The following is a 144,179-nucleotide window of genomic DNA, read 5'->3' as shown; positions in this document are numbered from 1 at the left end:
CTGTTTAAATTGGGTACGTTTTTCATCCGGCCGTGAAAATACTGTCCCCTAGCCCAGACAGGTTAAGGAGAAGTGTATCTTTCAAATGGTGTAAAATAGTCGTATGTTTGAGAAATTGAAATTATTAGATTTTTGAGGTTTTGTATTTCACACCGTGCTGTTCCATTGGGTGTCGCTAGCGGAACGCCTGTCCTCAACAGGTTTTAACTAACCTCCAGACGAGCTTCAATGCCATACAACTCTCCTTCCGTGGCCTCCAACTGCTCTTAAACGCAAATAAAACTAAATGCATGCTATTCAACCGATCATTGCCCGCACCTGCCCGCCCATCCAGCATCACTACTCTGGACGGCTCTGACTTAGAATACGTGGATAACTACAAATACCTGGGTGTCTGGCTAGACTGTAAACTCTCCTTCCAGACTCATATTAAGCATCTCCAATCCAAAATTAAATCTAGAATCGGCTTCCTATTTCGCAACAAAGCATCCTTCACTCATGCTGCCAAACATACCCTCGTAAAACTGACCATCCTACCGATCCTCGACTTCGGCGATGTCATCTATAAAATAGCCTCCAACACTCTACTCAACAAACTGGATGCAGTCTATCACAGTGCCATCCGTTTTGTCACCAAAGCCCCATACACTACCCACCATTGCGACCTATACGCTCTCGTTGGCTGGCCCTCACTTCATACTCGTCGCCAAACCCACTGGCTACAGGTTATCTACAAGTCTCTGCTAGGTAAAGCCCCGCCTTATCTCCGCTCGCTGGTCACCATAGCAGCACCCACTCGTAGCACGCGCTCCAGCAGATATATCTCACTGGTCACCCCCAAAGCCAATTCCTCCTTTGGTCGCCTTTCCTTCCAGTTCTCTGCTGCCAATGACTGGAACAAACTACAAAAATCTCTGAAGCTGGAGATTCCCATCTCCCTCACTAGCTTTAAGCACCAGCTGTCAGAGCAGCTCACAGATCACTGCACCTGTTCATAGCCCATCTGTATACAGCCCATCTATCTACCTCATCCCCATACTGTATTTATTTATTTATTCTGCTCCTTTTGCACCCCAGTATCTCTACTTGCACATCCATCTTTTGCACATCTACCATTCCGGTGTTTAATTGCCATATTGTAATTACTTTGCCACCATGGCCTATTTATTGCCTTAATTCCCGTATTTTACCTAATTTGCAGTCACTGTATATAGACTTTTTGTTTTCTTTTTTTTCTACTGTATTATTGACTGTATGTTTTGTTCATTCCATGTGCAACTCTGTGTTGTATGTGTCTAACTGCTATGCTTTATCTTGGTCAGGTCGCAGTTGCAAATGAGAACTGGGCCAGAACTGCCAACTATCATGTCCTGTCAAACGGGTTGCATTTCTTGAACATGGCTAAATAAAGGTGAAATAAAAAATATTTAAAAAAAATATTAAAAATAAAAAATTTAAGGTGTTAGAAAATTACATGCTGTTGGTTTCCTCTCCTTTCACCTTCAATGTGGATAACGTTCAGACTGACCTAAAACTTGAGCTTATCGATCTTCAGTCTGATGCAGTGATTGGAGAGCTATTCAAAACAATGTCATTGACGAGGTTCTATGCATCTCTCGATGAACAAAACTTTCCAAAGATTAGGAGTCATGCTTAGAAGATGTTTGTACCGTCTGGGTCAACCTATGTATGTGAACAGACATTTCCAGTGATGAAATATAACAAGTCAAGGTACAGATCATCTCTTACTGACTCTCACCTCTCAGCAATCCTGCGCATAGCGACGTCAGACTTCACTGCTCTAGTCAATGCCCATCAGAGACCTCACTCCTCACACGGACTGAGTAGTTTAAATGTAATGTTGAGCTCTCTCTCTTTCTTGTGTTTTTGTGCATAGCCATTAAGAAGAGTTCTGTCCATGGGGCTGAATGCACCGTGTACTTTTCCCTACGTGTAGTTCATTGCATGTTTAATAATGAAAATACCTACCAAAAGGAAAACATGGATGTGGTTCATTTCTGTGCATGTTAAAAAGTTAAATAAGTATCATATCTGGATGTGATTTACATTTAATATATCTGTCTACACATGATGTATAATCCTGTAATAGGATTCCGGCCCGCAATGGTAAAAATATATTCTAATGTGGCCCTCCATGGAAAATAATTGCCCAGGCCTGGTATAGGCAGATGTTATCTCTCCTGACCAAGATAGTTAAACTACAATAATGTTCTGTATGTCATGTTCTGACCAGTAAAGGGGTCATTTTGTTATTGTAGTATGGTCAGGACGTGGCAGGGGTGTGTTTGTTGTGTGTTGTTGGGATTTGTGGGTACTGTTCTATGTCATGTATTCCTATGTTTGTATTTCTAGTTCTATTTCTACGTTCAGGGTTTTGGTTTGGCCTTCAATTGGAGGCCATATTTAAGTAGGGGTTTTCAGCTTGTGTTTTGTGGGTGGTTGTTTCCATGTATAGTCATAGTACCTTACAGGACTGTTTTTCGTCGTTGTTTTGTTTCAGTGTTTTGTATCCTCTTAATAAATAAGAAGATGAGCATTCACATACCCGCTGCATTTTGGTCCACTCAATATGATGATTGTGACAGAACCACCCACCAAAAGAGGACCAAGCAGCGGAGGAAGGAGCAGCAGAGGAGCTATAAGGAGTCATGGACCTGGGAGGAGATCCTGGATGGGGCAGGACCATGGCACCAGGCTGGGGAGTACCGGCACCCTAAGGAGGAGCTGGAGGCAGCTAAGGCGGAGCGGCGCCATTATGAGGTGTTACACGCACTGATTGGCAAGTGCGAGAGGCAGCCCCCCAAAAAATGTTGGGGGGGGCACACGGGTAGTATGGTTAAGTCAGGTCGGGGTCCTGAGCCAACTTCCCATGCTTATTATGGGGAGCGACGGATCAAGAAAGCACCGAGCTATGCGGAAATGCGCACTGTATTGCCCAGACACATTCAAAGGCCGGTGCGATCGGTGAAAGCTCATCAGCGTTGCCAGGCTAGGTTGAGCACTCAGCCAGGAAGGGTTGTGCAGGCTGTACGCTCCAGACCTCCAGTGCGTCTCCAGGACCCAGTGTACCCTGTTCCTGCTTCCCGCACTAGCCCTGAGGTGCGTGTTACTAGGCTGGCGCCTCCAAAGCCAGCCCCACGCATCAGGCCTCCAGTGCGCCTGCCCAGTCCAGCACGTCCTGGTCCTGCTCCTCGCACTAGCCCTGAGGTGCGTGTCCCTAGTCCGGCGCCTCCAAAGCCAGCCCCATGCATCAGGACTCCAGTGCGCCTGCCCAGTCCAGTACGTCCTGTTCCTGCTCCTCGCACTAGCCCTGAGGTGCGTGTCACTAGTCTGGCGCCTCCAAAGCCAGCCCCACGCATCAGGCCTCCAGTGCGCCTGCCCAGTCCAGTACGTCCTGTTCCTGCTCCTTGCACTAGCCCTGAGGTGCGTGTCACTAGTCTGGCGCCTCCAAAGCCAGCCCCACGCATCAGGCCTTCAGTGCACAGTCCCCGTCCATAGCTTCCGGCGACAGTTCCCCGTCCAGAGCTTCCGGCGACAGTTCCCCGTCCAGAGCTTCCGGCGACAGTGCCCCGTCTAGAGCTTCCGGCGACAGTGCCCCGTCTAGAGCTTCAGGCGACAGTTCCACGTCTGGTGCTTCCGGCGACGTTCTACAGTCCGGAGCTGACAGAGACGACCCACAATCCGGAGCCGACAGAGACAGCCCACAGTCCGGAGCCGACAGAGACGGCCCACAGCCCGGAGCCGACAGAGACGGCCCACAGTCCGGAGCCGACAGAGACGGCCCACAGTCCGGAGCCGACAGAGACGGCCCACAGTCCGGAGCCGTCAGAGACGCCCTCCAGTCCGGAGCCGTCAGAGACGCCCTCCAGTCCGAAGCCGCCAGAGTCGCCCTCCAGTCCGGAGCCGCCAGAGTCGCCCTCCAGTCCGGAGCCGCCAGAGTCGCCCTCCAGTCCGGAGCCGCCAGAGTCGCCCGCCAGTCCGGCGCCGCCAGAGTCACCGGCCAGTCCGGTGCAGCCAGAGTCGCCCGCTGCGAGGGTCCCCAGTCCGGGGTCGGCGGCGAGGGACCTCGCTCTAGAGGCGCTACCAAAGTTGGGTGAGCCAGTGGTGGAGCGGGGTCTGCGTCCCGCTCCTGAGCCACCTCCATAGGGGGAGGATTGGGAAGGGGGGGTGTTTCACAAGAACCGTCGGTGACGGTGGCCACCCTCCCTTCCTTCCCTTTAGTTTGGGGTTATTGTTTTTGTGAGGTTTTTTTTCTCAGGTGCATTCGGCGTCTGCACCTTTGGGGGGTACTGTCACGTCCTGACCAGTAAAGGGGTCATTTTGTTATTGTAGTATGGTCAGGACGTGGCAAGGGTGTGTTTGTTGTGTGTTGTTGGGATTTTGGGGTATGTCATGTATTTCTATGTCATGTATTTCTATGTTTGTATTTCTAGTTCTATTTCTATGTTCAGGGTTTTGGTTTGGTTTTGGTTTCTTTTTCTTCTAGATTGTTCTGTTACCCAGTATACAGGGTTTTGGTTTGGCCTTCAATTGGAGGCAGCTGTTCTTTGTTGCCTCTAATTGGAGGCCGTATTTAAGTAGGGGTTTTCAGCTTGTGTTTTGTGGGTGGTTGTTTCCATGTATAGTCATAGTACCTTACAGGACTGTTTTTCGACGTTGTTTTGTTTCAGTGTTTTGTATCCTCTTAATAAATAAGAAGATGAGCATTCACATACCCGCTGCATTTTGGTCCACTCAATACGACGATTGTGACACTGTATGATAACCTTCACCACAATTTCTCTCTCACTCTCATTCCAATTTCAATTCAAGGGGCTTTATTGGCATGGTAAACATATGTTAACATTGCCAAAGCAAGTGAAATAGATAATAAACAAAAGTTAAATAAACAATAAAAAAATTAACAGTAAACATTACACTCACAAAAGTTCCAAAAGAATAAAACCATTTCAAATGTCGTATTATATCTATATACAGTGTTGATGATGTGCAAATAGTTAAAGTACAAAAAGGAAAATAAATAAACATAAATATAGGTATTTACAATGGTGTTTGTTCTTCACTGGTTGCCCTTTTCTTGTGGCAACAGGTCACAAATCTTGCTGCTGTGATTGAACACTGGTACTTCACCCAGTAGATATGGGAGTTTATCAAAATTGGATTGGATTACGAATTCTTTGTGGGTCTGTGTAATCTAAGGGAAATATGTGTCTCTAATATGGTCATACATTTGGCAGGAGGTTAGGAAGTGCAGCTCAGTTTCCACCTAATTTTGTGAGCAGTGTGCACACGTAAGTTTGGGTCAGTCACAGTGGTCAGGCATTCTGCCACTGTGTACTCTCTGTTTAGTGCCAAATAGCATTATAGTTTGCTCTGTGTTTTTGTAAATTCTTTCCAATGTGTCAAGTAATTATCCTTTTGTTTTCTCATGATTTGGTTGGGTCTAATTGTGTTGCTGTCCTGGAGCTCTGTGGGGTCTGTTTGTGAACAGAGCCCCAGGACCAGTTTGCTTAGGGGGCTCTTCTCCTGGTTCATTTCTCTGTAGGTGATGGCTTTGTTATGGAAGGTTTGGGAATCGCTTCCTTTTAAGTGGTTGTAGAATTTAACTGCTCTTTTCTGGATTTTGATAATGATCGGGTATCTGCCTAATTCTGCTCTGCATGCATTACTTGGTATTTTACGTTGTACACGGGGGATGTTTTTGCAGAATTCTGCATGCAGAGTCTCAATTTGGTGTTTGTCCCATTTTGGGAATTCTTGGTTGGTAAGCGGACCCCAGACCTCATAACTATGAAGGGCAAAGTATTTTTAGCCAGATCCTAATTGGTATGTCGACGTGTATGTTCCTTTTGATGGCATAGAAGGCCCTTCTTGCCTTCACAGCTTTGTGGAAGTTACCTGTGGCACTGATGTTTAGACCGAGGTATATATATTTTTTTGTTTGCTCTACGGCAACGGTGTCGAGATGGAATGTGTATTTATGGTCCTGGCAACTGGACCTTTTTTGAAACACCATTTCTTTTGTCATACTGAGATTTACCGTCAGGGCCCAGGTCTGATAGAATCTGTGCAGAAGATCTAGGTGCTGCTGTAGGCCCTCCTTGGTTGGGGACAGAAGCACCAGATCCTCAGCAAACAGTAGACATCTGACTTCAGATTCTAGTAGGGTGAGGCCGGGTGCTGCAGACTGTTCTAGTTCCCTCACCAATTCATTGATGTGTGTCTGTATATATATATATATATATATATATATTGAAGAGGGTGGGGCTTAAGCTGCACCCCTGTCTCACCCTCCGACCCTGTTGAAAGAAATGTTTTATTATTTTTATTTTAACTGCACACTTGTTTGTGTACATGGATTTTATAATGTCGTATGTTTTTCCCCAACACCACTTTCCATCAATTTGTATAGCAGACCCTGATGCCAAATTGAGTCAAAAGATTTTTAGAAATCAACAAAGCATGTGAAGACTTTGCCTTTGTTTAGGTTTGTTTGTTTGTCAATTAGGGTGTGCAGGGTGAATACGTGGCCTATCGTACGGTACTTTGGTAAAAAGCCAATTTGACATTTGCTCAGTATATTGTTTTCGCTGAGGAAATGTATGAGTCTGCTGTTAATTGTAATGCAGGAGATTTTCCCAAGGTTACTGTTGACGCATATCCCCCGGCAGTTATTGGGGTCAAATTTCTCTCCACTTTTGTGGATTGGGGTGATCAGTCCTTGGTTCCAAATATTGGGGAAGATGCCAGAACTGAGGATGATGTTTAAGTATAGCCAATTGGAATTTGTGGTCTGTATATTTTATCATTTCATTTAGGATACCATCAACCCCACAGGCCTTTTTGGGTTGGAGGGTTTGTATATTGTCCTGTAGTTCATTCAATGTAATTGGAGAATCCAGTGTGTTCTGGTAGTCTTTAATAGTTGATTCTAAGATTTGTATTTGATCATGTACATGTTTTTACTGTTTGTTCTTTGTTACAGAGCCAAATAGATAGGAGAAGTGGTTTATCCATCTCCATTTTGGATAGATAACTCTTTGTGTTGTTGTTGATTTGAGTTTTCCAATTGTCCCAGAAGTGATTAAATTCTATGGATTCTTCAATTACATTGAGCTGATTTCTGACGTGCTGTTCCTTTTTTTCCGTAGTGTATTTCTGTATTGTTTTAGTGATTCACCATAGTGAAGGCGCAGGCTCAGGTTTTCTGGGTCTCTATGTTTTTGGTTGGATAGGTTTCTAATTTTTTTCTTAGATTTTTGCATTCTTCATCAAACCATTTGTCATTGTTATTAATTTTCTTATGTTGTCTGTCATAGCGGTCGATGAAAGGGGACCAAAACGCAACGGGTATAGTGCTCATCTTCGTATATTTATTAAAGAGAGTGAACACTTAAACAAAAATAACAAACGACAATCAACAGTTCTGTAAGGTTCACAGACTATACAGAAAGCAACCACCCGCAAACCCAAAGGAAAAAAGGGCTGCCTCAGTATGGCTTCCAATCAGAGACAACGAAAGACACCTGCCTCTGATTGGAAACCATACTCGGCCACACAATGAAAACGAACATAGAAAATGAAAACTAGGACAAATCCCCTCTAAATAAACCAACCCCCAAAACACACAAAAACAACACCCCCTGCCACGCCCTGACCATACTACAATGACAAATGACCCCTTTACTGGTCAGGACGTGACATTGTCTGCTTGACATTTTTAGATTTGATAAGGAAGCTGAGGTCAAATATACTATTTAGGTTTTCTACTGCCAAGTTTACACCTTCACTGTTAGTGAAACCTTTTGTCCAGGACATTGTCTAGAAGGGATTGAATTTGTTGTTGTCTAATTGTTTTTTGGAAGATTTCCACACTATTTTCCTTCCAGTTATAGCATTTCTTAATATTATTCAGTTCCTTTGGCTTTGATGCCTCATGATTGAGCATAGCTCTGTTCAAGTAGAGTGTGATTTTGCTATGATCTGATAGGGGTGTCAGTGGACTAACTGTGAACGCTCTGAGAGACTCTGGGTTGAGGTCAGTGATAAAGTAGTCTACAGTACTACTGCAAAGAGATGAGCTATAGGTGTACCTGCCATAGGAGTCCCCTCGAAGCCTACCATTGACTATGTACATACCCAGCGTCAAACAGAGCTGCAGGAGTTGTGACACGTTTTTTGTTGTTGTTATGTTGTCGTATTTGTGCCTAGGGGGGCATATGGGGGAGGGAATGCTTTCACCTTCAGGGAGGTGTTTGTCCCCCTGTGTGCTGAGGGTGTTGGGTTCTTGTCCAGTTCTGGCATTTAGGTCGCCACAGACTAGTACATGTCCCTGAGCCTGGAAATTGTTTATCACCTCCTCTAGGAGGTAGAAGCTCTCATCGTTAAAGTATTGTGATTCTATTGGGGGGATATAGGTAGCACACATTAGGACATGTTTCTCTGTTGAGACTAGCCAGATGTAAATGTTCCTGTTTTAACAGATTTAATTGAGTGGGTTATGTCTGCTCTATTCCAAATTAGCATACCCCCTGAGTCATTTCCCTGTTTCACACCTGGTAGTTTGGTGGATGGGACTACCAGCTCTCTGTAACCTAGAGGGCAACCAGTGGGTCCATCTCCTTTATACCATGTTTCTTATAGGATGACAATGTCTGTATTTCCAATTTCTTTGATGAAGTCTGGGTTCCTGCTCTTTAGGCCAAAAGCAGATGACCTCAGAACTTGTATATTCCAGGATGAGATAGTAAAAGCTTTGTGTTCCATAGTGTCGAGTTTTGTTTTTGTGTTGTTTCGGCACTCTCTCTCTCTCTCTCTCTCACTCTTAAACTCCTCCCCAACTAACTCCTTCTCTTTCACTTATTTCCATCTCTGCCTCCAAACAGTCTGGTCACATTCTTTCCACTGCTTTTCTCCTTCCTCCTGGAGTCTCCTGCTATAGTTCTGGTGCTATAGTTCTGACATATCCTCACTATACGACCAGGGAACCTCAAGAACACCCTCATATGTGTGTGTGTTTTTCCAGAATTATGATGTAATGTAGTCACAGGATGCCATCAGTTTGCAGTGAAGACTTTTTTGTATTTCAGCTTTACTTCGAATAAAGTTATGTCTCTCCCTCACGTCCTCAAAAACAGTGTTTCAAATACAGTGTCTAGCTGGACTTCACCATGACTAACCTCTCCCTCTTATGCTGTCAATAAAGGACAGACAATTATTCCTATCCTATTTTGTTCCTTTTTTTCCATATCCTCTCTCTTTCTCGCCGTCTCTCTCTGTCTCTCAGTCTCTCTCTGTGTGTGTGTGTGTGTGCATGCGCATGTTCGATTAGTGTGTGTTTGTGTGTGTGTGTGTGTCTGTGTGTGTGTGTGTGTGTGTGTGTGTGTGTGTGTGTGTGTGTGTGTGTGTGTGTGTGTGTGTGTGTGTGTGTGTGTGTGTGTGTGTAAATCACAATAAAGCATATGCAAGCTGTCACTCTGGCTATAGGTACTGCTCCTGACACACAGACAGATTTACATAGCCATACCATCAACAGCCTTTCCACAGCTTAATGGGTGCCCATGCATTCTAATGAACAGAGCTGTCTCTCTCTCCCTCTCTCTGTGTCACTGTTTTTCATAGACACGGTATCTCACACAACCCAACACAGTCACTAAAACAGAACAGATCAGTCGATTAAGTACCATGCTCATGAGGAGTAAAGAAGTAAAGCACTATTTCTCTCTCTCTCTCTGCATCTGTATGCGTGCGTGTGCATTTGCATGTGCATGTGTGTGACTGATCACACAGATTTAGACCCTGCCAGAGTAATCAATAGGAATAAATCCTCTTTTAATCCTGTAAATGCCACAGAGACCTACTGCATGCACAGTGGGGAATCAGTACATGGCTCTGCCTGCTGACTGAGCATAGTCATTCCCATTGGATAAGAATTACTAGAAGTGACATTCCCTGATCTGTAATGGGTGGAATGGCAACCATATTAGGTGTACAACAGGGAACGTTCAAGATTGAATACAGCTTTATGAAGAGCCAAATCAGCTGACATTGAAATATTCAATTATTTTTAGTTGTCTCACTCTCAACACAACCCATACCACTACACCAGAAATGGTTTACTGTTGTTGTGGTGTAAGCTCTGTCTTTCCTGTGTTTGGAGTAAGAGACTAATTGTTTACGTTAGCTGATACTCCAGGGTATACTCTTTCTGTGTCACTTCTAGGCAAACATACTGAAAGCATTTATAATTTAGTTTTCTCTTTATGTTGCTGGTGTATATGTAAAAACAAGTCTTCAGCCACTGATGTCATTGTCCATACAGTAAGTAGAAAAACACAAAAACTTACAGGAGGGACACAATGAACTGTACCAATAAAAATAACAGTAAAATGTGGGAGGTGAACCTCGAGAAGATAGAAACTCTCTATTGTTATCTCTATCTGACTGTCCATCACTCCATCCGCCCATCTTTCTGGCTGTGTGTGAATAAGCTGAATAAGTAAGATTTCCAACACAGGAAGGAGTTCACAGAGAGGCCTTCCCAAAACACACACCACGACCAAAGGAAAAGACATTGGGAAATCAAGGTCAGTGTGTGACAATGTGTGTGTGTGTGTGTGTGTGTGTGTGTGTGTGTGTGTGTGTGTGTGTGTGTGTGTGTGTGTGTGTGTGTGTGTGTGTGTGTGTGTGTGTGTGTGTGTGTGCGTGCGCGCGCGTCACACTCTCTTTCAAACCACAGTCTGTAGGAAATGGGAACGCACTGTTCCAGTATTGTCAGGAAATAAAGAAACCCCATTGTGTCTGAAATTAATTCTCATACCCTATCTGAAAATAACCGGAAAATAACCAACTTACACCATGACAGGGACAGCCCACTGGGAACAGACATCAATTCAACATCTAGTTTTGGTTTACATTTGGTTGTCAACTAACAGGAATTCTACGTGAAATTAAACAAAAATGTCACCGTCATTAGATTTATAGTGCATTTGGAAAGTATTCAGACCCCTTCCCTTTTCCCATATTTTGTTATGTTACAGCCTTACTCTAAAATGGATTTCAAAAAATCCTCATCAATCTATACACAATACCCCTTAATGGCACAGCGAAAACAGGTTTAAAAATACTTATTTACATAATTATTCAGACCCTTTGCTATGAGACTCGAAATTGAACTCAGGTGCATCCTGTTTCCATTGATCATCCTTGTCACGTCCTAAGATGTTATTTTCTATGGTAGAGTTGGTCAGGGCGTGACAAGGGGTGTTTTTCTATGTTTTGTATTTCTATGTTTATGTTCTAGTTTTGGTATTTCAATGTTGGTCTTGTCTGGGATGATCTCCAATTAGAGGCAGCTGGTCCTCGTTGTCTCTAATTGGAGATCATACTTAAGTAGGGTTTTTTTCCACCTGGTGTTGTGGGATCTTGTTTTTGTATTGCTCAGTGAAGCCTGCAGAACGTGACATTCGTGTTTCTTTGTTTATTGTTTTTGTATAGTGTTCTGAGTATAATAATAAATATTTATCATGAGCGCTCAACACGCTGCACCTTGGTCTACTCCTTATGACGATCGTCACAATCCTTGAGATGTTTCTACAACTTGATTGGAGTCCCCCTGTGGTAAATTCAATTGATTGGACATGATTTGGAAAGGCAATGTAATGGTCGTTGTATATAGTAGACCAAGGCGCAGCGGGTTGAGTGCTCATTTTAACGTTTATTAGAACACTATTATCAGGAAATAATGACAAAACAAGAAAACGAACAAACGCACAGTATTGCAGGCTAAACACAGCAGTGCAAAAACAACTTCCCACAAAACACAAGTGAAAAAGGGCTACCTAAGTATGACTCCCAATCAGCAACAACGACGTACAGCTGTTCCTGATTGAGAGCCATACCAGGCCACAAAGAAATACACAACATAGAAAATCATAGCAATACAAAACAGAACAATACCCAAAAACCCCGGAACACATGAAACAAACACCCCTCTTACATAAGGACATATCCCAACAAACCCCGAACCACATAAAACAAACACCCCCTGCCACGTCCTGACCAAACTACAATAACAAATAACCCCTTTACTGGTCAGGACGTGACAGTACCCCCCCCCCCCCAAAAGGTGCGGACCACGGATGCACCTCACACAAAAACACAAAAATAACCCCAAACAAAATAATCCCAAAACTACATGGGAGGGAAGGGAGGGTGGCCACCGTCACCGACGGTTCTTGTGCTACACCCCCCCATCCCCAACCCACCTACTATGGAGGTGGCTCAGGCTCCGGCCTTACTCCCCAACTAACCTGTCCACCCCCGCTAAATAATTGTTAAATGTTACCCTTCTCGAAGTCTCTGGGCTATGGCGCATTGCTGAAGACCTCAGGCTGATGTGCGTTGCTGGAGACCTCGAGCTGATGCGTGTCACTGGAGACCTCGGCTGAAGGGCGACTCTGGCTGTGCCGACTCCGGACTGTAGGGCGATTCTCGCTGCGCCGACTCCGGACTGTAGGGTGACTCTCGCTGCGCCGACTCCGGACTGTAGGGCGACTCTTGCTGGGCCGTCTCTCTCGGCTCCGAACTGTGGGCCGTCTCTCTCGGCTCTGAACTGTGGGCCATCTCTCTCGGCTCCGGACTGTGGGCCGTCTCTCTCGGCTCCGGACTGTGCGCCATCTCTCTCGGCTCCGGACTGTGGGCCGTCTCACTCGGTTCCGGACTGTGGGCCGTCTCTCTTGGTTCCGGACTGTGGGCCGTCTCTGCTGGCTCCGGACTGTGGGCCGTCTCTGCTGGCTCCGGACTGTGGGCCGTCTCTCTACGGGGCACTGCAGCCGGAAGCTCTAGACAGGGCACTGTCGCCGGACACTCTGGACGAGGCACTGTCGCCGAACACTCTGGACGAGGCACTGTCGCTGGACACTCTGGGCGAGGCACTGTTGCCGGACACTCTGGACGAGGCACTGTTGCCGGACACTCTGGACGAGGCACTGTTGCCGGAAGCTCTGGACGGGGACTGCGCACTGAAGGCCTGATGCGTGGGGCTGGCTTAGGACGCGCCAGACTGGAAACACGCACCTCAGGGCTAGTGCGAGGAGCGGGAACTGGATACACCGGGCCATGAGTAGGCACTGGAGGTCTGGAGCGTACCTCCTGCACAACCCATCCTGGCTGGATGGTAATAGCAGCCCTGCACGAGCGGAGTGCTGGCACAGGGCGAACTGGGCTGTGCAGAGGCCTGATGGTTGCCATGCGTAGAGCAGGCGTAGGGTAGCCTGGGCCTAGGAGGCGCACCGGTGGCCAGATGCGCTGCACAGGCATCCTCCTTCCAGGCTGGATGCCCACTCTAGCACGGCACTTGCGAGGGGCTGGGATCGCTCGCACCGGACTGTGCGTGCGCATGGGCGAGATCGTGCGCACTTCCGCATACTCCGGCGCTCTCCACTCCATACACTCCCCATAATAAGCACAGGGAGTTGGCTTAGGTCTACGACCTGACTTAGCCACACTCCCCGTGTGCCCCCCCCAAAAAATTATTGGGGCTGTCTCTCCGGCTTCCTTGCCAGCCGTGTTCCACTGTAGCGTTCCCGGTCTTCTTCAGCCTCTCGTATCTCTGCTCTCCTGGCTGCCTCCACCTGTTCCCATGGGAGGCGATCCTTTCCAGCCAGGATCTCTTCCCAACTGTATGATCCCTTGCCATCCAGGATGTCCTCTCATGTCCAGTCCTCTTGCTGCTCCTTCCTCCGCTGCTTGGTCCTTTGGTGGTGGGAAGTTCTGTAACGGTCGTCGTATATAGTAGACCAAGGCGCAGCTGGTTGAGTGCTCATTTTAACGTTTATTAGAACACTTAAATGACAAAACAAGAAAATGAACGAACGCACAGTATTGCAGGCTAAACACAGCAGTGCATAAACAACTTCCCACAAAACACAAGTGAAAAAAGGGCTACCTAAGTATGACTCCCAATCAGCAACAACGATGTACAGCTGTTCCTGATTGAGAGCCATACCAGGCCAACAAAGAAATACACAAGATAGAAATCGTAGAAATACAAAACAGAACAATACCCCAAAACCCCGGAACACATAAAACAAACACCCCTCTTACATAAGGACATATCCTAACAAACCCCGAACCACATAAAACAAACACCCCCTGCCACGTCCTGACCAAACTACAATAACAAATAACCACTTTACTGGTCAGGACGTTACAGGCACACACCTGTCTATATAAGGTCCCGCAGATGACAGTGCATATCTGAGCAAAAACCAAGCCATGAGGTCAAAGGACTTGTCCGTAGAGCTCTGAGACAGGATTGTGTTGAGGCACAGATCTGGGGAAGGGTACCAAATAAATTCTGCAGCATAGAAGGTCCCCAAGAACACAGTGGTCTCCATCATTCTTAAATGGAAGAAGTGTGTAACCACCAATACACTTCCTAGAGCTGGCTGCCCAGCCAAACTGAGCAATCGGGGGAGAAGGGCCTTGGTCAGGGAGGTGACCAAGAACCTGATGGTCACTCTGACAGAGCTCCGGTGTTCCTCTGTGGAAATGGGAGTAACTTCCAGAAGGACAAGCATCTATGGAACACTGCACCAATCAGGCCTTTACGGTAGAGTGGCCAGACGGAAGCCACTCCTTAAAGCCACTCCTTAAAAGGCACATGAAACCTGGCACCATCCATATGGTGAAGCATGGTGGTGGCAGCATCATGCTGTGGGGACGTTTTTTAGCAGCAGGGCTGGGAGACTAGTCAGGATCGAGGGAAAGATGAACGGTAAAGCAAAGTACAGAGAGATCCTTGATGAAAACCTGCTCTAGAGCGCTCAGGACCTCAGACTGGGGCGAAGGTTCACCTTCCAACGGGACAACGACCCTAAGAACACAGCCAAGATAACACAAGAGTGGCTTCGGGACAAGTCTCTGAATGTCCTTGAGTGGCCCAGCCAAAGCCCGAACTTGAACCCGATCGAACATCTCTGGAGAGACCTGAAAATAGCTGTGCGGTGACACTCCCCATCCAACCTGACAGAGCTTGAGAGAATCTGCAGAGAAGAATGGGAGAAACTCCCCAAATACAGGTGTGCCAAGCTTGTAGCGTCATACCCAAGAAGACTCGAGGCTATAATCACTGCCAAAGGTGCTTCAACAAAGTACTGAGTAAATGGTCTGATACTTATATAAATGTAATATTTCAGTTTTTGCTTTGCCATTATGGGGTATGGTGTGTAGATTGATGAGGGGAAAAAAACTCTTGAATCCATTTTAGAATAAGGCTGTAACGTACATTTTTTTGGGAAAAAGTCAAGTGGTCAGAATATTTTCTGAATGCACTGTATGTTAAACGTTGGATGAAAAAAATATAAAATTCCCTTACATTGATAACTTTTTGCAAATCCAATCAGTTTTCCACGTTGATTCAACGTCATCACATTTCATTTTTTGGTTAAAATGAAGTGTAATAAAAAACTTTCCACCCAGTTTTTGCCCAGTGGGAGGATGTTGGATCTTGGAATAGATTGGACATACTGTATGCCAACATCCTCTATGAGAAGCTTACAGATGTTCTGTCTGTCTGTGTACAGTTAGTGTGTTTATGTGTGTGTCACAGACAGAAAGAGCTGAAGAGGTTAATCCTTTGAAAGTGTCTGGAACATGAACATCTTCTATACTGACAGTTTTTGTTATGGTTTCACAGCATCACTGATCTGACCTGCTGCTTTTCTCTCTCTCTCGCAATAATACAGTACATTACTCTAAAATCATTGAGCATTTCATTGTTGACAGCAACACACACATACTCACAAACACACTGGCTGATATTTGACAAAATCAATGCACCCCCCCTTTGTAATGTTAATTGAGGCACAGCGACATCATCAGTAATGGACAGGGAACAAAGGACAGATTGGACAGCCAAAGCCCACTCATGCCCAGTCTTTGTTACCCTTTGTCCCCTGGGTACCACTGGCACGCATGTTTGCACACACACACCCGCACACACACACACACGCACACACGCCCTTGCACACACGCGCACACACACACCCAAATGATCAGCCTCCCATAGGCCCCACCCAGACATTGCCCCGAGACCCATCACCTAGGTAACCGACAGTACTGAGAATCTCTCAGACATCCTGGCAAGGTGATCAAACACACACAGACACACAAACACACAGTCCTTTTTTCAGCATTCCTATTTGAGACAGACAGAGACGTCCTAATCAGTACTGTAGTTAACTTCAGTCAGACCATAACAAGATATTGAGGGGAAAAGGAAACTCTCCCTCTGTTGTATTTGTTTTTGTCACAAGAGTTTAGATGTGACAGTAAAAGGGAAAACTCTAAGTGAATTGCTCAGATTGTTGTTTTTGAATGCAGTTAAAAATGAATGAAGTCAAACTGTGAATCAATGCAAGCCTAAAGTGGTTTAATGAAGAGAGAGACTGATTTGCGTGAGAATGATTTATGCTTATATTTTCCAGGCCCATCTTTCCACACAGACATTTAAAGTTTTGTTTTTCTGTTATGAGGACAAAGCACATGCCAGGGGTTTTCCTCCCTGAATCTATGTCCAGAACTAGGGTGAAATGGGGGAGGAGAAACAAGAGAGGAGGAAGAGAGGAGAGTTCCTTTCTGTACCTGATATCGTCCCATCCTCCATATATTCCAACCTGTCAGATGAAGCTTCCTGGAATTCTGATTCCTGATGAGAACGCCGAGACGAAACAGAAAATAACACTGTCAGTTACCACCCAGGTCACACATACACATACACGCACACACACACACATACACGCACACACACATGCAACCAGGAACATCAAAACATAAATAATGCAAGAAATAGCAATATAAAGAAATTGTGTTGTGACATGTTCAGACTGAAACTTTTTAAATCATTCTGAAAACGGCATATAAGTGTTGTGAAGTTTTATCAATGTCCTGATCTCGTTTTATTCACTGCTTGTTCTCTCTCTCTCGCTCTCTCTCTCTCTGTGTCTCTATTCTGACCATCCAGTCTATTTGGTTAATGACAGTGGTTTCCTGCTTCCTCTGTCACAGCGAGATCACTCAAGATTGACTTTGAAATTGGAAGTCTCCCTTACGGGCAGCAGTGAGAGCTATTAGTATTTTGCTAGGGCATTGTGGATGAGGGTGGCGGATAGGTGTCATGTGACCCCAGATGCAAAGGTTGTGTGTTCAAACCCCATCCCAAACATTAACCCGAACCATTAACTTCGATATTTGACATTTAGAGCAACTTTGAAATTTGATGTTTGGAGAAAAGTGCAAAAACTTCTGAACTGTGAGAGCCTGTTGGCCTTCAAAAACACATCTGGCTCTGACACACACACACACACACACACACACACACACACACACACACACACACACACACACACACACACACACACACACACACACACACACACACACACACACACACAGGGTAGGGGTCAAGAGATCAGAGTCACACTGTGCATCTCTTCCAGTTGATGGCTTAACGAAGATACAAACGATTAGGAGAAAATAATAACACATTAGGCTATCATTAAATAAATAGGATAGCCTATTTAACGTTTTAATGCAAAACACAAAATGTCAGTATTAGTAGTAGTGTTTATGCGTAGCTCAGTCATAAAGCGGAATAGTGCATATCATGATTGCAACACTGTCATCCACACACCCTCCTATTTGGCCACCCATCTGATCTCACACTCACACAGGACACTTACCGAGGACACAGTATAATAGGCTAGCTTTTCTTTGTAGTACTGCTGACCTGCCAATCTTTTTGTCTTTGGTGACCCTTACACGCTGTGAGGGTGTCTATGTTTGTGATCATGATTCATGTAAAAATGTATGGCTTAACACAAAATAATGGTTTTAGGCATAATCCTCAGGACTGATCTCACTGTACGGACATTCTGCTATCTGACACGTGCTTTTCCTGTACCTCTCTGCATTCCTATTAGACATGGAGCACCCTCCCCGCTCCTGCAGCTTCCATTGATCAGTACTATACTGTACACTGAGTGTACAAAACATTAGGAACACCATCCTAATATTGAGTTGCACCCCTTTTTGCCCTCAGAACAGCCTTAATTCGTCGGGACATGGACTAGAAGATGTCGAATGTGTTCTACAGGAATGCTGGCCCATGTTGACTCCAATGCTTTCCACAGTTGTCAAGTTGGCTGGATGTCCTTTGGGTGGTGAACCATTATTGATGCACACGGGAAACTGTTGAGCATGAAAAACCCAGCAGTGTTGCAGTTCTTGACATACTCAAACCAGTGCGCCTGGCACCTACTACCATACCCCGTTCAAAGGCACTTAAATCTTTTGTCTTGCCCATTTACCCTCTGAATGTCACACATACACAATCCATGTCTCAATTATCTCAAGGCTTAAAAATCCTTCTTTAACATGTCTCCTCCCCTTCATCTACACTGATTGAAGTGGATTTAAGCGGTGACATCAATAAGGGATCCTAATATTTAGTACACTCAGTGTAATGGATCAATCTCAGTGTGACTGCCAGGATGTGTACGACATGGGACATTTCTGCCTTGCTGATGCATGTGAAATAGTGGACCCTTACGAACAGAGGAGGAGACAGGAACACAGACCTGCAACAAGGGCTAAATGGTTCATTTACTGGTGCAGGAGTGCAGGGTGTTCGTAAGAACTGTGATTGAAAGACAAAATCTATGTAGACCTACATGAAACAAAAATTAAATTGTCTTATCTGAATAAACTTTACAAGATATAAATCAACAAATTGCTAAAAACAAATGTGTAAGCTGCATGGAACAGCTCACAGAACCATTGTGCATTGGGCCTGTAGCCCCTCTGTTCCACAACAACCTAAAGTAAACTGTGTTATGCTGCATTCATGACCAAGTGGGAAAGTAGTTATTACCAGTTGTGAAATATGAGTTGGTGCATTCACATTTCGAACTGGGAAATATCATCAAACATGTAGGTCATTAGAAGACTTCCAGAGCTGATTTCACTTTCTAAATCAAAAGTAAAATTAACAGTTTACATTTTGTATGAACAATTTGTTTTTTGTTCATACCATAAACAACAACTGCTGAAGATGTGTAATGCTTGCTGTCTTTTTTTGTTGACAAATGATGTCAGAGAGGTGCAAGTGGGAACCTGGGATGATAGATGAGTTTCCCACTAGTAACTACCAGTTGGAGGGGCGTTCAAGTCGCATGCTTTACGAAATTACGAGATGTTGTGAATGCAGCATTAGCACACAAGGCAATTGCTTATCTTTTCCCTGGACAATATAATCTGGTCCAATAACAGGGGTATATATGGTGCTTTCAAGACAACTCCGAAACATCCGAACCTCCAAATTAAAATGTGCTTTAGTTATTTGCGTAGAGCTTCATCCTGGTTGATTCTGTGCCTTTCCAAGAGGGAAACTCGGCGCTCATCTTTCTACAACGAGTTTTCAAGTCTGAAATTTTGAAGTTTCTGAGTTCTGAGTTGTCTTGAAAGCGGTAAAAGGCCTTCAAACAGATAGGCCTAAACTAAGTAGGTGTTCTTAATAATAAACAATTAATTGTTAACAGGAATCATCTCAATGTATTTCCAGTACACAATCAATAATTAACATTAGTGAACATTAGGTAAAAATGTCTTCCGCAATGACATCATACCAATTAATAACAGTGAAAAATAAGAAATAGTCAGGGAATATTCAGGGACTAATGTTGTAGTCCTTGAATGGGGGGATGAATGGAAGAGAATTAGCGCGATTGAGTAATGAAACCTATATGTGCAAATGACTGTGCTGGCTGCAGTCCACAAAGTCACACCATCCACTGTAGCCTACTAAATAAGAAACTCAAGACTGACAATACATTAGGCTACTATACTGAGACAGTAATGTGTGTGCCTACAGATGCACCACAGAATCAAGGCAGACATTGTCAGTCATGTAGAACATGATCTGAGACAGTGTCACTGACACACTATCTGCAGCTACAGGCAAGGGGATAGCTGTGTGTGTGTTTACACGTCTTTTTAATGTTGATGGAGAAAAGGTGATCTCAACTGATATATACAAGGGTAGGCTACTGACCCCCCTTGTGGTGGCTTGGTGAACAACATCAAACTTTAAGAATGGCCCAGACCTGGCGATGTCAACAGTATAACATTATCTTAATCAGACCAACATAGTGATAGAGTAATGTCTTGCAAACCTACACAACATACCTTGGGTTGTCTGCTAATGTGGGAGGGTCTGGGGATGATAGGGTACTTTACCGCAACCTCTAAACCCATCACTACCTCAGGATCCCCCTCAGGACTGTCTGACAGGCTAGGGCAAGCCGGAAAGGTCTTAAATATGTAGTTCTCTCTCCCTGCTGGTAGACCGTTGGAGTTGGTACCATTCAGAGTTCTTGTTCTGGTGTGTATAGAGATACAGCTGACAGTTCTGTGATGCGGCTGGTGTTCTACGGGGGCGTCTGGTTTGGGAACCAGCTGGCAGAGAACCGGGCCTACCGTCACAGGGGGTTCTAGATCGGTTCTGCTGGATTGGGAGGGGTCCGGGTCCAGGGACTGTATAGAGTCAGCTGTAACGTCTGGAGGACTGCTGAAACAGTGGCGCAACGCAGAACAGGGGAAACCTTGCATGCTGATGGGATATAGAGTCACAGGAAAAATAACCAAATAAAAACCCCCACGACAACACCACTGTCCGGGTAGTGTTTCCCCACAATGGCTCTGTCAGGAGTCAGTCAAGCTCTATCAGTCAGTCAATCTCACCCTGTGTGTTTCTGAGTCCTCCAGCTTCAACACATCTTTTTTCTCCACCCATGATTTAGTTTGATCTAAATACTTTGTAAGCCAATTCTTTATCTCTGTCTGGCTCAGTCTGGGGGTCCTGGTCTCCACTCCTCTGCCTGGTTGTGAATAGCTCTTTTCTTCCTCTCTCCTCCCTCTCTCTGTGGTAGTACACAGGCTGGAATTAACTTTTCAGCCCCGCGAACCCCTCTACCTGCCTTCCTGCTGTGTGTGTGTGTGTTTGTGTGTGTGTTTCAGGGGCAGTGTGTGTGCTGGGTGTCTGATTACCTATGCAGATACTCCCCAGTCCGCCAGTCAATTGGTGGAATGCTGGGTCTGGGCCAAGCTGTTCAGTTGCTGCTGGCCTCTGGTTACCCACTGATTCAGAGTCAGCTACTTTTAAACCTTATTTCACCACTCTTTGCTAATGAACACATTGGAACCTAGAACAGGGGTTAGCGTATACAGGGTAAATTGTCTGTTATGGTTGGATGGGTATCAAGGTCCATGACAGCTCAGGTAAGACCTCCAGTAAGAGAGAGCATTGATGGAATAAGTACCCAATTTTCATACTTGAGTAAAAGCAAAGATACAGTACATTAATAGAGAATGACTCAAGTAAAAGTGAAAGTCACCCAGTAAAATACTGCTTGATTAAAAGTCTACATTTATTTGGTTTTAAATATATGTTTTAAAAGTAAATGTTATTGCTAAAATATACTGACTATACCAAACATTAGGAACTCCTTCCTAATATTAAGTTTCACCCCCTTTTGCCCTAAGAACAGTCTTAATTTGCCAGGGCATGGATTCTACAAGGTGTCGAAAGCGTTCCACAGGGATGCTGGCCCGTGTTGGCTCCAATGCTTCCCACAGTTGTGTCAAGTTGGTTGGATGTCTTTTGGGTGGTGGACCATTCTTGATACACACAGGAAACTGTTAAGGGTGAAACACCCAAAAGCGTTGCAGTTCTTGACACAAACTGGTGTGCCTGGCACCTACTACCATACCCTGTTTAAAGGCACTTACATACCCTCTGTATGGCATACACACAATCCATGTCTCAATTGTCTTAAGGCTTAACAATCCTTCTTTAAACTGTCTCTTCCCATTCATCTAAACTGAATGAAGTGGATTTAGCAAGTGACATCAATAAGGGATCATAGCTTTCACCTGGATTCACCTGGTCAGTCTATGTCATGGAAAAAGCAGGTGTTCTTAATGTTTTGTATACTCAGTGTAAAAGTAAAAGTATAAATAATTAAAAAATCCTTATATTAAGCAAACCAGATGGCACCCTTTTCTTGTTTTTTAAATGAATTTACGGATAGCCAGAGGTACACTCCAACAAGACATCATTTACAAATGAATTTACAAACAAATGTCACGACTTCCACCGAAGTCGGCTCCTCTCCTTGTTCTGGCGGTGTTTCTCATATTCCATTGGTTTTGTCTTGTTCCATTACACACCTGGTTTTCATTCCATAATTACTGCATGTATTTAGTCCTCTGTTCCCCTCCATATCTTTGTGTGTAATTGTTTGTTTTGTTATGTGGATATTGTCAGGCGCTTTACTTTTGCTATGTTCCGTGTTTTTGTCACGTTATTGTTTTTATGTGCTGTCATTATTGGAACGGAATTAAAGTGCGCCTGTTCACTACACTCTGCTCTCCTGCACCTGACTTCGTCTCCCGTACACACCCTTGACAACAAAGCGTTTGTGTTTAGTGAGTCCGCCAGATCAGAGGCAGTAAGGATGACCAAGGATGCTCTCTTTATGAGCGTGTGAATTGGGCCATTTTTCTGTCCTGCTAAGCAAGTACTTTTAGGTGTCAGGGAAAATATATGGAGTAAAAAGTACATTAAAAGTAAAAAAATATAAATAGTAAAGTGAAGTACAGATTTAAGTAGTACTTTTAATTATTTTCACTTAAGGACTTTATCTCTCTCTCTCTCAGTGGTGCAGAGAGAGAGCTTGGCATATCTCCCCACAGCATGAGATAAAGGACAATAGAGGGTCAGCTGCTCGGGGTGATTGACTGATACTTAAATATTCATACAGGTGAAAGTGTCCGTTTATCAGTCACTCATCCAGCCCACTCTATCATCACACATGCATATTTTATAACGCTTTATAATGCTTTGTAATGATGAGTGGTGAGGCAGCAGCTTCCCATTCAATTTCAAATTGCAAAAACCTTTCCTATCTAGAACTTGTAATTGAGCAAGACAGGATGCACAGAGAGTTTACAGAGGAGTCAATAGTCAACACAGATTAGACAGGAAATAGTAGCAAATATAGTTATCAAATCAAACTTTATTTGTTAAATGCGCCGAATACAACAAGTGTAGACCTTACCGTGAAATGTTTACTTACAAACCCTTAACCAACAGTGCAGTTCAAGAAGAGTTTTATTTACCAAATAAAATAAAGTAAAAAATAAACAGTAACACAATAACGAGGCTATATACAGGGAGTACTGGTACTGAGTCAGTGTGCGGGGGTACAGGTTAGTCGAGGTTATTTGTACATGTAGGTAGGGGTGAAGTGACTATGCATAGATAATAAACAGCGAGTAGCAGCAGTGTACAAAACAAATGGAGGGGAGGGGTGGTGTCAATGTAAATAGTCCGGTGGCCATTTGATTAATTGTTCAGCAGTCTTATGGCTTGGGGGTGGAAGCTGTTAAGTAACCTTTTGATCCTAGACTTGGCGCTCCGGTACCGCTTTCCGTGCGGTAGCAGAGAAAACAGTCTATGATATGGGTGACTGGAGTCTCTGACAATTTTATTGGCTTTCCTATGACACCGGCTATTATAAAGGTCCTGGGTGGCAGGATGCTTGGCCCCAGTGATGTACTGGGCCATACGCACTACCCTCTGTAGCGCCTTACGGTCAGATGCCAAGCAGTTGCCATACCAGGCAGTGATGCAACCGGTCAGGATGCTCTCGATGGTGCAGCTGTAGAACTTTTTGAGGATCTTTTTTTCAGACAGTTGTATGTCATTCCTGGTGTAACAGTGTAGGTTCCGTCCCTCTCTGCGCCCCAACCTGGGCTCGAACCAGGGACCCTTGCACACATCAACAACTGACACCCACGAAGCATCGTTACCCATCGCGCCACAAAAGCCACGGCCCTTGCAACGCAAGGGGAACAACCACTTCAGGTCTCAGAGCGAGTGACGTCACCGATTGAAATGCTATTAGCGCGCACCACCGCTAACTAACTAGCCATTTCACATCGGTTACACTGGCCCTCACCATTTCCCCCACTGCCCACTCCTGCTTGTCGGTCAGCACACGGCCACCACCATGGGGTCTTCAGTCAATTCTGAACAGAGTATACTGTCAGTAGATCATACTATAAGAATACTGTAACACGTTTTGTACATTTACATGCATTACAATATGTAATTTACTGTAAATGTAATCAGTGGCGATTTTAGCATATAAATCTTGGTGGGGAAAACCCCTCAAAATGTGGGATGCATGCCAGCAAAGCCACTGCACCACACAACACCAAATAATACATGAATTGCACTATAACAGTGACAAACGGTGCCCACAAAATATTAGGGTTTACATAAGTCCCAACAACAGTCCCAACACTTTAGCACTGCTACACCTGGCTATCAGCAGAGCCTTGCCTGGCAGCGAAACAATTCCTACAGCCTCACCACACGACAACGCCATTCGGTTGGCTGATGCTGAAAGAAAGGAGAAGGCCGGCAGAACGCTGACAGATCTAGGAGAGCAACTGAAAGCACAATCTGACAGGGAGACATGGTTCTGCTACAGCAACCAAAACAGAACAAGTTGATAACTACCTTTGAACCAGAACCATACACTGTTGTGGACAGGAAGGGGAACTCTGTTGTCCTGGAAAGGAATAGGAAGAGGGCCACGCGACATGTTCAACTTCAGCTTCGACCCCAAAGACTCAGACAACAAGCTGTGCATCTGAAGGACTACAGTATGTTAGATAGACATGTTGCCATAATGGAGCAAAATAATCTCAACGGCAGTCTACCCCTAGCCATCACAGAAATGTTCTGGCAAGAACTATTGTCAAAGAAACATTGTTAACAAAAGAGTTCCCGAAATGTAACCAGTGTTATGGTTAAAGAAATTAGAAGTAAACATTACAGTATGTTGTTGTTGGAAAATATGTTAATACTGTATACGAGAGATACCTTATTTTGAGTACTAGATAATGTCTTGTTACGTTATAATGCATAGATCTACAGTTTGGAGATGTGCTATCATAGTGGTTCGTCAAGCAGAAGAGGAGGTATGTAAGTGTATTAGCGACACCTAGTGGTCCAATACCAGTGGGGCACTCGAAGTCACGTGAGGAACGGAGGGGGGATGCTTGGTGAACGAGAAATACTTTGGTAGTCAATGATTCTCGTGAGTCCGAGTCAAGTCGGCACGTTACAATAACGTTTATCAGACCATTGTTTCATGAGGCGTTAGACATCGCTTTATTTCCTGCTTCCTATTATGCGGTCTCGGTCTTGGTTTATCGGTGGTAGGGCGCTCCTCGTTTCTCTCCAAGTGGCAGTCGGGGCTAAGGGACCACATCCATGCACAGAGGTAAGATCCACTCGCAGGACACAGATAATGTGTGTTGTCGGAGTCATTGTTACCATAAGTATTTTCTGTATTCTAATAATAGGCTATGCATGTAACTGGAAAACACAGGCACGTGTTATTTACCAGTTTACCCATTCAAATAGAGTCAGAACAGGACTGTGAGTTTAGGCACATACTGAGAACATGACCGCTAACGTAGGCTATTGTTATTACACCAACCTGAAACTAATACGATTAAGAATTGATGACGCTACACTTCTGGTCAGATTCATATGTTTATCTAATATAAAAACACACAGCATAGAGAGACACACTACTCATCCAGCTTCTCAGAGTACCTGTCAGTCATGCCATCAGTCAGTCCTGTCTGTGGGATTCCTGCGGGATTGTTGCTTAGGACACTTGTACTGTTTAGGCCAAGGCAATGCGTGACTTAGTATGGTGAAGGGGTTCAGAGGTGTCTGTGTGTTTTGCGTGTGTGCTGTGTCTCACCACTCAGGGCAGACTCAGTTTCTTGCATGGAGCTGCCTTTCTCTCTCTCTCTCTCTCTCTCTCTCTCTCTCTCTCTCTCTCTCTCTCTCTCTCTCTCTCTCTCTCCCGTTGCACAGGGCAGGCAACAACCTCAATTCAAATAAAATTGTGTCACATGCTTCATAAACAACAGGTGCAGACTAACAGTGAAATGCTTACATACGGGCCCTTCCCAACAATGCAGAGGAATAATAGAAAAGTAATAACACGTTTTAATAAATACACATTGAGTAACGATAACTTGGCTATACACAGGGTAACAGTACCAAGTCGATGTGCAGGGGTACGAAGTTATTTAGGTAGATAATGTTTGTACATATAAATACTGTAGGAATAAGTGACAGATAATAAACAGTAGCAGCAGCATTATGTGATGAGTCAAAAAAGTTAGTGCAAAAAGGGTCAATGAAGATAGTCCGGGTAACTATTTAACTAACTATTTAACAGTCTTATGGCTTGGCAGTAGATGCTGTTCGGGGTCTTGTTGGTTCCAGACTTAGTGCATTAGACACTACAGAGGGTAGTGCGTACGACCCAGTACATCACTGGGGCCGAACTCCCGGCCACCCAGGACCTATATACTACTGTAAGTGGTATCAGAGGAAGGCCCAAAAAATTGTCAGACCAGTCACCCAAGTCATAGACTGTTGTCTCTGCTACCTCACGGCAAGCGGTACCGGAGCGCCAAGTCTAGGTCCAAGTACCCCCTGTATATAGCCTTGTTATTGTGTTACTTTTTATAATGTTTTTTACTTCAGTTTATTTAGTATATATTTTCTTAACTCTATTTCTTAAACTGCATTGTTTGTTAAGGGCTTGTAAGTAAGCATTTCACGTAAAAGGTTACACCTGTTGTATTCGGCGCATGAGACAAATAAAATTTGATTTGAGATGTATATTGTCCTTGTTCAGCCTCGACTCTGAGAAACATAGTATGTTTCGCCAGTGTGTCCGCACATCGGCCTCTCTTTACGCCACCATTTTCTTTTTGAGTCTGGGGATTAGGGCCTGGTCCGGGGTGAGTAGTATGTCCTGCGCCTCCGACTTGTTGAAGATGCAATGTTCATCCATTTCGAGCCTGTTTCATTCAGACTAACACAAACTCAGAATTTACTTTGCAGTCAGTAACAGTAACTTACCAGGGCATTGCTCTGCACTTCCACAAGACTACCATGAATCAGAAAACAAGCCCTACATTTAGCCTGGGCCAACTCTCCTCCTGGAGAGCCACTGGATATGCATGCTTTTGCTGTAGTCTGGCCCTTTAGAACACACCTGATTCTGCTAATTAATGTCCCGATGAGCAGCTGCTTGGAATTAAGTATATTAGAGAAGGGCTGGAGCAAAAGCCTGCACACCCTGTAGCTTTGCAAAAGGGTTGGTCACCCCTGGTCCAGTGGAATGTCTTTAGAATGACACCATGTGAAAGTAAACCTGATATAGCAGGGCTTGAGGTTTAGCTCAAAATGATTTCTCCTGAAACAGACTTCTTCTCCTATCAGGTAACACATGACAGACGTGCAGAATATAGCCTCTTCTGTTGAGTCACGGTATGGAGGAATAGATAATGAATGTTTATGGCCTGATTATTGATTGGCATGAATCTTAGTGTTGCATAGCTCAGTCATTCCTAAGAGAAAGAGAGGGGGAAAGTTTAACTTCTTGCGGATTAGTGGGACGCTAGCCATTTCGAAAACTTCCGGTAAAATTGCAGAGCGCCAAATTCAAATTAAATGACTATAAATATTAAACTTTCATGAAATCACAAGTGCAATACATCAAAATAAAGCTTAACTTGTTGTTAATCCAGCTGCCGTGTCAGATTTCAAAAAGGCTTTACGGCGAAAGCAAACCATGAGATTATCTGAGGACAGCGCCTAGCACACAAATGCATAACAAATCATATTCAACCAGGGAGTTGCGACACCAAAGTCAGAAATAGCGATATAATATATGCCTTACCTTTGAAGATCTTTTTCTGTTGGCACTCCAAAAGGTTCCAGTTACATTACAAATGGACCTTTTGTTCGATAAAGTCTCAGTTTAGCTGGCGCGCTTCAGTCAATAATCCACTCGGTTTCCCTCCTTCAAAATGCAAACAAAATGAATCCCAAACGTTACCAATAAACTTATCCAAACAAGTCAATCAAGATTTATAATCAAACAATAGGTACCCTAATACGCAAATAAACGATAAAATTTAAGACGGAGAATCGTTATCGTCTTTACCGGAGAAAAATACCAAAGAACATGCTCTCATTCACGCGCTTGGAAACACTTACAGCCAAAATGGGAGCCACCTAGAAAAACTACAATTTCTGGCTCATTTTTCCCAAAAAACAGCCTGAAACTCTTTCTAAAGACTGTTGACATCTAGTGGAAGCCCTAGGAACTGCACGATTTCGCCCTATTATAAAAGTGCCAGCCATTGAAATCAGTGGTAGGATGACATTTATTTGGGGGGGATGGTTTGGCCTCGGGGTTTCGCCTGCCATTTCAGTTCTGTTATACTCACATATATTATTTTAACCTCTCTAGGGTAGGTGGGACGAAATCGTCCCACCTACAATTACAATAATACTGAATGAACACTGTTTAATTTTAACTTAATACACAAATAAAAATCTATTTAGTCTCAAATAAATAATGAAACATGTTCAATTTGGTTTAAATAATGCAAAAACAGTGTTGGAGAAGAAAGTAAAAGTGCAATATGCGCCATGTAAAAAAGCTAATGTTTAAGTTCCTTGCTCAGAACATGAGAACATGTGAAAGCTGGTGGTTCCTTTTAACAAGAGTCTTCAATATTCCCAGTTAAGAAGTTTTAGGTTGTAGTTATTATATGAATTTTGATGCTTTGACTATTTCTCTCTATACCACTTGTATTTCATGTACCTTTGACTATTGGATGTTCTTATAGGCACTTTAGTATTGCCAGCCTAAGAGCTGCTGGCAAATGCAGTAAAGTGCTGTTTGAATGAATGCTTATGAGTCTGCTGCTGCCTACCACTGCTCAGTCAGACTGCTCTATCAAATATCAAATCATAGACTTAATTATAATATAATAAACAAACAGAAATACGAGCCTTTGGTCATTAATATGCTCAAATCCAAAAACAAAATGTTTATTCTTTCAGTGAAATACGGAACCGTTCCGGATTTTATCGAACGGGTGGCAACCCTAAGTCTAAATATTGCTGTTACATTGCTCAACCTTCAATGTTATGTCATAATTATGTAAAATTCTGGCAAATTAATTACGGTCTTTGTTAGGAAGAAATGGTCTTCACACAGTTTGCAACGAGCCAGGTGGGCCAAACTGCTGCATATACACTGACTCTGCTTGCACTGAACACGGCTCTTTTTGTGACACTTGGTGGTTCCAAACTTCTAACATTTAAGAATGACGGAGGCCACTGTGTTCTTGGGGACCTTCAATGCTGCAGAAATGTTGTGATACCTTTCCCCAGATTTGTGCCTCGACACAAGCCCGTCTCAGAGCTCTATGGACAATTCCTTCGACCTCATGACTTGGTTTTTGCTCTGTCATGCACTGTCAACTGTTTGACCTTCATATAGACAAGTGTGTGCTAGAGATGAAACGGTATGAAAATGTCATATCCCAATTATAGTGACCAGTATTATCGCATTTATCAGTGTTATCGCGGTATTGTTAAAATGTGCCGGAAATGTTCAAAAAGTACTGATACACACACTGAAATAATTTCGCAAAGTTTTATATTGAAAACCAACAAACAACAAATAAAATTAGCAGCACTATGCACTTTTTGTGTGCATAAACATAAAAATAATAACATTAAAGATGGCACCATGTGGCCATGAGAGGTAAAAGTTTCCCTAATGCAGGTTTTAATGAACACAACCTTAAGTAAGTAAATCAAATGTGCATATAAAAGCAACACAAGTAAAGCAATGTGCATGTAAGAACAATACAACCATATGTAAACAAATCCAATGTGCAGGTGTTGACATTAAAATAACAACACAAAATATGTAAACAAATCCAATGAACAGCCCTGATTGTATGTCTGTTCTCTCCTTCATAAAGAAATAAGGTGCTGCTGGTCTAACATCCTGTATGTATGCATCTTTGTTCACTTGAGATTGAAATATAAAAATGTCAGCATATTTACTTTGTCCAGTTTAAGTAGTGATCTGCAAGGAGAGACAATGTGCCCGCTGCCACTGAACACTCTCTCTGATGGCACGCTGGTTGCTGGGATGCACAAAAGCTTCCTGGCAACCCTGGCAAGGTGAGGCAGCTCTGTTGCGTGGCCTCTCCACCACACCAGTGGATCCTCTTCTGCTGGAATGGTTGGGGCCCCTCCACCACACCAGTGGATCCTCTTCTGCTGGAATGGGTGGGGTCCCTCCACCACACCAGTGGATCCTCTTCTGCTGGAATGGGTGGGGTCCCTCCACCACACCAGTGGATCCTCTTCTGCTGGAATGGGTGGGGTCCCTCCACCACACCAGTGGATCCTCTTCTGCTGGAATGGGTGGGGCCCCTCCACCACACCAGTGGATCCTCTTTTGCTGGAATGGGTGGGGCCCCTCCACCACACCAGTGGATCCTCTTCTGCTGGAATGGGTGGGGCCCCTCCACCCCACCAGTGGATCCTCTTCTGCTGGAATGGATGGCAAAGAAAGGTAGACCTTGATCTCTTCTTTCACTCTGTCTTCTGAGGTGGTCGGAATCTGACCCTCTTCACCTCTCTGCTGCCTTGTTGAGGTAATCTTTCTCAGCAACCCAGCCAGGACTTTCCCTTCCGATGCCGCTGTGGGGGTGATGGTGGTGGAGGTGCTGCTGGTGCTTTGTGGTTCTACCTGACTTGTGCAGCTGCCAGCTTCAAGGCCTCCTGGACACAGCTGGCAGTGTCAACTTTTGCAGCCCCAGGCTCATCTAAAAAGCTCCTTTTGAAGCGGGGGTCAATGAAACAAGCCATGCGCATGACTCTCTTTCCCATCTCTGTGTATCTGTTGATAAGGTCTTCTCTCATTACCCTTTTCATCTCCTTGGTCAGGGATGGCTCCGGGTGATGTGGTCCAGTCAGGCTTGATGGCTGACAGTGTCACTCGTGTCTCTGAGGCAAGTGCATCCGTAAACGTGCTCAGAGGTTCAAGGAGCTGGCACAGTTGCTCAATGACACTTATGTTGGCATCCTTGGGCATCAGATGCCATGTTCCTCTTTCTCCAGCCAGTGTTGCACAGACTGGCTGCTGTTGGCTGAGGAAACACTCAAGCATCTTGTGTGTAGATCCCCATCGGGTCACCACATCATGGATCAGAGCCTTCTGTGGCATGTTGAGGGCAGCTTGCTTTTCTCTCAGTTCTCTCCTTCTCTTCCAGCTCTGCGAGAAGCCTTGGACCAGATGACGGCAGGCCTTGACTGCTGTGTCAACTCCCTGAATTTTCAGAGCCTTTGAGATGGCCAGGTTCAAATTATGGCCAAAACACCCAAGCCACAGATCTGGGAACTCTTTAAAAGCCTTGATCTTGTTTGTGGTTATACACACCAGGTCTGTCTTGTTGATCCCCCACTCTTCCAGCATATTCTCAAAAAACTCTGATGTTGTGATCTTCTGGGAAGAACTGTGTTTCCAGGCAGTTTGATTCCAGTTGCCAGTCTGGGGTGAGGTAATGGTTAGTGAAGCTAATGTAGGGTTGACCACCCCCGCTGGTCCAGAGGTCAGTAGTTGCAGCAAACCATGTGCCTTGAGCCAAACTTTTTCCAACATCAGCTTTAACCTGGTTGTACAGGTTTGGGATTTCAGTCTTGTAAAAGAATGTTCATGATGGCACTTTGTAGTGAGGCACGGCAACCTTCAACAGCCTCAGAAAGCCAGGCCTCTCAACAATTTGAAATGGCATCATGTGCTTTGCAATGTAATATGAAAGGGCTGCAGTGAGGTCTTGAGCATTTTTTGATGTGGGTGCATAAACAGCCTGCCTTTTAAATGCTTGCTCGAGTGTCTGTCAAAACTGTAGATGAGGAGGGACCGGTAGCATCACTGGGTTTGCCTGCTGCACGCCCACTCTGTAAACAAGGGAATAGCAAATGTATATTATTATTCACACACACACAATCTTCTGTGTTGCATTTGAGTACATGCAATGGCCCCATGCACAATTGACATAAATACAGGAGTCTTGTGCAGGAGTCTATAGTGTTTCTCCTGTTGGAACACTTTTACAACCAAGTCGACTGCCGGATTTTAAATGAACAAAATATGTTGGTTGGGTAACTAAACTACATAATGTGTTATTGTGTGCAATGGGCGAATAGTATGCAGACACACGATGTAACGAGTGCGCTGAGAGTCGGGAAGCCAGTACAGGGAGTGAGTGTTTTAATAAATAAACAAAACAATAAACACGAAACACAAACAACGCACCGACATGAAAGAGTCAACACCTGAGGAAGATGGAGTCCAGGTGAGTGTCATGAGGCCATGGTGCGCTTGACGATGGTGACAGGTGTGCGGGATAATCAGCAGCCTGATGACCTAGAGGCCGGAGAGGGAGTATACGTGACACACGACGCATACAGCAGCAGAACAACGTGTAGTGTTTTTACAAGAGTAGGTAACACTGAAAGCTTCAGTTTACATTATTGACAAGCTATTAGCAAGTTAGACAGACAAACATGACATTTTCCCCCATTCCGAAGTCCCCACATCATGCATTGAGCTAAAAGTTAACTTACCTTGCATTCGCTATAAAGTAGTGGGTGGTGGTCACGAAGATGACTCAAGATTTTTTATTTATTTTTTGATGTTCTGCAGTGACCATCTTTGATTAAGTTTCCCTCAGCACTCTTGTAAAACCAAAAATACGACCACACTTCAGATTTGATCCTCTTAGAAGGCAAAACAAATCTTCAGAGCGCTGTCACTGCCTTCCACCATGTTTTCACACAAAACAAAATCCACGTTGCATGCTGTGCCTGCGTCAGACTGTTGCTAACTTTGGTTGATTCTGGACAGTATTTACCGAGAGTTTTTCAAACCACGGTAATCAAACATGGTTTTAATGATAATTAAAATTTGAAATGGTAATACTAACCGTGTGGAATTTTATTGTGAAACCGGTAACTGTGTCATCCCTAGTGTGTGCCTTTCCAAATCATGTCCAAATTGAATTTACCACAGGTGGACTCCCATCAATCTGTAGAAACATCTCAAGGATGATCAATGGAAACAGGATGCACCTGAGCTCAATTTTGAGTCTCATAGCAAAGGGTCTGAATACATATGTAAATAAGCTATGTATTTGTATTAAATTTGCAAAAAATGGTAACGTTTTTTTCCGCATTGTTATTATGAGATATTGTGTGTAGATTGCTGAGGCATTTCTTTTATGTAATCCATTTTAGAATAAGGCTGGAATGTGGAAAAAGTCAAGGGGTCTGTAATACTTTCCGAAGGCACTGTATGCATGTGTGTATGTTGCACGGGGCAGGAAGTCCGGTGTCCAGTTGTCCAGATGGGATAGGGCGGTGCGCTGGTGATTGCATCATCTGTGGACCTATTGGGGTGGTATGCAAAATGAAGTGGTCTAGGGTGTCGAGTAAGGTGGAGGTAAACACTCCAGCCACCTGGTCTGCACGTGCTCTGAGGATGCGGCTAGCGATGGGCCAGCAACCTTGTGAGGGTTAACATGCTTAAATGTCTTACTCACGTCGGCCACAGAGAACGAGAGCCCACAGTCCTCGGGAGCGGCCCACATCGGTGGCACTATGTTCTCCTCATCATCTGTGGACCTATTATGGTGGTATGCAAAATGAAGTGGTCTAGGGTGTCGAGTAAGGTGGAGGTAAACACTCCAGCCACCTGGTCTGCACGTGCTCTGAGGATGCGGCTAGCGATGGGCCAGCAACCTTGTGAGGGTTAACATGCTTAAATGTCTTACTCACGTCGGCCACAGAGAACGAGAGCCCACAGTCCTCGGGAGCGGCCCACATCGGTGGCACTATGTTCTCCTCAAAGCGGGCAATGAAGGCGTTTAGCTTGTCCTGGAGCAAGACATCGATGTCCGCAACATGGCTGGTTTTTCCTTTGTAGTCCGTGATTGTCTATAGACCCTGCCACACACGTCTCGTGTCTGAGCCGTTGAATTGCGTCTCCACTTCGTCTCTGTACTGACGTTTTGCCTGTTTCATTGCATAAAGGAGGGCATAACTACACTGTTTGTATTCTACCATGTTCCCAGTCACCTTGCCGTGGTTAAATGTGGTGCTTCGCGCTTTCAGTTTTACGCGAATGCTGCCATCTATCCACAGTTTTTGGTTTGGGTAGGTTTTAATAGTCACAGTGGTAACAACATCCCCTATACACTTCCTGATGAACTCAGTCACCGTGTCAGTGTATGCATCAATGTTATTCTCAGAGGCAACCCGGAACATATCCCAGTCCGCATAATCAAAACATTCTTGAAGCATGGATTCTGATTGGTCAGACCAGCGTTGAATAGACCTTTGCACGGGTACTTCCTGTTTGAGTTTCTTTCTATAGAAAGGGAGGAGCAGAATGGAGTCGTGATCTGATTTGCTGAAGGGAGGGTGGGGGAAGGCCTAGTAGCCATCCCGGAAGGGAGAGTATACATGGCTAAGACTATAATCGAAGATAATTCTCTTGAGAGGTAATACAGTCTGCATTTGATTGGTGAACCAAAGGACTTGTACGTTTTCCCAATCAGACCATGAGTAGTTAATCATGAAACATACACCTCCGCCTTTCTTCTTCCCAGAGTGTTCTTTATTCCTGTCTGTGCGATGTACTGAGAACCCAGCTGGCTGTATGGACGGGGACAGTATATACAGAGAGAGCCAATGATTCCGTGAAACAGTATATGTTACAGTCCCCAGTCCCTAGAATTCATGTTTTGAACATGTTCTTCTTGGCCGTGGGCATTCTGCAGTGTCGGCCAGAGGGAAGCCTCTCGAACTGAGGGTGTAGAGGGTTCGCCAACGACAGCCAGTACCTTCCTTTTGGTTGCCTTGTGGAACAGACTGCTCAACTGTGCCTGAGGTCGACCAATTACTTTGCTGGCTGTGCTTACTATGCTGGTTAGTTTGCTTTTGCTCCTCACTCTCTAATCACCATACCAGACTGTCATATTAAATGTGAGGATACTCTCCACCAGACGGCTTTACACCCTCTCTAGAACATCCTGGCTGACCCTGAACCCCTTCAATTTCCTGATTAAAAAGAGGTACTGGCTTCCTTTAAAAACATTTAAAAAAAAAAGACATTCTGCATTCTTTGTAAAGCTCAGCTTGTCATCAATTTGTGGCCCTAGGTATTTAAAAACAACAAATTATTTCCACTGGTTGGTCCTTCAGGTAGAGTTGTTGGGACATTGGCAGGTTGTTGCCATTGATGATCAGCTCATTTGTCTTGTCCACACTGACGTGGAGGCCACTTGACCAGCACCATTCTTGAAGTTTGCTGGCCTGTTTAAAATAGCTGTCCCCATCTGACGTAGCATCTTTAAAAAAAAGCCATGTCATCCGTGTACTTGAAAAGGCACAAATTGTTTCCTTGGATCTTCATCTTGTTAGTGTAGATAGAAAACAACTATGGTGAAAGGACACACCCCTGTGTTTAGGGTCAGTTCATCAGAGGGCCCCATTCATGAGAACCCTGTGTGGGTGGGTGGGCGAGCAGTCAGTTAAGTCCTTGATCCCATCTGCGAGGCCTCCATTGACATTCAGATCCAGTAGCCGATTGAGCAGTGTGTGTGTATTTGCATTGCATTAAAATTCAATAATAAAAATGTGTGCATATGATTTTGCATGTTGAAGGTGACTAACCACCGTGTTCACCAAGGTCAGGGTAGTATCCTCAGACCTCCCTGTGCCTTATAGTCAAACCGTGCATATCCCTTGCACACTGACTACATCAAGCTTGTGACTACAAACTCGTTGGATGCATTTGAAGTTTGCTTTGATTGTGTTTTGGATTATGTTTTGCCCAACAGTATCTGAATAGTAACTGAAGTACTGCATGTCCAAGTACTTATGACTTCTTGAAATGGGGGGACTAGATACAGAAAGTGTTTTCATTTAGAAACTTGTATGGAAATACCCTCAAATAAAAGCTGACATTTTGTACTGTCACCTAATCAAACATTCTATCTCAAATCTAGAATGGTGGAGCATAGAGCCAAATAAAAAATAAATAGCTTCACTGTCCAAATACTAACTCAGCAAAAAAAAAAGTCCTCTCACTGTCAACTGCATTTATTTTCAGCAAACTTAACATGTGTAAATATTTGTATGAACATAACAAGATTTAACAACTGAGACATAAACTGAACAAGTTATAGACATGTGACTAACAGAAATGGAATAATGTGTCCCTGAACAAAGGGGGGGGGTCAAAATCAAAAGTAACAGTCAGTATCTTGTGTGGCCACCAGCTGCATTAAGTACTGCAGTGCATCACCTCCTCATGGATTGCACCAGATTTGCCAGTTCTTGCTGTGAGATGTTACCCCTCTCTTCCACCAAGGCACCTGCAAGTTCCCGGACATTTCTGGGGGAATTGCCCTAGCCCTCACCCTCCGATCCAACAGGTCCCAGATGTGCTCAATGGGCTCTTCGCTGGCCATGGCAGAACATTGACATTCCTTTCTTGCAGGAAATCACACACAGAACGAGCAGTATGGCTGGTGGCATTGTCATGCTGGAGGGTCATGTCAGGATGAGCCTGCAGGAAGGGTACTACATGAGGGAGGAGGATGTCTTCCCTGTAACGCACAGCGTTGAGATTCTCTGCAATGACAACAAGCTCAGTCCGATGATGCTGTGACACACTGCCCCAGACCATGACGGACCCTCCACCTACAAATCGATCCCTCTCCAGAGTACTGTCCTCGGTGTAACGCTCATTCCTTCGATGCTAAATGCAAAAAGTGGTCTTCACTGACAAGTTACGGTTTTGTCTCGGGGTGGTGAGACAAAACCGCAACTTGTCAGTGAAGACCACTTTTTGCCAGTCCTGTCTGGTCCAGCAATGGTGGGTTTGTGCCCATAGGCGACGTTGTTGCCGGCGATGTCTGGTGAGGACCTGCCTTACAACAGGCCTACAAGCCCTCAGTCCAGCCTCTCTCAGCCTATTGCGGACAGTCTGAGCACTGATGGAGGGATTGTGAGTTCCTGGTGTGACTCGGGCAGTTGTTGTTGCCATTTTGTACCTGTCCTGCAGGTGTGATGTTCGGATGTACCGATCCTGTGCAGGTGTTGTTACACGTGGTCTGCCACTGTGAGGACGATTAGCTGTCCGTCCTGTCTCCCTGTAGCGCTGTCTTAGGCGTCTCACAGTGCGGATATTGCAATTTATTGCCCTGGCCACATCTGCAGTCCTCATTCCTCCTTGCAGCATGCCTAAGGCACGTTCACAAAGATGAGCAGGGTCCCTGGACATCTTTCTTTTGGTGTTTTTCAGAGTCAGTAGAAAGGCCTCTTTAGTGTCCTAAGTTTTCATAACCGTGACCTTAATTGCCTACCTTCTGTAAGCTGTTAGTGTCCTAACGACCGTTCCACAGGTGCATGTTCATTAATTGTTTATGGTTCATTAAACAAGCATGGGAAACAGTGTTTAAACCCTTTACAATGAAGATCTGTGAAGTTTTTCACCACCCTGAACCCTAACCCCTAAGAACACTGCTACTTCCCCCTCTCTGTCTCTGACACTTCCAACCAGTGGTATAATTCTCTTCTCCATGTTGTGTCCACTTGTAACCCCCCCCCCCCCCCGGAAGTAAGAGGAATGAACACTAAGAAATGTAGTCAAAACTCCCTCTAGCCTTATTAAGTGGCCAGCCTACTACAGTGTGCAGCAGGTACCTATGCTCTGGGCAGCGGCATTCGCGTCAATGACTGGGAAACCATCCCTACCGGGTTCAGTTCCCTAGCAACTTACCTCAACAACGGTCCCATGGAAACATCAGCCTCACCTGCAACAGGTGTGTGAAGGGGAGGGGTTAAGCCTGTTCTGATTTAAATCATTTTGGCGTTGCAGTTCTCACATACATCTCATTAATATCTGCTGTGTGTGTGTGCCCAGTTCGTCATGGTTCCGCTAGAGTAGTTACCTGGAGTCTAACAGATGAGTGTGCTGTCTCTCTGATCTATGCTGTCCATCTGAAGGAACAGGGATCAGTCTCCTTTGAACCAGTACACTGACCATAACCTCTTCTTTGACTTCTTTCTGGAGATGGACCAGACTGCTTATAAGAAGTGGCTCAAGATTACCAGTCACGGGGAGTGGGCCACACACACTACACTGTAAGAGAAACATACTTGTTTGATAGGTTAGGCATCCTCTGTGAGGTTACAGCACCATCTAGTGTCCAGTCTTGGGATGCTCTTAGTTCGTAGATGTGCATTCCATTCAGTGGGCATTCCATACAGGCCTCTACTACAAAATACATGTGGTAAAACACAAGTTGGATCATTTGTGCATTGATTAATAAGTTGATCAGTTGTGTATGTGTGTGTGTGTGTGTGTGTGTGTGTGTGTGTGGGTGTGTGTGTGTGTGTGTGTGTGTGTGTGTGTGTGTGTTCCAGGTAAATCTGAAGTCTGTCACTAAAATCTTGTACTGGACGACCGCAGGGGTCCTGGGAGCTAAAGTAATGAAACCTGTTCTGCTGAAGAACGTCCACATCGAGGGTAGGACCTATGTTTGTGTGTCTTTATTGTAGTTGATAATGCCAGTTTCCCTCTGTACTGTACTGTAATATTTTATCTCTCTCTAGGAGTGGTGTATGCGTCAGTGTTTCCCTTGTAAACCAGGGACGTTCAGTCAAACCCCAGGCTCCTCCACATGTCAGCCCTGCCCCAGAGACACCCACTCTGGCCACGGAGCCAGCTCCTGTACCCCCTGCAACACCACCACACACTATGCTCGTAGGTACACACGCATTTAAGCATGCAGACAAGTCTAGGTACACACACCCATACACAGTCTGTTTTTAGAAGTCCTGCGTTAGAACAGGAGTGTGAACTGTTTTAAACGTATTCTCCCTCTCACACACATTCTCTCCCCCCTCTTTCCTTCTCTCTTCCAGCGACAGGTGTGTGCAAAACGAGACCACCATGATCCAAGAAGGATTATTTTCAGATCCACACCTCCTGTGACCTCGAGGGCAAGGTCAGAAGACCAACTCACCCTCCCAATACCACATCCATTATTGCTAGATTGCAAGTGCCCATGCAGGGGTTAGCCATTCTAGCTCCTGTATCCCTATAATTTAGTGTCTGTGTCATCCATGCTCTCTGTATGATTACAGTTTCCTCATCCTCCATGTTGTTTCTGTGTGTGTGTGTGTGTGTGTGTGGTTTGACACAGGTGATCTACAGGTGGGTGGAGCCTCAGATCTGTCTGGTCAGTGAGGCTGGGGGTGAAACACTGCCCCCTTCGGGTGACCGTGAGACATGCCCCCCTGCAACCCAGGTTTCTATAACAACACAGCTACCTGCTCTCCCTGCCCCCCTGGGACATTCGCTGATGGGGTCAAAGGAAACAAAATAGCCCATTCTCCCTTGTCCTCTTTCTGTTTTCCCAATGGGTGCTGGTTTTTATTTAGGTTTGATTTCTAAAATGTTGATCTCTTTCTCTCCCTCTCATCTCCCCATTCTCTCTCTCTCTCCCAGTGTGTGAGTTGTGTCTGGCAGGTACTGAGCCTGCTGTAGGTTATCAGTTTAAGTGGTGGAATGTTGTACCAGCCAACATGAAGACGTCCTGCATCAACGTGAGAAGCTCCAAGTGTCACGGCATTAATGGTGGGTTGGTGCAGCTGCTCTCTCTGAGGTCTAGAGGGCACTGTTGCTCTTTACTGTTGTTGACATGTTCCTCTTAGGCTATGGGGTAAGAGGAACAACCCTCCTGGAAAGCTGCTGGGTATGCAGGCTTTTACCGCAGGATAAGAATAAAGAGAGAGTATCTCTCCAGATGGAGGGTTGGGTACCCCTGCCTTCAGCAAAATGCATAGGTGGGCCATGAGACACATTTGAGTTAGTCAGGGAAGACCCTGTTGTGTGTGTGTGTGTGTGTGTGTGTGTTCTGATATGTATGCATCTCCCTCAGGTTGGGAGGTAGCGGGGGATCATATCTGCAGTGGAGCACGGGGCTCTGATAATGACTACCTCATCCTCAACCTCCACGTACCTGGCTTCAAGTGAGTAATAACCTCAGTCTGTCTGTCACTGTCTCTCGCTCTCTTCCCCTCTCCTTCTTGCGCTCTCTTCATTTGTGTGTGTTGTCCATCCTCAGGCCTCAGTAACAAGTGGTGTAGGGACAGTATTTGGCCATATCATCTTTGAGTTTGAGATGGTGTGTTCAGCTGACTGCGAGCTGTACTTTATGATGGTGAGAACAACACAAGATAAAGAAAAACCCACACTCACTGCAAACTACACAGTAGCATATACACAAGTGTGTGGGTATTTCTATTCCTTTAATATGACTTTTGTAATTGGCTCCTGGAAAATAGTTGGACATGTGTAAACTACTTTTGAATGTGTAAAGGAAATTACATCACTGTGTGTAGGATATAAACAGGAAGTCGTGGGAGGGCAGTAAGGTCAGACAGTCGTACACATACATTGTGACCAAGAACACCTCTGTATCATACACATGGGCCTTCCAGAGGACCAACCAAGCCTCTGAGGTAAGTATACAGACACACAATGCAGTAACACAGATACACAAAGCAGTAACACAGACACACAATTGTATACTAATAGAGCACTTTCTCTCTCTCTCCTCCTGGTGCGTCAGAATGTGAACGGCATGGTGCATATCTACTCCATCTCAGTAAGTAACACAGTAGACGGTGTGTCGTCAGAGTGTCAGGCCTGTGCCCTCCTCTCCCAACCCTCCGGCTCGCTGTGTGTCCCCTGCCCTCCAGGACACTACATACACACACACACACCAGCCAGTGCACAGAGTGCCCCCCAACACACACCTCACCTCACACAGCACCCAGAGGCCTGCAAACCCTGTGGACCATCCACCAAGATTAACAAGGTGTGTGTGTGTGTGTGTGTGTGGACGTGTTTAACTATTCTTGCGGTGACCAGAAGTCCCCACAAGAATAGTAAACAAACAAAAAATGGGCCAACTGGGGACATTTTGTTGGTCCCCACGATGCTATTTCTAGGGGGTTTAGGGTTAAGGTTTGAATTAGTGTTAGGGTTAGAATTACGTTTAGGGTTAGGAGCTAGGATTAGTTTTAGGTTTAGGAGCTAGGGTTAGGGTTAAGGTTAGGTTTTTGGATTAGGGTAAGGGTTAGGTTTAGGGTTAGGGAAAATAGGATTTTGAATGGGACTGAATTGTGTCCCCTCACAAGGTTAGCTGTACAAGACTGTGTGTGTGTGTGTGTGTGAGGGTGGGTGGGTGGGTCGAGCTTGGTAAATAAAAGTGTGTGTCCATTGTTTCTTCCACAAGATGCATAGTGCACAACTGAATGTTTGTGTTTTTCCTACTCTGATAACAAAGTGCCTGAGAGTTTTGAACGGACCCAGTTTTACCTCTAAAGGAACTAAGTACTACCACCTCTGCAACATCAGCCTCTGTGGAGAGGTACGCAGGCGCACGCGCACACACACACATTGATGAACAATATTTTCAACCTACAATTACATTGTGATCCTGAATTGAGCTTCAATTTCTCAGGATAGGAGGGCTGTGTGTACAGATAATGTGACTGACCTCCAGCGCCGACTCTCAGAGAGAGACAGGGGAATCAGCCAATGTGGTGGAGAGTTTCATCTGTCAATCAACCATCATCCCCTCCAGTGGGCGGGGCTTCCGCACAGCACCTTCCTCCCAGTCCATCAGCTTAGCAGACACGTTCTTGGGTGAGTACACAGAACCCCACACACTTTCCTTGTAACCTGATGCCAATCTTTGGCACAGGTATAGAATAGGTGTTTTATTGATTTAATGGACAGGGTTGGGGAGTAACGGATTACATGAAAACTGATCCGTTACGTTACCAGCAAAGCATTTGTAATCTGATTACAGATACTTTTGAAAAACTTGCTGATTACTTCTTAGATTACTTTTCAATTCAGAAAGGATTTTTGCGAGACATTTTTTGCGGACACCTTTCTGTTTTCTCAATGACATTCAAATCAGCATTGAAAAAAATGCGCAAGTTTAAGTTTGTTCTGTCTGTGTGAGTCTGACCACAAGTGAGAGAGCACTGATGACACAGCAAATGCGTTGATGGATTGCTTTTGTAAACTACAGTTCAAGCTATATCTTCCAATGGTGTGACTGCTGTCGGCATCCAAAGATTGTCCAACTTGAATAACCGCTTGGCGGTAAGGATGACAGCAGTGGTGTAGCCTACGGGCAATACGATATCCCTTATTATTGACATCTACATAGCTCATTGGTGTGAATCACATTGCTACTCTCTCATTTACCTATTTGCACCTTACGGATTGTGGTTGTTGTGGATGGCTTTTCACAAATGTATATATTTATTATAATTTTTTTATTTTTTATTTAACCTTTTATTAAAGTAGGCAAGTCAGTTAAGAACAAATTCTTATTTACAATGACGGCCTACACCGGCCAAACCCGGATGACACTGGGCCAATTGTGCACCACTCTATGGGACTCCCAATCACGGCCGGTTGTGATACAGCTTGGATTCAAACCAGGGTGTCTGTAGTGACGCCTCTTGCACTGAGAGGTGCACCACTCGGGAGCTGCGCCACTCGGGAGCCCTAACCCAATAATGGTTGAATTGAAGACGTTTAAGCTGCCTATATATCATTATTTTTGCGACCAGCGGACAGCCGGTGAAAAATGCCCTCTTGCAACAGCTGCATGGTGCGGATCCCAGCCTATGGAATACAGGTGTGAGGGAGTTCCTACATTCTAAACTCCTCCACGATTTTATGCTCCAAACTGTCCAAAACTAGTTTAATTTAAGAAGACCACGAGTGGAGCTTTTATTGCTCAATCTAATTATTGCTGGAAAAGGCCTAACAGACACATGCTCAAACTCATGCACTTTTGATAGTCTTAAAAGGGGCAATCTGACGCATTAAGAAGGAAAGAAATTCCACAAATGAACTTTTAACAAGGCACACCTGTTAATTAAAATGCATTCCAGGTGACTACCTCATGAAGCTGGTTGAGAGAATACCAAGAGTGTGCAAAGCTGTCATCAAGGCAAAGGGTGGCAATTTGAAGAATCTCAAATATATTTTGATTTGTTTAACACATTTTTGGTTACTACATGATTCCTCATGTGTTATTTCATAGTTTTGATATGTTCACTATTATTCTACAATGTAGAAAATAGTGAAAATAAAGACAAACCCTTGAATGAGTAGTTGTTCTAAAACTTTCGACCGGTAGTCTATATCCATTGATTCTTGAAGAATATAACTTCTAAATGCCTAATGAGCTTAGTTGAACTGTCACACTTGAGAACCCAAAATATAAAGTTGTTTTTCTCCAATGTTTGTAAACATTGTAAATGTACACAAACACTGTGTAGCCTAAAAATATGGTTAAAACAATACTTTTTATTTCATGGATGGTCAGTCCTTGCATTCATTACTCTGCCTATTAATCTGAGCATGATCAGCTTTTTACCAAAACAGAGGCAGGGTAAGGCTTTGTTATTGTTTCAACTGTAGATTTACCCTTTAAATGGCTGCAAATTATTGAGATATCAAAGTGTCACCAACAAAAACGTAAACAATAGGCCTATAGCAAATGCAGCATATAGCATACATTTTTCACATGAAATAGCACTTTGCGTTAGTGCTCAAAGAATGCCATTACATGAGAGCAGCATAAACAACAACAGAGTAGGCTAATAAGTCCTTGGCTTGGGTGCTATGCTTAGGTAAAACTATTTGGCTAATATATATCTCCATAATTCCAAGTTCTATTCTGGAAGATCAAATGAATTGGAATGACTCAATCTGACAGATTTTGCATTTTAATGTAAAGATATAATTATCTGCAGTAGAAATCAATGGGTTAGAAGAAGCCTACATAACCAACCCATAAAGTAAAATGCATCAATTTATGGCCAGCTATGTAAACTCTAACCATGATTTATCCTGCAATATATGTCGTTCAATTGGTAATATGCATTTTTGTCTTCTAATGCCCCTTAAGGGGAAAGTAATCTAAAAGTATCTGAAGAAATTAGATTACATTAGGTTACTTATTACTTTGACGTCGGAAGTTTACATACACTTAGGTTGGAGTCATTAAAACCAGTTTTTCAACCACTCCACGCATTTTTTGTTAACCAACTATAGTTTTGGCAAGTCGGTTAGGACATCTGCTTTGTGCATGACACAAGTAATTTTTCCAACAATTGTTTACAAACAGATTATTTCACTTATATTTCACTGTATCACAATTCCAGTGGGTCAGAAGTTTACATACACTAAGTTGACTGTACCTTTAAACAGCTTGGAAAATTTTAACTTCTGACCCACTGGGAATGTGATGAAAGAAATAAAAGCTGAAATAAATCATTCTCTCTACTATTATTCTGACATTTCACATTCTTAAAATAAAGTGGTGATCCTAGCTGACTTAAGACAGGGAATATTTACTAGCATTAAATGCCAAGAATTGTGAAAAACTGAGTTGAAATGTATTTGGCTAAGGTGTATGTAAACTTCCGACTTCAGCTTTATCATGTGTATGTTCCTGCTCTCTCCACAGGACACGCTGTATGTGTGGAATGAACCAAAGCTGTTAAAAGGAGGGGTGTCCGTCCCAGAGAACAAGACCTGGCCGTGTAATAGCATGGACTTCTTGGTAAAGATGGGGGTGGCGGTAGGAGCATTCCATTTTAGAAAGGTAGCTAGTAACTGTAATGGATTACATTTAGAGAGTAACCTTCCCAACCCTGTTGATGGATGGATGTGTGTAGGAGCAACAGTGGCCTTGACTCTGGATGAAGGCAAGACCAGACCTGTTCCATAAGACCACCAACAAAGTCCGAAATGCAAACTTCTACCGGTAGGTTTATGTTCTCTACATCCTAAAACACATTCTAAAACATAACTTCTTCTGTGTATACTGTTATTGGGGCCCAACTAATAGTTTTTAGTAGCTCTTACAGTAGTACCCTGCTGTATTTTCACCATATGTTGTGTTTCTATTGATTAGTTCTCTGGGGCAACCTTGTCATGTGAAGCAGGTCGTACTGTGGTGGTGACACTTCGCTGTAACTCGGATAGGAGTTCACAAGGAGAACTCACAGTACTTACAGTACTTACTGTCTGTCTGGCTCCTTCCCGCTCCTCTTCCCCCTCTCTCTTTCTCTCTCTTTTCCTCTTTCTGTCTTTCTCAGAAACTGCAGCCTCAATGGAGTTTTCTACTAAAAGGAGCGACTTGAAAGAAGTCCAAGCTCGACATGAACTGCAAGCTGAATTCACAGAAAATCTGAATCCTCTTATGACTGTCAAATTAGTATGAAGTAGTTTGTTTTTACTCCCAGGCAGCTAGTTATCTAACTCTGTGTGATGAGGCTGCAGGCTGGGGGAATGAGGGAAGCTGAAGACAAACATGGATTTAGCATTCAGATTTGATTAGATTAAATCTCATTGAGACTGTCCTTATAAAGTAATGGTTACATACATAACAGTTACGGTATGTTTCTCTGTTGTAGTCAGTGTCCGGCAGGGACATGTGACGGCTGTACCTCGAGGGCGTGTCCACAGTGTACCGCCACGGACTACCACCAGATAGAGGCAGCCTGCAAGGGGTGTGCATGTGTTATACTTACCATTCTCTATGTTCAGTTATAAACCGGGTGGTTCGTGCCCTGAATGCTGATTGGCTGAAAGCCGTGGTATATCAGACCATATACAACGCGTATGACCAAAAACGTATTATTACTGGTCTAATTAGGTTGGTAAACAGTTTATAATAGCAATAAGGCACCTCAGGAGTTTGTGGTATATGGCCAAGATGGGGGTGGCGATAGGAGTATTCACCGCCACACTGCTCTTCTCCATCACTTGCTACTTCTGGAAGAAGAACAAGAGGTAGGAACTGATTCAGTCCTTCACTCCATTCATTAATTCATACTTCAGGAAGAACAAGTACTGTAGGTTGACTTTTCTAAGTCTCCCCGTCTCTGATAGGCTGGAGTATAAGTACTCTAAGCTGGTGATGTCGTCCAATAAGGAGTGTGAACTGCCGATGTTTGGACAGCTGTGCTGTGATGGAGGGAGAGGTGGAGGATGAGGTAGTCTACTCCAAAAAAACCATTCCTGTTAGGAAAATCTAAGCCATCACATCTACGGTAAGAATCAAAAACTATGCAGAAATCAAAGTAATATACCTACGTGTGTGAATAAATTTGCGAGAGCAGAATCTATTTCTCTCTTGGTAATACTAGATCATGGACTAATGTGTATGTGTCTGTTTCATCCACAGGGAAACAGAGAAAGGTATGAAACTGAACAGTTGAACTACTCACAGTCAAACGGATTGGTGTGGGGGTGAAGAAAGAGGAAAGAGAACAAAGAGAGAGGGAGAGAGACCAACCCCTCAGAGACTTTTTCAACAGATCACCCCTGTTGAGTGTTTGAAACCTTAACACATACATACCACAGGAGGTTGGTGGCACGTTAATTGGGGAGGAGGGGCTCATGGTAAAGGTTGGAGTGGAATGAGTAGAATGGCATCAAATGCATCACACATGGTTTCCATGTGTTTGATGTCATTCCATTCGCTCCGTTCCGGCCATTACTATGAGCTGTCCTCCCATCAGCAGCCTCCTGTGATACATACACACATGCAGAGTACACACACACCCTGAGAGAACATGCACGCGCACCAACACAAACACATGTGAAAGAGCATTACACCCTTCTTTCATTATCTCTGGATTGTTGGTATATGGCTGGCATGATTTAAGAGGGTGTGTATGGTGTGGTGTAATTTAAGAGGGTGTGTATGGTGTGGTATATTGGTGGTATAATTTAAGAGGATGTGTATGGTGTGGTATATTGGTGGTGTAATTTAAGAGGGTGTGTGTGGTGTAATTTACGAGGGTGTGTATGGTGTGGTATATTGGTGGTGTAATTTAAGAGGGTGTGTATGGTGTGGTATATGAGTCGTGTAGAGTCTAAATGAGGGATGTTTTTGTGTTGTTTTCCGTCACTCTGTTATCAGGTTGCTTTGGTGGCCATGATGTTTTTATTCAGGTGTTTTGCCATCTGAGACCAACTTCACACCAACCCTTAAACTCTTTCTTAATAATCTGGATATGAGGAATGAAAGTGTTCCACGTGCCCTCTGAAAATCTTGGTGGGATTTTCTTTCTGTCCAATCCTTTGAGATCAGTAGAAGTGCACACATAGCCCTAGATACCTTGCCGACTTACACATACACACCCTAGTACAGTCTCATCTCAGTCTGACCAGCACCGTCCGTGAGCCGTGACACATTTGATCTGTCTGGTTTGTTTTAGGGGGGCTGCATAGGCTTTGGGTTACCATAGTGATGTTGAAGAGGGAGTGTCCCTCACCCTCTCCTAGTTCAGTCAGGCGTGGCGATGTTACATTATGCATACGATGATACAATTCTGACCTTCTTTCTGTTATTTCAAGTTAAATAAACTGTTTGAGTACACTTTGAATCTGTCCCTTCACTTCTAATGAATGTCCTGCACACACAAGAAACAGCAAACAACACAGGTGTATCATTTGTTATTGTTTATTATGATGTCATCATGTCTTCATTATTGCACGCATCATGAGCTCTATTGCTTTGTGATTGGCCAGTCCAAAGAGGTCAGGGTTCACCTTGACTCCAGATTGTGGAGTAGGGTGAAATTGTCCCTAACCACTGATCTAGGGTCAGATACGTTGTCATCCTCTAATGGTTACAGATATAATTGAGGATCTGATCCTAGATCTGTGCTTATAGGAGCAACTTCTACCTCGACTCCAGAATGTTCTGGCCTGTTCCTTTAACATCTGGGGTACACTGGTTAATTCCAGTTTAGAATACGCTGTGAAAGCGAACACATAATTTGTTAACATTATTAAAGACCCCTTCGGACACACTTGGTACCATTAGAATTGACACTGATAATGGTAAAACACTGACTTAACATCACTGTTCTGTTGTACTGATCTACATTGCTAGTGAATGACCAGTCACTTTCATAGCCTATTATCATATGTACACATTACAATGCCTGTCATCTGTTGGTCAAGCTAAGTAGTAGTCTTTCAAAGGGAGTAGTTATATGCCTCCTCATATCTGTACTATTTTTACAGGATGAAACTGCTTTAAGTTGAACACAGCTCACACAAACAGCTCACACAAACAATCTGGCTGCAACACCAACTCCTCTCCCTCTCCATCTATCCCTTTTCCATCTCCTCAAGGCTCCTGTTGTGACAGCCCCATATCCTTGGCTTGTATATGAGTCCGGCTCTGTTTCCGTGTGCTTGGCCTGTTGGAGTGGGCTCACAGAACCCTTCTTGGCATGATGTGTTGCAGTGGGCTCAGGATCCTTACAGAGCCTGTCTTAAGCTATCTTGGCTCAGACAAGTGCACCAGCAAAGTTTCACAAATGAGAGAAGGGATACTGGCGTGGGTGACAGAGAAAGATGGGGAGACAAAGGCTGGGAGTGAGATGGAGAGGTGGAATGTGGAGAGAAGGGTTGGTTGAGAGAGGGCGTTTTCCACCAAGTCCCATTATTAGAGAGCCGGTGTAGTAAGATTGAATCCTACTACACCGGCTCTGATGCTCGTCGGATGTGGCAGGGCTTGAAAACTATTATGGACTACAAAGGGAAACCCAGACGTGAGCTGCCCAGTGACGCGAGCCTACCAGACGAGCTAAATGCCTTTTACGCTCGTTTCGAGGCAAGCAACACTGAAGCATGCACGAGCGCACCAGTGTTCTGGATGACTGTGTGATAAAGCTCTCGGTAGCCGATGTGAGCAAGACCTTTAAATAGGTCAACATTCACAAAGCCGCGGGGCTAGATGGATTACCAGGACGTGTACTCAAAGCATGCGCTTACCAACTGGCAAGTGTCTTCACTGACATTTTCAACCTCTCCCTGACTGAGTCTGTAATACCTACATGTTTCAAGACCACCATAGTCCCTGCGCAATCTCAATCGCACTCCACACTGCCCTTTCCCACTTGGACAAAAGGAACACCTATGTGAGAATGCTGTTCATTGACTATTTCTCAGCGTTCAACACCTTAGCTCATCAATAAGCTACAGTGAGGGAAAAAAGTATTTGATCCCCTGCTGATTTTGTACGTTTGCCCACTGACAAAGAAATGATCAGTCTATAATTTTAATGGTAGGTTCATTTGAACAGTGAGAGACAGAATAACAACAAAAAAATCCAGAAAAACGCATGTCAAAAATGTTACTGATTTGCATTTTAATGAGGGAAATAAGTATTTGACCCCTCTGCAAAACATGACTTCGTACTTGGTGCCAAAACCCTTGTTGGCAATCACAGAGGTCAGATGTTTTTTGTAGTTGACCACCAGGTTTGCACACATCTCAGGAGGGATTCTGTCCCACTCCTCTTTGCAGATCTTCTCCAAGTCATTAAGGTTTCGAGGCTGATGTTTGGCAACTCGAACCTTCAGCTCCCTCCACAGATTTTCTATGGGATTAAAGTCTGCAGACTGGCTAGGTCACTCCAGGACCTAAATGTGCTTCTTGTTGAGCCACTCCTTTGTTGCCTTGGCCGTGTGTTTTGGGTCATTGTCATGCTGGAATACCCATCCACGACCCATTTTCAATGGCCTGGCTGAGGGAAGGAGGTTCTCACCCAAGATTTGACAGTACATGGCCCCGTCTATCGTCCCTTTGATGCGGTGAAGTTGTCCTGTCCCCTTAGCAGAAAATCACCCCCAAATCATAATGTTTCCACCACCATGTTTGACAGTGGGGATGGTGTTCTTGGGGTCATAGGCAGCATTCCTCCACCTCCAAACACTGCGAGTTGAGTTGATGCCAAAGAGCTCCATTTTGGTCTCATCTGACCACAACACTTTCACCCAGTTGTCCTCTGAATCATTCAGATGTTCATTGGCAAACTTCAGACTGGCATGTATATGTGCTTTCTTGAGCAGGGGGACCTTGCGGGCGCTGCAGGATTTCAGTCCTTCACGGCGTAGTGTGTTACCAATTGTTTTCTTGGTGACTATGGTCCCAGCTGCCTTGAGATCATTGACAAGATCCTCCCGTGTAGTTCTGGGCTGATTCCTCACCGCTCTCATGATCATTTCAATTCCACGAGGTGAGATCTTGCATGGAGCCCCAGGTCGAGGGAGATTGACAGTTCTTTTGTGTTTCTTCCATTTGCGAATAATCGCACCAACTGTTGTCACCTTCTCACCAAGCTGCTTGGCGATGGTCTTGTAGCCCATTCCAGCCTTGTGTAGGTCTACAATCTTGTCCCTGACATCCTTGGAGAGCTCTTTGGTCTTGGCCATGGTGGAGAGTTTGGAATCTGATTGATTGATTGCTTCTGTGGACAGGTGTCTTTTATACAGGTAACAAGCTGAGATTAGGAGCACTCCCTTTAAGAGTGTGCTCCTAATCTCAGCTCGTTACCTGTATAAAAGACACCTAGGAGCCAGAAATCTTTCTGATTGAGAGGGGGTCAAATATTTATTTCCCTCATTAAAATGCAAATCAATTTATAACATTTTTGACATGTGTTTTTCTGGATTTTTTTTGTTATTCTGTCTCTCACTGTTCAAATAAACCTACCATTAAAATTATAGACTGATAATTTCTTTGTCAGTGGGCAAATGTACAAAATCAGCAGGGGATCAAATACTCTTTTCCCTCACTGTAAGGACCCTGGGACTAAACATCTCCCTCTGCAACTGGATCCTGGACTTCCTGACAGGCCGCCCCCAGGTGGTAAGGGTAGGCAACACACGTCTGCCACGCTGATCCTCGGGTGTGTACTTAATCTCCTCCTGTACTCCCTGTTCACCCACGACTGCGTGGCCAAACACGACTCCAACACCATCATTAAGTTTGCTGACGACACCAGAGTGGTAGGCCTGATCACTGACAACGATGAGACAGTCTATAGGAAGGAGGTCAGAGACCTGGCAGTGTGGTGCCAGGACAACAACCTCTCCCTCAATGTGAGCAAGACAAAGGAGCTGATGGAAAAAGTGGGCTGAACAGGCTCCCATTAACATCAACGGGGCTGTAGTGGAGCAGGTCGTGAGTTTCAAGTTCCTTGGTGTCCACATCACCAACGATCTATCATGGTCCAATCACACCAAGACAGTCGTGAAGAGGGCACGACAAAACCTTTTCCCCCTCAGGAGATTGAAAAGATTTGGCATGTGTCCCTAGATCCTCAAAGTTCTACAGCTGCACCATCAAGAGCATCCTGACCGGTTGCATCACTGCCTGGTATGGCAACTGCTTGTCATCTGACCGTAAGGCGCTACAGAGGGTAGTGCGTATGGCCCAGTACATCACTGGGGCCAAGCTTCCTGCAATCCTGGACCTATATAATAGGCGGTGTCAGAGGAAAGCCCATAAAATTGTCAGAGACTCCAGTCACCCAAGTCACACTGTTTTCTCTGCTACCGCACGGCAAGCGGTACCGGAGCACCAAGTCTACCCCCTGTATAGAGCCTCATTATTGTTATGTTATTGTGTTTTTATTATTTTTTACTTTAGTTTATTTGGTAAATATTTTCTTAACTCTTCTTGAACTGCACTGTTGGTTAAGGGCTTGTGAGTAAGCATTTCACGGTAAGGTCTACTGTGCACTTGTTGTATTCAGCGCATGTGACAAATAAAGTTTGATTTGAACTTGTGTGAATCAACATCCCCCACCTCTGTTCTTCATGCTTGACTCCCCCATCCCACTCTATCAGAACAAAAGGAACTGTGAAAGTGGATGTTGCAGTGGTTTGCCATAGCGATGTGCAATGCGGGGAGGGAATAGGAGGGTCTAGTATCTGGTGGGTGCAAGGCTGGGGAGTGAATGCATAAGCCTAGGGACAACAAAGCCTCCCAATCTCTGAGCTGTGTGTATGTTAGTGTGTGTCTGGGCTGAACAATGCTGCTCTGCCTCCTGGGCCATGGGATGCTTTTACATAATCCAGGTCCTCTCTGCCTGCTGCAACACACACACAAACTTCTTTAGGTTCGCTCAATCACAGAAACGCTCTCTCTCCCTCTTTCTTTGTGTCTGTCTTTCACCATTGCTAAGCCTTTGGGGAAATGTTTGACAGGTGCACTGCGTCAGAGGTGTAACACCGGTTATCACACCCAAGGAAATCCTGTTAGCAGAGACGGGTGTGGCCTCATTCTCCTGGACTCCACTTCCTTAATGTTTCACATTACGGAAAAGTGGGATGAAGGAAAGAAGACGAGGCGACCAGGATAGGAATCCATTTGAGATGGATTTCCTCCCACCTGCTCTTATATACACAATGAGACCAGGGGAGGCTATAGTAACACTGGGAGTCGGATGACTTTAACCACAGACACTGCTCTAAGGTCAGTTTGACATCTTTACCCCTATTAGTTAAGGTTAGGATTGGTGGACTGTAAACGGATCCTAGATCTGTGCCTATAAGGACAGCCTCTACCTGGAGCATAAGCCTAGCAGACACACAGCGAATAGCAGTTAATAGAACATCACATGACTACAGGACACATTGACATGGGAGAGCGCACTACCCATTGGTTTAAAGGATGCAGGGAAGATGTGTGTTCAACTAGACTTGTTCACAGCAAAGTCTTTTCTACAAACCGTGCTCGTGGAATGATTTCAAAGAATGTCTGTAAATGCTAAATTAAACATCAGTGACTGAGTTTATGATTGTGGCATTGCATTAACAATGTTTCTTTAATATTGACAGTTAAGACTTGGAAAGAGTCGCTTTTAATTAACTACCTTGGTGTTGTCACACTGATGCTAACTTTGATGCGAAAATACCAGTTAAATAGAAACGTTGTTGTGTTGTAGACGTCTGTTACTATGGCCATCAAGGTGAAGGGACCCTCCTATACAGTGGCTGTTCCATGGAATTAGAATGAGTAGAAGGATTCCAGTTCAAAACCATGGTCCATATTGGGTGGACTGGCTGCCATATTGGGAAAGTTTAATACATATTTGATACTAATCCGCTATAATAAGAGCAAATGTGTGATTCAACATACTATATACATTTTGGAGACTATGTCCGTTCCAGCCATTCTATTCCTATGGGCTAGTCAACACACAGAGCTTCATCCACAGTCAGTCCACAGTAGTGGGAGTCCTACTGGAGTTTCATAATACTGTCAACATTGTGCTGTTCCAACCATCAGTAATATTATATACAAATATACAGATACAACATACAAATGCATACTGGCTGGGTTATTACAATGAGACCTACAAAAAAGCACAAGAGTAGAAAGTCTGTGGGCTATTGCAGGTGAGGCTGTTGCAGCCACTACTCGTACAGAACATCTGTTTTCAGACACCCCTAACACACACACACACACACTCCTATCACAACTCTAACACGCCAACCTCACAGGCCACATTGTGTGCACGAGCGTTGCAAAATAAATGGACACATACAGTATATATTATTCAATAATTTCGTAAACACCGCTCTCGCGCCTGAACGAGCGTCTGCATAGCCACACGCTAAAATAGAACTTGGTTCTATTTGAGACGCTCCACGGACTGATATCCTTATTGAACATCAGGAAGATTTACAAACACAGGAGGAGAGATGAATTAAAGATAACATAACTAAGTAGGTTTCCATTTTTTATATGTGGATTAATCGTCGGAGTAGAGAAACAAGATTTTGTATGACTCCGGGTCAAAATGTTAAACTTAGAAGACCATATGCATGTCAGGTAAAATATCAACCCAATGTTCATCTCCCAGGACAAACTAGGAGTCCCAACAGCTAGCTAGCTAAATGTCCATGAATGTTTCATGTGTGTTTTGACCTGTCCCCAAATTAATATAGTTGGTTTTGATATTTCAACCTGCGTGTCCTGATTGCGTCTGGTGTGGATGTACAAAATCAACATGCGCACAATGGCACATGCAGACGCACGCACGTGGCCGATGTTGTCAGCATGTATTGCAGACATCACACTCCTATCACAACCCTAACACAGACACACTCCTATCACAACCCTAACACACATACACAACACACTCCTATCACAACCCTAACACACTCCTATCACAACCCAGCGCAGTTATAAATAAATGAACACAGCCTTTTAACAAAGCTATCAAAAACAAAGCCTAAAAAAAATCCTCCTACAAAGTTTTTGGGGTTCTTTTGTATGTCTACAACAATGTCGATTCCATTATATGTACAGCACTAGAAAATAATTTAATCATAATACACACTTTCTACAGACATGAAATGGTACTGTGCTAGTCCACGTGGTGGGAGGAGGGGACAGGGGGCACAATGTGTGCCTATTGGCTAAGTCTCTGGGGGGGTGGGGATAGAGAGGTGAGTGGGTGGGGTCACAGAGAGGAAGTGGTGGAGTCAACAATTTCTCTCCCATTACACACTGTCGGTACATACTGGGCACTCACTGATGTGTGTGTGTGAGAGAGAGAGAGTACGAGAGAAAGAAAAAAAATGGGAAGAAAAAAAGATTGAGGAATTTAGTTAAATTATACCTCGGCAATATAAACGAACCATGCACAGTGGTCAGTGTCTATGACCGTAACTTAACCATACCGTGTGAAGCGCATGTGGTGGCAGGACCACTGACACTGAAGCGGTTGATATTGAGGCGGAGACTGGTGACGTTCTTCTGTGGTTGGAACATGATGATGTGGACCTTGGGAGCGAACATACAGCCCAGCACCACAAAACCACTGAGACTGACAGAGATACACATGGTGGTGGTCTGGACCTGTAGAGAGAGACAGATAGCATGGTCACTCTACTGGAACAGAGGAGCAGAGGAAGGAAGGGGGGATTCTTTTTGTGGACATATGCATGAGCAGACACAAAAGCACACATGCTCCTGTTCCTGCTTCACACACACCCTACCTGACTAATCACAAAGTCAGATTAACGAGACCAAAGCAGCGGTTTATTTTTTCTACAGCCTAAGGCTGTGTGTGTGTGTGTGTGTGTGTGTGTGTGTGTGTGTGTGTGTGTGTGTGTGTGTGTGTGTGTGTGTGTGCGCGCGCGCGCGCGCGTGTGTGTGTGTGTGCGTGTGCGTGAACCATGCTCTCACCCTGTAGTCACTGGATGTGACGTAGAATATGGGCAGGAAGGCTAGCCAGATGATACAGGTTGTGTACATGGTAAATCCTATGAACTTAGCCTCATTGAAGTTCTCTGGACACTTCCTGGTCTTGAAGGCATACCTAGATCAGATTAAGGACACGAAAGGAAAGACTAAATAATCATTCAAGTCAAAAGCAATAAACAGAATAATACATCTTGAGAAGTACACACACACACACACACACACACAGACACAACCTACACGGTACACAGGATGACCAGGAGCACGTCATATACTAGTGACAGCAGCATGCTGGAGTCACGGACGTTACACTTCAGGATCACTGTCTGCCGTCGCTCCGGTAACGTAAACCTCCTGGTACCAGGAACCTCCAGCAGCAACCACACAGACACCATCACTAACTGGACCGATATCAGACTGAGACAGATAAACACCTGGGGGAGGGCAAGGGGGGAGGGGAGACCATCAGACAAAGGAACACCATCATCATCTGAACTATAACTATCCATCCCTACATTTCCCTCCCTACCTTCCTCCCCTCTCCTTCCCTCTATCCCTGTTGGATTGACAGCTATGATGACCTCTGACCTGAGAGGTGGGGCTTATGAAGCGAGGCCTTGTGGTCCCGCCCCCGTCCTTTACCCCGCTGAAGATCCGGGCGATCCGATTGGTCTTAGTGAGCAGGGCTGAGTAGCAGACAGCGAATGAGGTGCTGAGGCCGAGGCGTCGCATGGCACAGATAGTAGGCGAGGGCTTGGCCAGGAAGAGGAAGGTGAGGGAGTAGGACATGAAGACACCCAGCAGTAGAATGTAACACAACTCTCTGCCTGACGCCTTCACCAGGGGTGTGTTGTTGTGTCTCACAAACACCCAGAACACCAGAGATGTACACAGGAACCTGCAGAGGGAGAGTAAATCAGTTTCAGTTGACTTTATTGAATCCCCTAATTCATCTAGAATTAGTACTAGGCCTAAACAAAAGCTTGCACTTTACACCTATGCCCAGGGCCATTTTGGGGCAAAACATTTTAGTGGCCCCCCTCTTAGCATGACGGAGAGAAAAATGTGCAGCAATTCTACACATTGTCCATTGTGTGCAAAGCTTTCATCAAAGCAAAGGGTGGCTACTTTGAATAATCTAATTTGTTTAACACTTTTTTGGTTACCTCATGATTCCATATGTGTTATTTCATATTTTTGATGTCTTCCCTATTATTCTACAATGTAGAAAATAGTAAAAATAAAGAAAAACCATGAAACTTTTGACTGGCACTGTAGACAGTGCATTGGGAAAGTATTCAGACCCCTTGGCCTTTTGCACATTTTGTTACGTTACAGTGTGATTCTAAAATTGATTGCATTGTCTTTTTTCGTCATCAATCTACACACAATACCCCATAATGACAAAGCAACAGCAGGTTTTTAGAAATGTTTGCAAATGTATAAAAAAATCTAAAACTGAAATATTACATTTACATAAGTATTCATTCACCGCAGGGATGGTGCCAAGTTTCTTCCAGACATGAGGCTTGACATTTTTGCGAAAGAGTTCAATCTTGGTTTCATCAGACCAGAGCAAAAACTTTGGCCGGGTGGACAGCTCTAGGAAGAGTCTTCGTGGTTCCAAACTTCTTCCATTTAAGAATGATGGAGGCCACTGTGTTCTTCGGGACCTTCAATGCTGAAGACATTTTTGGTACCCTTCCCCAGATCTGTGCCTCAACACAATCCTGTCTCTGAGCTCTACGGACAATTCCTTTGACCTCATGGCTTGGTTTTTGCTCTGACATGCACTGTCAGCTGTGGGACCTTATATAGACAGGTGTGTGCCTTTCCAAATCATGTCCAATCAATTGAATTTACCACAGGTAGACTCCAATCAAGTTGTAGAAACATCTCAAGGGTGATCAATGGAAACAGGATGCACCTGAGCTCATAACAAAGGGTCTGAATACTTACGTAAATTAGGCATGTTTTATAAATTTGCAAAAAGTTTGAAAAACCTGTCTTTCACTTTGTCATTATGGGGTATTGTGTGTAGATTGATGGTGATACAAATATATATATATATTTTAGAATAAGGCTGTAACTTAACCAAATGTGGAAAAAAGGAAGGGGTCTAAATGCACTATATATATATATATATATATATATATATATATATATATATATATATACCAACTGATGAGACTAATCCCTCTTCCTCTCCTCTAAAGTCTCACCCGACAATGGCGATGCTGATGGGTCCGATGGCCCAGGCGTCCTCCCACATGATGTAGTCCTCGGGCAGGTCGTAGCAGAAAGTGAGGTCTTCACTGGGCCACCGGCCGGGGGCGCAGGGCGAACAGGTGAACTCATCAGCCAGGTACTCATGAGCCTCACATGCCGTACAGATCCAACAACAGTACTCTCCTACAAGATACAGGTATAAAACATATACATTAACTTAGGCAGAGTTTATGTTAGAAAAGGAAACTAGGTTGTTTACATAAAAGCCAGATGCTCCAATCATTTCATTCTCTAAAACAAATTACATGGAAACTTCAACTAGTGCTGTCACTAGATCGCAGTGAGCAGCCTGCTCAAAGCCCTATGTGTGTGTGTGTGTGTGTGTGTGCGTGTGTTCCTCACCAGCCTGCATCTTCTTCATCTCATTGCGGGCACATGGGTCACTGCACTGGGATGGGGGCACCACCTCCCTTGGCCAGCGAATCAGGTCACTGCTCAGGCTCAGAGTCTCCGCCCACTCGCCGATGGGCACGTAGCCATAGCGATCAGCATTGCGCTGGTAACTGAAGATGTTGTAACGTCCCATCCCGTCGCCATAGGGATCAAACTTCACCACAGTCTCACTGCCGAGAGGAGAGAAGGGAGCTGAGAGGGAGATAAGGATGAGGGGAAAGAGAAAGAGACAGCGAGAAAGAGAGAGGGGGATGAGGAGAGAGGAGGGGCGGAAGGGTGAAAGAGAATGGTAGGGTATGAGAGGAGAGAGATCGGGAGAGAAGATAAGAAACAGAATGGAACTAGTGTCAGGATTTCAATTTCATTTGAAGTCTATTTGAACAAAGCAGTGTCACAGAGGAGTGTATTGAATTCCAAGGCATAAATTACATACAAAACCAGTCGATGTGACAAAGTGAGAATGTAGCAAGTGTATCTAGTGGTTTAAACGTGTGTTACAGCATCTCACTGAGGTCAATATACTGTACACAGCAACACAACTGCAGAGAGTAAGAGAGTGTTACACCAGTGTTAACTAACTTGGTTTGAACCCTTGGGGAGCTAACACAAGTCTTCAGGTTTCAGGAAAGGTTACTCACTACAAGATGAAACATGAGTGTTTACCCCTCTGAGGTAGGCTTAAACATAGCTGAGACTGAGACTGAGGGACATTGCAACAGTGTTTCCATGATCAAGAAAGAGTCAGGTTGTGTTTACTGAGGGGTTGTATACGCTCAGTGTGTCATAGTGAGATCTGTTTCCCCATGATGCTGCTGTGTGTTTTATATAGACCCTGTGTTTTATATAGACCCTGTGTTTTATATAGACCCTGTGTTTTATATAGACCCTGTGTTTTATATAGACCCTATGTTTTATATAGACCCTGTGTTTTATATAGACCCTGTGTTTTATATAGACCCTATGTTTTATATAGACCCTGTGTTTTATATAGACCCTATGTTTTATATAGACCCTGTGTTTTATATAGACCCTATGTTTTATATAGACCCTGTGTTTTATATAGACCCTGTGTTTTATATAGACCCTATGTTTTATATAGACCCTGTGTTTTATATAGACCCTGTGTTTTATATAGACCCTATCTTTTATATAGACCCTGTGTTTTATATAGACCCTGTGTTTTATATAGACCCTGTGTTTTATATAGACCCTGTGTTTAATATAGACCCTGTGTTTTATATAGACCCTGTGTTTAATATAGACCCTGTGTTTTATATAGACCCTGTGTTTAATATAGACCCTGTGTTTAATATAGACCCTGTGTTTAATATAGACCCTGTGTTTTATATAGACCCTGTGTTTTATATAGACCCTGTGTTTTATATAGACCCTGTGTTATATATAGACCCTGTAGAAAAGGCCCATGGAGTTGGTGGAATAATCCTTTAATTCATGTCCACTTACTCAGCTGGGCCAGAGGCGCTTTAATTAGGTCAGGTGGAAATGTCTGACAGATCTCAACTCCATAAAAGGAGGAAATCGCCATCGCCCGATCTCGCTGCTTTCTCTTCCTTAAGTCCATCTAATCCAGAAGTTCTGTGCTTCCATGAATCCACGTAAATCCACCGAATCTGTTACCTTTCAGCTGAACCTTTCATCTGAACTATCTGTTGCGATCAGGAGAGTGGGCCATCAGTTATTGTTTATAGTTATTACCGCGGAGCGCGGCTTGGAGCGCTTCAAACCTATTATGTAATGTGAATGGTCAATGATCACGGCCCTACGGATCATCACAGGCCAATTATGCCATTGATATATGGTTAATATGTCATGAAATTACATGTACACATGAAGACACTTGAAAGGGTGAAATATGAAACATCATTGTTAGCTGAACTGATCGATTCTGATATCAAACTAATGGGGATTATAGATTGAATAACCGATCACTGTTTGTATTCTTCTCATGATTATGATAAATAGTTACGTGCCTAAATGACTCAAGGATGATTCCTATTGACTTCTTAATGAACTGGATTGCTGAATTCCCTAATTATGTTAACAATGAATGATTGTTATGATTTGATCTTTGTGATTATGAATTTGATTGGATACATGTTATGAATTTGATTGGATACCTGTTATTCTGTTTTCTTTGTTATGCAGCACAGACTACTCAGTAAATGTACCACTTTATGTTTAAAGGAATTCCTGCCTCATCCATTCCTCTGTCACCTGACCCGTGACCACCTGTTCACCTTCACTGTCAGTCATCCTACCTGTCCAGCTACCCACACAGATTCCACTAATCTTTTAGACCCTGTGTTTTATATAGACCCTATGTTTTATATAGACCCTGTGTTTTATATAGACCCTGTGTTTTATATGGACCCTGTGCTATATATAGACCCTGTGCTATATATAGACCCTGCGCTAGATATAGACCCTGTGTTTTATATAGACCCTGTGTTTTATATAGACCCTGTGTTTTATATAGACCCTGCGTTTAATATAGACCCTGTGTTTAATATAGACCCTGTGTTTTATATAGACCCTGTGTTTTATATAGACCCTGTGTTTAATATAGACCCTGTGTTTTATATAGACCCTGTGTTTGATATAGACCCTGTGCTTGATATAGACCCTGTGTTTTATATAGACCCTGTGTTTGATATAGACCCTTTGTTTTATATAGACCCTGTGTTTTATATAGACCCTGTGTTTTATATAGACCCTGTGTTTGATATAGACCCTGTGTTTTATATAGACCCTGTGTTTTATATAGACCCTGTGTTTGATATAGACCATGTGTTTTATATAGACCCTGTGTTTGATATAGACCCTGTGTTTGATATAGACCCTGTGTTTGATATAGACCCTTTGTTTTATATAGACCCTTTGTTTTATATAGACCCTGTGTTTTATATAGACCCTGTGTTTGATATAGACCCTGTGTTTTATATAGACCCTGTGTTTGATATAGACCCTGTGTTTGATATAGACCCTGTGTTTGATATAGACCCTGTGTTTGATATAGACCCTTTGTTTTATATAGACCCTGTGTTTTATATAGACCCTGTGTTTTATATAGACCCTGTGTTTGATATAGCCCCTGTGTTTTATATAGACCCTATGTTTTATATAGACTCTGTGTTTTATATAGACCCTTTGTTTTATATAGACCCTGTGTTTGATATAGACCCTGTGTTTTATATAGACCCTATGTTTTATATAGACCCTGTGTTTGATATAGACCCTGTGTTTTATATAGACCCTATGTTTTATATAGACCCTTTGTTTTATATAGACCCTGTGTTTGAAATAGACCCTGTGTTTTATATAGACCCTATGTTTTATATAGACCCTGTGTTTGATATAGACCCTGTGTTTTATATAGACCCTATGTTTTATATAGACCCTTTGTTTTATATAGACCCTTTGTTTTATATAGACCCTGTGTTTGATATAGACCCTGTGCTAGATATGCACCTCAGGATCAGGTCATATAAGGACTACCATCTACTGTACACGTGGTATTCTAGAGGAGACAAGGGTAAGGTTATTTTAATTCAAATGTATTTTTTATTTTACCAGGCAATTCAGTTAAGAACAAATTCTTATTTACAATGACGGCCTACCCCGGCATTCAGGCCAAAGAGTTCAATCTTGGTTTCATCAGACCAGAGAATATTGTTTCTCATGGTCTGAGAGTTCTTTAGCTGCCTTTCGTCAAACTCCAAGATGGCTGTCATGTGCCTTTAACTGAGGAGTGGCTTCTTTCTGGCCATTCTAGCGCAAAGGCCTAATTGGTGGAGAGCTGCAGAGATGGTTGTCCTTTTGGAAGGTTCTCCTCTCTTCACAGAGGTACTCTGGAGGTCTGTCAGAGTGACCATTGGGTTCTTGGTCACCTCCCTGACAAAGGCCCTTGTCCCCCGATTGCTCAGTTTGGCTGAGCTGCCAGCTCTAGGAAGAGTCTTGGTTGTTCCAAACTTCCTCCATTTAAGAATAATGGAAGCTACTGTGTTCTTGTGGACCTTCAATGCTGCAGAAATGTTTTGGTACCCTTCCCCAGATCTGTGTCTTGACACAATCCTGTCTCGGAGCACTACGGACAATTAATTCGACCTCATGGCTTGGTTTTTGCTCTGACATGCACTGTCAACTGTGGGACCTTATATAGACAGGTGTGCACCTTTCCAAATCATGTCCAATCAATTTAATTTACCACAGGTGGACTTCAATAAAGTTGTAGAAACAACTCAAGGATGATAAATGGAAACAGGATGCACCTGAGCTCAATTTCGAGTCTCATAGCAAAGGGTCTGAATACTTCTGTAAATATGGTATTTCTGTTTTTTATTTTTAATAAATTGGCAACAAAAAAAACAACAACCTGTTTTCGCTTTGTCATTGTGGGGTATTGTTTGTAGATTGCTGAGAATAAAAAATATTTGATCAATTTTAGAATAAGCCTGTAGCGTAACAAAATGTGGAAAAGGTCAAGGCATCTGAATACTTTCCAAATGGAAGCATGATAGCACCAGGTATAAACAGGGCTTCTGTGTTGGTAGGCTCTGTTAGGACCTATTCTAACTGGTTTAGAGCACATGGTTCTGAGCATTGTGGCAGATACGCTGACTGGAACTAAAGCTGATATTGTTGTGTGTGAGTGTGTGTTTGTGTGCTGACTAGGACTAGAAGAAGAATGGAGTGTCAGACCAGAGAGGTTATGAAATCCATTTATCACAAAGACAACCTACTTCTCTTCCCCACTCCTTTTTATGCCTCTCTTTCTCTCTTTCCATCTCCCTCTCGCTCTCTCCCTCATTCTCTCTCCCTATCTCTCCCTCTGTCTCTCTCTCTCTTTTAGAATATTGGCAGTGTTTAGGCTTCTTTCAGAGATAAACATTAAATGATTTAAATAAGGAAAAGCTGATAAGATAATCCGTATCTATATAATAAAGCAAAATAGCCACATGCACGCACGCACGCACACACACACACATTCACCCACACACACACACTTGCTGACAGTCAATACATAACTGCATAACACTGTAAGATACAAACACTGCAACACTGCAAGATTAGTTGTTTATCGCTTTGGTACTATTTTACAACAATGTGGTGAATTGCCAAAACTCTTAGTACAAAACTCATGCGGACGTGTTTTTAGCGCTCTCCTGACAATTTCGGCTAAACTTCTTTTAATCTCTTATTTTCCATCCTCGTAACACGAACAGCAATTTTCGTGGACAATTTCAGGCGTATCTAGATCCAATACGAATCGACTTAAACATAGTCCTCCTAAAACAAGAAGAACATCTCACATCGACAACGTGGTCCAGGCTAGGCTGTCACGCCTGCTCCCGCTCTTCCTCTCCAGGATCCCCAGCATTACGCACTCAAGCCACCATCAGTACGCACACCTGCCTTCCCCTGTCACGCGCATCAGCGATCATTGGACTCACATGGACTCAATTCCTTGTGTCATTACCTTACCTATATCTGTCTGTTCCCAAACTCTGTTCCCTGCTTCGGGATGAATTGTCTCATGTCCGTGTTACCCGTGTTCCGACGCTGTTTCTGTCTTGTTTCCTTGTCTGTTCCCGAATAAATGTCTGACTCCCCGTACCTGCTTCTCCTGTCCGGCGTCGGCCCTTACATAGGCCAGTTAGCCCTGCTATTTCAGCCAGCTCTACTAACCCAGTTAGCCCTGCAAGCTCCTCACACCACGAATCCGACATGACAATCAACAATGTAGACGACCTAAACCAGAACCAAAGGGTTTTGAAAGCAATCTCTGCCATGAGGGCGGACTTTTCCACCAAACTCGAAGGTGTCCTAACAGGGATTGATGAGGTTAAACGTGACCTTCAAGCCTACTCTACACGCTTGGACGAAGCAGAGGAACGCATTAGCACGGTGGAAGATACTGTCGTCACTGTCAAAACAACAACCGAACAGTTGAAAAAACAGGTGGCGGACCTTACTTCAAAACTAAACTCGCTCAAGAACCACCAGAGGAGGTCTAGTTTGAGACTGGTTAATCTACCCGAAAAAGTGCATTTCTCGAGAGATGGCTTCCAGAGGCATTGGGGCCGGACATCTTTCCGGACCACCTGCGCAATGAAAGAGCCCATCGGCTTCCGGTTCCTACAGGCCTGAGAAACCACCTCTCTCCTCGAGTCCTTATCATGAAGTTTCTCAACTTTCAAGACGATATCTGAGTGATGCGGAAAGCCAGGGCTATAGGCAAGGTGATGTACGGGGACCAAGAGATCATGTTCTTCCCTGACCTAGCCGCAGACCTGCACCGAAAAAGAAAAGGCTACATCGGGGTTGAACGCCAACTCAGGTCCCTCAACATTGCCTATGGAATAGCCTTCCCAGCTAAACTATGTCTGACTTACAATGGACGGTCACACGAGTTTGAATCTCCCTCTCAAGCCGAGGCATTCATCCGTGGCATACAACGTGAATCTTCTTCCTAGTCATGTTGCCACTGTGAAGTTCACCACCACTCTGGACTACGGAGAATTAAACCATCTTGGATTATGTGACTGTTAGCAAGCTAACTGTAGTACTGTAGCTAGCATAACAGTTAAGTGAATAATATGGCGAGCTAGCCCACACAAAGTTTCCTTATATTATTTGTAGACTGTATGTGCTCATCACTTAGCTCAGTTTCTTCTATATGACAGGCGAGATAGCTGTCCATTGAAAGTTGGACGTCATGTTTAAGTTTATTTTTGTTATGTTGATAATTCTCTTCCATTGGATTACAAAAAAACACTTTAAAATCCTGGCAAATATATTTAGCTCCATGTCAATGGACACATCGGGTGTCACACCCTGATCTGTTTCACTTGTCTGTGTGCTTGTCTCCACCCCCCTCCAGGTGTCGCCCATCTTCCCCATTATCCCTGTGTATTTATACCTGTGTTCTCTGTTTGTCTGTTGCCAGTTAGTTTTGTTCATTCATACCTACCAGCGTTTTTCCCTGCTCCTGCCTGTTTTCCTGCTCCTGTTTTCTAGTCCTTCCTGGTTTTGACCATTCTGCCTGCCCTGACCCTGAGACCAGCTGCCGTTTTGTACCTTACCCCACCATTCTGGATTATTGACCCCTGCCTGCCCTGACCCTGAGACTGCTTGCCGTTCTGGACCCTGTATACCTTCTCTGGATTATTAGGAATAAACTTTTGTTTCTTCAACGCTGTCTGCATCTGGGTCATACCTCAAATGGGTTATCGGGAGCTTATTCATTCATCCTACACCACGAGAAGTATCAGAACTACTTTATATGAAGACTTAAGTTTCGAACATATCCTTGGACTAAAATGATTGACACTCACATGCAAGCCTGACAAAAAAAAAGCCTCACATCAACATCATGTGCAAGGGACTTTGGGACATCAACATCATGTGCAAGGGCCTTTGGGTAATGTAGCACATATTCAATGGTATCGCTTTCTCTCACGTAGCCTGTTCATTTCTGATCTTTGATACTTTTTTGGGGTTATAAACTTACCATGGTGTACTACGTTAACGCTACATGTATGGGCCATTTTGTTGCTTGGTAGCTACTAGCAGCAGACCCTATGTTATGGATCATCTACAACTATTTTGGATTGTCCATACTGTAACATTAACGTTAGTCAGGCTTCACTGACTAGCGTTACTGTTTTAGGTGGAGCTATTCTTTGCTACTTTTCAAACGAATACTATGTGATATTTCACATATCATCTTGCTAGGTATGCCTTTTGTTGTGATATTTCACATAACATCTTGCAAGATATGGCTTTTGTTTTGTTTGGGAGGAGTAATGGCCGAGAGAAGGCAGGAGACACTTTATTTTGTTTAGCATTGCTTAGGTTAAACTGCTCCCTTTAATGGATCAGTCGTCCACCAGGCTACACTCTACGATTAGGGGGAGATGGGAGAGGAAGCGCTGTGTGTCTCGGTTAGGGAGACAAGGGAATGGGGTTCAGTTTTTTACTGTTAGGATAGATTTGTTTGTTCGTTCCAACAGATCTTTACATATTTTCCTTACTACAAAATATTAATGTGGTCCTTATGGTTACTAAACATATTTTAGATATGCCTTTATGCTATATCTTATACCATGTTTACAGTTTTGGTTAAATGACTTCAAATGTAAAACTGAAATTTACTTTGCGGAATGTCCGTGGAGTTTGTAAACTATCCAAGCTTAAACAGGTTATTAACCTCTCTAGGGTAGGGGGCAGTATTTGCACGGCCAGATAAAAACCGTACCCGATTTAATCTGGTTATTACTACTGCCCAGAAACTAGAATATGCATAGAATTGTTTGATTTGGATAGAAACACCCTAAAGTTTCTAAAACTGTTTGAATGGTGTCTGTGAGTATAACAGAACTCATATGGCAGGCAAAAACCTGAGAAGATTCCTTACAGGAAGTGCCCTCTCTGACCATTTCTTCGCCTTCTACACTCTCTTTATTGAAAACTGAGGATCTCTGCTGTAATGTGAAACTTCCTGCGGCTCCCATAGGCTCTCAGAAGGCGGCAGAACGTTGAATGATGACTTTGCAGGCCATGGCTGAAAAACAGTAGCGCATTTGGTAAGTGGTCGATCAGAGAACAATGAGACTGGTGCGCGCGTGCACGAAAAGAGTCCATTTTAGATTTTTAGTCTTTGAACGAAAACAGGGTTTCCCGGTCGGAATATTATCGCTTTTTTACGAGAAAAATCGCATAAAAATTGATTTTAAACAGCGGTTGACATGCTTCGAAGTACGGTAATGGAATATTTAGAATTTTTTTGTCACGATACGCGCCGGCGCGTCACCCTTCGTTACCCTTCGGATAGTGTCTTGAACGCAGGAACAAAACAGAGGATATTTGAACATAACTATGGATTATTTTGAACCAAACCAACATTTGTTATTGAAGTAGAAGTCCTGGGAGTGCATTCTGACGAAGAACAGCAAAGGTAATCCAATTTTTCTTATAGTAAATCTGAGTTTGGTGAGTGCCAAACTTGGTGGGTGTCAAAATAGCTAGCCCGTGATGGCGAGCTATCTACTCAGAATATTGCAAAATGTGCTTTTGCCGAAAAGCTATTTTAAAATCGGACATAGCGATTTTAGTGTTTTTTGTGAACGTTTATCGTGAGTAATTTAGTAAATTCACCGGAAGTTTGCTGTGGGTATGCTAGTTCTGAACGTCACATGCTAATGTAAAAAGCATTTTTTTGATATAAATATGAACTTGATTGAACAAAACATGCATGTATTGTATAACATAATGTCCTAGGAGTGTCATCTGATGAAGATCATCAAAGGTTAGTGCTGCATTTAGCTGTGGTTTGGGTTTTTGTGACATTATATGCTAGCTTGAAAAATGGGTGTCTGATTATTTCTGGCTGGGTACTCTGCTGACATAATCTAATGTTTTGCTTTCGTTGTAAAGCCTTTTTGAAATCGGACAGTGTGGTTAGATTAACGAGAGTCTTGTCTTTAAAATGGTGTAAAATAGTCATATATTTGAGAAATTGAAGTAATAGCATTTCTAAGGTATTTGAATATCGTTCTTATCCCGTTAACGGGATTGATTTTGACAACAGCCAGTGGAAAATCAGAGCGCCAAATTCAAAACAGCTAAAATCTCATAATTCCATTTTCTCAAACAATCAACTATTTTACACCATTTTAAAAATAAACTTCTCGTAAATCCAACCACATTGTCTGATTTCAAAAAGGCTTTACGGCGAAAGCAGAAAATTAGATTATGTTAGGAGAGTACATTGACAAAAATAATCACACAGCCATTTTCCAAGCAACTAGATGCATCACAAAAAACCCAAAACACAGCTAAATGATGCACTAACCTTTGACGATCTTCATCAGATGACACTCCTAGGACATTATGTTACACAATACATGTATGTTTTGCTCGATAAAGTTCATATTTATATCCAAAAACAGCATTTTACATTGGCGCATAATGTTGAGAAATGTTTTCCCTCCAAACCCCGGTGAATCAGCACAATGAGCACACATATTACAGAAATACTCATCAAAATGTTTGATCAATATAGAAGTGTTATGCACAGAATTATAGATACACGTCTCCTAAATGTAATCGCTTTGTCAGATTTCAAAAAAGGTTCACGGCGAAAGCACAATTTGCAATAATCTGAGTACAGCCCAGAGGACACCAATAACAAGCAAACAGAAACCCACCATCTTGCAGTCAATAAAACTAAGAAATTACATTATAAATATTCACTTACCGTTGATTATCTTCATCAGAAGGCACTCCCAGGAACCCCAGCTCCACAATAAATGTTCGATAAAGTTCATATATATGTCCAAATAATCCATTTTGTTCGCGCATTAGGTTCACTATCCAAATCCACAACGCGCATGCTTACTTAGTCCAGACGAAAAGTCAAAAAGGTTATACTACAGTTTGTAGAAACATGTCAAATGATGTATAGAATCAATCTTTAGGTTGCTTTTATCATATATCTTGAATAAAATTCCAACCAGACCTATACTTTCTCTTTGGCAGTGAAAATGAACTCAGCTCGCTCCCAAGTCATTGTGCGTGACTGAGCCCAAGCCTTATAATGGGACACCTACTTGTGCTGTAATTCCCATCAAATCCACCATAGAATCTTCAAACACCGTTCTAAAGACTGCTAACATCTAGTGGAAGCTTTAGGAAGTGCAAAATGAACCCTAAGTCACTGTATACAGTCAAGGCAATCATTTGAAAAAACTACAACCTCAGATTTTCAACTTCCTGCTTGACTTTTTCTCAGGTTTTTGCCTGCCATATGAGTTCTGTTATACTCACAGACACCATTCAAACAGTTTTAGAAACTTCAGAGTGTTTTCTAGCCAAATCTAATAATATGCATTTTCTAGTTTCTGGGCCAGAGTAGTAACCTGTTCAGATTGGGTACGTTTTTCATCCGGCCGTGAAAATACTGCCCCCTAGCCCCAAGAGGTTGTTTATGGTCCTAATGATGATAATCCCAAATTCTTTGCAAATGTATTTCTATTGATAGCCTCCCTTCCTGGTGAAGTCCTAATGTCAGGGAATTTTAATTGCACTCTTGATCCTCATCCAGATCATTTCTCTTGTCACGTCCTGACCATAGAAAGATGTTATTTTCTATGGTAGAGTAGGTCAGGGCGTGCTAGGTTTTTTCCCCTATGTTTTCTATTTCTATGTTGTCAGGTTCTAGTTTTGTATTTCTATGTTGGGGTTTTGTTTGGGATGATCTCCAATTAGAGGAAGCTGGTCCTCGTTGTCTCTAATTGGAGATCATACTTAAGTAGGGTTTTTTTCCACCTGGGTTTGTGGGAGATTGTTTTTGAGTAGTGTATGTTTCACCGCTGCATCACGGTTTGTTGTTTTGTTCTTTAGTTTATGTATTGCATAGTTTCACAGTGTAAATAAAATGTGGAACGACACACACCCTGCACTTTGGTTCGCTCCTTTCTACGACAACCGTGACACCTCTGGTTTAGACACCTCCCACTCGTAGAGTAGAGATTACCTTGGAGGAATCAGAACCCGAGTAAAATGGATTATTCATGTTACTCGTCGAAATGTAAATCATATTATTTTTTGTTTCTTGCTCATTGATTCCCAATGTAGCAGGAAGTGGATATGATAGTATTGTTCTGAGTGACCATTCATATAGATGTTTATTTTACATTGAACACTAACCAAACGTCAGCGACTACCAGATGGGAGGCATTCAAAGCATATATTAGGGGGCAAATGATACGTTTTACCAGTTTCAAATCAAATCAATTAAATGTGAAAATGAGAGACATGGACAGAAAAATCTGAGAATTGGAGAGAGAAGCTTTTTTGGATAACTGAGAAGAAGTACTCAAGAAATGATTTGCTCGTAAAGCTCAGTATGAAGAACTTTCAATGGATCCTGTCGAAATAAACTAAACATTTGCTTCCTACTACAATACACTTTACAATGCTGAATCTCCTGAGAACTTAACTAATCAGACATCATTTTTGGATGGTCTTGATTTTCCCTCTATTTCAGAAGACACAAAACTGCATCTGGAAAAGGAATTGGATGGTGTTGAAATATCTGATGCTAGGAAAAGGGAGGTAAAGTGGCAGGTCCAGATGGGCTCCCAATAGATAAGATATTTAGGGACAATCTTCTAGGTCCACTTTTGGATATGTATGCTGAATTCTTTCAGCAAGGTTGTTTCCCCCCTTCTTTAATCACTCTTATTCTGAAGCCTGATAAATCCCCAAGTTACAGACCAATTTCTCCTCTGAACTTCAACAAAAATTTTTGGGCTAAAGCTTTCGCAAGGAGATTGGATAGAGTGCTTCCATATCTAATACACAAAGACCAAAATGGCTTTGTGAAAAACCGTCAAGGTTTTCACAATGTGAGGAGAGTACTAAAAATAGTGCACGTGTGAAGGGTCCACTGATACTTATATTGTCTCACTTGATGCAGAGAAGGCATTCAATAGAGTTGAGTGGTCTTATTTATTTGAAGTGCTTAAGAGATTTGGGTTTGGGAACTACTTCTGTAAATGGATTAAGATGTGATATACCGACCCCACTGAAGAAGTTGCTACTAACAACTTGATTTCACAACCTTTTATGCTTTTTTGGGGCACAAGACCAGGATGTCCGGCCAGTCCAGGACTCTTTCTTTTAGCTATGGAACCCTATGCCATTGCAGTAAAGTCTCACCGTCAATTAGTGGAATTAAAACGTCGGATTCTGAACATCGAGTGACCCTGTATGCCGATGATACCCTCTTATTCCTGACAGATCTAAAGAATTCCATCTCTTCCCTTTCCAATATAATGAATAACTTATCAATTTTCTCGGTTTAAAGTTAATAAAACCAAATCTTCTATATTTTTCCTCAACAAGCAAGATAGACTGAATACAGTTGTACAGCATCCATTTGTTCATACAGAACAAGGGTTCACATATCTTGGTATTAAAAATCACACCAGAAATTAGCTCCTTGAGTTCAACAAATTCTGAACCCATGGTAACGAGTGTAACAGAATCCATCAACAGATGGACATCATTGCCTATACCTACTATTGGTAGAATAAATATAATTCAGATTAATATTCTGCCCAAATTGCTTTATCTATTTCAATCAAATCCTCTGGCTCCACCACCTTTATTTTCCCCAAAGATCAGAAACACACTCTCAAATTGTATCTGGAGCAACATAAAACCAAGACTTAAACTTTCTATTCTTTATTTGCGCTATGACAGAGGGGGGTTGTAACTTCCAAACCTACAGTGGTATTACTGGGCTGCACAACTTCGGGCTGCAATGTTTTGGTTCTCCAAGAAACCATGCTTACCCTGGCTGCAGACTGAAATGCTGTCCACAAAAGGCTTAACCTTGGATATTTGAACTCTGCTCCCTTTAAGAAGCTAAAGAAGAATACTACTAATCCCTTTGTTAAAAACACCCTAACTATATGGCTGTATAGCAATATCTCGGCGAATGTGAGGACTTTATTTTTTAAATTTCTCTGTGAATATTTGGTTGTTATGTTTTTGTCTCTTTGGGTTGAGGGGGGAGGTGTATGTGTGAATAAAAATTATACAATTGTATATCTTTAATTGTTGAACTAATAAATACACTACTGTTCAAAAGTTTGGGGTCACTTAAAATGTCCTTGTTTTTGAAAGAAATGCACATTTTTTGTAGATTAAAATAACATCAAATTGATCAGAAATACAGTGTAGACATTGTTAATGCTGTAAATGACTATTGTAGCTGTAAATGGCTGATTTTTCATTAAAAATTTTAAGGCCAGTTTTATTGCTTCTTTAATCAGAACAACCATTTTCAGCTGTACTAACATAATTGCAAAAGGGTTTTCTAATGATCAATTAGCCTTTTAAAATGATAAACTTGGATTAGCTAACACAACGTGCCATTGGAACACAGGAGTGATGGTTGCTGATAATGAGCCTCTGTACGCCTATGTAGATATTCCATAAAAAATCTGCCATTTCCAGCTACAATAGTCATTTACAACATTAACAATGTGTACACTGTATTTCTGATCATTTTGATGTTATTTTAATGGACACAAAATGTGCTTTTCTTTCAAAAACAAGGACATTTCTAAGTGACCCCAAACTTTTGAACAGTAGTGTATATGTGTAATAATAATATATATATATACACACACATTTGAAATTGCCTTTGAATGTAGTATGCTACAGTAAATTACTGCACAGTACACTGCTTTCACATTAGGCAATTCACTTACACTAACCATTAACATTGACTGAACATCACATTTCCATAATTTCTATCCAATGTGTGATGGTGATCATTGAAGACATCTTTCACAATGTAATCAAATGAAATAAATGAAAGAAACAACATTTTGCAGGCCCTAGTTTGCATCAATCCTGTCTTTAGCATTTGGCCATAGGTTCTCACCAAAATCACAGTAAATATTCTCATTGTTCATGCACCTGGGAAAAACCTTTTGGCAAATCCAAGCCTAACATAGATCTGGACTGAAATCCTTTTATGCCTCATCCATGGCCTGAAGGAGGGTGGTAGTGTTCACGGGGATTGCGATCATACATCTTCCACCTTGATTGTAATCATGTATTGTATTTTACAGTATTGCATTGTAATTATGTATTTTCTTTATTATTATTATATTTAACCTTTATTTAACTAGGCAAGTCAGTTAAGAACAAATTCTTATTTACAATGACGGCCTAGATATTTTTGTTTTAAGCCTATCCCAAACCTTAACCCTTACCTTAACCATTCAGAGTTAATGCCTAGCCTTAAGAATTGAGTTAATGCCTAAACTTAACCCTAACCTTAAAATTTCAGAGTTAATGACTAACCTTAACCTTAAACACTTCGAAATGTTACATTTGGAACAATTTCAAAATTTGATGTTTGAAACAACTTTGAAATTTGACGTTTAAGAATCATGGATGAACGTCTAATTCTGAGACAGAGCTGGTTGAGAAGAAAATGCTATCAGATCCCCAACCCCACCAGTAGCGGCCTTTGTTAGTTATGGCTGTGTGATCTAGTTCATTCAGGTTTGGTGCCTTGTGGGAATGGAAGCCCCTGTCCACTGTTCACTCACATAGATGTGAGCTTCTCTCAATGCCAACTGCTGAATACACACGCACACACGCAAACACACACAGTCTTGTACAGCTAACCTTGTGGTGACAAACAAATCAGTCCCATTCAAAATCCTATTCTCCCTAACTCTAACCCTAACCCGTACCCTAACCCTAACCTGAACCCAAAAACCTTAATCCTAACCCTAACCTTAGCTCCTAACCCTAAAACTAAACTTAGCTCCTAACACTAAACTGAATTCTACATTTACATTACATTTGAGTCATTTAGCAGACACTCTTATCCAGAGCGACTTACAGTAGTGAATACATACATTTCATTTTCATTTCATGCATTGTTTTTCTTTCTTTCTTTTTTTTGTACCATGCTGGCATTGCAAACACCATGCTCTACCAACTGAGCCACAGGGAACACTAATTCTAACCTTAACCCTAAACCCCCTGGAAATAGCATTTGACCTCGTGGGGATGCACACACACACACACACACACACACACACACACACACACACACACACACACACACACACACACACACACACACACACACACACACACACACACACACACACACACACACACACACATACACTCCTAACAAACCCGTAGACTGTTCGTCCTGCAATTTCCTATATTATGTTCTATGTGACACAGTATCTGACCCTATCAGTCTAGAGAACATCTTTAGCCCAGAGTGAAGACACATCTCTCCCCTCAGCTTGTTCTAGCAGGTTAGGAGCTCTGGGATACTTCAGTTTAAGTTTTAAAGTTGTCTCAAATCTCCTCAGGTCTCCCCAGCAGTATCTTCTGTGTGTTGAGCGCTCTAGTGGAATAACCACTGTCCTAGTCCACACTGATGTTGGAAAGAGGCTGAAGTCTGCAAATTCTACAGCTTTACGTTCGACAGTAAAGCACTGCACCGCTTTCTTTTACAGAGCAAGTCTGTCCACACCATCCATCTATTGTTTACTGCTACAACAATGCTCTCTCGCGTTCTCTCTCTCTTTCTCTCTCTCTCCAGAGACTTATGCAGCAGGATTTCTCGAACACAAACAGCTGGAGCTACACTACAGCAACTGAGACTGGAGAAAAACTGAGGAAAGAGTCAGAGAGAGAGAGGAGATAGATTTAATTCTGAGAGCAAAAGGTTTATAATAGTTTATAAAACATGCATAACTTGACGTAGTTGGGAGAGTCTTTATTATTCTAGATTAATTAAAAGTAAGGGGAAAAGGAGTTTTCATTCAGAGGTTCAGAAATTAATTACGCTCTCTGCCATATTGGGCTAACATGCTGGCCGCAGGGGTTTGTGGGCATTACAGGGAGGGGGAAAGACAATCCCCTTTAATCCAATGAAGGGGGAAGAGAGGGAATACATAATCTGATGCTGTAGCATGAGAGAGTGAGGGTGAGCGGGTGAGAGAGAATGAGACAGTCCACTTGACTGGCTGTTGATGAGCTGATGTCACCACACACTAGGGGACAGGTAATATTTAGACAGGATAACAAGCTTTGTGCAACATATGCTCAGATAATCTTCACAGAAAATACTCTTCTCCTCTCTACTGTCCTTGCTGTAGATGGGTGATTTGGAGATCCCAGAGGTTCTCTCTCCCTCCTTTTCCCTCACGCTCTCTATTTCTGTTCATCTTTTTCATCATCTTTCTCTTCCACCCTCACTAGAATCTTTAGGGCTGCAATGTAAAGTGGTGTATGTAATTTGCATTAGGCACAGTGAGTGTGTGATGTGTGTTCAGTCCAATCAGGAGTGTTTGGGGTGATGATGACCTAATACATCTGTGTCCCAGGGAGAGTGAGCGTGTGTCGGGAGAAGGAACAATCGTGTCAGAAACAACACACACACAGCTACACAGCACTGCATGGTTACATAGAGTGTACACCAACACACACACACACACACACACACACACACACACACACACACACACACACACACACACACACACACACACACACACACACACACACACACACACACACACACACACACACACAACAGCACTATGGGCTATATCTGTTCTCTCTGTGGTCTTTCTCTCCTGGGATAGAGATTCAGAGTGGACAGCAGACAGAGAAGAAGAGAGAGAAGAAAGGAAAGAGGCACCATAATAGGACAGGAAAGGAGATAAGAGAGGAGTGATAGAGGAGACAAAAGAAGGAATAGCAGGGGAGAGGAGAGGTGATAAAGAAAAGAAGAGAGGCAGTGGTGGAGAAAGAAAAGGAAGGATAGATAAGAGAGGAGACAGAAGGGGACTGACAAGATGAAAGAAGAGATAGCAGAAAAGGAATAGCAGAGAAAGAAAGGTGTGAGAGAAGAGGATGAGGTAAAGGAAGGGAAAACGAGGGCTGGAAGGGAGGAAAGGAAAAAGAACAGGCAGGGAAGAAGCTTGTGAAGTGTTTATGAGTGGGAAGCACTGTTATCAAATGTGAAGGGAGATGGGGAGGGGGAGTGAGAGGGCAGGAGAAAGAGAGGGAGAAATAGAGTGAGAGAGAGAGAGAGTGAAGGTTGTTCTCTGGCATGTAACTGTTACAGTAAGCTCTCAGCTCAATAGTGCCCTGAAGGCACAACACCTCTCCTCGCTCTGCTAACACACACGCACACGCAGGCACGCACACACATGCACCCATAAAAGAGCAGAAGAGAGGGAATATCACACATCTATGACAACTATTTGAACAGGAGGTTGCCTGTGTGTGTGTGTGTGTGTGTGTGTGTGTGTGTGTGTGTGTGTGTGTGTGTGTGTGTGTGTGTGTTATTGTGCGTGCGTGTGTGTTGACTGATCTGGTTTCCTCAGATGGGGGACGGTAGGTGGGAGTTGAATGATGGCTTAGAAAAGTGTGTGGGTTGGGGGTGTCTGCGATTTCATGGCAGCAAAAAACAAACATCTCAAGCTGTCATTTTGTGCAAATGTGTGAGTGTGTATAAGTGAGTGTGTGTATGTGTGTGTGTGTGCATCCGTGCGTGTGTGTGTGTGTTCAGCAGTTGGCATTGAGAGAAGCTCACATCTACAGGATTACTTGGACAATTGGCCATAGTGTCAGCTTCATTACCATAGCAACAGCATAGCTACAGAAAGGGCTCTGTTTTAGCCTCATCCTCCTCACCTTGATCATCACCACTGTACCACATGTCTATCTATTCTGAACTGTAATATACAGGTAACTGCCAAAATAAAGGAAACACCAACTTAAGTTGTCTGGCGACTCGTGGGCCACCACGAACCGCCAGAACAGCTTCAATGCACCTTGGCATAGATTCTACAAGTGTCTGGAAGGATGTGACACCCTTCTTCCATGAGAAATTCCATCATTTGGTATTTTGTTGATGGTGGTGGAAAACACTGTCTTGGGCGCCACTCCAGAATCTCCCATACTTGTTCATTTGGGTTGAGATCTGGTGACTGAGATACACACACACACACACACACACACACACACACACACACACACACACACACACACACACACACACACACACACACACACACACACACACACACACTCTCACACACACACACACACACACACACACACACACAAACACACACACACGTTAACTTTTTAAGGTATAGGGGGCAGTATTTTCATTTTCGGATGAAAAGCATGCCCAGAGTAAACTACCTAATACTCGGGCCCAGAGTCAAATATTTGCATATAATTAGTAGATTTGGATAGAAAACACTCTGAAGTTTCTAAAACTGTTTGAATGATGTCTGTGAGTATAACAGAACTCATATGGCAGGCAGAAACCTGCGAAAGATCCAACCAGGAAGTGGGAAATCTGAGAATTGTAGTTCTTCTTTTGAATCCCTATCGAAACTACAGTGTCTGTGGGGTCACGTTGCACTTCCTAAGGCTTCCATTGGCTGTCAACAGTCTTTAGAAACGTGTTTCATCCTTCTCCTGTTACTGGGCAGAAAATAGGAGCTCAGTCAATGAGTGGACTGCCTGGGACCAGTGAGTTGTTTACTGCGAGGGCACATTTGGCGCGCCGCTCCTTCTTTTTCCTCTGTAATGAATACGCTATTGTCCGGTTGGAATATTATCGACGTTTTATGTTACAAAGACCCTAAGGATTGATTGTAAACAACGTTTGACATGTTTCTACGAACGGTAATGGAACTATTTGACTTTTTGTGTCTGGATTTACGCTCGCGCGTTATGCCTTTGGATAGTGATCTGAACACACAAACAAAACGGAGGTATTTGGACATAAATATGGAGTATTTCGAACAAAAAGAACATTTCTTGTGGAAGTAGGAGTCCTGGGAGTGCATTCTGACGAAGATCACCAAAGGTAAGAGAATATTTATAATACTAATTCTGAGTTTAGTTGACCCCAGAACTTGGCGGGCATCTGTATAGCTTGCTTTGATGGCTGAGCTATGTACTCAGAATATTGAAAAATGTGCTTTCTCCGTAAAGCTATTTTAAAATCTGACACAGCGGTTGCATTAAGGAGAAGTGTATCTATAATTCTTACAATAACTGTTGTAAATTTTATCAACGTTTATGATGAGTATTTTTGTAAATTGATGTGCTCATTCACCGGTAGTTTTGGTGGGAATACATGTTCTGAACATCACGCACCTATGTAAAATGGGGTTTTTGGGTATAAATATGAACTTTATCGAGCAAAACATACATGTATTGTGTAACATGAAGTCCTATGAGTGCCATCTGATGAAGATCATCAAAGGTTAGTGAATATTTTAGCTGTATTTTTGGTTTTTGTGATGCATGTCCTTGCTTGGAAAATGGCTGTGTGGTTTTTCTTGTGAAGTTTATGTCCTAACATAATCTAATTTGATGCTTTTGCCGTAAAGCCTTTTTGAAATCGGATGATGTGGTTAGATTAACGAGAAGTTTATCTTTAAAATGGTGTAAAATAGTTGATTGTTTGAGAAAATGAAATTATGAGATTTTTGCTGTTTTGTATTTCGCGCCATGCTATTTCACTGGATGTTGAATAGAGTGTCCCGCAGGTGGGACCTAGCCCATAGAAGTTAAACCCCTTATGCTCATTTGAGACCCCTCTTTCAAAGTTAAAGAGATATCTTCCCCTAGCTATGGTAACCAAAATAAAAGGAGGTAGGGGGAGAGAGGGAAGGGAGGAGAGGGTTGATCAACTTTCATGGATGTTAGCAGATCAGATAGACTCCCCCCATCTCTCTCACTTTCTCTCCAGCCCTCCCTAACTTTTCAGACTTACCTTTCCCACCTCCACTCCTGTCCTGCTCACTGGAGGCTGTGGCTGCCTCTCTGCCTCTCCCCTATCTCTCCTTCTCACCCTCTCTCCTCTATCTCTCCTTCTCACCCTCTCTCCTCTATCTCTCCTTCTCACTCTCTCTCCTCTATCTCTCCTTCTCACCCTATCTCCCTCTGACAGTCATGATCTGAGCCCTTAGATTTGCAGCTTGAGAAATTAAGATGTGGAATTTCAAAGAGAATCCTCCTCTGCTGATTCATACTGTCCCACAACACCAGCAACTCATCTCTACCTCTCTGCCTCCATCCCTCGCTCTATCCCTCTCTCTCCACCCTACTCCTTCTCACTGGTGCCATCTTTCTCTCCTTTCTCTCCACCTCTCCCCACTTCAGTCTGCCTGTCAGTCACCATATGCCCAAACCTCCCACTTTGCTCTGTCTCTGACTCCCTCTCCAGGTCTTTCTAAAGCTGTAGTGGCAGAGCTGTTTGTTGATGTATTTTGATGTCCCCTATTGGTCATGGTTAGCATTGGAATAAGCACCTGTCTGTCTGTCTTTCCTACAGCAGTGTATTTATTCCTCTGTCTTTGTGCCCCACCTGCCACTCAACCCAATCCTATTTTCCCCTCTTTCTTCTCTCCAGTCTTAAGTGACACTCTCCTGATATAGAAGACTATTATAACACACACACACACACACACACACACACACACACACACACACACACACACACACACACACACACACACACACACACACACACACACACACACACACACACACACACACACACACACACACACACACACACAATCTCATTATTACTTCCATAGGAGTCTCTATTATAAAATGGAGAGTCATTAGTAGATATGATAGAATATGGGGTTGGATTAACTTGAGCTGTGATTCGTCTCACCTGCTCTGTGCTGTCGTATCAATTACATACAGCTAATAAATGCCAATGGTAACTAGCAAGCATGATCGTACATGTAAATTAAGGTGAATTGTTCTTACACGTTTCATGTTGCTATGCTTGCCAAAGCAATGCTTGAATCCTCCTCCCCTCTTTCTCTCATACTCTCTTTCCTCCCCTTTCATCTCTCCCTCCCCTAAAAAAGACCCATCATGTTGAGAATTCCTCTTTCCCTCTCTCTTTTTAACTCCCTCCCTCTCTCACTCCACCCCTCTCCTCCCATTCTCCCAGGTCTACAGTATTGACCTGTGAAGCTGAGGATCAGTATGTAGTTTCAGACAGTACTGACCTGTGAACCTGAGGATCAGTAGGTAGTTTCAGTACTGACCTGTGAACCTGAGGATCAGTATGTAGTTTCAGACAGTACTGACCTGTGAACCTGAGGATCAGTATGTAGTTTCAGACAGTACTGACCTGTGAACCTGAGGATCAGTATGTAGTTTCAGACAGTACTGACCTGTGAACCTGAGGATCAGTATGTAGTTTCAGACAGTACTGACCTGTAAAGCTGATGATCATTAGGTAGTTTCAGACAGTACTGACCTGTGAACCTGAGGATCAGTATGTAGTTTCAGTACTGACCTGTGAAACTGATGATCATTAGGTAGTTTCAGGCAGTACTGACCTGTGAAGCTGATGTTGAGAAGGTAGTCTCTGTAGAGCTTGCGTCCATCCAGAGCCTTCATGCTGTCACAGAGCTTGGTGGTGTTGGAACACAATGTTCTCTGCATCTTATGGAGGGCGTGGGCCATGGCGTATACCGCATTCACCACAAACATGATCTTGGACTCCGGCTCAAAGTTACTGTCATCCACCGACACACCCTTCTCACAGGGAGGGAGGGAGGGAGACAACATCCCCCCTGACCCTACTCCTCCTCCACCAAGTGAGCACTGGAACTTCTGCTCCCAGAATTCCCGGTACCAGGAGTTGCGGCGGTTGTTGATTGGATCCAGAGACAGGAAGTAGCGGTTGAAAGCCGGCACGGGATTGGCCGCCAGTTCCAGGGTGATGGCCCCGTCGGCCGTGGCCTCGTTGCCCTTGACAATGCTTTCCTGTGCCCCCCAGCCATCACTGGCCACCCAGATGAAGGTGGTGTTGAGTCGTGCGGCGGCAGAGAGGAGTTCTCGAGCGTCATCACTCCTCAGGAAGAGAACTGCCACGCGGGCATTGGGCTTCTGGAGGAGTTGCCTGATCACTGCCTCATATGACTTCTTAGCGTTAGAGCGCCCCACCTGGACAGGAGGTAATTTGTTATTTAAACTGGAAACAAAGGGAGTAAACACAATTTAGGAAGAGGTCTACTACATAGAATAGCAGGCTAAAATACATAGTATCACGTTGTAGGGTTAACCCTAAATCCATATCTTCTTCTGTTGTTTCTGTCTGACCAACCCCTTATGTTCTCCATGCTTGTTCTTCTATATTCTAACCTAGGTCTACTCCTATCTCTTTCATTGTCAATCTACCTATATAATCCCCTGACAACCCTATCTCCTTCACTGTCAATCTACCTATATAATCTCCTGACAACCCTATCTCCATCACTGTCAATCGACCTATATAATCTCCTGACAACCCTATCTCCTTCACTGTAAATCTACATATATAATCTCGTGACAACCCTATCTCCTTCACTGTCAATCTACCTACAGTATATAATCTCCTGACAACCCTATCTCCTTCACTGTCAATCTACCTACAGTATATAATCTCCTGACAACCCTATCTCCTTCACTGTCAATCTACCTACATTATATAATCTCCTGACAACCCTATCTCCTTCACTGTCAATCTACCTACAGTATATAATCTCCCGACAACCCTATCTCCTTCACTGTCAATCTACCTGCAGTATATAATCTCCCGACAACCCTATCTCCTTCACTGTCAATCTACCTACAGTATATAATCTCCCGACAACCCTATCTCCTTCACTGTCAATCTACCTACAGTATATAATCTCCCGACAACCCTATCTCCTTCACTGTCAATCTACCTACAGTATATAATCTCCCGACAACCCTATCTAAACTCCTATTTCTTTCTACCTTCTCAGAGGTAGCGATGCAGATGTTCCTCATACGTGCTTCCTGTTCGAAAGCCTCTATCCCCGTCTCTCCGTAGTCTCCCTCTGATGCCACCGTGGACACGTAGGTCCAGTTGAACAGCCGCAGGATCTCTGCCATTGCTTTGGCCTGGTAGAAGTCAGGGGGCACCGTGCGGGCAAAGTAGTCATAGCGCGTCTTGTCACTGAGCTTGGCACTGGTGGAGGCATAGCTGATCTGAGGGATCTGGAAGAGGCGGAGCAGGTTGGCCACCTAGGAGAGAGAGGCAGAAAGATGTGAGAAACAGACACACACACACACACACACACACATGATGATGCACACACACACTTGTATAAACACACACACACACACAGTCAATAAAGAGCAAATGCATCCATTAGTGTTGGACATCAGGGCTGGGGTCCATATTATATCCCTTTTTTATGGTCACGTTCTCCTGATTTTACACATACACACACAAGCACACATACACACACGCACACACACACACACACACACACACACACACACACACACACACACACACACACACACACACACACACACACACACACACACACACACACACACACACACAGTACAGCTGTGTTGGTTTAGCTGATGTTTAATCCAGTCAGGGCATGGTTCTGTGGCTCGTCTATATTTCATTTAATTCACAGCACAACTCTGAAGTTTTGAAAACATGTCAGCATCTCATTAGATTAATAATCCAGGAGATTAAAACACACTTGCAAGCACACACAGCCACATGCACACACAGCCGCATGCACACACAGCCACATGCACACACAGCCACATGCACACACAGCCACATGCACACACACACACACAATGTACAGGTGGATTCTCTATCTAATCATATTACATGACTGCTGTCTGGGTCATTTTGTAAACTATGATGTGAACATTCCAGTAATGTGTGCAAGTTTGTGTGTGGACTGAGAGCGGGTGTAGCTACAGCATGTTTTTATTTGTTACGTGAGTCAGATGTTACTATACAAATGGCTGCTAGGCGTCAGTGTTTACCTCTATGGTTGTAAACTAACTAAATACCTATGACAGTATGTTTGTAGGAACAGATCACCTGCAAAGAACACATATAGGAAAACACACTCTCTCTCTCTCTCTCTCTTTCTCACACAAACACACCACACACACACACACACACACACACACACACACACACACACACACACACACACACACACACACACACACACACACACACACACACACACACATACACACACACACACACACACACACACACACACACACACACACACACACACACACACACACACACACACACACACAGACTGCTCTGAGGCCTAACAACATCAATAACTGTCAGCCCAGAGAAAACAAGGACTAATTGTGTGTGATGAAAAAAAAGCGATGGAGGGATAACAATGCCTATCTGAGAGAGGAGGAGAGTGGGCTGAGGTCAGAATACACTGGGCTCTCCCCTTGGAGTGAGGGAGTGACAGCTTTTAAAGGCCCAATGCAGCCATTTTTATCTTAATATCAAATCATTTCTGGGTAACAATTAAGTACTTTCCTGTGATTGTTTTCAATTAAAATGTATCATCTTAGCAAGCGACTGTCTGGGAGTGGTCTGAGTGGGGAGGGAAAAACTGAAAACTAGCTGTTTTCAAACTAGAGGTTTGGAGCTGTCTTATTGATGTCACCAGGCAGGCCAAAACTCCATCTGACCAAAACAGGCAGAAATTTCAGGCAGTCTTTTCAAACAGCTCTTACACTAAAAGGGTATTATCATAATTCTCACAATTTCACAGTATTATTCCAACATCATAGTGTGCAAATATATATAAAACATAGGAAATCATGTTTTAGGCTGCACTGGGCCTTTAATACAAAGAGTGAGATGGAGAGGAAGAGATGGGGGTAGGAGAGAGAGAGAGCAAGACAAAAGAAAGAGAGATTGAGGAAAAACAGAGGGAGAGTTGGAGGGAGAAATAAATTGAGAGATTAGGGATTTGGGTCTGATGGAGAAGAGGAAGGGAGGAGAGGAGAGGAAAGGAGAGGATACTTTGTGCAGTCACACACAGCAAATTGGCCAGTGTTGAAATTAACACTCAGTGGTGTAAAACAATCCCCAGTGTTTGTTTCAATAACCAGAGTTATTGTTTTACACTTTGGAGAGTCAAACAGTCCCATCAAAACTACGCCCATCATTATCATATTTCCCAGCATGCTCTACTGCAGGTGGATTTTTACAGGATTGTTTTGAATATCTGTGTTTTTGCATGCACATTGATTGATTGCTTAATCTTATGCTACACAAAGATAAAGAACATACAGTTTTCAAAACTAATCCAATCAAGTTAGTTATTTTTACAGCACCAATTACTGAAATGGTTATTCCAGTTTAAATGGTTTAGGTAGTCTTCTTACATTCTTATTTAACCCTGACAGTCATTCTGAATGCAGGTTGTGGGTGAATAAAAATTGCAACTGTTGGGTATCTTAACTCTGTCTGAATTCCAATAGGAATTACACTTTACTTTGCAAGGCAGCATAATGTGACTTACAGGCCTGATGTGACCTGTAAACCAGGAGTTACTTAACACCACTGTGTTAGGCTAAAACTAAACCATCAAAGAAAGGCCTTATGATACGGAAATGTATTGTAAAAGTATAGTTTAGTTCAGTTTTTACAATAGCATTCACCTAGGTACTCACTTGGTGAAAGCCACAGTCCTTTAAAATAAAATAATTCAATAACCATGTCTCTGTCATTAACATATACGGTCATGGGTGGTAACTCTACAATTCACTCAAAAAGAGAGACACACTGGGAAATATGCTAATTAGGCTTTACACCATACAGTGTTAAAACAACACCCAACAATGACTTACAGATGTTAATTACTTACATTAAGAAAGTGTAACAGTGTCAGCACTAAGCAGAGTCCAGTTTACTATAAATCCAGTATTTTGTTTTGCTCTGTAGGTGGTGCCTACTACTCTACAATAGAGCTATGCAAACACCACAATCAAGTTTAACACTTTAAGAGTTGAATGGGGAACACTGCAACAGTTCAATTTTCAACACTTTCAAAAGTGTTATTTTAACATCAGTTCAGTTGGACTCATATGTTCACTGAAAATAGTGTATATTTAACATTTTCAGAGTTAAATGTACACCATTGATTTTGCTGAGCAGAGGAGTACAAGAGGAGGATTTATGCTGAACTATGCCAATCACCTTACTCTGTCACAATACCATATCGCTGGATGTGTGTGAATGGATGTGTGTGTGTGTGTGTGTGTGTGTGTGTGTGTGTGTGTGTGTGTGTGTGTGTGTGTGTGTGTGTGTGTGTGTGTGTATGCATGTGTGGTACTTGTGTCTGTTCTTTTAAAGCTGCTCTTTAATTATTTGTTACTTTAATATCTCTTACTTTTTTCAGGTATTTTCTTAAAAATGCATTGTTGGTTAAGGGCTTGTAAGTAAGCATTTCACTGTAAGGTCTACACCTGTTGTATTCGGTGCATGTGACAAATACAATTTGATTTGATTTATTCAGCCAGGTCACTCGAGATCCAAGGTGATATTCAACGTTTGTCCAGGATGTCGGGTGATGCCTTCAAAACCCGCCACTAGGGGCAACGATGAGTGCTACTACAATTCCCTATCCCAAACATTAACCCTTACCTTAACTATTCAGAATTAAAGCCTAAACTTAGCCGTCAAATTCTTTCAGTTTTTTCCCTATCCCAAACCTTAACCTATACGTTAACTTCGGAATGAATGCCTAAACTTAACCCCATGACCAAATGTTGAATACTGAAGTCAAAACATGTCAAACTATGAGATCTTGTTGGTGTGTTACCTGTATAGACACGCTGCTATAGGATCCTCCTATAACTCCAGCGATTGCCAGGGGACTGTCTTCCTGTAGAGCGTAGGATCCATCAGGACAGATAAACTCTGTATCGTCCACCTTGGTCAGAGACGCACGTACAAACTCCAGCGCCTGGGGAGTACACACACACACATTCAGTCCCATTCAAAATCCTATTTTCCCTAACCTAACCCTAAACCTAATTCTAACACGAACACTAATTCTAACCTCAACTCTAAACCCCCCTAGAAATAACATTTGACCTTGTGGGGACTAACAAAATGTCCCCAGTTGGTCAAATTTGTGCTTGTTTACTATTATTGTGGGTACTTCTGGTCCCCACAAGTATAGTTAAATGTCCACACACACACACACACACACACACACACACACACACACACACACACACACACACACACACACACACACACACACACACACACACCCACACACGTACATACACTCAATAAAAACTTATTGAAAGTGTAAATGTAATATTTTCAAATCTTTTGAAAGAAAAGGTTTTACTTTTGTGATGTCAAGGTCAAGCTCATTTTGCCATTTGTAGAATTTTTCTAGAACAAGAGCTCAGATAGAAAAAGCAAGAAGCAATAAAAAGTGTGTGTGGGTGTGTGTGTGCTCACCAACCTGTTCCAGTGCGTACGTATCTCTAGAACAGGTGTCCAGTATGTGAACTCCCAGACTGACTCCAGGCAGTAGAGTAGGATCAGAGTTGATCCTGTCTATAGCAAACAGCATGGCCTCCAACCTCTGGATCCCCCTGTCCTCGTTCACCCTCCCACACTCCTCTATTCCTCCCCCCTTCTCATGGACCGGGAACAGCCCCCCCAGGACCAGGTCTCCCTCGATCCGGATCTCCCGACGGGGCTGAGGGGGGTCCACCCCGAGAGACACCAGAACACATCGACACAAAACAGCTAAGAGGACTGTGGTGATACAGGATAACATGGTGGAGAGGGGAGGAGAGGACAGGACAGGAGAGGACAGGAGATGAGAGGAAGGAAGGGAGGGAGGGAGGGGAGAGGAGAGGGGGAGTAAGGTTAAGGATTAGGAAGAGTGAAGGGTTAGAGGTAAAGAGTATGGGTCAGGGGTGAGGGTTTAAAGCTATGGGGTCAAGGGTCAAGGTAAGGTAGTTGTGAGGTGCGGTCGCAGTAACTGCTGGATCTGTTTGTAGTCCATCTAATGGTCAAGGAGAGTTCCACTGGACCATACATGGAAGAGCACAGAGTCTGGACATCAGACCTTCTAAAGAAGAGAAGAGAGAGGGGGGGGGCAGAATAGCAAGAGATCAGGCTAAACAACTAAAGAAGCCCTATGTCGGGTGACAAACTCCATGTTTTCTGCTGGTCTCAAAGATGTGAGAGTTTTGGGAGAGTTTTGGGGTATTGTTAACAAGAGCTGACAGTAATGTTTATTTCACAAACAGTCAGACCATGACTAAATGGATTTGAAGAATGCTGCCCCCCCTCTCTCATTCTCTCTCATTCTCTCTCTATTTTTCCTCTCTCACTCTCCACTTCTCTCCCTTTATCTCGCCCTATTTCTGCCTCCCTCTCTTGCCCTCTTTCCCCAATCTCTCTCTACTGCAGCAAACTCTGTTACTCTTCCTACTGCGCAATACCGTGTGTGCATGTGTGTATGTGTGTGTGAGTATGTGTGTGTGTGTATGCCTGTGGCTGTATCAGGATAAGTCTGTTCAGATGGCATGCTGATATAGAAGCCCAGTGTTCTGATGCCACCGCTCTCTCTCTCTCTCTGTGTGTGTGTGTGTGTGTGTGTGTGTGTGTGTGTGTGTGTGTGTGCGACCGAGCTGATACTATCTCCTCAACTCCTCAACTAAAGCTCCCTCTGTCTCCCTAAGCCCAGACTGTCTACCAAGCAGCATAACTAGTACCACTGTCTCTTCACAACCAACAACCTAATGCCATTACACTGAACCCCTTCAAATAATGCCTTACAACACATATGTTCCTTCTACACACCAGAGCTAGAGAGAAAGAGAGAGAGGTGGTAACTATGTATGACCTGAGTACTGTCTTCAAAATCAATCTGAACCGAGAGAGAGAGAATGTGTGTGTGTGTGTGACATGCATGCGTGCATGAGTGTGCATGTGCATGAGTGTGTGTGTGAGTGTGCATGCGAACCTGAATGCATGTGTGTGAGTGTGTGTCAGCAGGTAGGAGGATAAAAGCGTCTCTGAGACGGAGTCAACTCTGAGCTCTGATACGGCAAGAGGCTGTTTCTGCGTATACACTCTAATCTGAATCTAACACTGCTAGGTATAAAACACACTACTATCAATGTACTCCTTTTGTACTTTAGGTTCAGGTAGTCCCAAACAGTACACTCTAAAGAATGCTGGGTTAAAAACAATAAAATGTGGGTTATTTGGTAACCCAGCACTGGGTAAATATTGGACAGAATGGACAGATACATGTCCCACTTCTCTTCAATGGCTGTGCGAAGTTGCTGGATATTGGTGGAAACTGGAACATGCTGTCATAGACGTAGATCCAGAGCATCCCAAAGTCGCTCAATGAATGACATGTATCTGGTGTGATCACCATTTGCCTCATGCAACGCAACACATCTCCTTCGCATAGAGTTGATCAGGCTGTTGATTGTGGCCTGTGGAATGTTGTCCCACTTCTCTTCAATGGCTGTGCAAAGTTGCTGGATATTGGTGGAAACTGGAACACGTTGTCATGCACATCGATCCAGAGCATCCCAGGCATGCTCAATGGGTGACATGTATGGTAAGTACAGTATGCAGGCCATGAAAGAACTGGGAAATGTACAGTTCCTTGCGACATGGGGCCTTGCATTATCATGCCGAAACATGGGGTAATGGCAGCGGATGAATGGCACGATGGTATCTCTGTGCATTCAAATTCCCATCAATTGTGTTTGCTGTCCGTAGTTTATGCCTGCCCATACCACAATCCCAATGCCACCAGGGACACTCTGTTCACAACGTTGACATCAGCAAATAACCCGCCCACATGACGCCATATACATGGTCTGCGGTTGTGAGGCCGGTTGGACATACTGCCAAATTCCCTAAATCGACGTAGGAGGCGGCTTCTGGTAAAGAAATTAACATTAAATTATCTGGCAACAGCTCTGGTGGACATTCCTGCAGTCAGCATGCAAATTGCACGCTTCCTCAAAACTTGAGACATCTGTGGCATTGTGTTGTGTGACAAAACTGCACATTTCAGAGTAGCCTTTTATTGTCCCCAGCACAAGGTCCACCTGTGTAATGATCATACTGTTTAATCAGCTTCTTGATATGCCACACCTGTCACGTGGATGGATTATCTTGGCCAAGGAGAAATGTTAATTTACAGGGATGTAAACAAATTAGTGCCCCAAATCTTTTGAGAAATAAGCTTTTTGTGCGTATAAAACATTTCTGGAATTTTTTATTTCAGCTCATGAAGCATGGGATCAACACTTTACATGTTGCATTAATACACTATATATACAAAAGTACAGTGCATTCGGAAAGTATTTAGACCTCTTAACTTTTTCCACATTTTGTTACGTTACAGCCTTAAAATTGATTAAATAGTTTTTTTCCCCACATCAATCTACACACACACCCTATACAGACGAAGAAAAAACATGCTTTTAGACATTTTTGCAAATGTATTAAAAAACATTAAAATCACATGTACATAAATATTCAGACCATTTACTCAGTTCTTTGTTGAAGCACCTTTGGCAGCGATTACAGCCTCGAGTCTTCTCAGGTATGACGGTACAAGCTCGGCACACCTGTATTTGGGGAGTTTCTCCCATTCTTCTCTGCAGATCCTCTCAAGCTCTGTCAGGTTGGATGGGGAGCATCGCTGCACAGCTTTTTTCAGGTCTCTCCAGAGATGTTAGATGGGGTTCAAGTTCGGGCTCTGGCTGGGCCACTCATGGAAATTCAGAGACTTGTTCACGAAGCCACTCCTACGTTGTCTTGGCTGTGTGCTTAGGGTCGTTGTCCTGTTGGAAGTTGAACCTTCGACCCAGTCTGAGGTCCTGAGCGCTCTGTAGTAGGTTTTCATCAAGGACCTCTCTGTACTTTGCTCTGTTCATCTTTCCCTTGATCCTGACTAGTCAGCCAGTCCCTGCCTCTGAAAAACATCCCCAGAGCATGATGCTGCCACTACCATGCTTCACTGTAGGGATGGTGCCAGGTTTCCTCCAGAAGTGATGCTTGGCATTCAGGCCAAATAGTTCAATCTTGGTTTCATCAAGCCAGAGAATCTTGTTGGTCTGAGAGTCCTTTAGGCAAACTCCAAGCGGGCTGTCATGTGGCTTTTATGGAGGAGTGGCTTCCATCTCTACCATTAAGGCCTGATTGGTGGAGTGCTGCAGAGGAACTCTGGGGCTCTGTCAGAGTGATCATCAGGTTCTTGGTCACCTCCTTGACCAAGGCCCTTCTCCCCCGTTTGTTCAGTTTGGTGTGTGCCTTTCCAAATCATGTCCAATCAATTGAATTTACCACAGAATTTACCACAGACTCCTATCAAGTTGTTGAAACATCTCAAGGATGATCAATGGAAACAGGATGCACCTGAGCTCAATTTCGATGTCTCATAGCAAAGGGTCTGAATACTTATGTAAATAAGGTATTTCTGTTTTTTATAAATATGCTAACATTTCTAAAAACCTGTTTTCGTTTTGTCATAATGGACTCTGGAGCAGTGGAAACGTGTTCTCTGGAGTGATGAATCACTCTACACCATCAGGCAGCTCCAACCTCAACTCAACTCCAACCTTTGGGATGATTTGGAATGCCAACTGCGAGCCAGGCCTAATTGCCCAACATCAGTGCCCGACCTCACTAATGCTCTTGTGGCTGAATGGAAGCAATTCCCCGCAGCAATGTTCCAACATCTAGTAGAAAGCCTTCCCAAAAGAGTGGAGGCTGTTATTGAAGCAAAGGGGGGACCAACTCCATATTAATGCCCATGATTTTGGAATGAGATGTTCGATGAGCAGGTGTCCACATACTGGTGATCATGTAGTGTATGTGTGGCGCTATGTTTGTTGACATCATACAATGCATTCTGGTTGTCACGTAAAAATCTGTCAGACCAAAGATGTTATAACAAAATGAGGTGAGGAATGGTTCACTCGACTGACTTGATTGTAACTGATTGACTTGATTGTAACTGTTGTTACTCAGGGTTGCCAGCTCAGACTCCCCTTTCCAGGGGTTGCATTTTTATTTAGCTTATAAAAAATAAAAATAAATGTAAAAATGTCTGCCATCATAAAGAATGTAGCTGCTGTTAGCTTAGCTGACACGCATCTCTTCTCCAAAAAATATTACATTTCTCACCTGCGTTTACCAGAGATGTGGTACATTGTAAACAAGTCTAGCTGTTAGGTCACAAACATGTTTCATTTTTTGTCAGGGCAACCTGTTATTTAGACTGGTTTATGTTATAAGTTTGACTGTGGAGGTGTTCCACGTGATGCTTGGATGATGAAGTTCGCATGTATCTTTTAATATAAAAGGTCAAATTGAGGAATAAAGTTGTGAAGACCTTTATTTCCCCATCAGTACAAAACATTGAAAAGATGCTTTTTCCGACAACAATTTAGATGCATTGGTTGCATCATAGGTTCTGTTGCTACTGTTCCAATCACACATTTGCGATGGTACGCTGCAGGGACCACTCAACAATGATCACAAATATGTGATTGTATACGTCAAAGGGTTAACATAAAGGTGTAGAACGGTGCTGTAACCAACAAACACTGTCTCTGTCCACCCTACCTGCTCTGTCTACCCTACATGCTCTGTCACCCTACCTGCTCTGTCTACCCTACCTGTTCTGTCACCCTACCTGCTCTGTCACCCTACCTGCTCTGTCTACACTACCTGCTCTGTCTACCCTACCTGCTCTGTCTACCCTACCTGCTCTGTCTACCCTACCAGCTCAGTCACCCTAGCTGCTCTGTCTACACTACCTGCTCTGTCTACCCTACCTGCTCTGTTTACCCTACCTGCTCTGTCTACACTACCTGCTCTGTAACCCCTACCTGCTCTGTCTACCCTACCTGCTCTGTCTACACTACCTGCTCTGTCTACACCTTCTGCTCTCCCAACCCTACCTGCTCTGCCTACCCTACCTGCATTCTCCTGCTCTGTCAACCCTACCTGCATTCTCCTGCTCTGTCTACGCTACCTGCTCTGTCTACCCTACCTGCTCTGTCCACCCTACCTGCTCTGTCTACCCTACCTGCTCTGTCCACTTTACCTGCTCTGTCTACCCTACCTGCTCTGTCTACCCTACCTGTTCTGTCTACCCTATCTGCTCTGTTTACCCTACCTGCTCTGTCTACACTACCTGCAATCTCCTGCTCTGTCTACCCTACTTGCTCTGTTTACCCTACCTGCTCTGTCTACCCTACCTGCTCTGTCAACCCTACCTGCTCTGTCTACCCTACCTGCTCTGTCCACCCTACCTGCTCTGTCTACCCTACCTGCTCTGTCTACCCAACCTGGTCTGTCTACCCTACCTGCTCTGTCTACACTACCTGCATTCTCCTGCTCTGTTACCCTACCTGCTCTGTCTACCCTACCTGCTCTGTCTACACTACCTGCTCTGTCTACCCTACCTGCTCTGTCTACCCTACCTGCTCTGTCTACACTACCTGCATTCTCCTGCTCTGTCTACCCTACCTGCATTCTCCTGCTCTGTTCACCCTACCTGCTCTGTTTACCCTACCTGCTCTGTCTACCCTACCTTCTCTATCTGCACTACCTGCTCTGTCCACCCTACCTGCTCTGTCTACACTACCTGCTCTGTCAACACTACCTGCTCTGTCTACTATACCTGCTCTGTCTACCCTACCTGCTCTGTATACACTACCTGCTCTGTCTACACTACCTGCACTGTTTACCCTATTTGCATTCTCCTGCTCTGTCAACCCTACCTGCTCTGTCAACCCTACCTGCTCTGTCTACCCTACCTGCTCTGTCTACACTACCTGCTCTGTCTACCCTACCTGCTCTGTCAACCCTACCTGCTCTGCCTACCCTACCTGCTCTGTCTACCGTACCTGCTCTGTCTACCCTACCTGCTATGGTTACCCTACCTGCATTATCCTGCTCTGTCTACTTTACCTGCTCTCTCCCCCCTACCTGCTCTGTCAACCCTACCTGCTCTGCCAACCCTACCTGCATTCTCCTGCTCTGTCTACCCTACCTGCTCTGTCTACACTACCTGCTCAGTCTACACTAGCTGCATTCTCCCGCTCTGTCCACCCTACCTGCTCTGCCTACCCTACCTGCTCTGTCTACCCTACCTGCTCTGTCTACACTACCTGCTCTGTCTACACTACCTGCTCTGTCTACCCTACCTGCTCTGTCTACCCTACCTGCTCTGTCTACACTACCTGCTCTGTAACCCCTACCTGCTCTGTCTACCCTACCTGCTCTGTCTACACTACCTCCTCTGTCTACACCTCCTGCTCTCCCTACCCTACCTGCTCTGCCTACCCTACCTGCATTCTCCTGCTCTGTCAACCCTACCTGCATTGTCCTGCTCTGTCTACGCTACCTGCTCTGTTTACCCTACCTGCTCTGTCCACCCTACTTGCTCTGTCTACCCTACCTGCTCTGTCCACTTTACCTGCTCTGTCTACCCTACCTGCTCTGTCTACCCTACCTGTTCTGTCTACCCTATCTGCTCTGTTTACCCTACCTGCTCTGTCTATACTACCTGCATTCTCCTGCTCTGTCTACCCTACTTGCTCTGTCTACCCTACCTGCTCTGTCTACCCTACCTGCTCTGTCAACCCTACCTGCTCTGTATACCTTACCTGCTCTGTCCACCCTACCTGCTCTGTCTACCCTACCTGCTCTGTCTACCCAACCTGGTCTGTCTACCCTACCTGCTCTGTCTACACTACCTGCATTCTCCTGCTTTGTTACCCTACCTGCTCTGTCTACCTTACCTGCTCTGTCTACCCTACCTGCTCTGTCTACACTACCTGCTCTGTCTACCCTACCTGCTCTGTCTACCCTACCTGCTCTGTCTACACTACCTGCATTCTCCTGCTCTGTTTACCCTACCTGCATTCTCCTGCTCTGTTCACCCTACCTGCTCTGTTGACCCTACCTGCTCTGTCTACCCTACCTTCTCTATCTGCACTACCTGCTCTGTCCACCCTACCTGCTCTGTCTACACTACCTGCTCTGTCAACACTACCTGCTCTGTCTACTATACCTGCTCTGTCTACCCTACCTGCTCTGTATACACTACCTGCTCTGTCAGCCCTACCTGCATTCTCCTGCTCTGTCTACCCTACCTGCTCTGTCTACACTACCTGCTCTGTCTACACTACCTGTACTGTCTACCCTATTTGCATTCTCCTGCTCTGTCAACCCTACCTGCTCTGTCAACCCTACCTGCTCTGTCTACCCTACCTGCTCTGTCTACATTACCTGCTCTGTCTACCCTACCTGCTCTGTCAACCCTACCTGCTCTGCCTACCCTACCTGCTCTGTCTACCGTACCTGCTCTGTCTACCCTACCTGCTATGGTAACCCTACCTGCATTATCCTGCTCTGTCTACTTTACCTGCTCTCTCCCCACTACCTGCTCTGTCAACCCTACCTGCTCTGCCAACCCTACCTGCATTCTCCTGCTCTGTCCACCCTACCTGCTCTGTCTACACTACCTGCTCAGTCCACCCTACCTGCATTCTCCTGCTCTGTCTACCCTACCTGCTCTGCCTACCCTACCTGCTCTGTCTACCCTACCTGCTCTGTCTACACTACCTGCTCTGTCTACACTACCTGCTCTGTCTACCCTACCTGCTCTGTCTACCCTACTTGCTCTGTCTACCCTACCTGCCCTGTTGCCCTACCTGCTCTGTCTACACTACCTGCTCTGTTTACCCTACCTGCATTCTCCTGCTCTGTCTACCCTACCTGCTCTGCCTACTCTACCTGCTCTCTCTATCCTACCTGCTCTGTGACCCTACCTGCTCTTTCTACACTACCTGCTCTGTCTACCCTACCTGCCCTTGTCTACCCTACTTGCTCTGTCTAAACTCCCTCTCTGTCCACCCTACCTGCTCTGTCAACCTACCTGCTCTGTATCCCTACCTGCTCTGTCTACCCTACCTGCTCTGTCAACCCTACCTGCTCTGTTTCCCTACCTGCTCTGTCTACCCTACCTGCTCTGTCTACCCTACCTGCTCTGTCTACCCTACCTTCTCTGCCTACCCTACCTGCTCTGTCCACCCTACCTGCATTCTCCTGCTATGTCTACCCTACCTGCTCTGTCTACCCTACCTGCTCTGTTTACCCTACCTGCTCTGTCCACCCTACCTGCTCTGTCTACACTACCTGCTCTGTCTACACTACCTGCTCTGCCTACACTACCTGCTCTGTCTACACTACCTGCTCTGTCGACCCTACCTGCATTCTCCTGCTCTGTCATACCCTACCTGCTCTGTCCACCCTACCTGCTCTGTTTACCCTACCTGCATTCTCCTGCTCTGTACCCTACCTGCTCTGTACCCTACCTGCATTCTTCTGCTCTGTTTACCCTACCTGCTCTGTCTACCCTACCTGCTCTGTCTACCCTACCTGCTCTGTTGACCCTACCTGCTCTGTCTACACTACCTGCTCTGTCCACCCTACCTGCTCTGTCTACACTACCTGCATTCTCCTGCTCTGTCTACCCTACCTGCTCTGTCTACCCTACCTGCTCTGTTCACCCTACCTGCATTCTCCTGCTCTGTCCACCCTACCTGCATTCTCCTGCTCTGTCTACCCTACCTGCTCTGTCTACCCTACCTGCTCTGTCTACACTACCTGCTCTGCCTACACTACCTGCTCTGTCTACACTACCTGCTCTGTCGACCCTACCTGCATTCTCCTGCTCTGTCATACCCTACCTGCTCTGTCCACCCTACCTGCTCTGTTTACCCTACCTGCATTCTCCTGCTCTGTACCCTACCTGCTCTGTACCCTACCTGCATTCTTCTGCTCTGTTTACCCTACCTGCTCTGTCTACCCTACCTGCTCTGTCTACCCTACCTGCTCTGTTGACCCTACCTGCTCTGTCTACACTACCTGCTCTGTCCACCCTACCTGCTCTGTCTACACTACCTGCATTCTCCTGCTCTGTCTACCCTACCTGCTCTGTCTACCCTACCTGCTCTGTTCACCCTACCTGCATTCTCCTGCTCTGTCCACCCTACCTGCATTCTCCTGCTCTGTCTACCCTACCTGCTCTGTCTACCCTACCTGCTCTGTCTACACTACCTGCTCTGTCAACACTACCTGCATTCTCCTGCGCTGTCTAGACTGCCTCATTAATTACTGATGTTGTCACGTTCTCTTGCATAATTCAACAAGTGTGTCAATAGCAGGACACCCTCGGATAAGAAGATCAACACACTTGGCTCTCGATTAGACCTATCTCAACATTTGAACTGTATTCAATTATTACTTTTTCCAATTCTCAAAAAAATGAACACCAATCAAAATAAAGTCATCTTTCTTCTCATGTGAGCGTCGAGATGGTGCGTTAAATCCCAGACAAAGCATTAGCATTCTTACAGATTCAATGGAAATCCAGCGTATTCCATTGAGCACATTTCAGCCAGTTTGTGTTTGACAGGTCATTACAAACACGCACCGTCCACAACCGCAAGGCTCTCCAGAGGATGGTGCGGTCTGCACAACGCCTCACCGGGGGCAAACTACCTGCCCTCCAGGACACCTACACCACCCGTTGTCACAAGGAGGCCAAAAAGATCCTCAAGCACAACAACCACCCGAGCCACTGCTTGTTCACCCCGCTATCATCCAGAAGGCGAGGTCAGTACAGGTGCATCAAAGCGGAGACCGAGAGACTGATAAACAGCTTCTATCTCAAGGCCATCAGACTGTTAAATAGCCATCACTAACATAGAGAGGCTGCTGCCTATATACACATACTTGAACTCATTGGCCACTTTAATAATGTCACTTTAATAATGTCACTTTAATAATGGAACACTAGTCACTTTAATAATGTTTGCCTATCTTGCATTACTCATCTCATATAAATACCGTATTCTATACTATTCTACTGTATCTTAGTCTATGCCACTTTGACATTGCTCATCCATATATTCCTTACTTAGATTTGTGTGTATTAGATATATGTTGTGAAATTGTTAGATATTACTTGTTAGATATTGCTGCACTGTCGGAACTAGAAGCACAATAATTTCGCTACACACGCAATAACATCTGCTAAACACGTGTATGTGACCAATAAAATGTTATTTGATTTTATTTTATTTCCAGTCGTAACATTAAATGGGAAAAAACGACAGACACAAGCAATAGTATGAAAGGGTCGCAGATGTAAAATGAATACAATAAATCCAGAGATATTTAAGTGACAAGTGGGTTTTGTACCCCTCAAACACAGGAAATAGATCCACGTGACACAATCTCAATCGCACGCCCTTTCTCACCTGGACAAAAGGAACACCTATGTGAGAATGCTGTTCATTGACTACAGCCCAGCGTTCAAAACCATAGTGCCCACAAAGCCCTCAGGTGGTAAGGGTAGGCAATAACACATGCCACGCTGATCCTCAACACTGGGGCCCCTTAGGGGTGTGTACTTAGTCCCCTCCTGTACTCCCTGTTCACCCATAACTGCGTGGCCAAACACGACTCCCAACCCAATCGTTAAGTCGACACAACATTGGTAGGCCTGATCACCGACAACGATGAGACAGTCTATAGGAAGGAGGTCAGAGACCCGGCAGTGTGGTGCCAGGACAACAATCTCTCCCTCAATGTGAGCAAGACAAATGAGCTGATTGTGGACTACAGGAAAAGGCAAGCCAAACAGGCCACCATTAACATGGAAGGGGCTGTAGTGGAGCGGGTCGAGAGTTTCAAGTTCCTTTGTGTCCATATCACCAACGAACTATCATGGTCCAAAAACACCAAGACAGTCGTGAAGAGGGCACGACAATGCCTTTTCCCCCTCAGGAGACTGAAAAGATTTGGCATGGGTCTCCAGATCCTCAAAAAGTTATACAGCTGCACCATCAAGAACATCCCCACCTGGTATGGCAACTGCTCTGCATCTGACCGTAAGGCGCTACAGAAGGTAGTGTGTACGGCCAAGTACATCACTGGGGCCAAGCTTCCTGCCATCCAGGACCTATATACTAGGCGGTGTCAGAGGGAAGGCCTCAAAAATTGTCAAAGACTCCAGTCACCCAAGTCATAGACTGTTCTCTCTGCTACCGCACAGCAAGCGGTACCGGAGCGCCAAGTCTAGGTCCAAAAGGCTCCTTAACACTTTCTACCCCCAAGCCATAAGACTGCTGAACAATTAATCAAATAGCCACCCGGACTATTTTACATTGACACCCCCTTTGTTTTTACACTGCTGCTACTCGCTGTTTATTATCTATGCATAGTAACTTTACCCCTACCTACATGTACAAATTACCTCGACTAACCTGTACCCGTGCACACTGACACCGTACCGGTACCCCCTGTATATAGCCTAAATTATAGTTATTTTATTGTGTTGTTTTTAAAAAATGTTTTTACTTTAGTTTATTTAGTAAATATCTATTTTCTTAAAACTGCATTGTTGATTAAGTGCTTGTGAGTAAGCATTTCAATGTATTCGGCGCATGTGACATAACATTTGATTTGATTTGACATTTGATTTGAAAAAGACAGATCCTCAGGTGGGTGGGGCATGTGCTTTGCTACTATAAGGCTAATTGAAGCTTCATATCTCTCAGTGTTCAACAGTAACAACCCAACCTTGCTCTTTAAAAAAATATATTTCTGCCTAAATAGACATATCCAAACGTAATTATTTTTAATCAGATGGCCATTAACAAGAACTGGTAATGTTGCATCATTATAGAAAGGTCTGGAACTCACCTTTCTGGTAATTGTTTTAAGTAAATTGCTAACGTGTACTCACTTTTGGACACAAGCTCAAGTACATAGTACAAAATATTTTTTCCCTATTCAACGAAAGTGTGGCAGTAGGGCTTGAAATGACTGAAATGCTTTCTAAATATAGTAACAATCAAATGTTAAATGATTTCACATTTCTTATTGCTGTAAAATAAATATGATCATACTTAGTGACTATTTCATATAACTGACATGCAAAGACACCCCTCAAATGTGTGCAGACTTGTTACAACTTTAACTTTAAGCACAAAGTGATTTCGTCCGTCTTTGACCAAGAGAAAGTGGCCTTGTTTTAATTCTATGAAATGATTTAGAATGGTTTCATGTTGAGAGCTCTAAATCCATCTGAGAATGTGACAGCAAAATTCGCTAGACAGCCACCGTTCATTTGCGGTTTCCCAGGCTGGGCTCACTAGCTCAGACGAAGAGAAAATCTATTCTTTGTCTGGATAGGCCAGAAAATGTGACACGTCACCCCCTATGCAAATGTAGGATATGAAACCTGACATTTCAAGTCAGCTCCGCTAAGAGAGTGGTAGGGGAGAGCAGACATATGAGGCTTTCTGGCACTATAAGGCCCGGGACCCTACAGCGTTCACAGAGCGCTTTGTACACAAAAATGTCAGTCCGAACCAGTCCAGAACCGCTCAAAGTCTCCTATTTAGGGGACTTAACATCTAAGAGATGTGAAAGAAAACAACCCAACTATGTGACCCAATGCCTGCAACCCAGCAGTTGGGTCATCCAACGAACCCAGCAGTTGGGTCATCCAAAGAACCCAGCAGTTGGGTCATCCAAAGAACCCAGCAGTTGGGTCATCCAAAGAACCCAGCAGTTGGGTCATCCAAAGAACCCAGCAGTTGGGTCATCCAAAGAACCCAGCAGTTGGGTCACCCAAAGAACCCAGCAGTTGGGTCATCCAAAGAACCCAGAAGTTGGGTCATCCAAAGAACCCAGCAGTTGGGTCATCCAAAGAACCCAGCAGTTGGGTCATCCAAACAACCCAGCATTTTCATTGCTGTAGGTTGTCTCATCAATAAGATTATCCTGCAACTATTTGAGAAATGTATCCCCCACTAGGGTCTGTGTTTATAAATGTTTCACCCATGCTCTTTCAAGCTGACGTCACACCCCAAGGAAAGGTGTGTGTGTGTGTGTGTGTGTGTGTGTGTGTGTGTGTGTGTGTGTGTGTGTGTGTGTGTGTGTGTGTGTGTGTGTATGTGTGTGTGTGCACCCGCGTGTGGGAAAAAAAGAAGTGCCCAGCGTCACCTTAACGATCGATCGAACACCCAAACTATAAACAATTTATTCCTAGATAAGTTCTCAATCTGCAAAGGAGAAACCTCATAAAAAGAACATGAAAATACTGTCCTGAGAGTGAACTCCCCACCCCTCATCTCTCTCTCTTTCCATCTCTCTCTCCCCCTCTTTCGATTCATCTCTCCCCTCCTCTCTCTCCCCCTCTCTCTCCATCTCTCTCTGCCCTTTCTCTCTGTCTCTCTGTCTCTTTTTATCTCTCTCTGTAAGTCACAGCCCTTCAGCACAACACTGTAATTAACTTGGTTGGCCTGCGTTTTGATGAGCGCCCAGCTCAATGTTGTCTGTGTGTGTGTGTGTGTGTGTGTGTGTGTGTGTGTGTGTGTGTGTGTGTGTGTGTGTGTGTGTGTGTGTGTGTGTGTGTGTGTGTGTGTGTGTGTGTGTGTGTGTGTGTGTGTGTGTGTGTGTGTGTGTGTGTTTTGGGTGCAGATAGCGTTTGAGACTAGCAGCCGTTCCACCCAGGGCCTTTCTTTAACAGCATGCTGTAATCTAATTGGCAACTCATAAAATCAATTTTCAACTGATGAGCCAAATAATAATATCTTCAAACATTCTTATACTACACACTCGCGCGCATGCACACACACACATACAGAAACACACTGCAATCTTACGATAGCCAGCTCTACCATTTCAGCGTCCTCAGAAAATGAATATTCACCGCGTGGTAACCTTTTAGAGAGAATCAGCTGCATGTTAATGATAACGTAGCTCCTACATATCATCTCTACAACTAATTAAGCCTATAGCAAACTTGGTGTAGTTATTTATGCATCACATGTAACACACATCCATGTGCACATTTTAAAAATACAGTAAGCCTCTAAACCATTTGGCTAGTTTATGATGACAGGTATTTGATTACTAATCTGGTGCTGTGTTCCATTGAGAATTGTCACGTTCGTTGGAATGATCGGACCAAGGCGCAGCGTGAGTAGCGTTCCACATAATTTATTAGAGAGTGAAACTTAGCAAAATACAAAACAATAAAGAAAAAACGAACTGTGACGACAATGCAGTGCTAACAGGCAACTAAACATAAACAAACAATACCCCATAACCCACAGGTGGAAAAAATTCTACTTAAGTATTATCCCCAATTAAAGACAACGATAACCAGCTGCCTCTAATTGGGAATCATACAAATCACCAACATAGAAAATAAACCTAGAACCCCACATAGAAAATATAAACTAGAACAACCCCCAGTCACGCCCTGACCTACTCTACCATAGAAAATAAGAGCTTTCTATGGTCAGGACGTGACAGTACCCCCCCCCACCCAAAGGTGCGGACTCCGACCGCAAAACCTGAAACAAAAAGGGAGGGTTGGGGGGTGTCTAGTGTCAGTGGCGGCTCTGGTGCAGGACGAAGAACCCTCTCATCCCGCGGGTTCGCCAGCATCGGAGGCGGCTCTGGTGCGGGACGAAGAACCCGCTCATCCGGCAGCATCAGGGGCGGCTCTGGTGCGGGCCGAAGAACCCGCTCATCCTGCGGGTCCAGCCATGGACCCAGGCTGAACACTGTGCCTGGACTGGGCACCAACGCAGAAGAAGACTCTGCCCTTGGAGCTGGACTGGACGCCGTGCTTAGACTGGGCATCGGCGCAGGGGAAGGCTCTGGCCATGGAGCGGGACTAGACGCTGTGTCTGGACTGGGCATCGGCGCAGAGGAGAGCTCCTGCTATGGAGCTGGACTGGACGCTGTGCCTGGACTGGGCACCGGCGCAAAGGAGAGCTCCTGCTATGGAGCTGGACTGGACGCTGTGCCTGGACTGGGCACCAGCGCAGGAGAAGGCTCCGGCCATGGAGCTGGAGGTTCCAGACCGTTGACCATCTCAGGAGGCTCCGGACCGTGGGCCGTCTCAGGAGGTTCCGGACCGTGGGCCATCTCAGGAGGTTCCAGACCGTGGGCCGTCTCAGGAGGTTCCGGACCGTGGGCCGTCTCAGGATGTTCCGTATTGTGACACGTCGCCGGAAGCGCTGGACTGGAAACTATCGCCGGAAGCTCTGGACTGGGAACTGTCGCCGGAAGCTCTGGACTGGGTACTGTCGCCGGAAGCTCTGGCCTGTGAAGGCGCACTGGAGGCCTGGTGCATGGAGCCGGGACAGGTGGCACCAGACTGGTGACACGCACATCAGGGCAAGTGCGGGAAGCAGGCACAGGACGTACCTGACTGGGGACACGCACTTCAGGGAGAGCGCGAGGAGCAGGCACAGGACGCCCCGGGCTGTGGAGGCGCACTGGAGACCTGGTGCGTAGAACCGGTGCAGGATATACTGGACCATGGAGGCGCACTGGAGGTCTGGAGTGTAGAACTGACACAACCCGTCCTGGCTGGATGCTCACTTTAGCCTGGCAAGTGCGGTGCGCTGGCACAGGACGCACTGGGCTGTGAAGGCGCACTGGCGACAGTGCGTAGAGCTGGCGCAGGATATACTGGACCGTGGAGGCGCACTGGAGGTCTGGAGCGTAGAGCTGGCACAACCCGTCCTGGCTGGATGCTCACTTTAGCCTGGCAAGTGCGGGGCGCTGGCACAGGTCGCACTGGGCTGTGAAGGCGCACTGGCGACACAGTGTGTAGAGCTGGCGCAGGATATCCTGGACCGAGGAGATGTACTGGAGACCAGGAGCGCTGAGCCAGCACAACCCATCCTGGCTGGATGCTCACTTTCGCAAGGCAAGTGCGAGGAGCTGGCACAGAACACACCGGGCTGTGGATGCGCACTGGAGACACATTGCGTATCTCCGCAAAACATGGTGCCTGACTGGTCTCATGCTCCTCACGGTGACTGTCTTGCTCCAGACACCAAACCATCCACTCTACCTCATCACTCCCCTCAACTATCTCACAATACTCCTCGCTCAGTCTCTCCCAATATTCCTCTTCACTCTCCGACTCGCCCCTCGGCCTTGCCGACCACTCCATGTGCCCCCCAAAAAAACTTTTTCGGGCTGTCTCTCGGGCTTCCGTCGTGGTTGCAAACCCCGGAGTCGTCGTGGATCCTCCTTCTCTGCCTCCGCCTGCTTCCATGGCAGGCTCTTGTCTCCTGCCATGATCTCCTCCCACGTCCAGGAAGTCCTCCACTCTCTTCTCTCCCGTGCCCAGGATCCCTGCTCCTCCTGGTCACGCTGCTTGGTCCTGGTTTGATGGGGTATTCTGTCACGTTCGTTGGAATAATCGGACCAAGGCGCAGCATGAGTAGCGTTCCACATAATTTATTAGAAAGTGAAACTTAGCAAAATACAAAACAATAAAGAATAAACGAACCGTGACGACAATGCAGTGCTAACAGGCAACTAAACATAAACAAACAATACCCCATAACCCACAGGTGGAAAAAATGCTACTTAAGTATGATCCCCAATTAGAGACAACGATAACCAGCTGCCTCTAATTGGGAATCATACAAATCACCAACATAGAAAATAAACCTAGAACCCTACATAGAAAATATAAACTAGAACAACCCCCAGTCATGCCCTGACCTACTCTACCATAGAAAATAAGAGCTCTCTATGGTCAGGACGTGACAAGAATGTAGGTTATGGTGTTTGAATACCTCACCTTAACATTCCCTCCTAAATAGTGCAGTATCTTACCTGACAAGAAACAGACAAGCCAAAGAGCTGCTGGGTCATGATACATAGCTACATCCCCAGAGTAACCTACAGAGAGAGGGAGATAGAGGGCGAGAAGAGAGTTGGGGGGTTAGACAGAGAATTGGTTGCCAAACAATGTTTAGGGCCACGCACACACGGACGCATGCACGCATGCACAGACACACACACTGATGTATTTGTATTCTTCTTCACCAAGTTAGTCTTCGTTACATGGTTCAGAAATTGGGCAAAGAGAAAAAGAGTAAAGGGCAAAGATGTTGAGTAGCAGACCTCTATCCTGATAGAGAGACTAATCATGACCTGAAGTTACAGTACACAGGTCAATCACCTTCTAGATCATATTTTGATCTCCTCCCTTTCCTCTATCTCTATGCTCTTGCTTTCCCTCCTTACTTTCCTCAAGCTGTGACTCTATTACAAAAACAAGACAGTAGATATTCCATTCTAGTCAAATGTGTGCTCCGGGGCGGCAGGGTATCCTAGTGGTTAGAGCATTGGACTAGTAACCGAAAGGTTGCAAGTTCGAATCCCCGAGCTGACAAGGCACAAATCTGTCGTTCTGCCCCTGAACAAGGCAGTTAACACACTGTTCCTAGGTCATCATTGAAAATAAGATTTTGTTCTTAACTGACTTGCCTAGTTAAATAAAGGTAAAATAAAATACTTGCAATGAGTAAAGCACAATAACAGAATGTATTTAGTCATATGTTGTTATATTTAGTCAGCTTCATACGCTGCTTGCACAGAACCCCCAAAAATGTGAACCCAGCTTTTCTCTCCCATCTCCCCATCCCCTTATCTCTCCCCTCCCTCTCTAACAGGCAGGGATGTTGTTGATGACACGTACCCTGCAGAGAGAGGACATGCAGGGTCGATGGACCACAGTATTCACTCCACTCTGCACTGTGTGTGTATGTGTGTGTTGTGTGTTTGTTGTGTGTTTGTTTATCTGTACCTCTGTGTGAAAAAGCTCTACCATTGGAGCGGATCTTTCAGTGTGAGAGAGCTAACAGACCGTTTCTTTGTTTCCCTTTCTTTCTGTGTGCATCCCTCTGTACTTTACTCTCTCTACGTCTCTCCATCTCTCCAGGAAGCAGATACATGAACAGTTCACACCATGTGGTATATTTAATAGAGAGAGTAATTTGTGCAGGCGTGTGTGTGTGTGTGTGTGTGTGTGTGTGTGTGTGTGTGTGTGTGTGTGTGTGTGTGTCTGTGTGTGTCTGTGTGTGTGTGTTAAGGTTTGGTATTCCAGACATACTCCTGCCTGTGTATTGGGTGAGATGGACAGTTCATTCATTATTTACAGAGTGTGTTTTAGGGAGGAAAGACTGTCAATCCATAAATAGGACAGAGAGGTACAGCTAAACACACACCAGCACCCTACACACACCCCTAAAATGATTCAACACCAACCCGCCCCCTTGGTCTAAAGACTCTAGGAGTAGCTCAGTAAGCACAGTAAGTCAGTTTAGACTAGCGGTTAAGAGCATCGGGCCAGTAAATGAAAAGTCACTGGTTCAAATCTCTGAGACAACTAAGTGATAAATCTGTCAATGTGCCCTAATTGGCACCCTAATTGCTTTGGATAAGAGCGTCTGCTAAATGACTAAAATGTAAAAATGTATCTATATGTCCAGACCAGCCTTGTGCTGTCCTTAACAGCCCAATTCAGAATCAAGATACACTACATGGTCAAAAGTATATGGACATCTCATTCCAATATCATGGGCAGTAATATGGAGTTTGTCCCCCCTTTGCTGCTATAACAGCCTCCACTCTTCTGGGAAGGTTTCCACTAGATGTTGGAATATTGCTGTGGAGACTTGCTTCCATTCAGCTACAAGAGTATTAGTAAGGTTGGGCACTGATGTTGGGCTATTAGGCCTGGCTTCCAATTCATCCCAAAGGTGTTCGATGGGGTTGAGGTCAGGGCTCTGTTCAGGCTAGTCAAATTCTTCCACAGCGATCTCGACAAACCAAACTTTGCAGTTAGCACTATGCATTCGGGCAGGTAGCATTCTCCTGGCATCCGCCAAACCCAGATCGGACTGCCATATGGTGAAGAGTGATTCATCACTCCAGAGAACACGTTTCCACTGCTCCAGAGTCCAATGGTGGCGAGCTTTACACCACTACAGCCGATGCTTGGCATTGCGCATGGTGATCTTAGGCTTGTGTGCAGCTGTTCGGTCATGGAAACCCATTTCATGAAACTCCTGACGAACAGTTTTTGCGTTGACGTTGCTTCCAGAGACATTTTGGAACTTGGTAGTGAGTGTTGCAACCGAGGACAGATGATTTTTACACTCTACAGGCGCTTCAGTGGTCCTGTTCTGTAAACATGTATGGCCTACCTAAGAAGTTATTGCTCCAAGACGTTTCCACTTCACAATAACAGCACTTAAAGTTGATCGAGGTAGCTCTAGCAGGGCAGAAATTTGATGAACTGACTTGTTGGTGGAATCCTATGACGGTGCCACGTTGAAAGTCACTGAGCTCTTCAGTAAGGCCATTCTACTGCCAAGGTTTGTCCATGGAGATTGCATGGCTGTGTCCTCGATTTTATACACCTGTCAGCGTACCCACATCCCCTCAACACATTGCGAGCAAACATGTTTGCAGCCCCCCTCTTGACAGTGGAGAGAAGGTTTTAGAGTTAATTTCGTGCAATTCTACACATTTTGCCATGGGGCATAGAGAAAATGTTGCAGTTTGAATCTCAGGTCATAAAGAGAGTTGTGATTGCAAGTGAACCAAAACACTGCAGACGTAAAGACCAAATCAACCCAAAGCTGTCTGGGGCTTCACCTACGGGTCAAACTATAGACTATAAATTTAGTGACTCGATGGTAGATACACCTCTGCCACCACTACTACTACTACTGATGCAACACCAGTGCAGTATGTCATCAGATCTGTCTGAATTTACCAATCATAATCAATAATCCATCATTTGTGCCGTGGTCCTTAACGCCCTGCTGACCCCCACAGAGCAGGGCTTATTAGAGTAACGATCAGGCCGCACAGTCAGCTCCCTGCGGGTCACAGGTCACAGCCAGAGAATTAGAAGTAATAGAATGGAATCAGCTCTAACATCCATACCCTATCACCGTCACCCAGTGGTGCAATATAGTCCTATTTGGTTGTATGGATGTATGAGTAGTAATTATATAGTTGGGAGTGCCATCGTGTACATGGTTATCCCTTTATACTAGTGTAAGAAAACATTTCATCAGATGAATTCAAAGGCTGTAGATTTAAACCTGGGTCATCTGCACACCACTAATCCCTGTCTCTGTAGTAGGACTTTGCCTGATGCGTAGTCAGGACACTGACTGGGTGACGGGTTCAGTCCTGGGGTGAAAGGAAACGGGGTTGGCGGAAGGAGAGGAGAGATGATGATGGCTATTACTGTATGCTAATCTCCAAGACAAGTTGCCTACTAGTGCCCCTGGCTGTGTGTGTGTATGTGTGTGTGTTTGCCTGTGTTTGTGGGTGTGTGTGTGTCAGTGTTAGTTGTCAACAAAACAAAAATATTCGTCAAACACCTATTTTTCAGTGCCAATTGACGAGACTATAACTGACTAAATAGACCCAGAAGAAAAAAAAAATGTTTTTTTTCTTCATTTCAGTTCCCATTTCAAACGAAACGGGACGAAATTACTGTATCTCTGTGACTAAAATTTGACATCATGACAGCTGTGATGGAATAGGAAGTTTTATAAATGCCGACAGATAATTTGTTTGTTCGACATGGTGGGATATTTTTGAGTCTGTAAAATAAATTATGAGAGAAACATTATTTGTTCAGAACATTTCTTATATTACTACCTACAGCCGAAAAAAACTTTGGGATATTAGATCGTCAGAATTTCTAGCAAAAATTCTACTTCCCAGGATCTTTTGTTTGAACTTCCCGAGGCAGCTCTATTCATCCCGGGGGTTGCACCAACACCGGAAAAGAGGAAGAAGTGGGGCCTTAATCAGACTCAGGCAGTGTGCATACCATCCACCGCTTCTGAGTATATTACTCACTAACGTTCAGTCCCTGGACAATAAAGTATACGAGCTCAGGGCGAGGTCCTCCTTCCAGAGAGACATTAGGGACTGTAACATACTCTGTTTTATCGAATCATGGCTCTCTCTGGATATATTGTCCCCGTCCATTCAGCCAGTGGGGTTCTCCATCCATCACGCGAACAGGAAGAAAGAACTCTCCGGGGTTTGTTTCATAATTAACAACTAATGGTGTAATTGTGGTAATGTACAGGAACTCAAGACCTTTTGTTCTCCCAATCTGGAATACCTCCCCATCAAATGCCGATCGCATTACCTCCAGAGATAATTTTATGTGGTCATCGTCACAGCCATGTATATTCACCCCCAAACCGACACCGCGACAGCTCTCAAGGAACTACACTGGACTATGTGCAAACTAGGAAAGGGGATACCTAGTCAGTTGCACAACTGAATGCATCCAATCGAAATATGTCTTCCGCATTTAACCCAACCCCTCTGAATCAGAGAGGTGTGGGGGGCTGCCTTAATCTATGTCCACGGTGCCCGGGGAGCAGTTGCTTAGGATTAACTGCCTTGCTCAAGGGCAGAACTGCAGATTTTTTCCAACTTGCCAGGTCAGGGACTCAAACCAGTGACCTTTCAGTCACTGGCTCAACGCTCTTAACCACAAGGCTACCTGCTAGGCTAGCTGCCACCCTGGAAATCGCATGTCCTTAGGCCAAATTTATTGTAGCTGGGGACTTTAATAAAGTAAATCTGAGGAAAATGCTACCGAAATTCTATCAACACATCTGTGCTATATTGGCATCACGGACTCTGGATCCTTGCTACTCTCTCTTCCTGGACGGTTACAAGGCCCTCACCCACCCAAATTTCTTCAGCCTTCTGAGTTTGAAGAGGCGCAACAGGCGCTGTTGCGCCTCTTCAAACTCAGAAGGCTGAAGAAATTTGGCTTGGCCCTTAAGACCCTCACAAACTTCTACAGATGCACTATTGAGAGCATGCTGTGGGGATGTAACACCGCCTGGTATGGCAATTTCACAGTCGGCAACCGCAGGGCTTTTCCGAGGGTGGTGCTTTCAGCCCAAAGCATTAGCGGAGGCACACTGCCTGCCCTCTACAGCACCCGCTGTCAGAGGAAGGCCAAGAGGATCATGAAGGACCTCAGCCACCCGAGCCATGGCATGTTCACCCTGCTACCATGTAGAAGGCGGAGACAGTACCGGTACATCATGGACAGAGAGACTGATAAAAAGCTTCTTTCTCCAGGCCATCAGACATTTAAACAGTCACCACTAGCCGGCCTCCGCCCAGTACACTACCGTGCACCTTAGAGACTGCTGCCCTATGTGCATAGTCATTAAACACTGGTCACTTTAATAATGTTTACATACTGTTTTACCCACTTCATATGTACCGTGTATACTGTACTCTAGTCAAGGCTCATCCTATATAACTACTGCTATTACAAACATTTTCTATTCAAATACGGTTCATACTGTCTATACACACCATATACCATTATATCTGACATTCTGATATTTCTTACTTTCTTTATTTAAATGTTGGGGATTTTGTGTGTATTGTTTTGTATTGCTTGGTATGACTACACTGTTGGAGCTAGAAACACAAGCATTTCGCTGCACCTGCGGTAACATCTGCAAATCTGTATATGCGACCAATAAACTTTTATTTTATTTTATTAGTAAAACAACAGTCTAGCAATGTTTTTCTCTCCCTTGACTAAAGAAAAATAGTCTCACTTTGAATTTGTAGTCTCGCTGAACCCTCCCACTTCCCCCATTGCATTTCTATTGTGCATTGGCGGGCCGCATTTTACATTCATAAAGCATATCGAGGGCTGTTCTAAAACTAGGCTACTTGCAGACAAGACCTTTGGCCATTTGTTAAGGCTACACCTTGTTCAGTCATGTTACCTCATTAACTAGCTATAGCTAACGACCTGGGGCGTGTTCAGCAGGACGCAATGCTTTCCTTATTGAGGAAAAAATGTACTTCCTACGACTGTGAGATGTGGTAGTTTCACCTACTGTAGCTATCTTAAGATGAATGCACTAACTGTACGTCGCTCTGGATAAGAGCGTTAGCTAAATTACACAAACGTTATGTAAATGTAGAACAAACATTCCTCTCTGAATAAGGAATAATGTCGGTTTTATTCATGAAATTGATTGACTCCTCTTGCCACTACACTATATCTGACTTGGTAAATAACTTTATTTTGAGTTAATGTGGATCCAGTGACTCAGACTTGAACACTTGGACCAGGACTCAAGCACTGGGACACGGACTTCAGCCATAGGGACCATTGGTGACTCGGACTCGAACATAGGGGACTTGGGACTCGATTCGGACTCAAGTTTTAGTGACTCGACTACATCAATGTGTCTGCAGGGTCTATGGAAGGTCAATAACAATGGCAATGACACGACCGACTGATGGAGGTGCAACCCATACAACTTTGCCAATACTTTGCAGCACCATCTAGTGATTGTGCCTCTCTCTCTCTCTCTGCGCTTGTGTATGTCTGTTTGTTTTGTATGTAATGTGCAATATCTATGTAGGATGAGTTAGGAATTTACATGGCCAGATAGTTCTTATATATTCTTAAATATGTTAGTCATATTTCTGCTGTTGGGAAGAGAATAGGATGTTACACAGAAAACATGTTGGTAGGACAAGGCTATGTATGTTTGGTCACATGGAAGTCCGTGATTTATGTTTACTATAGGTTAATAAGGCAATACAAATGTGATGTGACTAAAATGTGACTAAAATGAAAGGGCATTTAACAGAGGTGTGGAATCGAGGCATATCACTTGGATTTGAGTCTGACTCAAGTCACAAATTTGATGACATGAGACTCGACTTGATAGAAAATAAAATTACTTGATACTTGACTTGGATTTGGAACCTCATGACTCAGAACTTGAATTTGACTTGAGACTGATGACATGAAATTATCTGGCCAGGTTTTGTAATGTTTGTCACTCATTTTGTGGCACAGAGTTTCCATGGATTACTATCCATGCAGCCAGAGACAGTCTAGTGAAACGCACACTCGGCCCTCTGATTGGACCAGGAAACTGTCAATCAACACAGGTCTGGTGAGCAAGTGCAGTGAGAACGTTTTGGGAGTGTGAAACTGAATTAATAAAAATATAGCCTTCCATTTGTATTTTATATTTATACCTTTGCTTATTCAATCTGGTCACAAACATATGCCTATGTCATTGCACCAAAGTATTGTTTCAAAAACATCTAATCTGTGCTTCAGAGCCAAAGAGTTGCCAGTCATCAGCATTGGTGCGGGCGCACATTTCCAGATTAGTGACCAGAAAGTTATTGTTACATTTTCTCCAGTTTTGCCTATCAAAAACAGAGTAGCCTACTTACGTTCATATTATCCATATAAAGTACCGTTTAGCAATCTGCTACGGACACATCTTTGCCACAACAATAGGCTACCCAGTGACATCATTGATCATTTTCATATTTCAGATAGGCCTAGTTTGGGTGGGTTACAATTATATACGTGGTACTGGCTATATGTCTAAAGATATCTGTAGCATCGCACTACCTTCAATACTTGAAGATGTAACATATTCTAGTGAATTAATTACAATATTTGTGAGGAAGAAAAACGCCATAGACAGATCATGCATTCCATCTGATTGGGTAATCTCCGATGTAAACCGTATGACCCTGCTTGCGCTGAACCACTCATTTCTGGTGTAGCAGGTCAAAAAGGTTTGAAAACCACAGCTAGTGAACATATTGCTGATTTGCTGTACATCTATAGGATGGGGTGCAGCGCAAACGTCAAATTGTAGAGGATTGCCATAAATGAATATGCATCTGTCGCTCCAAAAATGGTTTGGCGATCAAGAATATGAACCGTTTACTTTGCAAACTCACCAGCAATGGGTCATCAAGCAGCAATTACTAGCATAGGCCTACTTGCCTTTTGGTAAGTCAAAATTGCTTAAATTTATAATTTACTTATGAAGCTAGCATTTGGAATTTGTTGTTAAAATTCATTATTACATAATCAAAATGGGTTTTCGGCAAAATAATGAAAAGGGTTGTCTGGCAGCCTCAATAAATGGACAAAGATTTGTAGTTTATCAAGTCATAGAAGTTTTTTTACTTGACTTGAAAAGAACTTGTGACTCGACGGGGCTTGACTTGATCTTGGAATGCACAACTTGGAATTGATTCGAGACTCAAATGAACAGTCAGAGTTATTACCATGATTGTAGACCGAGCTGGTACTGTGAATGGCCTTCCAGACTCATTCAACAAACATAACATCCTCATAGATCAGTTCATTGAAACACCGCTACATCTGGACTGCATGGGCCCCATATGAATACATTTTCACAATCATAGAAAAAGCAACAAAAGCACCATCATCTGTGCTACAGGTGACAGACAGCAACAGTCCAGTGATTCGTTCACTTGCGCATGCTGTTTATGTCGATTCCCAAACCCTCTTTCCTATGTTTGGCTACTGCATGAAGAGACTGACTGATGGTCTGTGAGGACTGACAGACGAACAGATGGACGCACAGACAAACGCATGCACACACAGACACAGAGACACAGACAGACACAGACACGCACACACACATAGAGAGAAACAGCCAGTTGAGAGGGCTTATTTCCCTGTGCTGAGTAAAGAGAGTGCTGTTGAACTGCTAAGGATGTGACAGAGGCGCTGTACTGCATTCAGCCCACAGAGTACAGCTCTGCATGAAGAATAGAGTCTAGAAGGCCATGCAGGAACTCACGCATCATCTACACATATCTACACCAACACATAGCCTATACAAACCACAAGGCCATATCCATTCACACACATGCACAGCAATATGTTGTCTTTACCTGCACACACACACACACACACACACACACACACACACACACACACACACACACACACACACACACACACACACACACACACACACACACACACACACAATCATTCTCACTCACTCTCTTTCTCTAAGCAACCCACTGTGTAGTTTTTTTTTTCCAGATTTTAAATACTTATCACTCATTAGCTAGGCTATTGACAATAATAATTTAGGCTGTGAGCTGCTTGATTTATAATAGTGCTATATTTAAACTAGCCTACTACTTTTCATTGTGATAGATGTATAATAGTAACTGATTGATGGAGGCAAAGCTGTAAACAACAGACAACAAACACATATTAAATTCTGAACAGACAGTGGGGGAATAAATTAGGTATCATCGCATACACACAGACTGTACCATACAGATGTACATATCCAAACACATACACACTCTCAGACAAGCATGTATGCATGCATGTGCGCGCACACACACACACACACAGACACACACACACACACACACACACACACAGCAAAGCACTCAGGAGAGCCAGGTAAAGCTCTGTGATGTGAAAGAGCCCTTTCAGGCTTTTAGGAGAGACACCCAGTGACACACATAGACAAGTCAGGAGAGAGAGAGGGAAACACACAAACACTCACTCCCTCACGCACACACATACACGCCTAGTCTGTCAGTAAGGAGAGTCCTGAGAGACAGAAGAGAACCATAGAGGCAACCGAAAACTGTCTTACCTTTAACTATAAGTGAAACGTCACATACATGATTTATCGACATGGGTTTATCGACACCATGCCTAAACAACCTGCTATCAAATCCCATAGCCGCGTGGGAGAAAAGACAAGTACACGCGCTCACCTACGGACGAGGAGGACACAGTCGCTGAGGACACCGCAGATCGATGGGTGTGTAAATCGATGCGTCCGCGCGCAGTTTGTAGGAATACAATCTTCAACCACAAACATACCCGTATGAACTCATCAGTTACTGTATCCATATATTGTGTCACCGAGGTTAGAAAGCACTTATCACCCCCTCACACGTCGTTTGTTAGGCTACTTCGATTTCGTGGAATCCTCCGTCCATTGTGTCTGTAACGAATTATGTAACAGCCAAAATAACTTATCCACACTGCAGAAAACACTGCTACTGCGACGCATGGAAATCTGACTTTTCTTTCATTTTCTCCGATATGACCATCTTACAGACGTTCTGAAACTCCAATTCAGCCTTAGTTTCTCTGACAATTACTTTTCTCTAGTCCTGAAAGGAATTGAGCTGGAATTAATCAAATACTATCACTCACACATCATATCACATTATGATGAAGGATGCAGATATGATTACGTGTCTGTAAATGCAATGCAAACCGCAAGATACATTTCCATTTGACTACGTCATTAGGTCAACAGTTGACAACATAATTTAACTTGCCCTAGCGTGTGCATGTAAACTACCTGTCAAAAAAGCTCCTACCTACGTAGCCTAAATAAGCGTTGTTGAAAAATGCCACATTGTCAGTACAATGTCCAGAGATAAAATATTCTAATGACTTACCTTATTTATAATGCGAAGTGCGCAAATCTTGCAGCTATTTGAGGACTTGAGACGAGTTTCTCTTACTCCTGATCCCTCCGTGGAGTCATACTGCGAGAGAGAGAGAGAGAGAGGGAACAAATACATCTGTACCAGAGCGCGTGCAGCCCTTGCCAGAGGATGCTTCAGTCTCCTAGCAACAACAATCGATCTGGCAAGGATACATTTTTATTGGATAAAATGAAAACTTGGCCATTCACACCTTTAACACGCTTACTAAAATAACATCTCCTGTTTATCTCCAACACAGCAAGCAAACAAAAAGAGACAGAGCGAGAGAGAGATCATCAACCCTGTAGTAAAAACAACATGTAAGCAGATAGTGACACATTTTGGATGTATGAGTATGACTAATAGGATCAGATTAAATTCATGTTTGTTGTATTAAGCATGGCCGAGAAAAGAATATTGCTACCTAAGGTTGAGAATAAGATCCTGGGAAATGAAATGATACACATAGGGGGTATACTTTCTGAACCTCTAAATGAATAGAACCAGATAAGGCTGGAAGCCACTTCCTCTCCCAATGGGAACCAAGGAACACTGTTGGCCTGCCCTATTACCTGAGCTCCACAGCGCTAAGACCACAGCCTTACACAGGCTATAGGCTGGAGACTGTTTGGATAGTGGGCTCTCTCCCATCCCTCATCCTCTCTTTCCCTCCCTCCTCCACCATTCTGTCATACCCTTCTTCTGAATACCTACATATCTATGTTTCTGTCAGTGTGTGTGTGTGTGTGTGTGTGTGTGTGATGACTGTATGCACACACACACACACACACACACACACACACACACACAGAGAGAGAGAGAGACACACACACACAAACAGACACCAGCGCGGTCGGTGCCGTTTAAGATGAGGGAGGATGATAATATTTTTAATGAACATGGCCTTATTTCTGTTACAGCGTATTGGATGACTGTCATTCATATTCTATTCACCCAGCTCAATGTGACATTGATACTGTCAAGTCCTGACCAGTAAAGGGGTTATTTGCTATTGTAGTTTGGTCAGGATGTGGCAGGGAGTGTTTGTTTTATGTGTTTCGGGGTTTGTTGGGCTATGGTATTATGTAGAGGGGTGTTTGTTTAGAGTGTTCCGGGGTTTTTGGTCTATGTTCTAGGTTAGTGTTTTTCTATGTTCAGTCTAGTTTTCTACTTCTATGTTTAGGGTTTGTTGATTGACCTTCAATTGGAGGCAGCTGTTCCTCGTTGCCTCTGATTGAAGGTCCTATGTATAGGGGTGTTTGTGCTATGGGGGTTTGGGGGTAGTTGTCTCCTGTTTTGTGTCTGTGCACCTGACAGGACTGTTTAGTGTCGTTCGTTGTTTTGTATACGTGATTTGTTTGTTTTTTCCTTCTTTTGATTTAATAAAGAAGGTGAGTATACACGTTTCCGCTGCACCTTGGTCTAATCCTTACGACGCCCGTTACAGAACTACCCACCACCAACGGACCAAGCAGCGGGTTAAGGAGCTGGAGAGGAGCTGAGAGGAGATCCTAGCCAGAGAGGGACCATGGAGGAAGGCTGGAGAGGACCGGGAGTGTTTTGCTGGAACACGGTTGGCATGGAAGCCTGAGAGGCAGCGGGTAGTTTGGCTGGGCCAGGGTTGAGCCCTAAGCCAACTCCACGTGCTTACCAGAGGCAGCGTGGTACTGTGATGCGCACAGCGTCGAGGCCAAGCATCCACAGGCCGGTATGCTCGGTGCCAGCGTCCTGCATTTGCCGGGGGGAAGCGGGCACCCAGCCAGTAAGGGTGGTGCCAGTCCTGCGCTCGAGACCGGCAGTGCGCCTTCACGGCCCAGTGTATCCTGTTCTCGCTCTCCGCACTAGCCCTGAGGTGCGTGTCTCCAGTCTGGCGTCTCCAAGGCCAGCACCACGCACCAGGCCTTCAGTACGTCAGCCCAGTCCAGGATGTCCTGTTCCCGCTCCTCGCACGAGCCTTGGGGTGCGTGTCTCCAGTCTGGTACCTCCACTACCAGCCCCACGCACCAGGCCTCCAGTGCGTCAGCCCAGTCCAGCTCGTCCTGCTCCTGCTCCTCGCACTAGCCCTGTGATGCACTCCTCCCAGAGTGCTAAGAACCTTGGCGTGACCCTGGACAACACCCTGTCATTCTCCACTAACATCAAGGCGGTGACCCGATCCTGTAGGTTCATGCTCTACAACATTCGCAGAGTACGACCCTGCCTCACACAGGAAGCGGCGCAGGTCCTAGTCCAGGCACTTGTCATCTCCCGTCTGGATTACTGCAACTCGCTGTTGGCTGGGCTCCCTGCCTGTGCCATTAAACCCCTACAACTCATCCAGAACGCCGCAGCCCGTCTGGTGTTCAACCTTCCCAAGTTCTTTTACGTCACCCCGCTCCTCCGCTCTCTCCACTGGCTTCCAGTTGAAGCTCGCATCCACTACAAGTCCATGGTGCTTGCCTACGGAGCTGTGAGGGGAACGGCACCTCCGTACCTTCAGGCTCTGATCAGGCCCTACACCCAAACAAGGGCACTGCGTTCATCCACCTCTGGCCTGCTCGCCTCCCTACCTCTGAGGAAGCACAGTTCCCGCTCAGCCCAGTCAAAACTGTTCGCTGCTCTGGCACCCCAATGGTGGAACAAGCTCCCTCACGACGCCAGGACAGCGGAGTCAATCACCACCTTCCGGAGACACCTGAAACCCCACCTCTTTAAGGAATACCTGGGATAGGATAAAGTAATCCTTCTAACCCCCCCCCTTAAAAGATTTAGATGCACTATTGTAAAGTGGTTGTTCCACTGGATATCATAAGGTGAATGCACCAATTTGTAAGTCGCTCTGGATAAGAGCGTCTGCTAAATGACTTAAATGTAAATGTAAATGCGTGTCCCTAGTCTGGCACTTCCTAAGCCAGCTCCACGCATCAGGTCTTCAGTGCGCAGTCCCCGTCCAGAGCTTCTGGCAACAGTGCCTCGTCCAGAGTGTCCGGCAACAGTGCCTCGTCCAGAGTGTCCGGCGACAGTGCCTCGTCCAGAGTGTCCGGCGACAGTGCCTTGTCCAGAGTGTCCGGCGACACTGCCTCGTCCAGAGTGTCTGGCGACAGTGCCCCATAGAGAGACAGCCCACAGTCCGGAGCCAGTAGAGAAGGCCCACAGTCCGGAACCGAGAGAGACAGCCCACAGTCCAGAGCCGAGAGAGACGGCCCACAGTCCGGAGCCGAGAGAGACGGCCCACAGTCCGGAGCCGAGAGAGATGGCCCACAGTCCAGAGCCGGGAGAGACGGCCCACAGTCCGGAGCTGAGAGAGACGGCCCACAGTCCGGAGCCGAGAGAGACGGCCCACAGACCGGAATCGAAGCCGAGAGAGACGGCCTACAGTCTGGAATCGGCGCAGCCAGAGTCGCCCTACAATCCGGAATCGGCGCAGCCAGAGTCGCCCTACAGTCCGGAATCGGCGCAGCCAGAGTCGCTCTACAGTCCGGAATCGGCGCAGCCAGAGTCGCCCTTCAGCCCGAGGTCTCCAGCGACGCGAATCAGTCCGAGGTCTTCAGCGATGCGCCATAGCCCAGAGACTTTGGGAGGGGTAAAGTTTAATGAGTATTTAGCGGGGGTGGACAGGGTAGGTTGGGGATTAAGGCCGGAGCCTGAGCCACCTCCGTAGTAGGTGGTTGGGGGAGGGGGGGGTGTAGCACAAGAACCGTCAGTGACGGTGGCCACCCTCCCTTCCCTCCCTTTAGTTGGGGATTATTTTTTTGTTTGTGTTTAGAGTTATTGGATTAGGTTTTGTTTTGTTGTTTTAGGTGCATCCGGGGTCTGCACCTTTGGGGGGGGGGGGTACTGTCACGTCCTGACCAGTAAAGGGGTTATTTGTTATTGTAGTTTGGTCAGGACGTGGCAGGGGGTGTTTGTTTTATGTGGTTCGGGGTTTGTTGGGCTATGGTATTATGTAGAGGGGTGTTTGTTTAGAGTGTTCCGGGGGTTTTTGGTCTATGTTCTAGGTTAGTGTTTTTCTATGTTCAGTCTAGTTTTCTACTTCTATGTTTAGGGTTTGTTGATTGACCTTCAATTGGAGGCAGCTGTTCCTCGTTGCCTCTGATTGAAGGTCCTATGTATAGGGGTGTTTGTGCTATGGGGTTTTGGGGGTAGTTGTCTCCTGTTTTGTGTCTGTGCACCTGACAGGACTGTTTAGTGTCGTTCGTTGTTTTGTATACGTGATTTGTTTATTTTTTCCTTCTTTTGATTTAATAAAGAAGATGAGTATACACGTTCCCGCTGCACCTTGGGCTAATCCTTACGACGCCCGTTACAGATACGTCTATGCTACTACATGGTACTCTAATTTTCCCTGTACCAATCATGAGGTTGCTAGCCTATGAATGAAAGTTTACAACGTAGCTGTACAAACGATCATTTGAACCAGAGCTTTCAGTAAACAGATCTTTGTCTGTGTATTGGGAAGTTAGCCAAGCGTATAGAGGCATTTAAGACAAAGTCATTTTTGATTGGGAATGTAATCACAGCTTCATTGTATACTGTGCAGCCTGTCTGTTTTGTATGCATGACCAGATGACTGGGAGATGTGCAGTGTTAGACTGGTGTTCTGTTCCCTATACTTCTGCATCAACATATGGTGACAAACCCCCTAACAACATACAACACACACACACACACACACACACACACACACACACACACACACACACACACACACACACACACACACACACACACACACACACACACACACACACACATGCACATACTTACACATGCTCGCACTGATGTAGTGGCGGGCCCAGCCTGTGTTGTGGTGACATCCTGTAGGTCTGATATCTGATTGGAAGTTAACTTAAAGTAACTGGTCAACAACTCAGATTTTGAATCGAAACAACTCACATGTTATAAAATGGTCTTAGCGTCATTGAGTTTTTTCTCTTTTTGTTCCTGACCTGCTGTGGTGAGATACACTCTCCCGTTCTTGCTTCTCTCCCAAGAGCTTTAGGGCATGGCCCTTGAGGCTATGACCTCTCTCTCCCTCTCTGATCATGCCTAGATTATTAATGTATTGTTAATGTCAGTATTGCCTTTTAACTTGTATAATTTAATCATACATTTTACAAAGTTATTAAATATCTGCCTTTGAGATAGACAATTCCCAGACCTTTCTTGACAGTAAATTATTCTAACTCAGCTATAGTCCTGGTTGCACATTGCTGTATTATCTTTATGGAGTCAGATAAACATTTTAACATACGTTGTTGATTTTAATTGCATAGTCTTATTACGGGTCGCATGTGAGGTATATGTAATATCGAATATTACCCCACTACACAGACACAGACACAGACACAGACACACACACACGCACACATGCACACACACTCACAGCTCTGGTGCCAGTCACAGCTCTCCCAGACTACAGCCTCATTGCTCCAGTATTCCCTAGCTCCCAGTAAGCCTGTGTGTGTGTGTGTGTGTGTGTGTGTGTGTGTGTGTGTGTGTGTGTGTGTGTGTGTGTGTGTGTGTGTGTGTGTGTGTGTGTGTGTGTGTGTGTGTGTGTGTGTGTGAATGTGTGTGTGTGTGTGTGTGTGTGTGTGTGTCAGATGCTGGCCTCCCTAATAAAGGCCTCATTGTCCCCTAGGCATGCATGTATGCAGGGAGCCCAGAAAGCTGCTGTGTCCCATAAGGGTCCCACAGCACAACAGCTTTGTCCCCTGCTTCTCCCCATAGACCCCAGCACAGTGGAAAGACTTAGAAAAAGGGATGGAGGGAGGGATGGAGGGATATGGACAGAAAGAGAGGGAGAGAGTGTTAGGGAGGGAGATGGAGGAAGAGCGAGAGAGATAGATGAAGAGGGAGAGAGAGAACATAGTCTATCAGTCTATTTCTCTGCTGGGGTTGAGGGGTTGTGAGGACGAGTTGGTCAACAGGGGTGCATTTGAGCTCCATATGGATCTGTTAAGGGACTAGAGACCCTTGCAGACTCCTTCCCTCATTTTGAAATATACTTTGTGTGTGCATGTTTGTGTATGTGTGTTAGGAGAGCTAGCATCCTGCAGCCTAACACTTCCCCCTCCTAGGTAGAGCCGGTCTGCTCATGCGGCAGAAAGTTGGTCCTCTGGGATAGTGTTCCCCCCCCAAAACGAGCGCCTTGTCTTTGATTCCCCACAGAGCATTTGTGTCCCAGTGCTAATAGCATTAGCCATGCTCCATTACACATAGTCCTCAGCCCTGTCTCAGCCCGGTGATGTATGGACCCTCACACGGAGGAGCTAGTGCACTAAGGAGTGTACTTCGAAGTGTGCCTAGCGTCCTGTAGACAAGGTAGCTACTTACAACCATTCAATTTGGTCAATATGGCTACTGGCAGTACAGTGAAGTAAACAGGTAGACTCATAAGAACTGTGAGGTAACATTAGTTGTGGTCAAGCTACTGGCCATTATAGTCAGATAAACAAGAGAGTTAGTTGGAACAAGAAGTTGTTGTCACACACATAATTCTGCATTGCGGTCTATGAAAGTGCTCTGTCATATGGTCAGTAACGTGTGTGTGTGTGTGTGTTTATAGCTCCTAACAGGGGGTAGGTCTCTAATTATCATGGTTACAGAGGCATGGCCAACAGATTGCTGGACACACACTCCAACGGACAGCTACTGACCTGAAGAGTGTACGTCTGCTCTCTCTCTCTCTCTCTCTCTCTCTCTCTCTCTCTCTCTCTCTCTCTCTTACACACACACACACACACACACACACACACACACACACACACACACACACACACACACACACACACACACACACACACACACACACACAGACACACACACACACATGTCGGCTCTGCCCTAATTTATGTGCTCTCTGACACCTGGAGTTGGAAGACAGAGAAACAATGCCAAAGGACTAGTCAGCCCTTCACCTTTCTGAGTGGTCAAAGTGTATCTCTCTGTTACAGTATCCAGAGACTGACTATTGAATATGATAGAGTAATACTATAGTATCCACGTCTGGTATCTCTCTTAAACTTGTTCACTGAGGATAACTCTGATGCTCTCTACAGTATTTTGATGTATGATCTCTGTGGTTACTTGTATCTGTGTAGAGTTTTATGGTCCTCTCAGGAATTCTGTCTTATTTACACTGGTCTCATCCCCCAAACAAGAATGTAAATGCTGTGATACCATGTGGAGATTGGGCCTTGGTCGTCAGGTTTTACTGTCAACTTGGTATAGTTTGATTGGTCAGTGGTTGTTGGTCTTGGGTTGAAAGGTTACACCTTCAGATGTTATAAATGGAATTCAATTCCTTTGTTCTCCCTCTTATCCTGTATCCAATCCATGGAGGAAGGTTGCATGATTAATTCTAATTGCCTAGAAGGCATCTCTTTGTTCATGCTTTGTCTTCTAAGTTAACCTTAGGATCTATATGCCTAGAAGTATGCTTTGTAATGGTTGTTAATTCTTGTAACTTAAGCTTTATGTGTCACGCCTGTTCCCGCTCCCCCTCACTGACGCTCGAGGGCACCAGGCTGCTCATCATTACACACACGTATCACCATCGTTACTCGCAGCACCGCATCTTCGGACTCACCTGGACACCATTACTTTGTTGATTGCCCCTTCTATATCTGTCTGTTCCTCAGTTTGTTCCCCGTGTCAGCATTAATGTTTTTTGGTTTCCCCTGTCCAGATGCTGTCCCTGTCCTATTTCATGCCTGCTTATTAATTACATGTTCACTTCATGTACTTGCTTTTGTTCTCCATACGTCTGTCCTTACAGAATGCTGACACCAATATTTGAAGCATCAGAGAGTTTTTTGTTTTTGTAGGTGACGTCAGGTCCGGGTGCCACCGCCAAAGGAACCGGGGTTGCCTCAGCTGGCTCATTGAGTTTCCACGCCTTAGCTGGCTCGAGAGGTTTCTTTGCCTCGGTTGGCTCGGCAGGCTCCCATCCCACGTCATGCCTCAGCCAGCTCGTCAGGCTCCCATGCCTCAGCTGGCTCATCAGGCTCCCATCCCACGTCATGCCTCAGCCAGCTCGTCAGGCTCCCATGCCTCAGCCGGCTCATCAGGCTCACATCCCACGTCATGCCTCAGCCCGCTTGTCAAGCTCCCGCACCTCAGCCAGTTTGTCAGGCTCCCACGCCTCAGCGGGATCATCAGGCTTTCACGCTTCAGCCGACTAATCTGGCTCCCACGCCTCAGCCGGCACGTCGGGCTCCCACGCCTCAGCCGGCTCGTCGAGCTTCCATGCCTCAGCCGGATCGTCCGACTCCCATGTCTCGGCTGGCCCGTCAGGGGTGGGGGGGGGGTACTGTCACGCCTGCCCCTGCTCCCTGGCACTCGAGGGCGCCAGGCTGCCCATCATTACGCACACCTGTCACCATCGTGCGTCTTTGGACTCACCTGGACTCCATTACTTTGTTGATTGCCGCTTCTATATCTGTCTGTTCCTCAGTTTGTTCCCTCTGTCAGGATTAATGTCATTTTGTTTCCCCTGTCCAGATGCTGCCCCTGTCCTGTTTCATGTCTGCTTATTAATTTAATGTTCACTCCCTGTACTTGCTTCTCGTCTCTCAGCATATGTCCTTACATTATGCCTTGTATGTGAATCCATTCATTGTACAATTTCATTACATATCTTCCTTATTACGAGTCACGTGAGGTATTTAAAATATCATATATACTGTATATAAGCATGTCAAATATTACTGCCCACCACACACACACACACACACACACACACACACACACACACACACACACACACACACACACACACACACACACACACACACACACACACACACACACACATAGAGAACAGAACTGTAACAGTCTGTGCCTCTCCTCCTGTCACGCCCTGATCTGTTTCACCTGTCTTTGTGCTTGTCTCCACCCCCCTCCAGGTGTCGCCCATCTTTCCCATTATCCCTGTGTACTTATACCTGTGTTTTCTGTTTGTCTGTTGCCAGTTCGTCTTGTTTGTCAAGCTTACCAGCATTTGTCCTGTCAGCTCCTGTCTTTCCCAGCCTCTCTTTTTCTCTTTTTTGACCCTTGCCTGTCCTGACCCTATACCCGGCCGCCTGACCACTCTGCCCGTCCCTGACCCTGAACCGGCATGCCGTCCTGTACCTTTGCTCCACCTCTGAATTACTGAACTCTGCCTGTCCCTGACTCTGAGCCTGCCTGCCGTCCTGTACTTTTGCTCTTACTCTGGATTATCAACCCCTGCCTGCCTTGACCTGTCGTTTGCCTTCCCCTGTAGTTACAATAAAAATTGTTGCTTCACACAGTCTGCACTTGAGTCTTACCTTGATTCCTGATACCTCCAAGCCTTCTCAACAAGTCCACAATTCATTAGTAATTGACCGCAGAAGCCTTGGTCATGAAACATTAACATGCTGCTGGTATATTATTGGTTAATGATATGAAGCAATCGGCTGAGCGGACATTCTGACAATAAGACAGCAATAGTGGAATGAGAGGAGAGGGAGGCTAAAATCAACAGAATGCTGAACCAAGGCCATGACACACACACATCAACAAGACCTCACAGTTTTACCAATTTGACTTCAGAATCTGACATTCCTACAAACGTCAAATTTAAAGTTGCTCCAGATTTCAATTTCTGAAGGGTTTTTGACACCCTGGGTTGCTCCTCCTACTTAGCATCATTCCATTTCTCAAAGTCAAATTTCGAAGTTAAAGGTTCATGTTTTGGATAGGGTTAAAACATTAAGTTTAGGCCTTAATTTCTGAATGGTTAAATTAAGGGTTAAAGTTTGGGATAGGATTTAAATAAAACAATTAAAAACAAGTGTCTACCACTGGGATTGAACATGTGTCCTTTGGATCCGGAGTCATGGGATGAAATTAAAAAATGGATGGGAGTCATGGGATTACTCCCCTGTCCACAATGCACTAGCAAAACCCAAGCTTACTTGAATGTAATAGAGCTCGCTGTTGAGGCTGGTTTTGAAGACATTCCCTGACGTCCTAAGGACATGGACAGACGTCAAATTTCAAAGTCAATCTTGAGTGATCTGGCTGCACACATGCACACACAAACACATGGACATAAAATGTATTTCCATTCAAAGTCCTATTTCCCCTGACCCTAACCCTTACACTAAATCTAACCTTAACCCCGAACCCTAATTCCTAACCATAAACCTAACCCCTAACCCTAATTCTAACTCTAAACCTAATTGTAAGCCTAACATTTAACCAAACACCAAAGCCTAAAATAGCCTTTTGTCCTCATGGGGACCTGGGAAATGTCTCCATGAGGGAGCGTTTTCCTTTATTTACTGTCCTCGTGGGGACTTTTTCTTTTTTTTAGGTCCCCACAAGGATAGAACAACCAACCAACCCACACTCACTCACACACACACACACTTTTCCACGACTAAACCTCTGAGTTTCATCAGTTCTGACAGTGAACATCTCTCTCTATAACCCCTCATCTTTTCCTATACTCCCACCGATGAGCTCTCTCTCTCTTTGCCTCTACTTCTCTTTCTTTATTTCTCTCTCTCCCTCTATGTCTCTCTCTTCCATTATTTCTCTATCTTTCTCTCTCTTTTCCCCTCTAACTCTCTGCCTCTATTTCTCTCCTTCTATTTTGCTTCTCTCTTTCCCTCTCAGGCCTGGACCAATACGGACACATCACACACACTCATCTTCACCCTGGAATTACTCTCATTATCTGACTGTGTGTGCGTGCATGAATCAGTGTGTGTGTGTGTGAGAGAGAGAGAGACAGAAACAGAGGGAGAGAGAGGAGGTGGATTGAGATAGAGGGAGAGTGTTTGTCTTTTTTAGGCCATGCCGCAGGAAAAGTATACAAAAGAGAAAGGTAACCAAGAGGAATGGGAATGTCTTCCTTTATTTTTTCCATTCTCGCTTTCTTTCCTGTGTAGGAGATGGAAATGTATCTCCTCCTCATATCTCCGCCATCTGTCTGTGAAAGTGGCATTATCAGACGGGTGTGCATGTGTGGGTCTGCGTGTGTGTCTGTGTGTGTGTGCATGCATGTGTGCCTGTGCATGCATGCCTGTGTGTGAGAGAGAAAGACAGAGACTGCATTATCAGAGGTTGCTGTGGTATTCTGTTATACCTGGGGAATGAGTTCTCTCAGCGTTCCTCCTGCACCAGATAAAACCACCTTTTCAGACACCCTAACTCCTCTACAGTGCCTTGCAAAAGTATTCATCCCCCTTTGCGTTTTTCCTATTTTGTTGCATTAAAACCTGTAATTGAATTATATTTTTATTTGGATTTCATGCAATGGACATACACACTGACCTGTGTGGCTCAGTTGGTAGAGCATGGTGTTTGCAACGCCAGGGTTGTGGGTTTGATTCCCACGGGGGACCAGTATGGGGAAAAAATTTTATGAAATGTATGCATTCACTACTGTAAGTCACTCTGGATAAGAGCCTCTGCTAAAAATGTAGTCCCAATTGGTGAAGTGAAATGAAAGAAATTACTTGTTACAAAAAAAACACCAGAAATGTGGTTTGTGCATATGTATTCACTGCCTTTGCTATGAAGCCCCTAAATAAGATCTGGTGCAACCAATTACCTTCAGAAGTCACATAATTAGTTAAATAAAGTCCACCTGTGTGCAATCGAAGTGTCACATGATCTCAGTATGTATACACCTGTTCTGAAAGGCCCCAGAGTCTGCAACACCACTATGCACGGGCCACCAGCAAGGAAACTGCACCATAATCAGTTATTATAAAAAAAATTGAAAGAAAGAATATGGTACCACAACAAAACTGCCAAGCCCACCAAAATTCATGGACCAGGCAAGGAGGGCGTTAACCTCTCTAGGGTAGGGGGCAGTATTTTCGCATCCGGATAAAAAAACGTACCCAATTTAATCTGGTTATTACTACTGCCCAGAAACTAGAATATGCATATAATTGTTTGATTTGGATAGAAAACACCCTAAAGTTTCTAAAACTGTTTGAATGGTGTCTGTGAGTATAACAGAACTCATATGGCAGGCCAAAACCTGAGAAGATTCTGTACAGGAAGTGCCCTCTCTGACCATTTCTTGGCCTTCTATACTCTCTTTATCGAAAACAGAGGATCTCTGCTGTAACGTGATACTTTCTAAGGCTCCCATAGGCTCCCAGAAGGCGCCAGAACGTTGAATGATGACTTTGCTGTCCCTGGCTGAAAAACAGTAGCGCATTTGGATAGTGGTCGATCTGAGAACAATGAGACGGGTGCGCATGTGCACGTGAAGAGGCCATTTTACATTTTCAGTCTTTGAACGAAAAAGACGTCTCCCGGTCGGAATATTATCGCTATTTTATGAGAAAAATCGCATAAAAATTGATTTTAAACAGCGTTTGACATGCTTCGAAGTACGGTAATGGAATATTTAGATTTTTTTTGTCACGATATGCGTCCGCGCGTCACCGTTTGGATAGTGTCTTGAACGCAAGAACAAAACAGAGGATATTTGAACATAACTATGGATTATTTTGAACCAAAACAACATTTGTGGATGAAGTAGAAGTCCTGGGAGTGCATTCTGACGAAGAACAGCAAAGGTAATCCAATTTTTCTTATAGTAAATCTGAGTTTAGTGAGTGCCGAACTTGGTGGGTGTCAAAATAGCTAGCCTGTGATGGCCGGGCTATCTACTCAGAATATTGCAGAATGTGCTTTCACCGAAAAGCTATTTTAAAATCGGACACCGCGATTGCATAAAGGAGTTCTGTATCTGTAATTCTTAAAATATATATATATATTTTTTTGTGAACGTTTATCGTGAGTAATTTAGTAAATTCACCGGAAGTTTTCGGTATGTTTGCTAGTTCTGAACGTCACATGCTAATGTTAAAAGCTGGTTTTTGATATAAATATGAACTTGATTGAACAAAACATGCATGTATTGTATAACATAATGTCCTAGGAGTGTCATCTGATGAAGATCATCAAAGGTTAGTGCTGCATTTAGCTGTAGTTTTGGTTTTTGTGACATTATATGCTAGCTTGAAAAATGGGTGTGTGATGATTTCTGGCTGGGTACTCTCCTGACATAATCTAATGTTTTGCTTTCGTTGTAAAGCCTTTTAGAAATCGGACAAAGTGGTTAGATTAACGAGAGTCTTGTCTTTAAAATGGTGTAAAATAGTCATATGTTTGAAAAATGGAAGTTTTTGTATTTTTGAGGAATTTGTAATTCGCGCCACACCCATCATTGGCTATTGGAGCAGGTGTTCCGCTAGCGGAACATCTAGATGTAAGAGGCTTCACTAGTGTAGGAATTTTGGATGAAAAGCGTGCCCAAATTAATCTGCCTGCCACTCAAGCCCAGAAGCTAGGATATGCATATAACTGATAGATTTGGATAGAAAACACTAAAGTTTCCAAAACGGTTAAAATAATGTCTGTGAGTATAACAGAATTGATATGGCAGGTGAAAACCTGAGGAAAATCCATCCAGGAAGTACTATTATTTTGAAAGGCTGTTTTTCCATTGAAAGCCTATCCACCATACAAATGGCTTCTTCTACATGTGGCCATTCTTTAGGCATTGTTTCAGGCTTTTACTCTGAAAAATGAGGGAGATACAGCACTTTCAATGAGTGCACAGTGGACATTTCCAGACACGAGTCCAGCGTGTGATCGGGAGCGCGCTTTTCTTGTTTTTCCTTTTCTATTGACGAATCTTTGTTCCGGTTGAAATATTATTGATTATTCATGACAAAAACAACCTGAGGATTGATTTTAAACATCGTTTGACATGTTTCTACGAACTTTTATTGTACTTTTTTGACATTTCGTCTGGATGTTGAGAGCGCGCTTTGTGCCTTTGGATTACTGAACTAAACGCACCAACAAAACTGAGGTTTTTGGACATAAAGAGGGACATTATTGAACAAAACGAGCGTCCCACACGCCCTAGTGAGGTTAATTGGGTAACAATTTAACATAGTTAGTTGATGAGATAAATAACAGTCATCAGATTAATGAAAGAAATGTCACAACAGCAGCTAAATTATGTTGACTGTGTTCGTGTGTGTGTGTGTATGCGGAGGACCTATCATCCTTTCACTCCATCCTCTCGACTTTCTTTTCCTCCCCTTCCCTCCTCCCTCTCTGTAGACGACATTGTAAAGTACTTGAATAGAAGGTTGACGACATTCACTCCTCATTCACTCAGCCTATTATGTCCACTGGTCCCACTCACACAGAACTACCTTACTACATGACCTCTTTCTTCCCTCTCTCTCCAGACAAAATCCTGTAACTATTGAGATTCGGCCACCCGACAACCTGTCCATTTGACCCCATCCCCTCCTCCCTTCTCCAGACCATCTCTGGAGACCTTCTCCCATTCCTTACTTCCCTCATCAACTCATCCCTGACCACTGGCTACCTCCCCTAGGACTTTAAAATGGCCCGATCGCTCCCCTCCTCAAGAAACCAATACTCGACTCCTCTGACGTCAACAAACGACAGACCGGTATCCCTTCTTTCTTTTCTTTCCAAAACACTTGAGCGTGCTGTCTCTGACCAACTCTCTCGCTATCTCTCAACCCACCACCTCAAGCTCAACCTCAATAAGATGGAGCTGCTCTTCCTCACCTTCCATTACTGCTGAGAACTCCACTGTGTCTTCCTCCCAGAGTGCAAATAACCTTGGCGTGACCCTGGACAACACCCAAACGTCAAAGCACAGACTCGCACCGGCAGGTTCATGCTCTACAACATCCGTAGAGTATGACCCTACCTCACACAGGAAGTGGCTCAGGTCCTAATCCAGTTAATTTTCATATCCCGTCTGGACTACTGCAACTCACTGTTGGCTGGGCTCCTCCTTGTCCCATCAAATCAGTGCAACTTATCCAGAACGCTGCAGTTCATCTGGTGTTCAACCTTCCTAACTTCTCCCATATCACCCCGCTCCTCCGCACACTCCACTGGCTTCCAGTCAAAGCTCGCATCAACTACATGGTACTTGCCTATGGAGCAACAAGAGGAACTGCCCCTCCCTACCTTCAGGCTATGCTCAAACCCTACACCCCAACTCAAGCACTCCGCGTTCTGTCACCTCTGGCCTCTTGGCCCTCCCATCCCCGCTCAGCCCACTCCAAGCTCGTCTCTGTCCTGGCACACCAATGGTGGAACCATCTTTCCTCTGAAGCTGGGTCAGCAGAGTCCCTGCCCATATTCCAAAAACATCTGAAACCCTACATATTCAAAAAGTATCTTAAATAAGTGGCCCCCGAGTGGCACAGTCGTCTAAGGCACTGCAACTCAGTGCTAGAGGCGTTACTACAGGCCCTGGTTCAGTCCTGGGCTGTATCACAACCGGCCGGGAACGCGAGTCCCATAGGGCGGCGCACAATTGGTCCAGCGTCGTCCGGGTTAGGGGAGGGTTTGGCCGGGGTAGGCTGTCATTGGAAATAAGAATTTGTTCTTAACTGACTTGCCTAGTTAAATAACAGTTACATAATCTCAAAGCAGCACCCCCTCCTTGCACTTTTCCCACTTGCTAGCTCTGAGTTTTCTCATAGCTCTTTTATTGAGAAAAATATCCTTACTCACTATGGATAAGAATGTATGCTAAATGACAAAAATGTCAATGTAAATGTAATTTGTGTGTGTACGTGTGTGTGTACGTGTGTGTGTGTGTGTGTGTGTGTGTGTGTGTGTGTGTGTGCGTGCGTGCGTGCGTGCGTGCGTGCGTGCGTGCGTGCGTGCGTGTGTGTGTGTGTGTGTGTGTGTCAGAAGCTGATGACACTCAGGGAGATTTTTAGCAGGTCATTATCTCAGGCCTTAATATTTAATTTAACGATTTGATAAAATTATGTTTCATTCATGAGGTGATCCATCCTAGCCCTTTTTCTTTTTCAACTCAGCACAGCCACTATGCAACTTTTCTCTCTGTCTGGTTTATTGTTAATAGTCTGCTTTATTTATTTAATGAATTAGACAAATGGAATTGAAAAGACAAATTACAGAGGACAACCCAAAATGGGCTTGTTGGTTGGTTGTCCGTTGAGTTTGAAGTTTGTTCGACCCATTGCAACTCTCCATCTGCTTTTCCCTGTTTGTGTGTGTGCTTTTATGGGTATTTGTGTGGAACAGACACCCCTCATCAACAGACCCTCAGAGCAGCACACAGAGACAAATCACACACCATATGCTGCAACACACACACATCTCAGATGCCTACACAGCGGTCGTGTCTCACAGCCTTTCTTCCACTTTGCTAATTATCTCGGTGGCTAATTACTAACCTCTTGGCCACGCTAGTCCTGCTCCTCTCATCTCTTCTGCTCTCCTCTCTCACAGAGAAACAGCTTGGAGGATGAAATGGAGAATTCAGAAAACCTTGAGTTTGACCTGACATGAGAACAGTACCATTCTCTAACTCTGTAACTAAATTAGACTGCTGGCAGTATTTCCAGTCACTTTATTGTCTCATTATGCACATAGCTCTGAGAGGGGCTCTGCTCATGTCTGTGTGTGTTGGGGCATTGTGGGTGGCAGTCGATTAGAATAACTTTCCAGGTGATGGTTGGCAAAGGCACAGCTATTTCTACTATTAGAGCTTTGGACTGGGCCTGGGAAACCACCTATTTCTCACCATTTTGATAAATGTTTCTTTCTGAAATCCTTCCTTTTAAGGGGACAAATGTTTTATCCCCCTCCTACTCCCCCACTACTTAATCAGCAGAAATCCTACATAGACTACATACAGTGTATGATGCCATTGTGAGGAGGGGACTGGAGGAGAGGAACACTGTACATAAGGAAGTGGATGGTGTCAAATGTTCTACTTTTAAACTCGGACAAAACAGAGATGCTAGTTCTAGGTCCCAAGAAACAAAGAGATCTTCTGTTGAATCTGACAATTAATCTGTACAGTCGTCTCAAATAAAACTGTGAAGGACCTTGGCGTTACTCTGGACCCTGATCTCTCTTTTGATTAACATATTAAGACTGTTTCAAGTACAGCTTTTTTCAATCTACGTAACATTGCAAAAATCTGAAATTTTCTGTCTAAAAATTATGCAGAAAAATGTATCCATGCTTTTGTCACTTCTAGGTTAGACTACTGCAATGCTCTACTTTCCGGCTACCAGGATAAAGCACTAAATAAGCTTCAGTTTGTGCTAAACACGGCTGCTAGAATCTTGACTAGATCCCCAAAATGTTATCATATTACTCCAGTGCTAGCCTCTCTACACTGGCTTCCTGTTAAAACCTGTTGGGGATAGGCGGCAGTATTTGCACGGCCGGATAAAAAACGTACCCGATTTAATCTGGTTACTACTCCTGCCCAGTAACTAGAATATGCATATAATTAGTAGATTTGGATAGAAAACACTCTAAAGTTTCTAAAACTGTTTGAATGGTGTCTGTGTATAACAGAACTCATATGGCAGTCAAAACCCTGAGACAAATCCTAACAGGAAATGGAAATCTGATGTGTGGAATCACTTCAAACCTTTGCCATTGAAACACACAGGGACTTATTAATCATTTAGCACTTCCTAAGGCTTCCACTAGATGTCAACAGTCTTTACAAAGTGGTTTGAGTCTTCTATGGTAGAAACTGACCCAAAGAGAGGCTTGGGAAGTTGGTCACAGGGGGAGGGCCATTACTACTATGACGCGGGCGCCCATGGGAACCCTTTTGTTCCGAAACGCTTAGTAAGACAATGCAATCGTCCGCCTTGAATATTATTGAAGCTCTGGTTGAAAAAGGCCCTAAAGATTTATGTTATACAACGTTTGACGTTTGAACGAACGTAAATATATATTTTTTGCACATTCGTGACGACAAGTCCTGCGCGCTTCAGTACATTATGAGTAGCCTTCGGAACGCGCTAACAAGAAGGAACTATTGGGACATAAATTATTAACTTTTTCGAACAAACTACATTTGTTGTGGACCTGGGATTGCTGGAAGTGCCTTCTAATGAAGATAATCAAAGGTAAGGGAATATTTACAATAGTATATTTGATTTTAGATGGTTCCAAGATGGCGCTAACATGTATCGCCTAGCCTATTTTTCTGAGCATACCACGTCGTTTATTGCAAAGTGTGATTTCCCAGTAAAGTTATTTTTAAATCTGGCAATGCGGTTGCATTCACGAGATGTTAATCTATAATTCTTTGAATGACAATATTACATTTTAACAATGTTTTCGAATAGTAATTTTGTAAATTGTAGCGCTGATTCACCGGAAGCATTTGAGGGAAAAAAAATTCTGAACGTCATGCGCCGATGTAAAATGCTGTTTTTATATATAAATATGAACTTTATCGAACAGAAAATGCATGTATTGTGTAACATGATGTCCTAGGAGTGTCATCTGATGAAGATTGTCAAAGGTTAGTGCTGCATTTAGCTGTGTTTTGGGCATTTGTGATGCATCTAGTTGCTTGGAAAATGGCAGTGTGATTTTTTTTGGCAGGGTACTCTCCTAACATAATCTAATGTTTTGCTTTTGCTGTAAAGCCTTTTTGAAATCGGACAACGTGGTTCGATTCAGGAGAGGTGTATCTATAAAATGGTGTAAAATATTCATATGTTTGAGAAATTGAAGTTATAGCATTTATGAGGTTTTGTATTTTGCGCGACGCGATTCCACTGGCTGTTGACTAGGGTGGGACGCAAGCGTCTTGTGACGCTACGGTCACAAGACGCAGGCCTCCTTACTGTCCCTAGAATTTCTAAGCAAACAGCTGGAGGCAGGGCTTTCTCCTATAGAGCTCCATTTTTATGGAATGGTCTGCCTACCCATGTGAGAGACGCAGAACTTGGCCTCGACCTTTAAGTCTTCATTGAAGACTCATCTCTTCAGTAGGTCCTATGACTGAGTGTAGTCTGGCCCAGGAGTGTGAAGGTGAACGGAAAGGCACTGGAGCAACGAAACGCCCTTGCTGTCTCAGCCTGTCTGGTTCCCCTCTCTCCACTGGGATTCTCTGCCTCTAACCCTATTACAGGGGCTGAATCACTGGCTTACTGGTGCTCTTCCATTCTGTCCCTAGGAGGGGTGCGTCACTTGAGTGGGTTGAGTCACTGACGTGATCATCCTGTCCGGGTTGCCCTTGAGTTTGTGCCGTGGGGGAGATCTTCGTGGGCTATACTCGGCCTTGTCTCAGGATGGTAAGTTGGTGGTTGAAGATATCCCTCTAGTGGTGTGGGGCTGTGCTTTGGCAAAGTGGGTGGGGTTATATCCTGCCTGTTTGGCCCTGTCCGGGGTATCGTTGGACGGGGCCACCGATACCGGGGCCACAGTGTCTCCCGACCCCTCCTGTCTCAGCCTCCAGTATTTATGCTGCAATAGTTTATGTGTCGGGGGCTAGGGTCAGTCTGTTATATCTGGAGTATTTCTCCTGTCTTATCTGGTGTCCTGTGTGAATTTAAGTATGCTCTCTCTAATTCTCTCTCTCTCTCTTTCTTTCTTTCTCTCTTTCTTTCTTTCTTTCTTTCTTTCTTTCTCTCTCTCTCTCTCTCTCTCTCTCTCGGAGGACCTGAGCCCTAGGACCATGCCTCAGGACTACCTGGCCTGTTTCAACTGTTCTGCCTGCGGCTTTGGAACCCTGACCTGTTCACCGGATGTGCTACCTGGCCCAGACCTACTGTTTTCAACTCTTTAGAGACAGCAGGAGCGGTAGAGATACTCTGAATGATCGGCTATGAAAAGCCAACTGACATTTACTCCTGAGGTGCTGACCTGTTGCACCCTCTTACAACCACTGTGATTATTATTATTTGACCCTGCTGGTCATCTATGAACATTTGAAAATCTTGGCCATGTTCTGTTATAATCTCCAACCGGCACAGCCAGAAGAGGACTGGCCACCCCTCATAGCCTGGTTCCTCTCTAGGTTTCTTCCTAGGTTCCTGCCTTTCTAGGGAGTTTTTCCTAGCCACCGTGCTTCTACACATGCATTGTTTGCTGTTTGGGGTTTTAGGCTGAGTTTCTGTACAGCACTTTGTGACATCAGCTGATGTAAAAAGGGCTTTATAAATACATTTGATTGATTAATTGATTGTAAAGGGTGAGAGTAGCGCTTGACAGGATCTGAATGGAACACTCAGATTGCTCCCTCCATCCCTTTAACTCCACCCCTAAGAATGCTCCCTCCTTTCTCTCACAAAACATATCCTCTGTGGAATGCCATTACCTCATTGGTAGAACCTTTCTCCCTCTATTTTCTGATTCCCTGTGTCTCTCTCTGTCTCTGTTCTGTGTCTGTGTCTCTATGTCTATCTCTACTCTATATCTGTGTCTCCCTCTGTCTCTGCTGTGGCTCTGCCCTTGCAGAGGAGGCAGCAGAGAGGCCTGTCTTTAGAAGATCCATCATTAGATCATACCAACTACCAGCACCCTGTTGAAGACTACTACCGGAAAACCTATTATTAAAACGACTTTTTATATAAAAAAATGCCTTTTTATTTATTACTGATGGTTGAACATTATATTGGTCTGTGTTATAGAGAGAAGAACAGTATCTGAAAATACATCTTCGATGAAAGGTCATCTATGTGTGTAGATAAATCAGGTGTATGGTGGGAGGCATAGAATAGAATTACTGAGGAAGGAATGACACACACAGCTATCCCTTAGGACATAGTATCTCTCTGTCCTCTTTGTGAAACTGCCACCAAGGCACATCTTTCTGCAGGAGAAGCACATTTCTGTGACTTACTGGAGAGTGCAGGTATGATCACTCCTCTCTCTCCAGTCGAGTAACTCTATTACCTCCGACCTTGGACACTTTAAAGTCAACTTGCCACTTTGCAAAGTCTACCACAACAATCCAAAACCAACTACCAATCAGAGCCATACTCTTGTGACTCTGCTTTGTTTTCTATTTTCCCTTCCAAGTCAAGGTACAGCTGCACGCGCACACACAAACCATGAACCTCCCAAACCACAGTTCTGATTATGATCCATATTTAGCCTTCTTGAGAGATGATGTATTACTGATCTCATCTTGATTCAGTTTAAAAAAAACACTGATGTGTGTGTTTAAGCATTCTCTTTGTGACATACTTTTTTCATTTCTTCTATGTATGTGTGTGTCCTGGGGGTATGATACGATATCATTCATCTCTGTCTCAGCACGTGGCTGCCTATTTCTCCCATCAGGCACTATTTCTCCCATCAGGCTAACTACCACTTAATACCAATAGGACAGTTGATTCAATCAATATCAAAATATTATCATGATTCATCTTAACACTTTCACAGGTATACTTTTTAAACGGGTTAATAAGGAGCTTATAGAAGATATATCTCATTTTTTCTTTTAGTTGGGTCTTTCTTTCCTCCAAACAATGAGGAGGATTTATTTTGTTTATAGTGATATAGGGGGAAAAGTAAGAGCAGATTGAACCAGCAACACTGTGTCTATGTGACACTCACACTTCAACATGTGACATAAAAGCCATTAATCCATTTTCCCCTAATTAGTCTTCTATTTTCTTCTCAGTGAGACAGCCCTTTGGCCGATCTCTCACACCCTGCTGCTTCTATTCTAAACACACTATGAAAACACCACCAGCCACTTACACAGTTTCTCTCACACACAGGTCATTGAGCGCTCTAGGCTGTGTGTGTGTGTGTGTGTGTGTGTGTGTGTGTGTGTGTGTGTGTGTGTGTGTGTGTGTGTGTGTGTGTGTGTGTGTGTGTGTGTGTGTGTGTGTGTGTGTGTGTGTGTGTGTGTGTGTGTGTGTGTGTGTGTGTGTGTGTGTGTGTGTGCTTGATGCCAAAGGCATAGCTTCTCTCCACTAGCAGACAGAAAAGCGTAACCAAACATATAGCGTATTATAATGATTTCACCCCATAATCTGGCCTCTGGCAGTTGGAGGAAAACTTGGGGACAGTGTATTTTTAAAGAGATGAAGTACAAGCAGGGTTGTAGTGGTAAACACAGGTGGGTAAACTCTGAACACCAGAGGAGAGGACAGGCGGTTAGTAACATAAACACTAACACTGAGAACGGAGTGATGTATGGCCGCTGTCCATTCTGTCCAGGTGCTGTAGTTGTTCATTTTAATTGTGTTGAATCACTGAACGACAATATTACAGCTTTGTTTGGTTGTTTAGTAGCCATCGGATCGTTGCACTTCTGACATAGTCACCACAGACATGACTTCAAGTAAACACAAAATCAAGACTACAAATACAGCATGTCCTAGCAGTGTCTGAATCCTGGCTTAGGAAGGCCACCAAAATGTCTGAAATTTCCATCCCCAACTACAAATTTTCCCGACAAGATAGAACTGCCAAAGGGGGCGGAGTTGCAATCTACTGCAGAGATAGCCTGCAGAGTTCTGTCATACTAGCCAGGTCTGTGCCCAAACAATTCAAGCTTCTACTTTTAAAAATCCACCTTTCTAGAAACTAGTCTATCACCGTTGTCGCTTGTTATAGACCCCTCTCAGCCCCCAGCTGTGCCCTGGACTTCACATGTTAATTGATTGCCCCCCATCTATCTTCAGAGTTCGTACTGTTAGGTGACCTAAACTGGGATATGCTTAACACCCCGGCCATCCTACAATATAAACTAGATGCCCTCAATTTCACACAAAGTATCAAGGAACCTACCAGGTACAACCCTAAATGCGTAAACATGGGCACCCTCGTAGATATCATCCTGACTAACTTTCCCTTTAAATACACCTCTGCTGTCAGGATCTCAGCGATCACTGCCTCATTGCCTGCGTCCGTAATGGGTCCATTGTCAAACGCATCCTAAAACACTTCAGCGAGTAGGCTTTTCTAATCGACCTGGCCCGGGTATCGTGGAAGGATATTGACCTCAACCCGTCAGTAGAGGATGCCTGGTTGCTCTTTAAACGTGCTTTCCTCACCACTTTAAATAAGCATGCCCATTCAAAAAATATAGAACTAAGAACAGATATAGCCCTTGGTTCACCCAAGAGTTGACTGCCCTTGACCAGCACAAAAACATCCTGTGGAATTCTGCATTAGCATCTAATAGCCCCCATGATATGCAACTTTTCAGGGAAGTCAGGAACCAATATACACAGTCAGTTAGGAAAGCTTGGCTAGCTTTTTCAAACAGAAATTTGCATCCTGTAGCACTAATTCAGCTGCCCAGGCTAGGAAACACTGTCACCATCGATAAATCTACAATAAGCATTTTTCTGCGGCAGGCTATGCTTTCCACTTGGCTACCCCTACCCCAGCCAACAGCTCTGCACCCCCTGCAGCAACTTGCCCAAGCCCCCCCCCCCCCCCCCACTCCTCCTTCTCCCAAATCCAGACAGCTGATGTTCTGAAAGTGCTGCAAAAGCTGGATCCCTACAAATCAGCTGGGCTAGACAATCTGGTCCCTTTCTTTCTAAAATTATCCGCCGAAATTGTTGCAACCCCTATTACTAGCCTGGTCAACCTCTCTTTTGTATCGTCTGAGATCCCCAAAGATTGGAAAGCTGCCGCGGTCTTCCCCCTCTACAAAGCGAGAGACACTCTAGACCCAAACTGTTATAGAGCTATATCTATCCTGCCCTGCCTTTCTAAAATCTTTGAAAGCCAAGTTAACAAAGAGATCACCAACCATTTCGAATCCCACCGTACCTTCTTCACTATGCAACCTGGTTTCCGAGCTGGTCATGGGTGCACCTCAGCTACACTCAAGGTCCTAAACGATATCATAACTGCAATAAAAGACAGTACTGTGCAGCCGTCTTCATCGACCTGGCCAAGGCTTTCGACTCTGTCAATCACAACATCCTTATCGGCAGACTCAATAGCATTGGTTTCTGAAACGACTGCCTCGCCTGGTTCACCAACTACTTCTCAGATAGAGTTCAGTGTGTCAAATCAGAGGGCCTTTTGTCCGGACCTCTGGCAGTCTCTATGGGGGTGACACAGGGTTCAATTCTCGGGCCGACTCTTTTCTCTGTATATCAATGATGTCGTCCTTGCTGCTGGTGATTCTCTGATCCACCTCTACGTAGACAACACCATTCTGTATACATCTGGCCCTTCAAACATACCCCAAACATACCCACTGTGTTAACAAACCTCCAAATGATCTTCAATGCCATACAACACTCCTTCCGTGGCCTCCAACTGCTTTTAAATGCTAGTAAAACTAAATGCTCTTCAACGGATTGCTGCCCACACCCGCCCGCCAAACTAGCATCACTACTCTAGACGGTTCTGACTTAGAATATGTTGACAACTACAAATACCTAGGTGTCTGGTTAGACTGTAAACTCTCCTTCCGGACTCACATTAAGCATCTCCAATCCAAAATGAAATCTAGAATCGGCTTCCTATTTTGCAACAAAGCCTCCTTCACTCATGCTGCCAAACATACCCTCGTAAAACTGACTATCCTACCGATCCTTGACTTTGGCGATGTTATTTACAAAATAGCCTCCAACACTACTCAGGAAACTGGATGTAGTCTATCACAGTGCCATCCGTTTTGTCACCAAAGCACCATATACTACCCACCACTGCGACCTGTATGCTCTCGTTGGCTGGCCCTCGCTACATAGTCATCGCCTAACCCACTGGCTCCAGGTCATCTATAAGTATTTGCTAGGTAAAGCCCCACCTTATCTCAGCTCACTGGTCACCATAGCATCCACCCACCCGTAGCATACAGTCCAGCAGGTATATTTCACTGGTCATCCCCAAAGCCAACACCTCCTTTGTCCGCCTTTCCTTCCAATTCTCTGCTGCCAATGATTGGAACGAATTGCAAAAATCACTGAAGCTGGAGACATATCTCCTCCTCTAACTTTAAGCATCAGCTGTCAGAGCAGCTTACCGATCACTGTACCTGTACACAGCCCATCTGTAAATAGCACACCCAACTCCCTCATCCCAATATTGTTATTTATCTTTTTGCTCTTTTTGCTCTACTTGCACATCATCCTCTGCACATCTATCAATCCAGTGTTAATGATAAATTGTAATTATTTCACCGCTATGGCCTATTTATTGCCTTAGGTCCCTTCTCTTCTACATTTGAACACACTGTGCATAGATTTTTTGTCACGACAGTGACGGATGGTGGCGCCCCTCCTCGGCCGGGCGGAGCTCGGCGGTCGTCGTCGCCGACCTACTAGCTGCCATCGATCCCTTTTTGTTTCACTTTCGTTTGGTTAGGTCTAGGTAGGCACGCACCTGTTTTGGGTTAGTCATTAGTAAGGGGGGGTTATTTAGGTTAGCGTAGGATGTATGTGTTTGTACGTGATTGTGTTGCTTGTCCGGGGTTTTGTGCTAGAGGAACGTGTACTGGGGTTTTTCCCTCTGCTTGTGGTTTATTTTCATTTTTGTACACCACCGCAGAATCATTTAAGGGCTGCGCCCCTATACTTTTGGCGACCACATCCAGTTGCTTTTAATAAAGAAGTGTGGTCGAGAACTCTCTGTCTCCTGCGCCTGACTCTACCTCTCCTGTTGTTTTCTCGAGCCAGCCCGTGACAGAAATCACGTACCTCAACGTAATGGAGTCAGCAGGAGCTTCAGCACCAGCCATGTCCATGGAGGAAACCGTGGACCAACACTCTACCCTGCTCCACCGGCTGGGGAACGCCATGGATCAGGTGTTGGCGCGCCTGGAGAGCTGGGACCGACGCGCTCTCGGCCCCCCGAACGCGGCAGTCCAACAGCCTGCACCCCCCCCCAGCACCCACAGCCCGCAGTACCAGTGGGGTGAAACTCGCTCCCCCCAGGGAGTACGATGGAACGGCCGCTGGGTGTAAGGGCTTCTTACTCCAGTTGGAGTTATACCTGGCGACCGTTCGTCCCTCTCCCTCGGGGGAGGAGAGCGTCAGCGTCCTCGTCTCCTGTCTCACGGGTAAGGCCCTGGAATGGGCAAACGCCGTGTGGGACAGTCCGGACTCAGCCAGGGACAACTACGCAGAGTTCACCCGCCGCTTTCGGGCAGTATTCGATCATCCCCCGGAGGGGAGAGCGGCGGGTGAGCGGCTGTTTCACCTGAGGCAGGAGACGAGGAGCGCGCAGGATTTCGCTCTCGAGTTCCGGACCCTGGCCGCGGGAGCAGGGTGGAATGAGAGGGCCCTTATAGATCACTACCGTTGTAGTTTGAGGGAGGACGTCCGCCGGGAATTAGCCTGTCGGGACACGACCCACACACTGGACCAACTGGTGGATCTGTCCATCCGACTGGACAATCTGCTGGCCGCCCGCGGACGTCTGACCCGGGCCCTGCTCATTCCACCCTCCAGCCCTCCTGCTCCCACGCCTATGGAGATAGGGGGGCAGCAGCCAGGAAGACTGGAGGGGGAGGTCGCTCCTGCACCTCATGTGGTCGCAGAGGGCACACTGTGGACCGGTGCTGGGGAGACTCCCCTAGGAGTCCAGACGGCAGGCAGAGCGCTCCTTTGACACCTCAGGTGAGTCAGCACCAGCCTCACCCAGAGCCCCCTGTACGTCACATGTATGTGTCAGTGTCTTTTCCTTGTTTCTCCCCTCTCTCCCGGTTTAAGGCGCTAGTCGATTCAGGCGCAGCAGGGAGTTTTATGGACCGTGGGGTCACGGCTAAGTTAGGGATTCCCCTGGTCCAGTTGGACCAACCCTTCCGCGTGCACGCCCTAGACAGTCGACCACTAGGGTCAGGGCTGGTCAGGGAGGTCACTGTACCTCTGGTCATGGTAATGCGGGGGGGTCATGAGGAGCGGATTAGTCTTTTCCTCATCGATTCCCCAGCGTTTCCAGTGGTTCTAGGGATTCCCTGGCTAGCCACTCACAACCCTAAGATTTCGTGGGGACAGAGGGCTCTTAAGGGGTGGTCAAATGAGTGCTCGGGCAGGTGCATAGGAGTTTCCATCGGTGCGACTACGGTGGAGAGTCCAGACCAAGTCTCCACCGTGCGCATTCCCTCAGAGTATGCCGATTTGGCTATCGCCTTCAGTAAAACGAAGGCGACCCAATTACCACCTCATCGACGAGGAGACTGTGCGATAAACCTCCAGGTGGGCGCTGCCCTTCCTCGTAGTCACGTTTATCCCCTGTCTCAGGAGGAGACAGCGGCTATGGAGACATACGTCACTGAGTCCTTGAGGCAGGGATACATTCGGCCATCTCACTCACCCTTCTCCTCGAGCTTCTTTTTCGTGAAGAAGAAGGAGGGAGGTCTGCGCCCGTGCATTGACTATAGAGGTCTAAATGCCATCACAGTGGGTTTCAGTTACCCACTACCTCTCATCGCCTCGGCGATGGAGTTATTTCACGGGGCGCGCTTCTTCACGAAATTGGATCTCAGGAGCGCATATAATCTGGTGCGTATCCAAGGAGGGGACAAGTGGAAAACTGCATTTAGTACCACATCTGGCCATTATGAGTACCTCGTCATGCCGTATGGGTTAAAGAATGCTCCCGCAGTCTTTCAATCCTTTGTGGACGAGATTCTCCGGGACCTGCTCGGTCAGGGTGTAGTGGTGTACATCGATGACATTCTGGTCTACTCCGCTACACGCGCCGAGCATGTGTCTCTGGTGCGTAAAGTGCTTGGGCGACTGGTGGAGCATGACCTATACGTCAAGGCTGAGAAATGTGAGTTTTCCAAACCAGCCGTCTCTTTCTTGGGGTATCGCATTTCCTCATCAGGGGTAGTGATGGAATGTGACCGCGTCTCAGCCGTGCGTAATTGGCCGACTCCCACCACGGTGAAGGAAGTGCAGCGGTTTTTGGGATTTGCCAATTACTACCGGAGGTTTATCCGGGGCTTTGGGCAGGTGGCGGCTCCCATTACCTCACTGTTGAAGGGGGGCCCGGTGCGGTTGCAGTGGTCCGCGGAGGCGGACAGGGCCTTTAGTCGTCTGAAGGTTTTGTTCACCGACGCTCCGGTGCTGGCGCACCCGGACCCCTCTTTGCCCTTCATAGTGGAGGTGGACGCGTCCGAGGCTGGGGTAGGAGCCGTGCTGTCCCAGCGCTCGGGCGCCCCCCCCAAGCTCCGCCCCTGCGCCTTCTTCTCTAGGAAGTTGAGTCCGGCGGAGCGTAACTATGATGTGGGGGACAGGGAGCTGTTGGCTGTGGTCAGAGCCCTGAAGGTGTGGAGACATTGGCTTGAGGGGGCGCATCACCCTTTTCTCATCTGGACTGACCACCGCAATCTGGAGTACATCCGGGCGGCGAGGAGACTGAACCCGCGTCAAGCCAGGTGGGCGATGTTCTTTACGAGATTTCGGTTTAACATCTCGTATATCCCAGGTTCCCGGAACACTAAGGCCGACGCACTGTCTCGTCTCCATGACGCCGAGGAACGGTCCACCGATCCCACGCCCATCCTTCCAGCCTCCTGCCTGGTGGCACCGGTGGTCTGGGAGGTGGACGCGGACATCGAGCGGGCGTTACGGACGGAGCCTACTCCTCCGCAGTGTCCAGTGGGTCGTAAGTACCTTCCGCTCGGTGTTCGCGATCGGCTGATTCGGTGGGCTCACACGCTTCCCTCCTCGGGTCACCCAGGGGTTGAGCGGACAGTGCGTGGTCTTAGTGGGAGATACTGGTGGCCCACCTTGGTGAGGGACGTGAGGCACTATGTCTCCTCCTGTTCGGTGTGCGCTCAGAGTAGGCTCCCAGGCACCTGCCTAGAGGGAAATTACAACCCCTCCCGGTTCCACAACGACCATGGTCCCACCTGGCGGTGGATTTCTTGACCGATCTCCCGCCGTCTCAGGGCAACACTACGATCCTGGTCGTTGTGGACCGGTTTTCTAAGTCCTGCCGTCTGATTCCGTTACCCGGTCTTCCTACGGCCCTGCAGACCGCGGAAGCCTTATTCACCCACGTCTTCCGGCACTACGGGGTGCCCGAGGATATCGTCTCAGATCGAGGCCCCCAGTTCACGTCCCGAGTGTGGCGGGCGTTTATGGAGCGGCTGGGGGTTTCGGTCAGTCTGACCTCGGGGTTTCACCCCGAAAGTAATGGGCAGGTGGAAAGGGTAAACCAGGAGGTGGGCAGGTTCCTGCGGTCCTACTGCCAGGACCGGCCAGGGGAGTGGGCAAGGTTCGTGTCATGGGCCGAAATGGCTCAGAACTCTTTGCGCCACTCCTCCACCAACATGTCACCATTCCAATGTGTGTTGGGTTATCAGGGGGGCCATGGCATCAGAGCCAGACGGAGGCCCCTGTGGTGGAGGAATGGGTGCAGCGCTCAAGGGAGACCTGGAACGCTGTGCAGGAATCCCTGGAACGAGCCAGGGAGCGACAAAAAGCGAGCGCTGACCGGCACCGCAGCGAGGCCCCCGTGTTCACCCCAGGGGAGAGAATCTGGCTCTCGACCCGGAACCTGCCCCTCCGCCTGCCCTGCCGGAAGCTGGGTCCGCGGTTTGTGGGGCCATTTAAAGTCCTGAGGAGAATAAACGAGGTGTGTTACAGATTACAACTTCCTTCTTATTATCGTATTAACCCCTCGTTTCATGTGTCTCTCCTCAGGCCGGTGGTAGCTGGTCCGCTGCAGGAAAATGAGGTACGGGAGGTCCCTCCACCCCCCCTGGACATCGGGGGGCCCCCGGCGTACACAGTCCGATCCATCTTGGACTCCAGACGCTGGGCGAGGGGGCCTGCAGTACCTCGTGGACTGGGAGGGGTACGGCCCGGAGGAGAGGTGCTGGGTACCGGTGGAGGACATACTGGACCCAGCGCTCATCCGGGAGTTCCACAGCCTCCATCCGGATCGCCCTGCGCCTCGCCCTCCGGGGCGTCCTCGAGGCCGGCGACGGCGCGCTGCGGGAGCCGCGCGTCAGGGGGGGAGTACTGTCACGACAGTGACGGATGGTGGCGCCCCTCCTCGGCCGGGCGGAGCTTGGCGGTCGTCGTCGCCGACCTACTAGCTGCCATCGATCCCTTTTTGTTTCACTTTCGTTTGGTTAGGTCTAGGTAGGCACGCACCTGTTTTGGGTTAGTCATTAGTAAGGGGGGGTTATTTAGGTTAGCGTAGGATGTATGTGTTTGTACGTGATTGTGTTGCTTGTCCGGGTTTTGTGCTAGAGGAACGTGTACTGGGGTTTTTCCCTCTGCTTGTGGTTTATTTTCATTTTTGTACACCACCGCAGAATCATTTAAGGGCTGCGCCCCTATACTTTTGGCGACCACATCCAGTTGCTTTTAATAAAGAAGTGTGGTCGAGAACTCTCTGTCTCCTGCGCCTGACTCTACCTCTCCTGTTGTTTTCTCGAGCCAGCCCGTGACATTTTTATATTGTGTTATTGTAATGGGTCCTATGTGTGGCTGGTGTAGAGAGTCAGACGCAGGCCAGCTGATATGAGTAAATCAACGTACTTTACTCAAAAGTCAAATATACAAAGTAACAAATACACACACCAATACAGACCGAAAATACAATAATCAAGCACTCACAAAAACCCATAGGGGAACAGAGGGTTAAATAATGAAACAGTAATTGTGGGATTGAAATCAGGTGTGTAAAACAAAGACAAAACAAATGGAAAATGAAAAGTGGAT

At 44.8% G+C, this 144,179-nt stretch overlaps 1 protein-coding gene and 1 pseudogene across 3 annotated transcripts; one reads left to right on the top strand and one right to left on the bottom strand.

Moving 5' to 3' along the window:
- Positions 1-38,632: 38,632 nt before the first annotated feature.
- Positions 38,633-47,647, top strand: LOC115197764 (UPF0577 protein KIAA1324-like; annotated as a pseudogene).
- Positions 47,648-52,910: 5,263 nt separating this feature from the next.
- Positions 52,911-113,823, bottom strand: LOC115196713 (metabotropic glutamate receptor 3). 3 transcript variants are annotated; one of them, XM_029757563.1, is made up of 13 exons: positions 113,692-113,823; positions 103,186-103,251; positions 85,910-86,527; positions 85,250-85,393; positions 81,372-81,641; positions 79,946-80,555; positions 57,909-58,151; positions 57,500-57,689; positions 55,866-56,175; positions 55,518-55,711; positions 55,263-55,395; positions 54,755-54,932; positions 52,911-54,605 (listed from the first exon to the last, which is right to left on the bottom strand). In XM_029757563.1, the coding sequence occupies exons 3-13, from the start codon at positions 86,228-86,230 to the stop codon at positions 54,535-54,537; spliced, it is 2,664 nt and encodes an 887-aa protein (XP_029613423.1). In that variant the 5' UTR covers positions 86,231-86,527; positions 103,186-103,251; positions 113,692-113,823; the 3' UTR covers positions 52,911-54,534. The 3 variants fall into 3 exon arrangements, with proteins under 3 accessions (XP_029613423.1, XP_029613424.1, XP_029613425.1); XM_029757564.1 differs by lacking the exon at positions 113,692-113,823 and adding an exon at positions 112,993-113,011; XM_029757565.1 differs by lacking the exon at positions 103,186-103,251.
- Positions 113,824-144,179: the final 30,356 nt, after the last annotated feature.

This window comes from Salmo trutta, chromosome 7, assembly GCF_901001165.1.
Source record: "Salmo trutta chromosome 7, fSalTru1.1, whole genome shotgun sequence".
Classification (NCBI taxonomy): domain Eukaryota; kingdom Metazoa; phylum Chordata; class Actinopteri; order Salmoniformes; family Salmonidae; genus Salmo; species Salmo trutta.
Note: the sequence above shows the minus strand (reverse complement) of the source record. Positions and strands in the feature narration are given on the sequence as shown.

Excerpts from the sequence above, each read along its gene's own strand:
- LOC115196713 (XM_029757563.1), bottom strand. The coding sequence starts at position 86,230 with ATGTTATCCTGTATCACCACAGTCCTCTTAGCTGTTTTGTGTCGATGT. Across the intron at positions 81,642-85,249 it reads ATAGCAGCGTGTCTATACAG|GTGGCCAACCTGCTCCGCCT; the intron begins GTAACACACCAA and ends TCTCTCTCCTAG. Across the intron at positions 55,712-55,865 it reads TCATAAGCCCCACCTCTCAG|GTGTTTATCTGTCTCAGTCT; the intron begins GTCAGAGGTCAT and ends GCCCTCCCCCAG.